The sequence below is a fragment of the Xenopus laevis genome, chromosome 4L, assembly GCF_017654675.1.
Source record: "Xenopus laevis strain J_2021 chromosome 4L, Xenopus_laevis_v10.1, whole genome shotgun sequence".
NCBI classification, from domain to species: domain Eukaryota; kingdom Metazoa; phylum Chordata; class Amphibia; order Anura; family Pipidae; genus Xenopus; species Xenopus laevis.
This window is the reverse complement of record NC_054377.1, coordinates 52,615,114-52,759,292: the sequence shown is the minus strand read 5'-3', so window position 1 is coordinate 52,759,292 and position 144,179 is coordinate 52,615,114. Positions and strand designations below refer to the sequence as shown.

Sequence of the window (144,179 nt, the reverse complement as noted above, 5' to 3'; positions counted from 1 at the left end):
ACAGTGTTTCGCTCTTAATCCACTAGAGGTACATACATTATCAGCTATAGATTAGAGGTTTCTCAAATTTGCAGTATTAGATGGCTAAAAAGCAGAGTATAAATTTGAGTAACCATCACCCTCTAGATGCCTCTTGCTTCACATGTAGAACTGCCTTAAAACCAAAGATGAAAGTTTATAATCTTCTCATAAAAATGTCCTCCCCCCTAAAACCCATGCTTTACATAATGAAAGAAAATATGATTCTAAACAACTTTCCATTATACATTAACTTGATGAAATGGTTTTAATGTTATTTGTCAATGTGACTGCAAATTCGGGAAGTATGCTTTTATCCCTTTTTGTTATCTGGGTCTGACTCAAATCAGTGTTGCAGGAGCCAGTTTTTCTTCAGGTTTGCTAATCAGCTGGCTAGCAACATTGTGTCAGGAGTCAGAACAAGGGGGCAAATTCACTAACCTGCGGAGTTGCACTCGCGCAGCCTTCGGCGCACTTCGCCTGGCGAATTTTCGCTAGGCCGCCGCTAATTCACTAAAATCTGAAGTTGAGCTCAGGAGGTAAAAGTTAACGAAGCTGCACTAGCGTTAATTCGTCAGGCTAAGATAAATTGCGCTAGCAAAGGCTAATTTGTATACGGCGCCAAATTTAAATTTGAATGGATGTGTATGCTGCAGCGCATACAGAACACTACACAAGCCCAGGGAAACTTATTAGAAGTTTAAATAGGTGTTCTAATGCCCTACACATGTGCCCACAGTATATGTAAGGTGCCATAGCTTAACAAATTTTGGGGGGAAGGTGGGCACCCAGTGTTTTTTTGGGACTTGAAAATTTTTCAACTTTTTTTTTTACAAACTCCTATCTACTCTATTGAACGTCGCCTGCTCTGACCTGGCAAAGTAAACTCTGGCGAAGGAGGTAAAAAAAAAAAATCTTAGTAAATTTGCATAGTTTTGCCCCCTTCGAGTGCAACTTTGCCAGCGTTAGGGTGCGCAGTTGCGCTAGGCTATGCACTTCACTGGCGAATTTTCGCCAGGGTCACTGGTAGTAAATTTGCGAAGTGGCAAAATGACATCACACTGACGAATTTTCGCTAGCGTTAGCCACTTCGCATTTTAGTAAATTTGCCCCCAGGAGTGCACAGAATGTAAAAAGTCAGTCAGGCACTGCTTTCTATAACAATTAAATGTAAAACAAATAAATGCAACCAAATTGATTAATTAGTGTAAACTTTAAAGCTGCTCAAAATTATATTTTACTCCTTAATGTCCTTGTGTCCAACTATGAATCCAGAACTGCTGATTTAATAGCAGAAATACAAGCTAATGAATCAAAGCCATAGTTTTAGGTCTCATCAGTATTCAATAAATTGGAAATTAATGCCTTTTATTACATAACCCCATAAGATCCCTCCTAGACTATGATGTTTACTCTGCTTTGCTGCTCTTAGGCCTAAACCTGAAGAAGTTATGTTCCAATTTATTAAATACTCTCCAGGAGCTGTAACTCATGGCAACCAATCAGCAGGTAGCATTTACTGGTCACAAAAGCAAGCATCTTTTCGGTTGTTATGGGTTACTGCTTCTGGGCAAAAAGTGCGATTTTTTACATATGGGGGTTCATTTTTTTATGGATTTACAAACGCAGGCTGAACACATAAAAATTTATATATTGTATTATATGTGTTTTTTAAATGCACCTAAGTCCATTCTTGTGTGTTCCAAACGCAACCTTCTATTCTACTTTATTTGAACGAATGTCAAGCACAAAACAATAGAAACACAAATGCAATAGAACGCAACTCTGAACACTCATAAGTACAAAAATGCAGAAAATAATGGAATCAATGTGTTGAGGTTTGCTCAAATGCATTAAAAACACCTACGTGTAAGAGTCCTAAGGATGAGAATGGCTAAGAGAGTAAATTGGTGATCCATCCGGTACCTACAATTGGACTATTTTTGTTTGTGATGCTGGAGTGAAATCTTGTCCCCACAGACTTTCAGAAAAAAACTAACACATGGGGGCCCATTCACTAAGTTCGAGTGAAGGAGTAGAAGAAAAAATACTTTGACTATTCGACCATTTGATAGTCGAAGTACTGTCTCTTTAAGAAAAAAATTAGACCCCCTAGTTCGCCACCTAAAAGCTACCAAAGTCAATTTTAGCTGATGGGGAAGGTCCCCATAGGCTTGGTTATCTTATATTTGGTCGAAGGATAATCCTTCGATCGTTGGATTAAAATACTTTGAATCGTCGATTCAAATGATTTAATCGTTCGATCGAACGATTATTCCTTTGCTCTAACTATTTGCGCAAAATCCTTCGACTTCAATGTCGAAGGATTTTAATTCCCCAGTCGAATATCGAGGGTTAATTAACCCTCGATATTCGACCCTTGATACATTTGCCCCATTGTGTCTCCACAGGTATGAAGTATGTGGCTTCCAGTGCAGGCAGAGAGCATCGCTAAAGAACCACATGACCAAGTACAAAGCTGAGGCAGATTTGAAGTTTGCATGTGACCAATGTGTGAAAAGCTTTGAGAAGGCCCATAATCTCAATGTACACATGTCTATTGTCCATCCACTCACACAGAGCCCAGCCAAGCAGCCAGACACCCCATCTGGGACAACAGAAGAAGAAGTATTGAAACCAGACCTGACACAGCAAGCCCCCACCCTAAAAAAATATAAACACAAAATCTTATAATAAAAAATAATAATAATTTTTGTAAAGTTTTATTGTTTGTAAAACAAGGCATTGTTCTCTGTCAGACATCTCGTTTTAATAGTGATCTAAGGGTCTGACCACACGGGCAGATTCGGGGAGATTAATCGTCAGGCGACAAATCTCCTCTTTTTCATGACGACTAATCTCCCCGATCTGCCTTCCGCCGGCTAAAATGAAAATCGCCTGGGAGCAGGCACTTGGAGCACTTCATTTTACAAAGTCGCCCGTAATTGCCTCAAGAGGAAACTTCGGGTGACTTCGGAAAACTAAGCGCTCCGAGTGCCTGCCCTCAGGCGATTTTCATTTTAGCCGGCGGAAGGCAGATCGGGGAGATTAGTCGCCGTGGAGAAGAGGAGATTTGTCGCCTGGCGACTGGCGTGGTCAGACCCTTAAGGATAAAACAGACTCGATTCAATGGCAAAGAGACTCCTGAGGTTTTATTTTTATGCTTAATCCGAACTACTTTCAAGACTGTATAATGCACATTAGAGTCGATAGCCATCCTAGATATTATTAGCCATCTATAACATACACCCGATGGGTTTTCTTAGAGATAAAGTTCTGTTTTTTTTTTTTTGTTTTTACAAATTTAAATACTACATTTTCATTCGACCGTTAGGAAAATAAATTATGTTCCTCCTGCCTGATCAGGAAGCAAATGATCCGTTAAAAGACAGGCTCAAAGAACAGATCATCATAGTCATCTGGGGCCTTGAAAGAACGTGTCAAAACTGCAGCCAGCTCAGGGTCATGCTCCTCCCATGATTCTAACATCTGACACAGAAAACAAGCAAAGGTTATGTTCAGGTGATGTTATAGGAATGGTTTATTAAATTAAAAAAATTACTCTTCTATCTCCTATATCTAAGACACACTACAGATTAGCTAAACCAAAGCTTTCTCAATAAGCCAATTACCAACAAGGCTGGATGGACAGCTTCTCTAGCAGTTTAAAGGAACAGTAACACCAAACGTTTTAAAGTAATGGAAATATCACATACTTTTGTCCTGCACTGGTAAAACTTGTTTGCTTCAGAAAAACTACAATAGTTCATATAAACAAGCTGCTGTGTAGCAATGGAAGAAATTGAAAAAAGGCTATATGGCACAGGTTAAATAGTGGATAACAGATAATACCATTATGTTCTACAGAGCTTATCTGTTATCTGCTGTGTAACCGGAGCCTTTTCTTCTTTGAATGGCTGCCCCCATTGTTCCACAGCAGCTTATTTATATAAACAATAGCAGTGTTTCTGAAGCAAACACAGCAGTTTTACTAGTGCAGAGCAACACTGCATTATATGTTCAAAACACTAATTTTGCGATGTTACTGTTCCTTGAACACTGTGTCAAACCACAAGACTTATGTGTGGAAAGGTTCTAATTCATCCAGGGCATGGTATATCTATAGTAATAAGTAAAATCAACTAGACTTGCTATATTTTTTTTTTTCCTTGAAGACGTTTCGCTAGTCATCCGACTGGCTTTCTCAATTCAGAATCTGAATTGAGAAAGCCAATTGGATGACTTGCAAAATGTCTTCAAGGAAAAAGAAAATACAGCAAGTCCAGTTGATATGAATTATTACTATAGATACACAAGTCTCTCAGACTTTGCCCCAGCAATCCCAACCTGCTGAGTTTCCATTTGTGTGCGGAGGACACATCACTGTTGATCTGTAATTGGCTTATGATCTGCCAGTACTCAAAACTGAAAATATGGCAAATCAAAATGGTAAAGAAAATCAAGTAGCTGATACACTAGACATATAAGTGACAATCACAAATGTTTGGAGTGGTGGATTGGCACACAAGGTTTGGAAGCTAATTAGCAGATAATCTACAAAGACAGCAGTATGGTATAAAGAAATAATTAAATGATAAACCTTCTTCAGGATGGCAGAGTTGGGCTTTTGGCACTTAGGAACACAGCACAGTAAGAACTGGCGGCCACAGGTAAAGACATCATGAGAATCAAGCTACAGAGGAAATTAAAAAAAAAAATCATGATCTTTAGGTCTAACTTACTCCAAGATGCAGATATAACATAAAACAAATTAATTATATTTACATTCCTTATATTACAACAGTTATAGTAGAATCACGTTATATAATGACACTTCTTTGCACCTTCAAAATCAAAGTGGATTATGATTGTTTTTAGTCTATCGGCAGTTGCCATATTCTGTATAATTAGTCCAACTCGTAAAAAAATCTCATCCTGAACATACCCCTCTTCTTCTCTGAAGTGTTATGGAAACTGACTTTGTGTGATGTAACTGATTTTACATGCAATAATTGCAAGAGAAGGTTTTTTCACCTTCCAACACCTTCCTTTTTTCAGCTCAGTTGCTTTCAGATAGTTCACTAAAAATAAAGACTTTTTCCAACTACTTTCTATTTGTGAACATTTTTTTTCAAATATTTAAGTGTAAAGTTTAAATTTTTCATCTTACGTCTTTCTAAAGCAGCTCTAGGAGGGGGGGTTGCCAACTTTTTTTTATTTCTTGTCTTTGGCTCTGAGGAGCTGAATCCCTTTCATTAAAAGCAGCTGATAAATAGTTACTAATGTTCCACAGATGCTGCTGAGAAATATATCAACTAATGTAGCAAAAACAGTTCAGCATCTGCACCTGATATATCAACTAATGTAGCAAAAACAGTTCAGCATCTGCACCTGAATTACTGAGCTGCCAGACAAACACCAGAGACAGGAACTTTAAATGGAAAAACAGGAAAAAAAATGGAAAGGAATTGAAAAATGTTTATATTTCTGGTGAACAATCCGTAAACAACTGAACTGAAAAACATGTTTAGAAGATGAACAAACCCTTTAAACCTTGCCTGTTTAGGATGCTATTCTCCAGGTCTCAATGACCCTAATATAGCACACTTCCCAGAAAAAGAATCAGTAAGTCTTACATGGTGGGATTTCGCTGACAAGCTGGAGAGAGGACTTCCATCAACAAAGAGCTGAAGAAACTTGTGGTACATGTCCAGTGCAATAACGAGGAAATCTTGCTGCTGGACTACCTGTTCCAGTTGAAGTGAAGGGACAAGCCTGAAACAAAGAATTTGTAATAAAACTAAAAACCCAAGCAGAAGTGTTCATGGTCAATAAGAATCTATAATTACACCATTTAGCCTTTGTTTATGAGCTGGTTAATTGATAAACACAACATGCACTAAAGAAAAGCAGTCACATGAATATTTTTCACACTCAAAAACCTTTAAAGGCTTCAACTCACCAGAAGAAAGCAAATGGCATAAGATTAAGAAATACATCTGATGCTGCTCTGTGAAGATGGAGACCTAGTTCAGGCTCTGCAGTGAGACAAAATTATTGTCAGTAACATCTGCCATTTTGGTCTGAAGATTTAGGTTTAAAGGAGATGGGTATTCATTGGGGAGATTGCCAATTGCCCCAGCACATCCTTGGAGTGATTTGGGGTAATTTACTTTTTACTTTTTTTTTCTTTCATGTCCCAGGCATCCCTTGCACTACCCTGGGTGATCAGGGGTGGGCCAAAGTTGGTTGTTCTATTTTTCTGTTTTGGGTTCTACTAAAAAGCCAACCCCAGAGTTTGAGAACCATTACTACGATTGAATCCTACTCCAAGTCCCTGACATTCCTACATACTCCTTTCATCTGTCATCTGGAACAGCCACACCCAGGTTTCTCCTTTCTGCTCTAAACAGTGAATAATGTGCACACAGTTTTCCAGCAAATCCTTGTGTTTCCTTCCATCCTGTAAATAAGAAAAAAGAGCACAACATATGAAATATTTTCATGAGATGCTTTGAATTATGATTAGTATATTGAAACTGAATCTTGAAAAAATAACAGCATATTCACCTTAAGAAACATGTAAATTATATCCATTACTGAAAAGAAAAGGAGGGATATAAGTACCTGTAAAATACAAAAACGAAAAAAAAAAAAAAATATTTTAGTGCCTCATTTAATACAAGATACAATACACATGGATATTACCTCCTATCAAGATTAACTACTAATTCAGTATATTTGTATGACTGAGAATTACTCACTTGTTGCAATATAGTGATACATAAGAAAATGCATGTTGCTGCCAGGGCAACTGGAAACTCTTTGCAACAATGAGGGAAGGAAACCCCACATAGAAAAATAATGTAAATGTTCTTAGAGCACCTCTATACTACTTACACGCTTTGTAAATAGGGCTCTTGATATGCGGTTGTTCATTACAAATTTTTCCTGTAAATCCCTCATTTAGCCAAGCAGCCCCTGTCTGTGAACATATGTGACTTTAGTGACATCCCATTCTCGTATCTATTAGGAGGATTTGAGCACTTTTCTAATGTACATATTTTTTATTTTTAGTAGTTTCTGAGAAAGCAGCAGTTTTAGACAACAAGTAGCAAGCTTTTTAGATCACCAGCATTCAGAGGGTCCGCAACTCTAGGGTTTACAGTCTAAAACTGATAATATCTTGGAGACCACTAAAATAATAAATGAATGTAAATCACAAAAGTGCTCAGATCAGAAGCAAATCAAACAATGGGATATCCATTCTCTTGTAGAGAATCACTAAAGTCACATGTTCACAGAAAGGAACAGCTTTGCTAAATGAGGGAAATATAGGAAGAATTTGTAATGAAAATATATTAAGTAGAGAGGATGAAGAGCTACACTATTGGTGAAAATTGTAGAAGAACCCATCAGTATTTTACTACCAGAGGTTAATTGTTTTGAAGTCACTGAAATAAAATTCATTAAAACAATAAATTAATTAAGCTCACCATACTGAAGTTTGAGCTCAAACCATCAAGAATTTCAAGCATTCGACTGCATGGAAGTTTTTTCCTCTGGACTGTAGAATAAAGAAATGCAGCAGATAGCCAGGGGGTACAAGAGAGGGACAGTTTTTCTCCCTGAGAAAGGCAGCTGTGGATACAAAGTGTAGTTTTGTCTCTAAATAAATCATGGTATGTGAAATAATCAGATGACAATTTAGCAAAACATTTTCTAAGAGTAATTCAGTCAGTCAGTTATACAAAATGTATCACTGGGCCCAATGATGAATACTGCGGTTCAGTAAGAAAGTACATTTGGCCAGAAGGATATACTTTTGCTCTACTATCAGCACACATAGGTTTAGTCCCCAAAAGTTGGCTAATCAGCTGTACAGATTGTAAAGATATGTTCCATATATGTTATTATGGATAGTGCTACATTTTATTCTTAATTAGCAAATTGATCAAGCACAAAAAAATCATTCAGACCCATCTATGTGACCTTATACAGCCAATTCTTTGGTAAATGGCATTAATTGTGTCCAAATGAAGCAAATTAGCTACTATTTACTGGTCAGTTTCGAACATAATTAACACAATGCCTTTACCCTACTTTTTTTTAGTAGGCTGTCAGGATCTGCTTTAGCTATTTAAAAGCTGGACACGTGGGTCAGGACACAAATGCTCCTTATGTGCAGCAAATGAGAACCGTTTATTTTACATTCTCTGTAAACACTTGTGACACCAATGTGAAAATGCATACACATGGAAGTACAGTATTACAGTTAAAGTCCTACAGATTTGGTTGTGGGCATGATCTCTTTTACCAAAACTGCAGCAGACTAGATTACCGTATATACTCGAGTATAAGCCGACCCAAGTATAAGCCGAGGTACCTAATTTTACCTACAACAACTTGTAAAGCGTATTGACTCGAGTATAAGTCGAGGGGTGAGAAATGCATTTTAGGACATCTTCAGAAGGCACTGGTCCGAAGAGGCTGCAGTCACAGCTCTGTGCTGCCCGCACTTGTTGTTGTAAGGGTATACATACATTACATACATATATACATAAAAACATTACATTTACATACACATACATACATTACATACACATACATACATTACATACACATACATACATTACATACACACATTACATACACATACATACAAACATACAGCAAGGGTCGGGCAAGTGCTGCACCATACACAGCCAGATAAGGCAATGAGACATTCACAAGCTCGCTCGCTCACAGGCTCAGCCCACTCCACATGCGAGCGGAGGGATAAACCTGCCTCTGCGTTGGAGCATCTGGATCTCCAGAAGCCTGCCCCCTATCCCTATCCCTGGCCCAGAACACCAGCCACTTACTTGGCCACAGCTCGCCAATAGCATGAGTCCCCGCAGGACTGCAGAGGTACCGGGGAGATGCGGGTCGGGTAGGAAGTGACTCGAGTATAAGCCGAGGTTAACTTTTTCAGCACATTTTGGGTGCTGAAAAACTCAGCTTCTACTCGAGTATATACGGTACTAGAAAGTCCTGAAAAGGCTCTTCAAAAAGGTCTTTCTTTTGCAAAGTCATAAATGTACATGGGACGGGGGGGCATGGCTTGGTGCTGTATGTGAGCAGACGTGTGAGAGCTATAGCCTCCTTGCTTAAATGGGTAAAAAAGAAAATTTGAGGCCTGGAGTAACCTCCCAGTGGGACCAGCTGGTCGGATACACCTCATAAAAATGTTTGTGCAACCTAAAGTTTTATATATGCTGTGGCTCTCCCCTACAATGCCCCCAAAAGCTTTCTTTAAAAAGCTGGAAACCCAAATATGGGAGTTCATATGGGGCAAAGGAAGGCATAGAATTGGGATGTCACTTCTGATATGTCCAAGTCAGAAAGGTGGAGTAGCACTCCCGGACTTTCATATGTTATACTTAGCAGCATAGCTATCCCACATCTGCTCACTGACCCCAAATGGACCATGTGTCCCACTATTTAACCTATGGAGACTGCAACATCCACCTTACCTAACGGCCTGGCAGACTTTGCTTCTAGCACCAAAATAGACAGGGCAAAACCCTATAGGTAAATCAACAAAAGCAATTCATCGATCTGCAGTCTTACATGCAAAGGGTAAAGACGTTACTTCGACTTTGGCAGTAGATTTAACGGACATTTTGCAAAGTGCAACATATAAATGTGCTCACATCCAATTATGCTACCACACAGCTACTCTACACCTTAAAACAACCTAATAGGATACCTACATAAACAATTCATTCTGATAACACTGATTTTGTAATAGGGAACACAATGTATCTAGTAAAATTCACTTTTGAGAAAAAAAAATATATATATATATTTATTTTTTTTTGTGCAACAGTTCACGCAATATCTTTTTTTTATTGGTGCTGACTTTCATATATTTTGTTGAAATCAATTGTCACTAATGGATTGTATCACTGGACTTTATCAATACTATCACAGCACCTGGGCACATACTTTATATTTTGAGTACACCAATTTTGGCATTGCTATTACTATATCTGTAACTTTGAAAGTTCCATGGCAATTTACAAGAGATTAGGTTTGTGCTTTTATAATAAACCCTTGTATTAAGCAGTCATTAAATATCTTACCTATCTACAGATGCTTGCTGTTCCCTCAGTGTTCTAAGCTCCTTAGGTAAATCTACCCCAAAAAGAGAGCACCACTGGCTTCTCAAAACTGGATCCAGCTGAGGCCACCCAACCTACATGGAAGGAAATAAACATTGAATGATATTGGCTTGTATAAAACAAATGACCTATTTTATCTTTGTACAGGTTAACATACTGCAGCTGAGATTAGGAGGGCTGGACATGTGGAATAGGTTGCAGAAAGAATGGAATTCACTGCTTCAGAAGAATCTTTACACTGTACGCTGGCACTGATAACACCCTATATAAGTGAGAAAATACTGTTAAAATTAAAAGTCTTTCCTCTGTGGCTATAATGGATAACAATTAAGATTAGTCCATGTTTGAGAAATACAAGGTTAATTAAACCAAATGAGCTTTTTAATTCCAATTGCAGGAAAAATACTCAAATAATATCTCGAGTAAATTTCTGCTGATAACGGACGGTAAATTTGCAGATTCATAGTAAATTCCACTTGACCTCCAGTCTTAATTCTCTTCTAGAAGTTAAAAGCCTCTCAGTACTCATTTGCTCTGAGGTGAGAAAGTTAAAAATACAACCAAAACGAAATGGTAGAGAAACAGACATTCCTCAGATACTTCAAAATACTAACGTGATTCTGTTAAATTAGTATGGTGTTTCATTGTATGACTACTAGATATTTGTACAATACCTACATTTACAAGAGATTGTTGCTATAAATGCATTTAAATGTATTGCTAAAGTAGGCTTGCACAAAAACCTTACCCTAAAAAAGTGGGCTGTGATGTTGTATGGTAAGGCATAACCTCGAGGCCCAAGGTTTTTCTGAAACAGAAATAAAAACTTCCTATAAGATCATAAATAATCATATTTAGTTACAAAAATATTTACTAAGTACAATACAGTCAGTGTAGAGTATACTCAGCAGGTAGCTGCACAACTACAGATGGTGGCTTTGAGTTGTACTTTGAGTTGTGATGATATAAACCGCACATTATTATCAGTTGTGAACAATCACAACTTGAAGTTTCTCCTTACTTACCAATTCCTTATTTACAAATTGCCAGAAATCCTCTGAGCCAAGGGTACGAATGCCTTTTTCAGATGGAGTGTTAATCAGAAAGAGAGGGGGAAGTCCAAGAAGAATCCTGTAAAAGTGACCCAAAGCCATTATGTCAGGGACCAGGAAAAGGAATCATTAAAATGCATCTACTATTAATTTTGCTTTAAACAGGAATTGAAGACAGTATAAATTAATATGTGAACCAACAATTCCCCATTATAGGACAGAAAGAATAGATTAAAAGGAAGAAAACAGAAAAGTTTCCTTTTTGTGCAGATATATACAATGTGAAGTAAAGCCATTAAAGCATCTCCCCTTCTGCCATTTTCTGGATCTGCTTTTTAAGAACATTCAGGTGCTCAGCAGGATGGTAACCCATGGCCATAGTGCACCTTAAATTGCTATATGCTAGGTGGATCCAAGCTTATGATTCAAAGGGCACTCATGTTATCTATACCTTCATCGAGTTTCAGGTTTTTCTGTAAGCCTCGTGAGGAAAACACAATATGTGATCTCTCCCTAAACACCCTGAATGTATGTCTTTAAATCCAGTGAAATATGCTTACCAAAACATTAAAAACATAAGATATATGAGAATAAGTGATTTCAGTATGTCATTGAATGCAAAATTATGGTTTTAAAGGAATTGTTCCATATAAAAAATAAAAACTTGGTAAATAGGCTGTAAAAATACATCTTTTAAATATAGTTAGTTAGCCAAAAAGGCTGGAGTGACTGGATGTTTAACATAATAGCCAGAACACTACTTCCTGCTTTACAGCTCACTTGGTTTCCTCTGATTGGTTACCAGGCAGTAACCAATCAGTGACTTGGGGGGGGGGCAAATGGGTCATAACTGCTTTCTTTCGAATCTGAGCTGCATGCTAAGGATCAATTGCAAACTGAACAGTTATGTCCCGGGTGGCCCTCTTAAAGTCCCTGACTAACTCAGAGTTAAAGAGCTGCAGGAAGTAGTGTTCTGGCTATTATTTTAGACATCCAGTCACTCCAGCCTTCATACATTACATTTTTATTTTGCACAGCCTATTCACACAGTTGTTTTTACGCTGAACTATTCCTTTATAAGCAACAGCAGTAAATCCAGAGTCTGCAAATTCTGATAATGCCCCTAACATTAAACAACAAAAATATATACCGTTTCCTAATTATTGTTTGCAGTTTTGGTTTTGTTTATGCCACTAATGTCTCCACCTGGCAGGTTACAGCATTCCTTTATACCTCCACAACCCTGCTATAATACTCTTTAGCAGCCAGGGCACATGGTGTGACATCACTGGGGAGCATGGCTATTCTGAGTCTGCCTAAATAAGATTTAAAGAGCATTTTCACCTGTACTAACAGAATTCAAAAACTTTGCTCCATTTGCAAAGACCACCTGCCAGGATCAAACTGATCTCTTCATCATAAGGAGAAAGTTACAACACCCCTCATTTCTATACAAAGATCATGTGGGAATCTAAGTACCTTCCTGTTTACTGCATTCTCTCAGAATGCCAGATTAAACTTTCACAGAGGACATTAGTAAAGAATAGGAACATATAACTAAATACAGTTCAACATCTTTCATGCCTACTACTGAACCTTGCCCTCCAAATGAAACAGGCTCAGTGTCATCAAGTGTTACAGTGGGATAATTAAAATCATCACCCTTCTCAAAATAAGGTACTGGATTGACTACTGCCATTGACTAGCTTTTGGCACCTGTAAGAAAGTTATTTTGACTGGAAACTTGTTCTATTAGAGTCAATATCCACACTGCTCAAAATGTTCTTTGGCATCCACTATAGTATGAGCATTCCAAAACAAAAAACATTTTGCTTAAAATGTTCACCTTTAAATTAACTGTTAGTATGATGTAGAGAATGATATTCTGAGACAATTTGCACCACCCCTTTAAGTTTGCCCCCAAACAGAGACAGACCTAACTTTTAGGTTTTCAGTTTAGTGAAGTAATAACTTGACACCAACAAAAAAACAAAAAAAGTTAGGAAAAAATCTTAGGGAGAAGAGTTTTCTTACTTCTATTGCCTGTGGGGATGAAAAATCAACCTTAAATTGCATATCAAGAAGGGAGAGTCACTAATGTATATATGTAAACACTGATACTTACAGGTATATTAAAAACATAAGGATACACAAGCAAGCAAATAATAATAATAATAATAATGCAAAAAGTTGATGTAATTAACAACACAGGTCTCATAATATGGCTAATGTCACATTCTCAGTTATACATTAAAGATGTCCTTCAGTAATATCAATTAAATGGTTTCATTGTAATTGCTACACAAAAATCATGGCATCAAACCATACCTGCAGCACATCTCCAATACTCCTTGTTTTGATAGATGGTTGCTTAATTCCTTTTTGCCCTTGTGTAATTCCAGCCGCTGATAAAATATGGCAAAAAAGAAATGTCTGCGTCCTTTCTGGTGATGTGACGTCACTATATCACAAATCAGTTCCTAGGCAAAAGTTATCCATCAGAAAGAAATATAAAATAAAATCACATCTGCAATGCTCTTTTAAAAACTAAAAATAAATACATTACTCCTTCTACCTTCATGTCCTAGAATGCAGTCCTACTCCAAAAAAGTTAGAATACTTTTGAGTTTTTTTTCTAATACTTGTGTCTGAACCCTGGTCTTGTGCTGTTATTGTGCTCGCCCACCCACTACAAACTGCAAATTTTGCCTTGCTAGTCTGGCAAGTATTCTCTTTGCAAAACATATACACCCATAGCCATGTACTCTAGACTTGCTGATAAAAAAAATTAAAAACAAAGATGAATTAAAATGTATTTGACATGTCTATGGGTTTTGTTTTGAGACAATTTTTCCTAAGCATCTCTCCACAACTACAGGGTTTTGGACATTGTATAAATACATAGGTATGTAGCACTATAAAGTCTATAAACTTAATACAAAAAACACTTCTCTCTTGTTTAAGTGCCTGTATATTTATTAGTGATAGCATGCAGGAGAAACCAAGGCAGATCTGTGTCAACCACCTCCCCTTTGCCTCCTCAGTCAGACCAGACAAATTGTGATCATCGCTGAGCATAAAATTTGAGCTGATTTGTTGTACTTAAAGTGATACCGACACAAAAAAATGATTCTTCATTAATGTGCATCAAAAGTTACCTATAGGTCACGTTGATGATTTTTAACTTATAGGGCTGCTTTTATAAGTAATTGTTACTTGAAATTCCTGTTTTGCCAAACTACTGAAGCTCAAATATGGCAGAACTCTCATAATGGAACATGGGGGATCAGACAGGTAATGTAAAAGCATAGGGCAAATACTTTTATGACAAAATTATAAACAGCATGCAAAGACAAAGTTATGATAGATGTAAAAAAGGTTTAATTTCTGGTTTCAGTATCTCTTTAAGTATTTCAGAAAAGACTGGATAGTCTTTTGAGGCCAAATGTATTTTCAGAACATTAGCCAACAAATATTTATACCATGTATTTTCTGAAATGGTCTTTACATTTATGTGAGTGTGTAATTATTTTGCACAGTAAGATGTCTAATGAAATAACTATTAGCCCACGGCTTATAAGGTCACATATGAATAAAGATCATGGAGAAAGAAATAAATAAAAAAAAAAAAAAAAATACATTTGCTTTTAGGCTTAATACAATTATGTCAAACGTAATTGTGTCTGATAAATTGGAAATCTTTTGGCTTGATGAGATTCACCTGTAATCTGCACAAGATGTCACCCAGGCCTGTGTGACTCTTTAACATGGAAATATTCCTCGATTCCCATTCTGAATGCTGTATGTGCCTGCAAGAGAACTGAATACAGTCAACATAATACATGACTTCTTAAGCCTTCCATTAGTTCAGCTGCACAATATTATAATTATAATACACAACAGCAGTTTAGATTTATTTTCCACTGTCAGTTCTACTGCTGCTCTGCTGTGAAAGAATGTCTCACAGAGAATATATAGTTTGTAGCCTTTCTGAACAAGCCCATGACAAAAGACTAAAGTAACAGCAGAGCACTTTGTGCAATATCATTGTATTATCAATAACCATGTTCCTACTGCCTTTTCTGCATTTAAATATGTGAGGATTTGTTTAAATCACCAATATGATTAGGTTTGACAACTACGAAGTACTACATTTTAAAGGGTTGGTTAGGCGTTAACTTTTAGTATGCTATAGAATGGCCAGTTCTAGGGAACTTTTCATTTGGTGTTTAGTATTTTTTTTTTTATAGTTTTTTAATTATTTGCCTTCTTCTTCTGACTTTTTTCAAATGAGGGTCACTGACCCCATCTAAAAAAAATGGTCTGTAAGGCAACAAATGTTATTTGTTATTTGTAATTGTTATTTCTACTTTTTATTATTCATCTCTCTATTCAGGCCTCTCCAATTCATATTACAGTCTCTTACTCAAATCAGTGCATAGTTACTAGGGTAATTTGGACCCTAGCAACCAATTTTTAAAATGGCAAACTAGAGATCTGCTGAATAAAAAACTATATAACTCAAATAATAAAAAATTAAAACCAATTGCAAATTGTCTACCTCATACTAAAAGCTAATTGAAAGGTGAAGAACCCCTTTAAGCAAGGCAGGGCACAAGAGTGCAGATTTATGATCGCTTTGTAGAGCTGAATCCCGGGTCCTGTAGTTTCTGTGGCTCAGTATGTTCAGCGTGTGAAGGCTACTGCTCCTTCTTTACAGGGAGGGGGTTGTCTGCCTCGTGGAGTTTCTTTCCCCCGCACTTTCAGTCTCTGATTATTTCAATTCCATACGCTGCAGTTTGAACTTTGCGGAAACCTGGATTCAGCTGTACAAAGCGATCATAAATCTGCACACCCAAGATTTATCTGTATAGAGCGATCATAAAGCTGCATATCCTGTAAGTACAAGCCCAGTGCAGGCTGGCTGATGACTAGGGTTGCCACCTTTATGTCTGGCTGAGACCGGGCGGGGGGGTCCGTGACGTCAGTGGGCGTGTCTGTGACGTCAGTGGACGGACCCGTGACGTCAGTGGGCAGGGCTACTACGTCAGTGGACGGGGCCATGACGCGGCGATCAGCGTTTGGCCGATCGCCGTGTCAATCAAGGGAATCCCGCCCGGTTTTCCCTATTTGGAAAACCGGGCAGGAAGTATAGACCCGGGCAGCACCTCAAAATACCGGGCTGTCCGGGTCAAAACCGGACAGGTGGCAACCCTACTGATGACCTTGTCTGTACTTCACTATGAACAGTTGTTTCCATTAGGAACAACCACGGAGGAGATCCCCAGTAGCCTCCACACGCTAAATGCACAGAAACTTCAGGACCCGATAGTTGCACAGAGCGATCGTACAGCTGCATACTCTGCATAACTACGGAGGAGATCCCCAGTATACTTACATATACGAACGCTACCTTTCTAATTGACTGTGAGTAGATCCAATTGTATCAACCATCCGACTGATACCAACGGTATTACATGATAGCACATTTTTTTCTTTTTGCAGATATAAAGAAGCGCAAGAGCGCACCGCCACTCTATATCCTATATTTATCCACAGGAACTAGTGGGTCCTGCCATACCGATTCCAACTACACAATGCAAGGAGTCTATCTATACACCAATACTTGAAGAAAGCATTTTAGGTCTTCAGCAGAACACACGCTCCTGCAAAAAAATGAACCACCCTTTAACCTATCCCTCTAACCCAGCTAAACAGACCGTGGAGGTGAGTGTGTGCAGAATGAACTTGCTGTAACTTTCTCACCCTAGGCTTATACTCGAGTCAATACGTTTTCCCAGTTTTTGTAGGTAAAATTAGGTACCTCGGCTTATACTCGGATCGGCTTATACTCGAGTATATACTGTAAGTTTTTCTTATTGAAACACTTGGCTCTATGGGAACACCTGTTATTGAATCAGGAGATAAGATTTCATCATCAAACTGTGTCTGGTCCTAGATCTTAATATTGTGAATGAATACTTTTTTTTAGTAAATGCTATATTCAAGCAGAGAGCAAAACAGTGTATGTTAGTGGTGAATATCTTCTGGCTCAAAAAGTTAAAATCTAAATATAAACAATACTGGCTAATTTTATTTTGTTCCACACCTGTTGCTGAATTGCAGCACTGCTTCAGCTATTGTTATGCAGCCTCTCTCCAAATCTCCATTACAGCCACCAACAACAGAGGATTCAGATAAGTAGTGATTTACAGCCCAGCGCTGGTACTCTTGCCTAGGAAATAAACACACAAGCTACAGAAAAACTATCCAGTAGTGAGAGCAAAAAGATACGTGTGTGTGTACGTGTGTGTGTGTGTACGTGTACGTGTGCGTGCGTGTCAGATCACTGGTCACAATGCAGGAGGGAGGCTGGGGGCCTAAGGCCCATGGCACGCCTGACCCTAAATAAGATGTTACAAAACATCTGTAATCACTTGTCACTGCTTAACTTATAATCACATCCATCAGTATCTACTTATGGCAGACATGGTGAAACCAGGGCAATGCAACAAAACATGTAAGCGATTGATTGTATTTTCACCAACACAGTTTTTCCTGAAAACACTACTGAAGCAAAGCACTTAAAAAAGATTCACTTACCTATCTGTGTCACACAATACATCATTATTGGATTTAAGTGTCATTTCCCAAAGAAGCCAGTCCATGAATGTTACCTGTGTAACAGTAGAGTGATCTTTAAATTTAATAAAATCTGGATTCAGCAACCCATAAAGCATCATACTACCATCTTCTTATTATCGCCCGTTATTTATAAATCAATATGACTTTTATTTATACATGTTTTCATTAAGTCACTTTTTTTCCAGTTACATTATGGGATTATATTTCATATTTTATATATTGCAGGCGTTTGTTAGTTCTGCTTCTGTTAAAGGAAACTAAACCCCAAACACTGTAGGTCTCTATAAAAAGATATTGCATAAAACAGCTCACATGTAAAACCCTGCTTCATGTAAATAAACCATTTTAATAATAATATACTTTTCTAGTAGTATGTGCCATTGGCTTATCATAAATCAAAAATTGCCATTTTAAAAAATAAGGACTGCCTCCTGGGATTGTATGATTCTTGGTGCACACAAACATACCAAACAAACTCTACTTCTTAGGTCACATGAGCCAATTAACAGACAGAGTTCTGTCTTTTGCTTTAACACTTCTTCCTGTTGCAGTAAGAGCTGTAGTATTTCTGGTCAGGTGATCTCTGAGGCAGCACACAGACCATCACAAAATGGTTGCTCAAGGCAAGAGATGTAAAAGGGCAATATTTACTTACATATATATATATATATACCAGTTTGGTAAGATTCTTTAATATGTGCCTTATATGATATAAACTATCTGTTGCTTAAGTATTCATTTTGGGGGTATAGCTTTCCTTTAAACTTTCCTCTTATAGATAAAGGGAGACATTAAGCCAAAAAAATTGTAATGTGCTCTTGTGAGTGTTTTTGCAATTTACTTTAAAAGGGTGGTATTAAACAATGAATTTGTAGCACAGATGTTTCTTCCTAAGTTTATTCACTGTAGTAAACTCAGCAGGCATGTTCTCAAACTCACTATTCAAGATCTGAACCCTCAACATCACTATGTCACTCCTTCAGTATTTTGCCCTTAATCCTCTACTACTGGTTGCGCTCTGTCACTGCCTCGCCAGTTGCAATTGGTTTAACTCACTGGAGCACAATAGCTCTTGAAGCAGCTGGTGCCTACAATGTAAGTGACTATGGAAACTCTGTGCAGCCGGTGGGGGGGGGGACTCACACAAGGGGTTAGTGATCCCCATCATCTGAAGGATCTTGAATAGAACTTAATGTGGCTCAGTCAGATTTATCATGTTGATAGATGCCTCTAGATAATGTGTATGTATTACAAAAGTGCTTCATATGGATCCACCAATTATTGTACACTCTTGTGAATGAAGGCAAACCACTCCTTTAATTTTCTACATTTATCAATTGAAAAGCTATTAAAAGTACTGTGCCCCAGGCTGAGTGAAGGTTTATTTATAAACAAATATGAAAATTGTATTAAACAGTTTTTGGTATGTTTATACCGCAAGACAGATTCTTATTAAAGAAAATATTGGAAACGAATACAATGTGATTGCTGCAAAACAGGGCTTTGGGTACAGTAGCATTCTTTGGAGGCCTGCAGACTAAACTGCTGAGGGGGGAGGGAAGATGCATTGCATAGTACTTTTTGCCTCCCATAGATCCTAAAGCTGTACTGGTGAGTGGGGGGAAGGAACTGCTTTATCATGTCCCTCAAATTGTGGGATGTTAGTAATATGGCATGGACACAATATTCTCACTTACTAAAAAAACAGATTCTATTTGTACATTTGCACATACAGAAGAAATAAACACGGCATACTCCATTATTCTTAACGCTCATGTTCAGCTTACAATCAGATGAACCAGAATAACAGTCTGCATCAATATCATGAAGGCAACAAGTTAAGAGTTTGTAGGACATGCAGTTTATCTCTGCCGTCATATTTAGGCCAGTTCAGAATAACCAGAAAGCACAGCTGCCATGACCCAGTGAACTGGTGCTTTCCATCCTGAAAATGCTCATTAGCAGAAAAGTGGTGAGCAGATTAATGTTGTACACATATAAACAAAATGTAGGAAATATTTAATAGAGCTGCAAGGGGAGTTAAAAAGAAACAAAATTGGAAACTCAGCAACTATACACAACAAAAATTTGACGGCAGAACAAAAAAATGAGAACATTGAGATGTGAAAGCACAATAATCAGGAAAGAGGATAGATTAAGAAAACAGAAAGTTAGAAAAATGAAAGAAACATAAAATGAGCAGAAAAAAAAGTTGCTTAATAACCATGTCTAGTCATCATTTAACCCTCATATCAATTTCAGTGACTAAATAATTAGTCAGTGAATAATGAGCTAGTCTGTGTTAAATATCTTTCTTCAATTACTTTCAAGGTCCTTATTGCAAATAAATACTACAAAACTGAATCCATGATCATAGAAAAACTTCACAGAAACACAGGTCAATTAAACAGAAATCCCTCACCCTTTCTCAAGACTGGGTGTAAAATACCATAAGGTAGCTTCAGGTACACAATCTCAAATAAGCTGCTTCCCTAAAAACCCAAATAACTTCTGCTTAAGTGCTTGTTGACTCTGTATGTCATTGCAGGCCTGACCTGGAAGGACTTCTCCCTTAGCAGACCTTGCAGGCGATTCTGGTTCCATAGTGAAAGAGCTGCTTCTTTCCATCCAGCAAGGGCATATAAATTCCAATTAAGAGGTGAATCTGCCTCCTCATCATCTCTAATCACCTCTCCACGCGTTTCCCAGATCAACCTGGGGACCAGGTACTGAAGCTGCAAACAATAAAATGCACATACAGTTGAGAGGAATTTTTACCCAATAGCTTTCTAAACATGTCTCATGCACAGTTTACAGCTTTTTTATTGGACTTTCTCAAGTCGGCTAACCGATTACACAAATAAATATCAAACCAAACTTCAGACAAATACGAAGAAAATAACAAAAAAAAAAGTCTGTCTGTTTTCGATTTCCAGTAAGCATTTCTTTATAGCATAAAATAGCAAAAAAGAAAAAAAAGCCCACAGGTATCCTAAAGCAGAAACTAAAAATAGCCTATCAGTGATACATTTATATATTGTGCTAACCAGAGCATTAATAATTTAGAGCATGGAACATGCTTTGAGCCAGAAGTACATTTTGCTTGAGCCAGCTCGGTAAAAAGCCAAGGAAAAGCTCTTGAATATATAGTGGTTACCTTGCGCAGAAATAATGGAGGAACGCAGCCAGAAAAAATATCTTGATGAAGCTCAGAAAACCTGCAGAATGCATAGGAAATGGCTGCAGTGCATAACCTTGAGTAAAAAGAGGAAATGTCATTTGGTAACAAGGTGTAAGGATACAAGCTGCTACCTGACATTAAAAGAGCAGCATACCCCCTTTATCAATATTAGTTCAACCATTGGGGCTTGTGCTGAACATCTTTTTAGCGTATTGTTTTAATTGGGAAATATGTATGTTTTTTATTTTTTGCATTTCTGCAACAGGGCAGAATCTGAAATTGAAAGTAAAGCCAAATTTCTACTTAAGGTTCTTAAGAGTACAATCTAAACAAATGAGCAGTCCAATGAGAACCCTCTGTATTAAAGGGGGTATTTGACTTAACTTTTAGTATTATGAAGAGTGATATTCTGAGATAATTTGCAATTGGTTTTAATTTTGTAGCAGAGGCCTGAATAGAAAGATGAGTAATAAAATGCAGCAATAACAATACATTTGTAGCCTTACAGAGTATTTGGTTGTTTTTTTTAGATGGGGTCAGTGATCCCCCATTTGAAAGCTGAAAATAGAAGAAAAAGGCAAATTGTTCAAAAAAAAGAAAAAAAAAAGACCAATTGAAAAGTTGCTTAGAATAGGCCATTCTACAGGATATGGTTTACCTAACAGGGATACAAATGATATGTAATTGGGATTGCTCATCTTGCTCTTCTCTTTCTATTATGTCTTGCTCTTAACTCTTGTTAATGGAAAACTCAATAAAGAAAACCTGTTAAAAAAAAGAATTGCCCATTCTATAACTAAAAGTTAACTTGAAGGTGAACCCACCCCTTTAATGAACCCCTCCCTTCCCCATAGCTGCAGTCTGTTAGGCTTTCAAATAAAGAGCAGCTCATTGTTTCGATTGGGCTCACAAGAACCTGAAGTAGAGCGTGAGTTTACTTTCAATTTCACATTTTGTGAGATTTAGTGCAAGAGATGACAAAAACAAATCACATTTCCTAATTAAAACATATTAGTCCTATTTATTAAACTAAGGTGGAAAGGGGTATACTGCCCTGTCACATTAAAAAAGGAAGGTAGACTTACTTCAGGCACACTCCAACAGAGTCTGAGCATAGGAGATTAAGCAGATTTTCCCAGTAATGTTCCAGATTTTGAACACCAGTTATAAGGAACTGGAGCGAAGGCTGGCACTCATGTAAATGGATGGAGAAAGCTGCAAGACCAACAATGTGCGAGTCTTTCAAGAAAGGAGCCTAGTAAGCACAGGGTATAAGAAAAAAGGGATAAAACAAGATTTTATATCTGTGTCATTTTAACTGTTCAAAGTTTAAAGATGTATTGTGATAATGAAAATAATCAGAATGATCCAAACTGGAGATCTGGAGTTTTGCCATAAGCAACTCTTAAAACAAAAAAAACTACCATGTCAAGCACTTTGCGACGTTGTAAGAGTGCTATTTTCTGAAATAACCACTAAATATTTGAATCGGATTCATCCATATTGCCATGGTGCCATATACAATAATCTGCATTTATGAAATCTTTATTGAATGAGGATTGCAAACAGTTTTTTTATGGCAGATCCCTGGCAAAAATGATAATCAGACAGACTCTAATTATATTGAACTGATGACTAAAGGGCCCGTTTACTATTTTGGAGGAGGCATGGTGCACAGTACACTATAAATCACAGAATGGAGTAAATACGGCCATGTCTCTATATGCAGTTCTGCTTCCACCCACCCTGGAAGTAAGAAGAGAAATAGTCACTGCAATAGACAGTATTAAAGGGATTGTTTTCCTTTACATTAAAGATTAGTATATTGCAGAGAATTATATTCCTAGACAATTTGCAATTGGTTTGAATTTTTTATTATTTGTGGTGTTTGAGTTATTTAGCTTTTAATTCAGCAGCTCTCCAGTTTGCCATTTCAGCAGTCTGGTTGCTAGGGCCCAAATTACCCTAGCAACCATGAGTTGACAAATAAATAATGGACTACAAGTAGGGGAGGGCCTGAGTAAAAAGTAGCAATAATAATACATTTACAGCCTTACAGAGCATTTGTTTTTAGATGGGGTCAGTGACCCCCTTTTGAAAGCTGGAAAGAGTCAGAAGAAGAAGAAGGCAAATAATTAAAAAAACTATAAAAAAAAAAAGGAACCATGAGCAGCTATTGAAAAGTTGCTTAGAATTAGCTATTCAATAACATACTAAAAGTTAACTTAAATGTGAACCAACCCTTTAATGAAGTTTGTCAAAAAGCCCTTGGTGGAACAACATTTGTTCAGGGCACCCTTTAGATTATAACAAGGTTCTAAATATAGAACACATTAAAAAACATTATTATTGATCTTCAAACTGAGCTTTCAAGTGCATCTGGCAGTAACGGAACTTGGTGGGGGCGGCCCCGGTGCGGTCCGTGCAGCCGGGCCAGCCCCCACCCTCCTCCGTGTGATTTTTCTCTGTGGCTGCAGCCGACTCCAGCCGGCTGCAGCGCGCACGATCTACCGGGGGGGGCCCTGCGGGGTAACATAGTAACATAGTAAGTAAGGTTGAAAAAAGACACATGTCCATCGAGTTCAACCTTTTTTTTTTTTTTTATTAACTACCTATCTGCCAGTTGATCCAGAGGAAGGCAAAAAACCCATCTGAAGCCTCTCCAATTTGCCTTAGAGGGGGACAAATTCCTTCCTGACTCCAAAATGGCAATCGGACTAGTCCCTGGATCAACTTGGACTATGAGCTATTTCCCATAACCCTGTATTCCCTTACTTGCTAAAAAGCCATCCAACCCCTTCTTAAAGCTATCTAATGTATCAGCCTGTACAACTGATTCAGGGAGAGAATTCCACATCTTCACAGCTCTCACTGTAAAAAACCCCTTCCGAATATTTAGGAGGAACCTCTTTTCTTCTAATCGGAATGGGTGACCTCGTGTCAGCTGGAAAGACCTACTGGTAAATAAAGCAGGCCCAGTTGCACCCCCTGCTCCCCCGGTAGTTACGCCCCTGGCATCTGGGATAACAAAATAGGCATTTGCCCCAAATCTTTCCCTAAATGGCAGTCAGGCTGAGCTTCCCTGCCACTGTCCCAACCCCCACCACCAGGGTGATTGCCCCATATTTTGGGATCCACTGGTCTTTTGGACAGATCTTTAGCTTCCAGCAGCCAAAAGTAAGATACCAATGCTCAAGGCAATTGGTACGAGCAAAATACCAATTTCACTAATCGATCTGATCTGTTAATTTTGTAAATATACAACCTAAATTATGTGATTGATTTGTGTACTGTAATAGCTAATTGATGTTTCCATTGCACAGAACTAACACACTTATCAATGATACAGACAGAAATTAAATGTTATTATAGATAAGCCTGACTTCCTTCTATTACTTTCTTTAATCTCCCAATGTCTTTTAGGACTCACACAACATTTTATCTTCTATGTGGAATCGAGTGCAGGTGAACATGAAAATATCTTTGCATTGTATAGCATTATATTTTGTACAGGTATAGGGTCCGTTATCCGGAATCCTGTTATCCAGAGAGCTCCAAATTACCGAAAGGCTGTTTTTCATATACTCAATTTTATCTAAATAATCAAAATTCTTAAAAATGATTTCCTTTTTTTCTGTAATAATAAAACAGCACCTTGTACTTGTATATGTCATTCTTATTGGAAACAAAACCAGCCTTTCAGGATTATTTATGTTTTTATTATTATTTTCTAGTATACTTGAAAATAAAGGTATGAAGATCCAAATTACGGAAAGATCTGTTATTTGGGAAACCCCAGGTACCAAGGATTCTGGATAACAGGTCTCATATTCTCTGCTACTCATTTGGCTTTATCTGCTAGTCAATAACGTTATCTGCATTCTGTATTCTATAGCACTGTGGAATATGTTGCCACTTTATATTTACTATAAATTATTATAAACAATAGTAAAGCTCTGAGTGAGATTTTTGCCATTTCTAGATAAAAATTCATAAACAAATTATAGAAGCTTAGATAATTAAAACAATGCATAAAATACAGGAAAGCATTTACAAATTGTAATTTAAAATTAACCTGCTAAGTAAGTGAAAGCCACATCCTGTTTAGTAAAATTAAATAAGCATTATTTGCTTCTGATTTATACTGATTTTTCAACAGAAAAGCAATTCAACTATGCTACACAAAAGTTAAGTAAAAATCATTTTCTGTATAAGCCACCTTGAAGCAATTTACCTGGAAACGCAAAAGTTGTAACATTCTCCTTAATACTGCAGCAAAAGCCCACTGATGTCCACACAGCATCTTCACATATAAGGTTGGCCATTGTCCCTGTCTATGGGAGAGTAACAGCTGAAATGCACTGCACAAATACAAAGTGACCAGCACTTTCTCTGTCTGATTAATACAATACCTGTCTGGTGGATTGGTACCGGAGGCAGCGATAAGACACTGGCAGAAGCAGGTTAAGAGTAGATCAGCAACCTGCCAAAATAGATAAAAATACAGCAACTAATAAAAAAGCTAATAAGATTTATTTTTACTAAACAAGCATGTTTTTTAAATTTATAACACACAGGGGGTTATTTATGAAAGGTCGAGTTTTAGAGGTTTGTAAAGGTTTTTTTTTTTTTCATTTTTTTTTTTAAACATGAGATTTTTATTGGTTTTTCAGATTACATTCATTTGTAATTACATACATTCATTACATTTGCTGGAGTTTCTGGTTAGAGGAAGAAAGTAGAAGACAGAAATTAACTGCCTAGAAGGGAAGGTAAGAAACTCACAATTCAAATGTTTTCTAATTTATGAAAAACGTTGACTAGGAAAAACTCAAATTGGTGAATTCTGAGTGAAAAACTCGAATACGTAAATTGATCAAGTTTTCGGTGAAAAAACTGGAATCACTCTTCTACATGACTTTGACAGGTTTTAGCTGGAGTATTTTTGGATTTCAGCAATTTCCAGCTTCGGGGTATAATAAATCCAGAAAAATTCAAGTTTTTTTTTTTACTCGAAAATTTTAGTTTTGACTGTAAAATATCCTTGAAAACTAGAATTTTTAGGGTAAAAATCAACTCGACGCTAAATAAATAACCCCCACAGTGTACTCTCCAAGGTGTTTTAGGCAATCCGCTGCCATCCACACCCCTTATTTGTGTTCACTGACAAACATACCAGCGTAGAAACGCTAAAGTATGCATATGCAGACTGCACCGATATCTGCTCTGTTTGCTTGCATTTCCATACCTCTCGCTGAACACACGTAGAAGGCGCAGTAGGCAACGGATCAGCTTTCCAACGCTTAATGTAAATAACACCAGGGGACAAAGAACCCATCTGTCAAAGGCCTAGGAGAATAGTGCTTACAGAAGCTAGAATGATTGTGCTCTGAATTTGCAGAAGTACACAGTCCTAAAAACTTCTGTAAAACTGTTATATCACGGTACATGATGTAGGGGCAGTACATATTCAAATATTTTCTTCAGTATAAAGTGCTATTCTAGAACGCAGGGATCCCCAACCTTTTGAACCCGGGAACAACATTCAGAAGTAAAAGGTGTTGAGGAGCAACACAAGCATGAAAAATGTTCTTGGGGTGCCATATAATTGCTGTGATTGGTCATTTGGTAGCCCGTATTTGGATTATCAACCTACATTGAGGCTCTGTTTGGTAGTGCACTTGATTTTTATACAACCAAAACTTGTCTCCAACCCTGGAATTGAAAAATAAGCACTTGCTTTGAGGCCACTGGGAGCAACATATAAGGGGTTGAAGAGACACATGTTGCTCATAAGCTACTGGTTGGGGATCACTGCTATAACGTATTCCATAACGTTGAACATAAACTCACAGTTTGTTCCTGGATATCTAGCTGTGCTCCATCTTCAAGTTTGAGGAACTTCGCAGCCACCTGATCATCATCCACCTTCTGCTCTCCCATGACTGCAATGAGTTTTTCTGAAATTACAGCCACCTGTGCGGACACATCTAATGAGAGTAGAAGGAGCTTGAAAAGTTTCCACAAGACACTGTGAAAAATATTACCACTACAGAGCAATATTTATACATATGTATTTGGAAAGCACTAAAAGAAATCAAGGAACACCATATCCCTCTATTCTCAGGGCAACAGAAAAACAGGACAGCAGGCAGGTTTCATTTTAACTACCTTCGTATTTGTTTGCATCTGTGACAAGAGGCCGAAGATCAGAAAGAGCTGACTGCAGAATTCCTAGGGGCTCATCAGGAAGAGACTGGTCCATTTGTTGCCTCCCTTATAAAGTTATAATAACCAGATTAGTACGGTAATAACAAACACATCACATTAAGTACTTAATATGGTTACAATCTATCTTATAAAACGGTCTTACACTGCTCTACCAATCAAATATTACTTTTGGGCTTTCTACATTACAGTACAATATCCTTCTGCAAGGTTCCACAAAGGTCCTTTATAAGTCACATACTGTATATTAAATGGATACTATCACCACATAATGTCACCTTTTTGAACGTATAATGACATATTTGTCAGCTATTTGCACCGAATTCAGTAAATATTCTAAAATACAGGCTGTTCATATATACAGGTATAGGATCCTTTATCTAGAAACACGTTATCCAGAAAGCTCCGAATTACAGAAAGAACATCACCGATAGGGGCAAATTTACTAAAGGGCAAAGTTTAGGAACGGTCGCTGGCGTAATTTAGCTAGCAAAGGAGATAGACTCTGGCGCAACTTTGCACTCTAACACCAGGCGAATTTTCGCTCTGTCGAAAGAGCGTTACAACACAAATTCACTACGTTTTTGATTTTACTAAACGTTACCTCTTGCGCCAGAGTTTACTCCGCCAGCTCAGACCAGGCGAAGTGCAATAGAGTAGATAGGAGTTGAAAAATATCGAAAAAAAAATTTGGGGTACCCTCCTTCCCCCCTACATTTGATAACATATGGCACCTAAACTATACTGTGGGCACATGTGTAGGGCATTATAACCACTCTATATAATTTTATTAAGGTTCCCTAGCCTTGTGTAGTGTAATATATTTGCTGCAGCATATATACAGGCATTGTACTTTAACTGCACGCCATATGCAAATTAGCCAACGCTAGTGTAACTTCGAACCGCTGATCATATTTTCGCTAGCGCAACTTCAGTGTTCGGTACCCATCTTCGCATCTTCGTGAATTAGCGTTGTCTAGGTGAATTTACGCCTGGCAAAGTGTTGCGATGTGCGCAAAGCCAGCGATGGCAGATTTTCGCATGTAAGTAAATTTCCCCCCATAGACTGCATTTTATCCAAATAATACAAATTTTTAAGAATGTATTTCCTTTTCCTCTGTAATAATAAAACAGTGCCTTGTACTTGATCCCAACTAAGATACGAGTAATCCTTATTGGAAGCAAAACCAGCCTATTGGGTTTATTTAATGTTTACAAGATTTTCGAAGTTATGTATAAGTTATAAAGATTTTTTTTACTGTAAAACAACACCTTGAACCAAGCTAACAACACTGGGAATCACCATACACACAGTCATACATAACAGCTCAATATCAGTGCCAGAGAACAGTATCCAAAATACAAGCCCATGCTTAAAGTTGTGGAAGGGAAATAAAACTTTCTATTCTACTGCAGTCAGATGGATGTGTGGTAATTGATCTCAAGGAAGGGAGTGGGGTCAGCTTTTTGCTCATCCAACCCCAAATCAGACAACTGCCCTCTAGCAGTTTCTTCCATACCAAAACTAACCTAATCAAGTAGTGCCTCACTTTCCACTAGTCTATAAAAACAGAAACTATCCAAGTTATATAACATGACATGGCTAACAAAAATTATTTTTCAAAATAAAAAAAACTTAACATTGCTCTGTTTTACTCATCATGACACATTCAGGTTCAAGTAATGATTTTTGTGTTTGGTTTTTAACTTTAGCTTGCAGTAGACAAACCTTACCTTTTTGCTTCCTTAGCTTTTCTTGCTCACAAGCTTCAATATATGCGTTAAACATGTTTGTAGGGATCTTATCTGCTCTGCAGGATATACCGGTCAGAAGAAAAATATCACAATAAGCAGAACTGAGAGAACAGTGAGATGTGACAATCTTTATTCATACATAATAGAACATGCCGGGGGGGAAGTAGTGAAAGAAAAAGGCCTCTGAAGACATGATGCTTAACTCTGTCTCTTGATTTAATGTGATCAGCCATTTAGCCTACTGCTTGTGTGTAGCCACAGACAAGCAAGAGATGACCTTGCATTTCCATCAGCAACAAAAATTTCACTTGCTAACCCAGTTTCCTCACCTTTTCATTGAATCAATAAGCAGCATGAGTGCATCTGGAGCAGCAGGAAGCTGAAACAGAAATGTGGATTATATTTTAGCAAAGTATATGGCTTTTCCACATTCAAGACAATTTCTAGAAATGCTATAATGTTGCTTGTTACAGCATGCAAAGTGGTGCTAGATATTCAGCTCCCTTGTCACTCTGCATATATTATGTATGGATATAACCTAAATATAAAATGCAGAGATTCTTAAAAGGTATAGGCTTTTTTTTTTTTTAACAAAAAACTTGTCTAATGTCTGCACATTCCGTATTTTTTCCCTTCAGTAATTCAGATTAGAGAAAAAGTAAAAGAAAATATTGCTTCTCCCAGTCAACCCAAATTTGACAGTATTTAAAAGTAAAATGTATCTTTTTATGAATATACAGTAAAAAAAAAAAATTTTATCCGAACTTAAACCAAATCTGAATCCTAATTTGCATATGTAAATTAGGGGTGGGAAGGGGAAACCATTTTTTACTTCCTCGTTTTGTGACAAAAAGTCACGTGATTTCCCTACCGGCCCCTAATTTACATATGCAAATTAGGATTCGGATTCGGTTCGACCAGGCACAAAGATTCGGCCAAATCCTGCTGAAAAAGGCCAAATTTACTGTGCTTCTGTACCAGCCCAAGGCAACCACAACACTAGCAATAAAGATCTGTGTCTCCAAAGATGTCCCAGTAGCTCCCCCATCTTCTTTTTTGCTGATTCACTGCAATTGCTCTGTGCTGCTGTCATTTACTGAGCTTAGGGACCCATTCACAATATACAGTACACATAGAATATAAATGTATATAAGGCTGATTAGTAATTAATACAGATAGTTACAACACGGCAGCACAGCACGACAGAAAACCAGTGCAACTAGCATCATAATGTAATAATCAGCACTCTAGCATCAGCTTATATTACAGACAAAACTCATTTTCTGCTTGATAATTTGAGACGACCCCTAAGCTTAGCTTCTCAACAGCTGCTCAGAGCCCACTGAGCATGTGAGTGTCACAGACACTTTCCAAGATGGTGACCCCCTGTGACAAGTTTGAAGTCCTGGATCATTGCTGCTATTGAGAAGCTGAAACTTTAGGCTGGTGGAATAGGTTCAGTATATAAAATATGTAATTTTTAGCCATATTTATTTATAAGGGGTTATTTCTCCTTTAAGCAAACATTTAACCACTAAACTACATGATACTCCTGTCCCACACCCACATTTACACAAATGAACAGCAGTTAAACATGTTAACTGCTTATTAAGGCCTGATTACATAGACAACAGGTAGGTCATGACTACAGAAACGTATAATTACATAGTATTCTGCAATGCTTAACCAATGCAAACTTAAATATTCTAATAAAGCAATTATAGTTAAAAAATAAAGCATACTAACCACACGAGGGGTGAGGAGGGCAGGTAGGAAGCGAGATGTAAAATATGGTCTGCGAAATATGCTGCAAATAGAATTAAACTGAATCAAACACAGTACAGTAAACTATACCACAGTAACAGTGTTCCATTCTCTAAATCGTACAAAATGTAAACAACCTACATGGATAATTTGGATGTGTCAAAATCTGCTGTGCAGCACTGTTGAACACATTGTTAACCCCAAGGCTCCCTTCAATGTTATTTAAGAACTTTAATCACAATAGACAGATGGTGCACATGATGTGTTTCAGCCAGTGGAAAATCTTGTTGTCTTGAAATATCATTTCCTATTCCTCTTCAAATCAAAGGAAACCACAAGAGGAATTATGGGAACCTCATGTGCCTTTGGTCTTAGCACTACTTAAGCCATCAGTACTGGTGCTTACAGGCATTTTCTTTTAAAATCAAAAGGAACAACACAATGTGTTTTTATGTCTCACATGAACCATCAGCCTTAAATGAGACATATTATATAAAAAACAAATATGAACCAGTGCATTAAACTATTTTAGATATAGAAGGAATGTTTTTAAAAGTTGTTTCTGCCCTCTGGATTGTCTGGTTCTGCAGAGGAGTCAGCAAACTGCACTGTAGGATAGGAACCAGTCAACAGTTAGTCTGACTGGATAGGGAACTGAAGCCTGTCTTTGCTTCTGTGACTACAAGGCAGTAAATGGCTGTTCCCCTCATACTGTTCTTTTAGCAGGGACAGTTAGAAAGCACCCACTCCTATTCTGAAGCAGTGAACATCTATGGGGAGCTCCAATATTAATTTGCACCCAAAAGTAAAATCAGCACCATATAGTATACATTATTGCCTACAAAATGATGGGGGTTTTATTTATCATATAGATCTCCTTTAATGCTTGGGAATGCACACAGACGAGATCCGTACATGGGGCTGGGTGAGCGCTCTATCCAAAATCCCAAACGTTCCACTCTGGTCACGTGGATAAGGCAAACGTAGTGCTGAAAAGAGACTTGTATAAAATCTTATCCTTTATTGATCAAACTTGGTTAAAATCACAAAGTCCAAATGTACAGGGCAGGGGAGTGCATGGCTCAAGCCAAGGAAGAATCCAAGGAAGAATCCCACGTATGCGCCTTTTCAGCACTACATCTCCTTTAATGCTACCTGAAACCATCAGTACTGGTGCTTTGAGGAATTCCCTATTTATGTCAAAGGGAAACACAAAAGGAGATTATTGATGCCACTTATGCCTTCGCCTTATTATTTCAACACTGCATTAACTTGCATGCCCAGATTAGCAGTAAAGCAGCATGGCTGCTTTGAAAAGAAACACGATTATAAATGAACAAACTAAAGGGGGCAAATGTTACCAAAGGCACTATACACCAAGAAGGCTCTAAATATGTGAATGAGGTGCACACAGACTGCAGATAAGAGTTTCCACGACGTATATTATGGTGAGGTCACCACTAGGATACATGGGAAAGTCCAGGACAGAGCTTATTTATGCCCCAGGTTCCTAACAGAGTGGTTCCGGGACTGCCCGGGTGTTTTGTGTTGTCCTGAGCCATCTCAGGTGGATAATTAAAAAGGCAGCTCAAGCCAGAGCGTGGAGCTCCAGTCTGGGAAAAGACAAAGAAAAGCTGTGTGAGCTCATTGAGAGACTTGAAATCACCACAAGGTTGGGAATTTGTTTGTGTTTGATTATTATCTGTTTTGGGGAGACAGGCAGTAGGCCTACTCCTGGTTAGTTAGGAAAACTTACCTGTGTCAGCCCATTAAGTGGCAAGGATTTTATTTTGAACTGTTTATTTGGTTCATTTTCCTGCAAGTGAAAATAAACTGCCAAAAGAGACTACACTCTCTTAAGTTATGATTGTGCCGTAGGCTGTTTAAACCTTAAAAACTGAGTCCAGTTAACTAAACCCTTACAATATATATTACCTGGCTTCCATTACACTAGCTGGAATCTTGCCTGTGTTCTCAAATATATTCAATGCTTTTTCGACATCCTGGTGTGCTTGAGACTCTGGCTGTAGAAAAGCAAAAAAAAAAAACAAAAAACACAAATACTCCTTCCCATCTTCTAACTAGAAAACTGAAAAATGTGCAGGCGGCCAGTCTCCCATCTCACAGAAGTTATTATTGTGGTTTACAAATAGAAGTACAGATAGATTTAAAACACTAAGTTGACCAACATATGACTAATAAACATGGCAACAAATAGCTGGAAAGCATTTAAGGCTAAATGACACAGAAAAGAAAATACCTGAACTTTATTTGATCTTGCAGACAAGTCCTCATACAAACCCATATCCTCAATAGAAACCTGAAGAGGGAAACACTTTGTTAGAAAATAAAATTAGTCAAGAGACTAGAAGCTATCACCAGCATCTAGGAAGTTCTCTCTCTGTACTGTAATGTAGACTCACTTTCATATCCGTTAGGCGGGTTTTAGCCAAGGAAATATATTCCATCAAGAGAGGCCGATACTTAGTGGGCACAAATGGTGGATGCAGAACATGTACCTAGAAAGGATTTCAAAAATATGATGCTGAGATGAAAAAAATAACTAGTGAAGATCAAGAAAAACAAATTCACAAACAGATTTTAATTAACTAGAATAGCATAAAATTATACTAGGATGGGCCATTATACTTTGTTTTTTTTTCCCACTAGATGAAAACAAATTGTTTGTGCCAATAACTCTGAATTCTCACCTTTAAGTACTGAGGAGCTTCAAAGGGAACAATATCAGAGAGAAACTTCAACAAGAACACCAGAGACTTCTTGCTGTTGCCATGATAAGAATTAGCAGCTCCAAAGGTGCACTTAGAAAATAAAAAGCAAGATTGAACAGCATCACTTTTTTGTAAACTCTAATACAGAATTTAAATCCAAAATGTTTCTTTCTGTGGAATGACTTCTCATGTAATTTACAATTAAGGGCATGTTTACCTTGAACCACTCTGTATAGGACACAAAGGCAGCAGGACCTTCCAAGGCAGCCTGTCTTACAATCAAGAACGCAGTGATCATACCTTCCAACTCATAACTTTCAAAAGCATGTGTTAAAAGTCTACAAAGGAGATCTAAATGGGAGGAGATGACGTGAAATGAAAAAAGTGCTGTACACATAGACAAAGGTTCCTATACTGAGGTAGCGTCAACTTAACGCTCTTTTCACCACAAACAAAGCTTTCTTTAAAGGGGTGCTTCACCTTTAAGTTAACTTTTAGTATGTTATAGAATGACATTCTATAGCAACTAAGCAACTTTATCATTGGTCTTCTTTATTTATTGTTATAATTTTTTTTGTATTTTATTGATTTTTACAAGTGATTTTATTTTTTTTATTGATTTTTACAATAGAAGTGTCTTTGCTTTGTTCCTACAGTATTTTCATTTATGTTCAATAAGCAGGAATAAATTGTACAACGTTATAATTTTTGAATAATTTTCCGCCTTCTTCTGATTCTTTCCAGCTAAAAAAACAAATGCTATATAAGGCTACAAATGTATTGTTTTTGCTGCTTTTTATTACTCATCTTCTATTTAGGTCCTCTTACAAATATTCCTGTCTCTTATTTAGATCAATGTATTCAGCAGCTCTCCAGATTTCAATTTTAGTAATATGACCCTAGCAACCACTACTGAATCTAAATTTGGAGAGCTGCTGAATAAAATGCTAAATAACTCAAAAACCACAAATAATAAAAGAATGAAAACCAATTGCAAATTGTCTCAAAATGTCACTCTCTACATCATCCTATGTTCCAAGACATTTTTCTAATGTACTTTTGCGGAATTAGAGAAGAGGAAATATCTTGACAATAAGGTTTGCAACTAGATTGTGTTACAGCACAGCTGCATTGTTCCTTTCAGTAAATTCACAAGAGAACATCACCATCTCACCTTTAATAAGTTGCTGAGCTTCAGGTAGGCATATAACCAAGCAGGAAACACAAGTCAAGACGTGATGCCAATTTACCTCCTGGGTGTCCAAGACCAGCTGTATGTGAGCAATCAGTTTCTCTGCGCTGAGTGCAACGAATAGCTGCATGCCAAGTAATATCAGATGATGTTAAAGTGAAAAATTGCATGGAGAATCCATGCATATACTACAAAACAATAGAGAAGTTCAAACTAACTATTTTTTTTGGGGGGGCGGGTATTAAACAGCTTTTCCAGTCACCATTTCCATTGCAACATTCAGCCAGAAAGTACTGGTAAATATTAGAAATAGTTATATTTATTTTAAACAAATAGCTGATTTCACCTTACGATACAAATCCGTCAGCAATGTGCTAGTTTTCACAAAACTCCAGTTTGCCTGGCACTGGATGGCATCCGACACTGGGGGGAAAAAACATCACCACAAAAAAAAGTTTAAACAAATTAGTCCCTGGAAATAATTTATACAGTGGTTTCCCATGTTGGAAGCTTTATGCTTTCATTTGCTTATGTAGACACAAAGGGGATAATCAATTGTATTATTGAATGCAAGTGGGAATGCATGTGGGATTTGCAAGTGGCTTCAAAATTTTTCACCCAGATGTTACTACTTCAATAATTGCTTTTATACTGCAAAAAAGGGGGTAGCTTGCCCATTTATTTTAACTACATATGCATTGTCAAATTTTTTAGGGGAAAACACACCATGCCATAGTCCTGGCATAGTTGGAAAATGAATACCCAAGTATTTATGCATCAGTGTAGAATTTGGCTACATACACATACTGCCAAACCACACAGTTATGACCAAATGGACATGAGCTAATTGATTCAACCTGTTCAATGCATGTGCTGAAATGGGTTATAATCCAATTAAGCTTCCAGTTTTGGCTCATCAATTGTGAAATAAATTACACCAAAGTTTAAACCAACCAAATACTTCTTAGGGGATCACACATTTACTGAAATTTGGCTGAAAATGCCCAAATTGTATGAAATACTCACCTCCATGTTTTTCTAGCTTTTGTTTATAATTCATTCCGTCACATTACATAGGTCCTACTACATACATATAAATATCATTCATAGTGCAAAAAGAAGTGCCTCCCATGTACCATACCTTTCAGCTTTGGCTTGAATGTGAGAACCTGAGTCAGTGTATGGATAAAAAATTGTTCAATGGATTCTGGCACCACACGTGCTCTATATCTGTGAACCTCAAAGGCACTTAACCTGCAGATGGTAAGGTTCATAAATGTCAAAATAGTGCTCCCACCCTGTATTAACTTGCTACACAATACTTTAAATCCATAATTGCTTATGGTTTCTGTGTATTTTCCCTCTACATTCTGTTTTGCCTCACAAGGCCCACACCAATATCCATACACAAGGGGCAGATTTATTACTTTTCCAATGGTCAATTAAGTTTTCAAATGTTTTTGTGTCAAAACTGACAAATTCGAATTTAAAAGTACCAACCTAAATATAAATTCTAATGTGAGATTAATCACACCTCGACCATAGGAACAGTTCTAATTCAAATATTCCCCACCTAAAACCTAAATAAAAAGTCAATGGCAGAGGTCCTTTGACTCATTTGAAGATGTTAAAAGCCTTCCTGATATTTCAGTTTTTACGCAGAGGAAAATTTGATTTGAGTTTCGTTCGCATTTAATTTGAATATGAATCGAATTTTCGGGTCTTTCCTATTTGATCGTATTTTAGACCTTCAAATTTTTTCATAAATAACTTCCCATTCAGATGTGAGTACATTCGGATTTGTTAGAGTAAAAAAAAATTCACATCAATTCAAAATTTGACCTCTGATTATTAACCCCCTAAGTCAACCTACATACTCTACATGCATAGTGGTAAAATATTCTGCAGAAGAATACTTTTTGGAAAGGATAGCCTATGCAATCTAAAATATTAACAGTGGGGAGGGGGGTGCACAATAAACAAAAAGGCCAATATAAAATTTACAACAAATAAACACATTGCAGTTTACGGTTTCTACTTATGATTATAGCTCAGATTTGTAACTCATGTTTGTACTTTTCCACCTAGTCATAGTTAAAGGACATGTTAAGTTTGGTATGTTTGTGAAACTCTTTCCACTATCCTACTGGAAAACCTATTTCCTAATGCATTTCCATTTATCTATCTGTTGTCATTACATATTACAGTCAGCTCTTGCCCACTAATTCCTAAAGGTCCACCCAGTGGAATTTTTAGCATTTTCCTGGTGCAGTGTTTCCTACAAGCAAATATTATCAACCTATTTTATATGAATTTGTTATTTTTAAAAAATATATATATATTTTTTATAGAATTGTAAACATAATGTAAATTATGTATTAAAGGGATCCTGTCATCGGAAAACATGTTTTTTTCAAAATGCACCAGTTAATAGTGCTACTCCAGCAGACTTCTGCACTGAAATCCATTTCTCAAAAGAGCAAACAGATTTTTTTATATTATATTTTTATATTCTATATTGGGCTAGACATTTTGCCAATTTCCCAGCTGCCCCTGGTCATGTGACTTGTGCCTGCACTTTAGGAGAGAAATGCTTTCTGGCAGGCTGCTGTTTTTCCTTCTCAATTTAACTGAATGTGTCTCAGTGAGAAATGGGTTTTTATTATTGAGTGTTGTTCTTAGATCCACCAGACAGCTGTTATCTTGTGTTAGGGAGCTGCTATCTGGTTACCTTCCCATTGTTCTTTTGTTTGACTGCTGGGGGGGGGAGGGGGAAGGGAGGGGGTGATATCACTCCAACTTGCAGTACAGCAGTAAAGAGTGCTCTAAGGCACAATTTCTCAAACTGTGAGCTTGTGCATGCAGCTAGCATATGCAGCTAATTAGGAGTATGACCTCAAGGGCAAAAAAAAATATTCTTTAAGTATATAAGCAATTTATTAAATATATATAACACATATATATATATATATATATATATATATATATATATATATATATATATATATATATATATATATATATATATATATATATATATATATGTGTGTGTGTATGAAGGACATGAAGACCAAAGAAATCTTGAACCCAAGAAGCCTAAAAAATCTCTCATCTAAAGAATCAGACTCAAGAGTAGTTTTAGGTGCATTTGCCATGCATTTTATCTTAGCATAAAATAAATACATGTAAATCAGGTATATTAAAAATGTCAGCTGGAATTAATCACAAGCAGGTAGAGCATCAAAGCAGTACCAGTTTGTTCACCTTCAAATTAAGTTTTATTATAATGTGATTTAGTAGAAATTGATATTCTGAGACAATTTGTTCTTTTTTTGTGCTTTTTGACATATTTTAAGAAACTCTCCAAGTTTGCAATTTCAGCAACCTGGTTGCTCAGGTCCAAGCTACCCTATCAACCATGCATTAATAAGAGCCTGTACTGTATATGAATAGGAGAGGGCCTGAATAGAATGTATCCTTACAGAGCATTTGTTTTTTAGATGGGATCAGTGACCCCAAATTTGAAAACTGGAAAGAGTCAGAAGAAGAAATAGTAAAATAATTCAAAAACTATTAAAAAAATATGAAGGCCCATTGAAAAGTTGCTTAAAATTAGCCATATTAAAAGTTAATTTAAAGGTGAACAACCCCTTTACATTTCTATTGCTAAATTCAATACTGATACCTGTCTAAAGCTGGAAGTATATCCACTAAACCTGAGGCACATCTTACATTTAAAAAAAACAGGTGTAAACACAATGCACCCAGAAATATACTGCACTTTATATCGCTGAAAGGTTCAAGAAATACATTAAAAAAAACAGTAACACCAAAAAATTAAAATGTTTTAAAGAAATGAAAATATCATGTAATTTTGTCCTGCACTGGTAAAACTGGTCTGTTTGCTTCAGAAACTCTACTATAGTTCATATAAACAAGCTGCTGTGTAGCAATGGCGGAAATTTAAAAAAGGCTATATGGCACAGGTTAAATAGTGGATAACAGATAACAACATTATGTTCTACTATCTGCTGTGTGTGGCTGCCCCCATTGCTACACAGCAGTTTATTTATATAAACAATAGTAGTGTTTCTGACGCAAACACAGCAGTTTTACCACTGCAGGGCAACATTGCGTTATATTTTTATTACTTTAAAACACTTATTTTTCGAAGTTACTGTTCCTTTAACTAGAAGAATGGCAAGTTGAAAATTTAAGAACATATTTAAACATGTTTAAACAGTCGTCGTTTCATTCTTACCAGTGTTGTTCTGCACTTGATTTGTCAGATTTTTCGACACTAACAGCATCAAGTAACCCTGCATCAGGAAAAAAGTATTTATTGTGATTAGCACCAAAAAAAAGGTTAATATAATTAAATTCAGTGTTTATGTACAAAAATAAACCATCTTATTTTTTAACACAATTATTATATCTTAGTGCATGAATGAGGTAGAAAATAGGCAACATTCAAAAAGGTCATGACCACACAGTGGCATTAACTGGTATGAAGGCCTCAGTTATAATCATAATTGTGTTTATACAACACCTTTGTCAGGTGAGATATGGAATAGAAAGGAAAAACAAACGAAAAACATAATAATATAAGAAGGTCTGAACAGAACTAGAGGAAAAAAAAAGGAAGTTAAACACAAAGAAAAATAATAACAGTACGGGCAGAGTTCACATACTATATATGTCATACTATATATGTCAAGCAATCTATTGGCTCTCTACCTCAAGAATCATGAACTTAAGAGTAGATTTGCCAGGGACACCATATTTAAGGAACTGTTTATATTTCAACAAAATGTTAGTTTTTCATATAAGTACACCTTAGCCAACCACTCAACTTTATTAATTGTAGAAGGTGGATCTTCCAAGCTGCCGTGTAAATCAGATTTAATAATTTCCTCAAATGGTTTATTAAGTAGAGCTTCCCATGGATTTTTAGTTTAAGTTTAGGAGTGACACCAAGAATACTATCTATCATGGCATATACTCTGCACCAGAGGCGCCTGACGTTAGGGCAGCTCTGGCAGATGTGGGACCTAGTACTCAGCTCCGGGCAATCTCTAAAGTAGTTCGCATCATAAGATGGGACCCATTTTGAAATATGTGCTGGCACTTAGTATCACCGTGTAAGTATCTTGTATGTTTCCTCTATGCTTGAGCTAAGAGCAATAAGCAATGTTTTAAATTTTGGGTCTACACCCCCTTTCACTGCAGTGAAAGCTCAAAACCACTTTCAGAAAGATCACAGAAAAGACAAATTGGTGTTACTACAAGGTGCTTTATATTGTTTTTGTTCTGAATTGCTTTCAAAGTTTACTTTCTTATGTCTTTCTCTAGGAGGGGGGAGGTATATACTGTTCTAAATTGATACATTTCTTATCTTTGGTCCTGCTGAGCAGAATCCCAGAGTTACAGCTGTTAAAATTGATACAATAGTTGCTAATATTCCACAGATGCTGCTGAGAAATATATTGATTACTGAGCTGCCAGACAGAAACACCAGAGACAGGAACATTAAACTTTAAACTTTAGTTTTGTAAAAACTGTAAAAAATAAAAAATGCAAAACAACTTTAAAAAGTAGTTATTCTGGTGAACAATCTGAAAACAACTAAACTTTAAAAAAAAAAAAAAAAGTTTTTGTAAAGTAAATAACCCCTTTAAGCCACATTTGTCACACCTTCAATGCCTTTGATAGACTTAGAAACACAAAAAAAGTCCTCTGGTCCCCAAGGCAATACAAAGTCCCACTTTATTTGTCAAAGCAACACAACCAGCAGCTGTAAGAAATGTATAAATAGAATCACTCGATTCAAGCCAGCACAGCACACTTACATGAAAGTAATTTATCCAAAATTGAAAGGCAGATCTGAAACAAAAGTAAGAAACATGGTTAAACACATCACATCACCTCTGATAAAAGAAAAATACAGTTAGGAGACACTGATACCTCTTCAGTTTTATGCTGTTCCAAAATTCTCTCAGTTGCTGAAGAACGACGAAAACTGTTTTCAACTAACAAAGCCTGGAAGTCTGTGGTAACAAGTTAGGTGCTTGTTATTTATCTACTGAAATTGTTACACCTATGCTAAAATTGCAGTTTATTTGCTATCATGCTTTTAACATTGATTTTTTTTATTTAACTACTGGTCATAAGATATAACAAGTGAATACAGTGAATTACCATTACATTCTCTCACTGTATAGTTTGTAGATTGGATCCTTGCAACCTACCAGATATCATCTTTTCAGCAAGATCACCAGCCAAGGATGAATTGTCTATGTACAGACACAGTGAGCACATCTCACTAAACAACCAATCAACAGCAGATATGGTGTCCTTACAGCTGGCAAAATAAACATATATTTAGATATTAGATATCCAGTTTCACTGATTCCATTCGACATATAGGTCAGTGAAATGTTTACCTTTCCAGAATTTCATCCAGACACACAATGCCTTCATTGTGTAAGTGCCACACAGCTTCAAACACTAAGGGGGGCTGCAGAGATAATATAAAATAGTTATATTCTAGAGCAGACTAAGGGTAGGGACACACTGGGCGATTTGGGGAGTTTTAGTCGCCTGGCGACTAATCGCCGCGACTTTTCTCCCCGAATGCCTCCCCTCGCTCTGCGCCTGGCTAAAATGAAAAATCGCCTGCGCTAATCACACGCGGCGATTCGTTTTCCGAAGTCGCCCGAAGTTTCCTCGTGAGGCAACTTCGGGCGATTTCGGAAAACGAATCGCCGCGTGTGATTAGCGCAGGCGATTTTTCATTTTAGCCAGGCGCAGAGCGAGGGGAGGCATTCGGGGAGAAAAGTCGCGGCGATTAGTCGCCAGGCGACTAAAACTCCCCAAATCGCCCAGTGTGTCCCTACCCTAAGGACACACCTTGTAATTCCTTATTTCTCACCCTGTGAATCCAGATTTCCTTGCAAAAAAGTGAACGACAGAAGCAATTTTCTGCCAATAAGATCTTCAAGGTCTTCAGCAAACTGCACAATTTCTCCTACAAACATAGAACAAAATGAGTGAAACAAGGCAAAAAATCAACCAGTGCAACAACTTGTAAACTTTTGATTATGCCATTAATACAGAAATAGAACAAAGGAAAAGTGTTTTGGATTCCGTCACATACAGAACTAGACCCAGAAGCTGTATTTTTATATTCACATTTCAGCTCAAAGAACAAAACTGCTTATCTTTGAAAGCAAATCTGTCATCTTCATTGCTGAAGTGCTTTCAAGTCACATGACACAGTTTGTATTCGGTTCAGCTAAATAATAATAAGGAATCAAATCTTAAATTTGCATATGGAGTGCATGGGATTTGTCTGAATTTTGGATTTGATGCATGCCTATATATTTATTCTCAGTGTATACGCACTCTCTGTTCCGGATTTAACACAGCACTACTATCTCCGCATGCCTGACAGATCTGCTGGATGTTAGCAACTGCAGCTTTAGCAGTCAGGATACCAGGTGATATTTTCAAACATGATGCCTGATCTTTTAATGTAGACCCTGTAGAAAAAATTATAGAAAATGAAAAAACTATATGCAACTCAAATGAAAACCATATCATGGTGCAAAATGATTTCTATAGAGATAGTGATGCATGGGTAGGACTACCTTTTCTGGGAAAAAATACTGGCCTTCCTGTAGAAAAAATTATAGAAAATGAAAAAACTATATGCAACTCAAATGAAAACCATATCATGGTGCAAAATGATTTCTATAGAGATAGTGATGCATGGGTAGGACTACCTTTTCTGGGAAAAAATACTGGCCTTTCTGTATATTAATGTGTTTTTCCTATTAATAACATCATCATGGGATCAACCATAATTTTTACCGGCCAGGCCGGTAAAATACCAGCCAGGTGGCAACCCTAGTAGGACCAAAACCGAAGGGTCTTACAGACCAATTGCCTCACCGGCGGTGGGGCGGCACATGAGTCCGCTTGCTGAACCCCAGAGATGTGTCGGGGTACAAGTATAAAAATAATGTGGTGGTCGAGGTCAGGCTGGGTTAGGGAGGGGAAGGGTAAAGCAGGTCAAATTATTTTCAACCCAGGAACTCTTAATATAAATATGTTTTGAAAGTGCTTACAAATTAAATCAACTTACCAACAAAGGCTGCAGATGGCATTCGAGACTTGATGGAAACAGGGTTTTCTGGGTTACATGTCTTCTTATATGGAGGTGCTTCTACCTATAAATTAGAGATCAAAAGCTACTGTGAAAACAGGATAAAACTCAAGCCAGGAAGAAGATGGACTACAATTCTTGCTTTTTAATTTGAAAGTGTGACTGAAAGGTGTATGTTAGCAGTGTCCTGGGACTAACAAGTAACAACCCATGCAAATCATTCCTTAGTACAGCAAGAATTCCTACAGTTTAACACGGAAAAATGTATCACTACTATTTTCATGAAAGTCATTAATCAGTTGCTTTTTATTTCACCAACTGTCTCCAATTTCCAAAGCAATTAGGAGACAGCTCTGGTTACACACCCATTTCCTCAAAGCTAGAATTGGTGTAAGAGGTTTTTAGCAATGTGTAGTGATTTATATTGAAAACTAAGCTCAAACTGTGCATCTTCTTACCTCTGAGAGGAACTGACTGACATCTTGATTGCAACTTAGCAAATACAAAGCAGCCTCCTGGAGAACGGAATTGTTGCTTTTTCTGTCCAGTCTTTTCACTCTTCCATCTGTAAAATAAACAAAAAAGCTTGTATGTTCCAGGGAACAATATTTTTAACACTCTCAAAACAAAATAAGTAGCAAAGTTACTTAAGTAGTTAAGCACAAATGACAGGAAATATGTATTGTATTTTGCAATATTACTTCTGACCTACTCTATTTAATATTAGTTCCCACCAGGGAATTTAAAATTTTGGTCTAAGAGCAGCGGTGATAAACTTTCCAAAATTTCAATGCTTAGACGATGAAGTAAAACAAGCTAAATGGCCCTGCACCTGATATCTCTGAACTACAGAATTATAACTTTGTTCTCTACCCTCTGATTAAATGCAATATTGTACCTAATCCGTAACATTTGTATTCTAACAAACCTCCACAAGATATTAAAACAAATTTCAAACCAAATCCAAACCCTAACTGGCATATACTAAAAAAACATCTGTGAAGAAAATATCAAGTTCCATTGTTCAGAACTTTATGTGCCATGACTTTAAGGATTTAGATTCAGTTTGGCAAATGCAAATCCTGCATACATGGTAAGGATTCTGTCAAATTCCAAACTGAATTTAGGATTGATGGATCCTTTGTAACATAGAAAAGTCTCCGTTACTAGGAATGGATAGTATAATGGCATTATAATACACAAAAGCCATGAATATCTGATGTAATTTCTGTCAAACGACAAGAGGGGATACTTTATTCACTATATATTAGGACAGATGCTTCTTACTAGTATAGGCACGGGAAAGTTGCATAATCAAAACAAAAAAAAAAGTCCATGAACTGCAAACATATGAGGGCAATGTCTGCATCCCAACTATGCACTGTATTAGTGAAAATGTGTATTGTTGTATTCTGGCCATATCATCCTTAAGCATTAGGAAAGTCTCTTGGGCTGGTCAAATGCAAAACAAGAGATCTGTGCTGCACATGTACAATGTTGCACTGATTAAAGGGGTTGTTCACCTTTAAATTAACTTTTAGTATGATTGTAGAGAGAGATATTCTGAGACAATTTGCAATATTTCTTTATTTTTTATTATCTGTGGGGTTTTTTTTAAATTTCAGCAGCTACCTGGTTGCTAGGGTTCAAATTACCCTAGAAACAAGGCAGTGGTTTGTATGCAAATCAGAAATATGAATAGGATAGGACCTAAATAGAAAGGTAAGTACCAAAAAATAATATAAGCTATGAAATTGTAGCCTCACAATGCAACGGTTTATGGGCTACCATAGTCAGTTACCACAATTTGAAAGCTGGAAAGAGTCAGAAGACAAAGGCAAATAATTCAATAACTATAAGAAATGAAGATCAACTGAAAAGTTGCAAAGAATCAGCCCTTTACACCCACCCCTTTTAAAGTGAATTTTTAAGACAAGAGGTGTATGTGTGTCTCCCTGCAGTATTGCATTTAAAAAAACTAAGTTAAACTAAGCAAGATTTATGCCATTTTTATGCAATTTGGTCTGCTGCATCCAAGGTGTATCTGGAGTGGTTAACTTTGCTGTGTTGGGTCCTTAGTTTGAGTCTAGCTGGGGCTTCTGCATTCTGAATTCTGCATTCAATCCTGGTTCTGACTCTTGAAACAACGCAGAAGTCAGCTCCCTTCCAGGTCCTTGAAAGGTTGAACACTGTTATATTTATTGTTACTATGACATTCTGTAACAATTTGAAATAGTTTTTTTTTAGTTATTTAGCTTTTTGTCCAGCAGCTCTCCAGTTTGGAATTTCAGCAGCTATCTGTTGCTATGATCTTGTTTACATTAGCAACCATGCAGTGGTTTGAATGAGAGACTGAAATTTGAAGAGAAGAGGAACTAAATAGAAATATAAGGAATCAAATGGCACAATAACCATACAATTGTAGCCTCACAGAGCAATTGTTTTTAGGCTGCTGGGGTCAGTGACCCCTTAATAAAAGCTGGAAAATGTAGAAGGAATGAATGCAAATTAAAAAAAACTAGAAAAAAAGAAGACCAATTACAAAATTGTTAGTAAAAGGACATTCTATAAAATACTAAAAGTTAACTTAAAGGTGAACCACCCATTTTAAATGGGGGGGGGGGGCACTGACCCCATTTAAACAACAAAGGCTACAAATTGAATATTATTGCTACTTGTTTTAATACTCATTTCTATTCAGGTCTCTCCTATTCCTATTCCAGTTTCTAATTCAAATCGATGCATGGTTGCTATGGCAATTTGTACCCTAACAACCAGATTGCTAAAATAGCAAACTGGAGAGCTGCTCAATAAAAAAAAAACAATTGCACACTGTCTTAGACTATCACTCTTTACATTATTTCTTTGCACAACCCCTTTAAGCTAATATATCAGTATAACTGATGCACAATGGTAAGTAGATAACTCATTACACAGGGACGTATTTATTTGCATATTATAACCAGGTTTTCCCTTTAGGGATCATTATTCTGGGGTTTGGTGGAGGGGGGCAGACTGTCTTTGAACATTCGTCCATTACAAAACGTAAAGCCTGCTTACGTCCTTACTGCCAATACTGACTCACACGAAAGGGACCGAACCCAACGTGTACATGTGTTTAAGCTAAGAAACAATACCCAGTAGTTCTGCCAAGCTCCTCTTCTGCCCGCTAGGAGTAAAACCTGGCACAGCGGACATCATGCCCACCAGACGCCCAAGGTACCAACACACAACATGCACATTTCCTTGCACTTCCGCCACACACAGCTACAGCAACCCGCGCTCTGTGATCATTGGCTGATTACTTCCTATACTATTTTCATTGGTCTAAAAAATTGAAGCGCGTGTTATACGAAGAAAGACCATGTTGGTGGAGGCAACTTGAACTGTTCAAGTAAATTATCTGTTCGCTTGAGTTTAAGAGAAAAATAAAGTCTGATTTATACATTTTTTTGGGGGGTGGTTGTCTGCTCTGGAACTCGGGTGTCTGGCGAGGGCTTACACGATATGGGAGTTTTACACGATATGACCCACGAGCTGCAACTCTGCTTTCTGGTGGCAAGTGGTAAGGTGAGCATTTTTGTAAGTATGACCAATGGAGGCAGCATAGATCCATGATGGGTTATTTATTCAAGTAACTCCTTATTTATTCATCTGCACAAGTATAAAATTCCCACTGAACTGTTTGTGTATGTATAGAGGTAAGGCATCACTTTCCTAAACTGTCGCAAAAAAAATCTGTGCCAAAATGATCAGCAATAACGTCCCTGGATTGTTCAGCAGCTCTTCCGTTTGCAGTTTCAGCAGTCTGGTTGCTAGGGTTTAGCTTAACCTAGCAACCATGCACTGAGTTGAATATGAATAGGAGAGGCCTGAAAAAGGTGAGTAATAAAAAGTAGCAATGAAAACATGAAGGCCAATTGAAACGTTGCTTAGAATTAGCCGTTATTTAGCATGCTGAATTTACATATGAGAAGCGCAGGACAGCCATCAGGGGGGGACAGGGGGGATAGTTGTAGGGGGCCCCAAGGGTAAGGGGGGCACCGGCCACGCCACACTTACTTGATTATCCGGGCCCCCATCTTTCTGAGAGCTGCTGACTTCGGGAAGTCATGGACGATTAAGGGGCCCTGGCCACCAATTTTCTTATAATTTTGGCCTTGGCCACCAATTTTTTTTTCTCATGTGGGGTCCTAGCCACCAATATTTTTAATGGGGGGCCCTGGCCACAAATGTTTTTTTATGGGGGGCCGTGGCCACAAATGTTTTTTTATGGGGGGCCCTGACCACCAATATCTTTTTATTTTTTATTAACATGTGGGAACCCTAGCCACCAATATTTTTTTTGTTTTTTTACTGTGTGGTGGGGAGGGCGGACCTGTAGGTGGGGCTTGCGGTGGGCGCAGCCCAGGGGGCCCAAGAAATGTTGTCATATGGGGCCCTGCGATTTCTGATGGCGGTCCTGTGAGAAGGTCACCAATGTCGGTCAGGATGTTTTATTAATTACTAAAGTTAAATAAATGAGTCAGGATGTAAAGTGTAGTGATAAATAAACAATTTATCTGTCCACAGAATATAGCAGAGTGAGCGTCATTGTATATGAATGGAATCACTTTTATAGTGATTCCAAACTAAAGAGGATTTTGGTGAAAACAGATATTCACGAAAGGCCCCTACTTTAGCAGATATATACCCAAGTTTTTCGTGTCACAGATAAGTGTCAGAGTAGACAGGCTGTACATTTAGATGTGGAAGTAGAAGGTGTATGCTGTAAGGTAATTGACAGTAGTAGTTACTTTTCATTGTATTCTACATCCAACATTAAGGGCCACCTCATTTGCAATACCAGATTGGTCATTTATCTACTACTGTACAGTCTATGGAATGCCAGATTTAATATATGGGAAGTGATCCAAAATGCGGAGCCTTTCAGTGTAAAGATCTTTATTATAGCTTGGTCATGAAAGGTGAAATAGACCCATCATTTGGTTTGTGCCTAGCATGCCTTAAATAATTCTTTACAATGTCATGAGCAAATGAGTGATCTGTGATTTTACAAATCTAGGTTTCAGATCTAAGTAGGTCTGTGGGCACATTCCATCTTAATAAAGCACTTTGTATCTGTTTTCCTTGAGAGCCATAATGCAAATGAAATTAAAAAGTTAATCTGCCTCATGAACCCAGGGATCCATATTATTCAAATTATGTTATTTGTCAGTGTACATTCAGTATCAACCATTGCCTCTGAGTCTTCAATTCTATTCTCTAGGACACTTGTTCTGCTCAGTGCTGCATCTGTGCAATGCTATGTTTGCAGTACCATAAAGTAACTACTTGTTATGTCTGTCTCTCACCCAGCATCATGAGCACTGTCTGCCCTGCATTTTTTGGTGACTTGTTCTCTGACTGCCTCAACATCAGCTTATTTATGATCACTCATGACCTTTTATTACATTTTATTGCAATTTAACTTCATTGTAAACCTCTTAATATATTACTTATCCACCCCAGCACTCCTACAGTATTAACAGCCATTGGAACTTGCAAATCTCATGAACGCCAGTCCTAAAGCAACCTAAACATATTTAGGCTCAATCCAAAGGGAAAGTTTATGATGACAAGGACAAGGATTGGAGAAGAAGGGTAACAATCTGCCTAGGACATACATGATAATTGGATTCCATGCATTAAGTTACCCAGTTACATATAAAAGCTGGCAAAACATATGCAAAAATACAGGAAGATGCAATGGATTTTCCATGTATATGAGCTCCATAATGGGTAAATTTTGACCTGCTACTGTAGCTGAAAGTCAGTCAACTGATATAAGGCAGATATGTCTTGTAAAGCAAAAGCCTAAAGATTTGAATTTTCTTAAGAATTTAAAAGTCTTTTTGGTGAGAGTCGTGTCAACATTATCAAAGCCAATTTGCTGGCATAAAAGTCCAATATTTTAAATGAAGAGGCAACCAAGTTTGCTGCTACAGGCAAATACATATGTACATAAACTAGTCTCCCATCAACCTGTCTTGGTGATAAATTATTAACTTTTCTGCCAAGATCTACCAATGTTGCCTGGACCCCCACATTGGCAAGAATATTTGAATTGATCCTTAGGTGAAAAAAGTCCACCTCCACTGGGTTTCCAGGATAAGAATCACTGGGAATAGAGAGTCAAGATAGGAAGTGTTCCACTGTCTCTCTGATATGTCTTGATACAGAGGACCTTAATTTTCATAAGTGAAAATGATGAGCATATTTAGTTTGTATATCCTAGACATTGTTAAACAAGCAGTTACAACACTTACTGCTGCAACTGCTCAAAGGGATTCTGTATGATTTACATGGTGCAGTTTTTATTTCTAAATTACACTGTTTACACTGCTGATAATTTACTCTACAATATAAAATTTCATTCCTGAACCAGCAAGTGTATTTTTTTTAGTTGTAATATTGGTGTGTAGGCCATCTCAGGTAATTTTGCCTGGTCATGTCCTTTCAGAAAGAGCCAGCACTTTAGGATGGAACTGCTTTCTGACAGGCTGTTGTTTCTCCTACTCAATGTAACTGAATGTGTCGAAGTGGGACCTGGATTTTACTATTGAGTGCTGTTCTTAGATCTACCAGGCAGCTGTTATCTTGTGTTAGGGAGCTGCTATCTGGTTACCTTCCCATTGTTCTGTTGTTAGGCTGCTGGGATGAAAGGGAGGGGGTGATATCACTCCAACTTACAGTACAGCAGTAAAGAGTGGCTGAAGTTTATGAGAGAAAAGGTCACATGACTGAGGGCAGCTGGGAAACTGACATGTCTAGCCCCATGTCAGAATTCAAAATTAAATTACAGTATCCCTTTAAGTAGAGAGCTCAATACTCTTCATATGAACATACTTTCTTCATATGTCACAGATGAAGGACTTCAATATCAGAGTGCATCATTATGACTTATGTGATGGCAACAATTAAATCTTACGCTAAGTTCTACCTACTCTTACTGTCGTGTTTAAATGAAGCCTTCCAAAAGTATTACGGAACATTCTGAGCATTCAGTGGTAGTAGCTCTTGGTTAGAAACACTAGCAGGTTTTATATTAGAATTTAAGCAGAGACCTTGGACTTCTGTGGATTCAGATTGCAGCCAATTTTTGGAAATTTGACCTTAAAATGCTGAAATGACTTCTGAAATGCGTATACATTTAAATAGGGGGTCACATTATCTACTATATTTATTTGTGGATTGTATGAATTCTTGAATGTTTCCTCACTCTTTACCTGAGGTGTGTTTTCAAAACAGTCATCACAAATGACAGACTAAATGGAATAAAATGTGTTATAGATACATCTTTGAGGTGTGTTCCTCAAACAAAAACTAAAGATATACAGAATCTAGTAAGTATTTTATCCCTAAGAAAGGGAGAGGCAGATAATACTTTCAATTTTAAAGGAATTTGCAAATAACTTTAAAACCAGTGACAATTTTTAATTAGTATTTATTGGACAATTGTTTAAAATTAAATTTTCTTTCATTATGCAAAAAGGGGGAGGCAAAGTTCATTTTTAGCACAAAAAAAACGGTTTATTGTACTTGCAGTGTTCTTCACAATTTTCTTCACAATGTTCTTCACAAGTCTCGTTTCCACTTTAAAAATAAATTGCAATTTTGTTTATGCATCCCACTTCTTACAAGGTGGAGACCAATAATAGATGCAGAAGATATTAAGTTTGTCTACACTGTCCAGCTTTAAAGCTTGGCAGAGATAAAAAAAAATATGCCCTTACGGATTGAAAAGGAAAATTAGGTGTCTTAATATGGGGTGGAAAGTGGAGGAGCAATTCAATATTGTTGAAGGTAGTGATCAAAGATATAAGCACTAGTCACAATAGCATTAGCTTGGGATTCCCACAAAGTTTAGAGCCAACAGCAGGAGCAGAGAAGTAGTTGAGAGAGATTGAAAAGAGTTTGTCTGGTGGTAAAAACCCTCCCCATTGTGCAGATATCCCCATGTACAAACCCATGTATTAAAGGGGGTTGTTCACCTTTGAGTTCATGTTTATTATGATGTAGAGTGTGATATTCTGAGACAATTTGCAATTTGCTTTAATTTTTTATTATTTATGGGTTTTGAGTTATTTAGCTTTGTATTCAACAGCTCTCTGGTTTGAAATTTCAGCAATCTGATTTATAGGGTCCAAAGTTCCCTAGCAACCATGCATTGATATGAGTAAGAGACTGGAAAATGAATAGGAGAGGACTGAATAGAAACATGAGTAATAAAAAGTAGCAATTACTATACATTTGTAGCTTTACAGAGCATTTGTTTTTAGATGGGGCCAGTGACCCCCATTTGAAAGTTGGAAAGAGTCAGAAGAAGGCAAATAATTCAAAAACTATTAAAAAGTAAAAATGAAGGGCAATTGAAAGGTTGCTTAGAATAAGGCATTCAATAACATACTAAAAGTTAACTTAAAGGTGAAACACCTCTTTAAAGGAAATCCACACTTGCAGGACTTTTGGGAATTTTCTTCAATACATGGGCAGCTGTAACCATGTGGACTGCACCCAGGCGCAGTGCTTTTGATGTACGTGAGTGCTGGCATTCTTTTGCAATTATTTTATCGTTATTAAACAACAGACACAAAACTTTCTTGTGCAAAAGCAGAGCTACAACGATGAAGTCATTGTTGCAGATCATTTTGTGACAACTCTAAAGAAAACAGCAGACAGTTGCAAGAACGTGTTTCACAGTTGTACAGATGTAGTGAAAAGCAATGTGTATGAAAAGATGAGACAAGGAACAGGTGGACTCCCTTTGTAATCAGCTGTAAGATATGAACTGCTGAGCACACATAATGAGCTGCACCTTACAGTAACAAATGCTATTTTACTTCTCTATAATTTGTACAGTAATGTAGCATAGTCACATTAACAGATTCTCTGAAAGCTATCTTTACTTTGACATAGTCACCTTATGACATTGTTTAACTATACTTGCCTACAAAAGTAACACTACCCATACAGTAACTCCCAGAAGAACTAATATGGCAGAATGTCATTGTAGAATACAACACTTGTATTGTGCGAATGCCAAGAAAAATGTTTTTAAATGCTTTTCAGTAATGAAGTTTTGCCCTGTTGTGATTTGATTATTGCATGTGTGCTTGCTTGCACTTTGTTTTGTTGAATGATTTAATGGACAGCAAAAACTCACAAATTTCATGTACATTTTCTGAACTGGCTGCTCGACCTCTTTAATTGTTTCTCTATGTTGCTCTTCAAAGCAGCACTTGGTGATAAATGTTTATTACGTAATTATTAAGTAATGTGCTTGCTGTTATGCTGTTATGATTTTATATTAGCTCCTCTCTAACCAAGTAGTATGGCCATCAAACCACAATAGCCTGTTTAACTGGTTTACCTAAAAAACTATTTGTGCATCTTTTTGTACAGTATATAACCACCTTCATTGCAATAAATGAAGAGTTTTCTGAATTATATATATATATACATTTTTGCCAAATCCTTGAATCAAAAAAGTGTGGGGCACAGGAAACCATTATATAATACACTCATCACATAGAAAGGGTGGTCCAGGTGCACAAGCTCCAGACCCTCCGCTCAGGCAAGCAAATAACCAACATTAAGAAACCAGGGGGCATACAGGCACTCAAGGATTTCACAAAGGCCACAAGTGTCATTGGGGCACAAACATATGGGGCCACTGGAGATATGGAACTTTGGAATATAATTTTCAAAAACACTTTTTTTATTTTCATTTTTGAGGCTCTTGTGGAATCCTGGAGTACCTTGGTGACTTGCTGTTGGTTAAATCTTCCATAAAAGTTTGAGACAAAAACAGAACTTAATGTTGAAACCCTTATCTCAATAATCAACTTTGAGCTACATTTTAATTTTCAAAAATGTTTTCTGAATAAATTTTTTTCACTTTCAGTTGTTACTATACCGACAGTACTTTGCTAAACCACAAGTAAGACACAGCATGTTTTGTCTCTTCTGTGTTTGGTGGTGCAGGGAGGTGCTTCAGATACAGACCAAACAGAAAATAGAGTTATGTAAACTCATGTGTTCCCATGCTGTGCAAGACACGAAAATTCCACTGCATATAAAAGAGTAAACACCTGTATATAAGAGCCATCATTTACACAAGTAGAGCATGGCACAGAGTGTAAATATGGTCACAAACAGTCCTGTAAATTACCCTTTCACAATAGGCATCTTCAGGAAGGGCAAGGATCTAGGGAGCCCCTTATTTATTGACTGCTTATGGAAGACCTCAAAAGGACAGGGCCTTTTAAAACCATGCATAGCAGCAAAGTGCAGAGCACAGCTTGGCCTTCCAGTGGTACAGGTTGAAGTGCTCCTTGTAAGGGCTGCACCTTTATACCCATTATTACATCAACATATGCACTCTACCATTTGTAGGTGAGCTTTAGAGGATTTAGGTTTGATGTATCTGCACCTTAAGAATTCAGGCAAATTCTAATCTTGCAAGCAGTGCTAGGATTTGACGAATTTCACACCAAAGCCTGAAATGGGTACGTTTCCAGTTCATTTTTATTTAATGCAGAAACATGGTGCTTCAAACGAATGCACAAATATAATTTTAATGCTTTCATCCCTGGCAAACTAGATTACTCTGGGTGATAAATAGCTTATTATTCAAATATAATCAGTCCTGCTAGTATTATTGGTTCCTTGGAAGGCAGCTACAAAAAAAAATTCATCCATTTATAGGTATGACTGTCACATCTGCGTTATTTATGTTATTTTTACGGAGGTGACAGGTGTTCAATAGTTTGGATTATTCTTAGAGGAATCTAGCCACAGCCCATTGAGATACCTGTTATGGGTGTGTCAAACAGCAGCACATGTTTCTCCTTCATAGTTAAAGCTGACAATATAGTACAGGGGTCTACAAACTTATTTAAGCTTGTAAAAAAAATGTAAATGTAGGAAGGGTGAAAACACAAGCTTGAAAATACTGGCCTTCCTTTATTTTTATCTTATTATCCTATCCTGTTAAAAACATTGCCACGATGCATAATATTTACCTGCCAGGTTGATATAAAACCAGTCATGTTGCAACTCTACTGGCAAATAATGGTGGAATAATTGGTAGCTTGTTGATTAAAACCTCCAGGAGACTCTATTCTAGCGTTAGGCTTGTGTCTTTATGTCTTCAAAGTTCCTCCAAAATGTTGCTTGTGAGCCCCTGGTTGGGGATCTTTAGAAAAATATAGTTTATATACAGGTATCTAAAACTTCAAAGGCATGATTGTACCACCAAGAGAGTCAAAATGCATACAACTGTATATTTATTTTAAGTCCTTAGAAAGGTTGTTCACCTCTGAACTAATTTTAGTATAATGTAGGGAGTGATATTTTGCAATTGGTTTTCATTTTTTATTTGTTGTTTCTGAGTTATTTAGCTATTTATTCAGCAGCTCTCCAGTTTGCAATTTTCGCAAACATTACCCTAGCAACCATGCATTGATTTTATAAGAGCCTGTAATATGAATAGGAGAGGCCTGAATAGAAAGATGAGTAATAAAAAAGTAGCAATAATAATACATTTGTAGCCTTACTGAGCAAATGTTGTTTAAATGGGGTCAGTGACCCCCCATTTAAGCTAGAGAGTGTCAGAAGAAGAAGGCAATTTTTAGGCCCCTATTTCAAAGAAGATGAAAGAAAATAATTCAAAAACTAAAAAAAGAAGAAATTAAGACCAATTGAAAAGTTACTTAGAATAACTTAAGTTAGAAATAGAAGTTAGAAATAACTTAAAAGTGATCCACCCCTTTAACTATTGTATAAGGTTCAGTTGTAGTGATGGGTGAATCTGACCAGTTTTGCTTCATCTAAAATTTGCGAAACAACTAAAATTTGGAAATATGCATTTAAGTTTATGGGCGACATTTTTTTTTTTGACGCGCAACAATTGACATATGGGAATCATTTTTGCTGCAAAACTTGGCGAATAATTTCGCTCATCACTAGTCAGTTGTAGAGGGGCCCAGGAAGGCAGCTAAAATTTAGTGAACAGAAAAGCCCTGGTTTTCACCAATGTCCTTTTGGAAATTTCTGTGATGGAAATCAGCAGGGAACCTGAGCACTTCAGAGAAAAACTAACAATACAAGGTAGAAGCAAGCAGTGCCAGGCCACATCTTAGGGTGCTCAAGGCAAGCCCTTGCCCTCTATCACACACACCCAAGGTGGGGAGCATAGGGATAGTGGGCTGAAGAGAGTGGGGTGGTGTGGTGGGATTGATGAGCAGGCATGCGATCCACAATGGTGAAGCGTATCACAATTTCCCAGGTGCAGACTGCAGTCAACAGACTTGTGTTGCCATGTGCGTGAACACATGAGAATGTGTTCTGGCATCCGGCTGCTCAGGTGAGATAAAGGTGCATTGTATTGAGGGTTTTGTCTTACTGCATGAATAATGTTTATTGAACAGTTCTTTTGCAGAATCCTTGATCCATGACAGAAGAACAGTGCTAAGAGGTTGCAAGGCTGCTAAATTAATGGAGAACGTGATTTTGCAGGCAGTGCTGGGCCCCACACTGTCATCCTGTGTACTTTTTTTTCAGGCTGAGAGACACGGATCGCTCTGTGCCCCATCAAATAAGATCTGCTGCTAAACAAAGGTTGGCCTTTACGCAGGTATAGATTATAAATTGCAGAGGGCAGAGAGAAGTAGATGTACCCCTGTCCCACCTGATTTATCATTGTGGCCTAGGGGGTAGGGCTAAAATGTTAACACTGTTCTAAACCATTCTTACCAGGCAGATGATGCCTGCATAAATGTATCAAGTTATTGTAAGCAGTTGATAAATCTTTGGCAACTACAACACATTGTTGATTGTGGATCTCTCTATGCTATGCTAGATCATCTGCCTGCTAAGTCTTCTGCTAAGAATGATACTTCATAGTTCACTCTTATGACTCTTTATAACGGGGAAAACTCTTTTTTGGGTGGGGGGGGGGAATAAAAGAGAAGATGTGGAATTCTCTCCCTGAATCAGATGTATAGGCTGATACATTAGATAGCTTTAAGAAGGGGTTGGATAGCTTTTTAGCAAGTAAGGGAATACAGGGTTATGGGAAATATCTCATAGTCCAAGTTGATCCAGGGACTAGTCCGATTGCCATTTTGGAGTCAGGAAGGAATTTTTCCCCCTCTGAGGCAAATTGGAGAGGCTTCAGATTGGTTTTTTTTTGCCTTCCTCTGGATCAACTGCCAGATAGGTAGTTAATAAAAAAAAAAAACAAGGTTGAACTCGATGGACATGTGTCTTTATTCAACCTTACTTACTATGTTACTTACTAAGTTACTATGTTGCCATAATAGGTTGCTTTAGCACAGAAGATGTACAAAATATTTTGCACTGAGAAATACTTATTTTTATACTTAATCCCCGACATTTGGTTAAAACACACTAAAACTCATAGGGGCAAGTTCACTAAGCGCGGAAGCGCCTAACGCTAGCATCAATTCGCTAGCGTTGGGCATTTTCGTTACTTCGCAAATTCACTAACGAACGCTGGCGTAAATTCGCTAGTGTTACTTCGCACCTTTACGCCTGGCCAATTTTCGCTACGGACGTAACTACGCAAATTCACTAACGCACGCAGTGTACTGAACGCTACCTTTTACGCTAGACTTCCTTCGCCACCTCAGACCAGGCGAAGCGCAATAGAGTAGATAGGGATTGCTTCAAAAAAAGTTCAAATTTTTTCTAAGTCCCAAAAAACACTGGCGTTTTTTCTATATTATGGGTGATAGTCTGAAAAAGATCGAAAAAATTTTTGGGGCTCCCCTCCTTCCCCCCTACATTTCCTAACTCATGGCAACTTAACTATACAGTGGGCACATGTGTAGGGCAAAAAAAAATTTTATTTGATGTTTTGAAGGTTTCCCAGGCATTTGTAGTGATTCTACTTATTCCTCCATTGAAATTTGAATTTGGCGCCATATGCAAATTAACCATCGCTAGCGTAACTTCGCTTCGCTTAGCGAATCAACGCTAGCGCAACTTCGCAACCTTACGCTACCCCTGTGCGCAACTTCGGATTTTAGTGAATTTGCGGAGCGCTGGCGAAACTACGCCTGGCGAAGTGTGGCGAAGTTGCGCCTGGCGCAACTACGAATCTTAGTGAATTTGCCCCATAGGATGTCGCATGTAATATAGTAGGAATGTATGGTGTTGCATAACGTATTGTACATATGGTCCCCTCCAGTGGCTTCTCCTGTGAGGACCAATGGAGATATCGCATTTCTTTGGCTCAATTTTAATTTTGAACCGAGTTTGTGTTGGTTGTATAAATCCCCCTCCCCCTTTCCCTGCAAAATAAAATAAAGACTTAAAAAAAAAAAACAACACGCTAAAACTGACTGAAGTAAAAACTGACCAAGAAACAAACTCAAAACTAATGGGAAACAAACTTCTAACCAATGGGCCAATACCAAGAGAACCAAGGAGAGAATGCATTTTGTATTTTACTATTTTTCAAAGAGAAATATTGTCAAGACATAATATACAAAAGTATAAAAATATGTTCTTCTCCCACTGGTGAATCTGTGAAAATTGAAATTTCATTCAGTCACACCTTCATATCAGCTAGGGAAATAAGATTATTATACATTACAAACATCTCAAATTAATTGGTAATTTGCATCTAATTATAGGAAATGGGACTTATGGGAAAACATTGACATGCACAGTTATACTCTCATACTAGTGGGGAAAACGAAACACATCTGCAATTTTTATGACAAGAATGACAGGTATACCTATCAGCTTTTCTCGAATATTGTCACCATGTATGCAGGTGGACTCCTGCCCTCAAAACGTGGTAGTTTTTGAGTACAAATTTGTACAGGCAGTTGCCATGTAAGTGGGAACCCAAACTTTGGGGTCTGCTTCCTCTATTGTTGCAAATATCTCTCCAGCCGCTCTCCTACCTATGGGAGGGGAGCAAAAGACACTGGTGGGTAGGTCGAAGTCCTTTTGTGCCAAACCCCTCAGAAGATTTTTTGCCGGCGAGGGGGCCTGACCAGACTAGTTGTGCCACTGCTTATTGTCAAGAACAAACTTCAACTAATTTGTATCAGAGTATGCACAAAGTCCAGGATGGCAGCAGGAGATTTTTAATTGTCTTGCTTGCTGTTCTAAATAACAATAATTTGATTCCTGGTATGGCTGTTTTCTGCTTGCTTGTTATGCTGTTAATTTTTTTAAGGGGACTTGTCATCCTAACAAATAATTCCAAATTCTATTTTATCATGTTATTTGAGTAAAAATAAACTTTATTTATTCTTTTGGAACCCACAATTAGGCCAAGGGCATTCTCTCTGCCAGCGAATTTATGAGGTGGAAAGAAGCTGATCAGCTGAAATCAGCACTTAAAAGTATAGCTTCTGCCTGCTGACAGCTACGTACATGGAGCGGAGCTGGGATCAGCCTGAAAAACACAAAAGCAGGCATTTTCAGGCTGATCCCCACTCTGCTCTATGTAGCCGCAACAGAGAAGGAAGCAATACTTTTAAGGGCAGATAGAGGAAGCTGCTGATTTGAGCTGATCCACAAGTAGAGTACATTCCTATGTTTTGTGTGCCCCTGCCCTTTTGTGGAAGCTGTTTTCAAGGCAAGCTCTGCATCATCCTAAAATCACATACATATATATATATATATATATATATATATATATATATATATATATATATATATATATATATATATATGTGCCAGAAAGGAGGACATGCACATGCTACACAGTTAAGGCCCGTGAGGTATGTGAGAAAGGCAGTGACGTCAAGGAAGTGCAGAAGTAAAAATGATTGCTGTGCTTCAATTTTATAAGGTATAGATGATTAAAGAATTTGGGTTTCACGTTTAATTTGAAAATGTAAACAAAAAATTAAACATAATTTTATACTTATGTATGATATGTAAAGGTCTGGAAGAGAAAGGCACCTCCTATGAAAATACAATTCTTTTCTGTTTACTTCATCTTATGTTATGTCCTTGATTTTTAAGGAGAGGAGACCAAATTTTGCTTTGTTGCCTGCCACTGATGGGATTGCTTTATACCTTGTTGTTCAAAGTAAATGAGGAAAAAAACAAGATGGCAGATAAATGCACTCTGGATTATTATTGGAGGATCTCTCATGCATGCCAAACTGAGTTGTTACTGGGATCACTGGCATGCTAAAAGATTAACTTACTTTTTTCACATATTCATTTTTTGCTTTAGCAAACTGAAACAAGTTCTCTGTATTTTTGTAAGAAACTTACCCTGGTGGTCTAGTGGGCAGCGGGGTCCATGCCGCGTCCTTGGCGTGGACGCCCGCTGCGCCGCTCCTATCCTGCCCTTGCCGGCGCCATGTTTGATTACTAGGGCGCGCGCGGCGCGCCTGCGCAATCACTCCAGCGCGAAATTTCGCACGTTTTGGCGCCAATTGGATCCCTATTTAAGGCCCATTCAGACCTGTAGCCAGTGCCCGTTATAGGATCATATCCTGAGGTTTCCTGAGCTTTTTTGCTACCTGTTCCTGAATTTGCTATCCTGACTGATTATCCGTGTTTGACCCTGCCTGTTCCTGACTACTCTGCATTCTGTATCCTGACCCTTGCCTGCCTACGACAACTCTTCCTGCTTAACCCCTTGCTTGATCACCCGGTTTGACCCTTTGCCTGTTTGACGATTCTGATATCCTCCTGCCTCAACCCAGCCTGTCTGACCATCCTTCTGCCTTATCCAGTCTGTCTGATTATCTGGTTTTGACCCCTTGTCTGCCTGACGATTCTGTTATCTGCCTGTCCTGATCCGGTCTGTTCCATTTCCACCAGACGCCTTGTCCTTGACCTTCTGCCCAAAGACTCTTGCTATCCGGTCGTACCCCTTTGCCAGCCAGAACTCCTCGCCTTGTACCCCTCGTTAAGTCCAGGTGGCACCCAATTAAGCTGAGGGCTCCTCCCGAAGCCCAAAGGTGGTCACACTACTGGTGAAGCTGAGCCGAGACCAGGGTCCTTGGCATTTGTTCTGGTATTGGGTGCCGGCCGTGACAATTTTGCACCATTTATTCCTGTTTAAGGAAAACAACCCTACAGTATAATGCTACTATTTCACTATATAGGTGTGGTGGTTTTGAGGAGTAGGCACCACACATAATGCTTTAAACAGAGCCCAAAATGCTTTGGTCTAAAAATGTGTTGGCATTGATTAATTATGCAAACTGCATATTATTCAAAGCATATTTAAATTTTTTATTTAAATCATTTGGGGTGCCAGTTTGTTAGATACCAACGAGGCGCCCCCCCCACCACACGTGTACATCTACTTTAAAAACAAACCAACCAGGATACTTTTATGAACAACGTGGTTGGGTTGTGCCATTTTCCTGTGAGCCTAGGTGTCCTAGGCTTGGCCAGTATTTGTATAAGGACTCACCCTGGTGGTCTAGTGGTCCACTCTCTGGCATGAGGGGGGCACAGCATCCCTTTGGCGGGGACGCCCGCCGCATGCATCCTTTCTCCTTAAGTGGCGGTTTCTCTATGGTGCACGCGGCCGCGCGCTTCCGGGTTTATGCGCCAGTGTGATGACGCTCGTTGTTAGGTTCTATTAGTTGGTTCCTGGGTGTGTTATTCTTAATGAATCCTGCCTGTTATTACTATATTGACCCTTGCCTGCCTGTGACTACTCTGATCTCTCCTATCCTGACCCTTGCTTGCCTGTGACTATTCTGATCTCTCCAATCCTGACCATTTGCCTGTCCGCTGACTATTCTACGCTCTCCAATCCTGATTCAGGCCTGTCTGACTAGTCTCTGCTTGTGCTGGCCCGGCCTGCCTGTTCCAAGTGACGTTCCTCCATTCAGTATCCTGGTGAGACATTCGTGCCCATTTGCTTGTCCAGAACCTTTAGCTTTGCACCTCTCTCAAATAAGACCTGGCGGCATCCGATTAGCCGAGTTCTCCTCCCGAGGTGAAAGGCAGTGGTTATAGGCAGAAGTGAGAGACGAAACCAGGGTTCTTAGCTTGGGTTCTGGATTTAGGGTGCCGTTCGTGACAATTTGTTAGATAGAAAACAATATGAGCAAAGCAAACGGGGTTATCCGGCACTCAAAGGAATCCACCAGGGCCAATGCAAATAAAGTAAAAATAATATATATTTGTAGAATCTCCATGGGCCCCTAGAAAACAATTCCAAATTTAAAAAAGTGAAATTTGAGTGTCAGTTGTTTCAGGGCATTAAACTAATATCATAGAGACCAACTCCATGTAGGATGTATTATTTAGTAAAAATAGGCTCTAAAATAGTAAAAAAAAAAATGTGTAGAGTATATAAATATATAAACAAATGTTTAATACCTGTAGTATCCATGCTAATAAAGTAGGAGTAGTTGAGATATCTTTCATTTAGATTTTGCCGAGTTGTGTAATAAAGGGAAGAGCCCAGCTCTCTGCCATGTTAGTTGTTCTTGATGACATGGCATTTGTGGAATCCAGCTTTGGTGTGCGTTCTAACAGTAATCCAGGCTGTTTCTGACCATCACACATCTTAACGCTGTTCTTTTCTATAGGATTTCTGGTGCTTTGTTACTCGCTTTTTTCAGCAGAAAGAAGAGCTCTTCTATTGTCGGCTTAGGCCTCTCAGTATACAATAACTGGAGCACCGGGAAAACGCGTTTGCTCAGTTTTCTTCTCCTTTAGGGAATGTAATGAATGTAATGACTGTGAACTCTTCTTTCCCAGATTCCCACAGCTGGCTGCACAGAGTGCCATTGTGTCAGGGGAGTGACAACATGAACATTTCATCAGTACATCATGGGAAAATGCTCACTAACTTACATTGACTGAACGCAAACAAAAAATCTCTCATATATCCAAGGAATTATTAAACTAGTTACTCTCATTTGTAGGCCAGCTTTGTCTCTGGATCTGTTGAAAACATCAGCTCCCTAATCTTACAACACCTTGTTGATCTACAGATTTGGTTAGATGATGTTCTGGCATACCAATCTAATTTCTTCAGTTCAGTGTACAATTAACAACTGGGTAAATGGATTGTATGTGCAAAATAAAAAAAATCTAATATAGTTAGTTAGCCAGAAATGTAATGTGTAAAGGCTTATGTGACCGGGTGTCTAAAACACAACTTTCTGCTTTTCAGCTCTCTACCTCTGAGTTAGTCAGCGACTTGAAGGGGGGGCCACATGGGAGGTAACTGTTCAGTGAGTTTGCAATTGATCCTTAGCATTCAAAAGCAACAGTTATGACCCATGTGCCCCCCCCTCAAGTCACTGATTGTTTATTGCCTGGTAACCAATCAGTGGAAACCAAGAGAGCTGCAAAGCAGGAAGTAGTGTTCTGTTCTGTTAGACATCACCTCACTCCTCACTCACATTTTTGGCTCAATAATTATATTAGAAACATTTTTTATTTTGCACATCGATCTATTTACCCAGTTTTTATTTTTACACTGAACAATTCCTTTAAACAGATTTAAAAACGTATTCATAAAACTGAAAGCAATATTTGTTTGTTCCTTTCTGAGCTGCTGGTTCTTGTTCCTAAAACATTGTAACAGAAGTCATCCAGCCAATATTCTGGTTCCCACAATGCCTTCATGCTTCTTTACAGACTTGTTTAAACTAGCTTCTGCTATATTGGCTCAACAGTTCTTTGCAGCAGTGCTCAGAACAGTAAATAACAATAGCAACAACCTTTACAATTCTAAAACCACTACATCTTTAATACAGAATATAGGAAAAATGCATAACGGAGTAAAATGTAATTTTAAGCAAAATAATAGGGTGGTGTTCCAGTTTAAATTATGGTGCAAGCCTTTTCCAGGTAAAAATGTAGATAACTGTACAATGCATGCCTCAGGGCTATGGGAACAATAAAAGCATCTATGGCTGGAAAATGAATTAATTTTGGGTTCTTGAATTAAGACCCATATAAATGGTGAAGTAAATCTCTTCTCTTGTGTCCTTGTGGAATGAGCTAATGCTGCACAAGATGGGGGCCTAACAATAAAGTCTCCAAAGATATCCATTATGTGACCTTGAATAAAAATATCACTAACCTCTTGTAGGCATCCAGTAACCACAGTGTTGGGAAACATAATATTGTCTCAGACAGAAAGATCAGCATTTCTTGGACAGCAAGGAAAGAAGTGCGGCAACATCTGCTTAATATATTGAAGGGAAACTTAAAGGCCTGAAACACCTACTCAATGCCCACCCATGTCCATCTCGTCCCTTTAACACTTACAAAAGTCACAAGCTGCAGCACTGTTTAGTTCCAAAGCAAAATGTTTTTAGAAAATTAGCCTTATTTTAATATAGCTTATTCATTTAGGTCTGTTTCACTAGGAACCAATTAACCCACATCCTGCATTAAATTATTAAATTATTTCGCTGAATTCTTTAAATCGCACCTCTGCTGTAGACTTATAATTTAATTGCTATTTCACATTTGCATTTCATGTGTGTCTAGGCTTAATGAAGTGCCAACTATATTGGTAAGACCAAAGGAGGATTCACAAAAGTGTGGTTATCCTGAAACTGGAGTATACTTATTTATGCTATCATTCTTCTAAGGGCTCATACGTTTCGCTACCTACGTTCGGCACTTGGATACGCCTCCAACGTAATTTACCATTTCCTTGTCCTTAAAGGAGAATTCAACCCTTTAGCAAAATAAAAACCCTACCCCCCACCCCATGTAGACACCCCTCCCTCTTACCCCTAGCCTAACTGCTCCCCCGGGGAAATGCCCCTAACTTTTTACTTACCCCTCGGCACAGATTCAGGCATCGGAGTTCCACGCAGGCATCTTCCGTGTCTTCTTCCGGGGCTTCGGCAATTTCCGTCCATTTCGGCGCATGGGCTGTTGTCGCAAACCGGTAAATTGCTCCAACTGCACATTTGCAGGTCTCTGTCTAAGCTTACCGAAGACCCAAAAGATGGCTGCGTGAAGGGCAGTTAGGCTGGGTGGGGAGGGGGGTCTACGTGGGTAGGGGGTAGGGTTTTTTTTTTGCTAAAGAGTTGAATTCTCCTTTAAGGACAAGGAAATGGTAAATCACGTTGGAGGGGGTGCCAATTTCATAGGTTCATCCAGTGATATGAGGTTAGGAATTATAATTGCTGGGGGTGCCTAACAGATTAATATAGGTATGGGACTTGTTATACAAGTACAAGGTGCAATTTTATTATAACAGGGCAAAGGGAAATAGTTTTTAAAAACTTGGAATATTTGGATAAAATGGAGTCTATGGGAGATGGCCTTTCCATAATTCTGTGTTTTCTGGATAACGGGTTTCCGGATAATGGATCCCATAACTGTACTCTCAGTGACTAGTCCATTTATTGTCTTTTACTTGTCATTACTCCAAGTCTTTATGTACTATATTGGGACTGGTGCACAGGTGAGAGAGATTTCTTAATCATTTATTTGGCTAAATCAGACAAGTCTAAACTGTATTTAGAGGATGTATTTTTGAAAAGCATATTGCTATTATCTGGCATTACCCTTTTCACTTCAGGTATGGCCAAAGTCCACCATAGGCATGTGTATCAGCTGTTTTTTTCTGGTTTACTGAAAAGAATAAAGGGGTAGTTCACCTTTAACTTAACTTTAAAGGAACAGTTTAGTGTAAAAATAAAAACTGGGTAAGCAGGCTGTGCAAAAAAAAAAAACATGTTTCTAGCAAAAACGCAATGTATAAAGGCTGGAGTGACTGGATATCTAATAGAACACAACTTCCTGCTTTTCAGCTCTCTAACTCTGAGTTAGTCAGCGACTTGAAGGAGGGTCACATGGGTCAAAACTGTTCAGTGAGTTTGCATTCAGGTCCGATTCAAAAGCAAACAGTTATGACCCATGTGGCCCCCCTCAAGTCACTGATTGGTTACTGCCTGGTAACCAATCAGTGGAAACCAAGCAAAGCAGGAAGCAGTGCTCTGTTCTGTAATGTTAGACATCAGCCTTTATAGGTTACATTATTTTTCACATACTATCTATTTACCCAGTCAGTTTTTATTTTTATACTGAACAATTCCTTTAACTATGATATAGACATTGATTTTCTTTTTTTCATGTTTTTCTCAGTTGTTTAGCTTTCTGTTTAGTATTTCAGCAGCTATATTGTTGCTGGGATCTTATTTACCCTAGCAGTTGTTTGAATGAGAGACTGGTATATGAATAGAGGAAGAACTTAATAGGAAATTAAGTAATAAAAAGTAACAATAGAATTGTAGCTTTACACAGCAATTATTTTTGACTGCAGAAGAAGACAATAAATATTTCAAAAACTATAACAGAAAATAAATAATGAAGACCCGTTGCAATGTTGCTAGGAATAGGACATTCAACTAAAGGTTAACTTAAACGTGAACAAACCCTTTAAAATAGTTCTGACCTGGTCATTGCAATTCTGTTTATTATGGTACTGAGCAGTTGTAGCAAGTTTTTCCAGTCTGGATTTAGGCAACTTGAGTATATGTAAACAAAGAATGAAGACAGCATGCCCAGATTTTATTTTAATTTAGTCAATAATGACTACATAAAAAGCTCATTTTGTAATCATAACGCCTAGAAAAATAAAAGGAATGCTCATGCTCATAAGTGGCTGGTATAACACAGAGAAGGAAGATTCTATCTGCCCAATATAGGTAAAACAAATAATTAAGTTAATGGTAGTACTAGCACCTCCCACAGTGTAAAGTATGTGTAAGAGATATAAATAGAAGCTTACTAAACTGCGGTAGCTAGTGTTATCTCACAGGGTGCTGGACTGTAGATATTGAACTGGTTAAATTTAAAATCACTTTGATCTTAAAGCTGGCCAAACACAGAAAGATCTCTTCATTTGGAAATCATTGCCCAATGTGGCCATTCAAGTGGTGGGCCATATTGATCTGATCCTATTTTTGGAATTAAACAATCAGCTATTGATCAGGGAGGCCATCATAATTGTCACATCTTCTTTGTCTTTTAACACCCAAAAAAGGGAAGTGGTTTGAAGTAATCCAAATACAATGTACTGTTGTGCTGCACTGGTAAAACTAGTGTATTTGCTTCAGAAACTCTACAATACTTTAGATAAGTAAGTATATAAGTATGTTGGATAAAAACTGGGTCATAATTTGCCAGACATCGCCGTGTAAAAATTGAGTCATTTTTTTTACATTACACACTTTTCTACTAGAATTTATATAAGTCTGAAGCAGTATAAAATAATGGCGGAAAATCTGGTGTTCACATGGGGTAAAATAACACATAGCTTGATAAATTTTGCATTTATTTTACATAGCTTTTTACACAGTTTATTCTGTGAATATAATTTTACAAAGCATAATTTTCCCACTTAGCGTGATTTAGACCCTGTGCATTGGATCAGCAGCTGCAGCAAGATTTAAGGAGGTGCCAAGGTGGACTAGGTAGGAGGGCCAAGTTGCAGAGCATAGGGGGGCAGGTTGCTAGAGAGTTGAAAGTAGTTTCCAGATGGGGGTGGGCGGAGCTGCCCTAATATGTCACTTGGAGGTCCACAGGCCTGGATTTGTGGAAAGGCCACCTTGGCCCGGGCCTAGGGTGGCAGGATTTTAGGGGGGGCGGCATGCTGCCCAACCACACTCACATTGGTTCAAAAACACTGGGGATGCACTGGAGATAAAATCATTTTTTAAATTTCCCCATTGATGATGAAAATTTGCACGAATAAAGGGGAGGGGACAGGGGTGAGGAACAGCAGTGGGCCTACGGGCGCCCTCTATGTAAATCCATACCTCCCAACTGTCCCTTTTTCGGAGGGACAGTCCCTCTTTTGACAGCTCAACCCGCAGTCCCTCATTTGTACTGGAAAGTCCCTATTTTCTCTGCACTGAACAGCCAGAAAAAGAAACAAAGTTTCTCACTTAATTGGCTTTTAGCAGAGAGCCCAGAACAGCCGCAGGTGCAAATAAGATACTTTGTAACAATTTTGAGACAAAAACACAGTTTAGATAAGGAGAAATATTTTCAAACTTTCATAACCTGCCAAATTTTGTAAAACAAACATGGTAATTAGGGGGTGTGGCCACAGAAAGGGATGTGGTAAATCCAGCCCTGGAGGTCCAGACTGACAATCTGTGGGTTCTGGCTAATGCTAGAGGGCTGCTCTAAGATGCCATAGTGGGCTGTTTGGGCCTCTGTGTACCTAGACCTGCGTAATCGTTCTGGGGGTCAAGAAAGTATAGTGAGCCCAATAGTGCACTAAATAATAAGGTGTTTCAATAAACGTTTGCAAATATTTGGTGGTGGCTGGCATTTACACCAAGTATTTGTAGCAGCAGCTATAGAGTATCAGGCTGGACTACCAATCGGTTCAATGGAGGAATGAAGCGGTTCCCTATTTCTCTATTGCGCCGCAGAGCGTCCACCCGCCCAACTAGCGCTCAGTTTGCGCAATAAGACCCGGATGACAGGTGAGAGTGCGTGAGTAGCGTGTGTGTGTTGAAGGTGAGGTCAGGGCACCGATCCATATCATTGGCACTTATCTGATAGGGGCTGAGCTTTGCACTGGGTTGGGCTGCACATTTACCTCACGTTACTCAATATCTTTCTCTTCACACCTTGGCGGCGTGTTAGCGTCACTCCCACTTATCTCACGGCTCCTGAGCCAAATCGCCTCGCATCACTTTGGGGGGAAGCCGTCTTCCCTCCTGTCATTGCGTCACTCCCTTGTGTGGCTTTTTCTGCCTCCCGCCAGTCCTCAGTCTCACGATAAAGACCCCACGTCTCCTGGTTTTTAAACTTCCCTCTCCTCCCCAAACAATGATGACACGCTCCCGGTAGGAGGGTTAGAGGGAGGCGGTGGCCCAGCCCCTGCACCGGACTGTGTGATGGAGAGCAGCCCGCGGTGCCGAGTCGTCCGGTGATGGAGCCGCTGTCGGTATGGCCCAGGCCAGCAGTAGTAGTAGTGCCGGGGGCTTTCCAGGGGGCAGCGGGGAGCTGTCCTTGGAGGAAGTGCTGAAATCCTACGAACAGCCGATCAATGAGGAGCAGGCGTGGGCCGTGTGTTACCAGTGCTCCCGGGGGCTGCTGGAGGAACATTGGCCACCGAGGGGCAGAATTCGGGATCCATCGTCTCTTCTACTCCACAGGGATGGGGCCATCACCGTTCTACCGGAGACCCAGGGCACGGCGGGTGAGTGCATTCCATTTTGACTTCCTGGGGCAAAGAGCTTGCAATTGAGTAGGGAAAAATGGGGAACTATTACATTGTTTGATTAATGCGCAGTAACGAGCGTGGGGCTGGCACATACATGGGGGGGGGGGGACTGACCAGTATAAATAAACATTAGAGACAGGCATTATAAAGTACAGCCATGAGTAAGTTGTGCGCAGTGTGTGACACTGTGTCATAAGCGCATCCTTAATGCCAGAGTCAGTGTTGAACTGCCCCATAGACACGCCATTCACCCTGACAATAACCTTGCAAAGCATTCCTCTGAGTGTGTGGCACGCCTTGGGCTCTCCTGGCATGGGAAAGGAATGAATTAGTTATGGGAAAGAACCAGGGTCAGTACAGAATGCGAACTGGGAAGATATTTCTCAATTTAGCACTGGATCCTTCTTATAGTAACATGGTCTGCTCTGGCACCATCAGGCCAGTCCTTGATACAGGCAACCACCTAAACCCAACATGTTGGGTGCTCCCTGGGTTAAGAGCCAGCACTTGCCTTTGGGAGAGGGCTGGACAAGCCACACACAGGTGGAATGTGTATGTAATGCTGTGAGGATACATCTCTGCCCATGAAGCATATTGGCACTAATTTAAAAATATGTTTGGGAGCTAATTAACATAGGGAAGACCTTGTGCATTTGCCAATTGTTTATATTATGTAGTACAGACCAGTCAGCAACATCATGGCAGAGGTAGCCCCCCCCCTAATAGCACTGCAGATTGCACAGTGGTCTCCGTGTATGTCAAAGTATTTTGATAGCATAGGAAGCCTGTATCCCGTGTAGCTTGTCAATTATCGTATATCACACCCAAGAACATAATAAAGCAATAAACCCTGCAGTGGCATAACTAGATTTTTTTGGGCCCCAGAGCAAAAACATTTCAGGACACCTTAAATATGATATTTTTCTTAGACATATATTGAACTGCTTATTGTTTACTGCCCGTTACCCCACTATACCTCTTGGACACCTCAGCATTTGCAAAGACCTGTTCCTCTATATATCCCCTGATACCCTGACCCTTTAAGGGTTTCTGGGATTTGTTATTTATGATCAGCTGCAGTTTAGATGTCTATGACATCAGCACATTAACATTTACATTATGAACTAAATATGATCCTGCATGGATTAAAAGGATTCCATTCTGTTTTTTACTCCCCTGAGCTATTGTATAGTGCAGCCAGTTCTGTTCTTAGCACTGCCTTTCAAAAGCATACCGAGAAAACCTATACATGTAAGTTATAAGGCCATATGAACTGCATGGGGCAGAAAAAGCATTACGTATTGTAAGTTAGAATATTGTATGGTTAACTTCAACAACACACATGATCTCAGCTGGGCAGTTTGAAACCAACCAGAAAAGGGATTAGGGCTTTCACAGGCTATAAAGTTGTTTTTTTTTTGACACTGTCATAACCAGACATAGCAGTAACGGCACAGACTCTGATCACCAGACCTGCTTTGTTAATGCAAGCCGGAATAATTGGCCCATTAGCTTAAAATAATGTTTTCAAAATAGAAACTCTTTTGCTGACTTGGTAATAGTGTGGAATATTTTTATAGGAAGAGAAAATTTTGATTCTGATAATAGCATTACTAATACTATACATATAAAGAACAGTGTGACATTTTCACCATATTTCAACAAAAACGCAAATACTGGTGTTGCGTGGCAGATGTTGGCTCGCAAGTGCCCCCATGGGAATTGCTATAGTGCGTATTTCATCATTTTCAATATGGGTTCCTTTTGTGCGTATTTACACTCGCCTGCACGTTTTTAATAATGCAGCGTAAAAACTCCCCGTGTGACCTCAACCTAAGGCTATGGGCTCACAGGCTGTTGTTAGCGGCTGTTATCAGACTGCGTATTTTTGCAGGCTGAGAAAAGCCTGAAGGCTTCATCTCCACTGTGTGTAAGCACACACAGGCTTATCGAATTCAAATCAATGGAGCAGGGGCACTGAGCAGATCTGCTTCTCTCAGCCTCCAAAAATATGCAGGCTGACAACAGCCTGTGTGCCCACAGCAAAAATGCAACCAGCAGCTTTATGTCCAATGTATTATGTATCACAAAGGCAGAATAAGTGACATCTAAAATCCTTATAAATTAGTTATTTATGACCACACAAATCCCAAAAGGACCGTCACAAATAACTGATAACCATATTTTAGCATAGCACAGTTTGTCATTTATGAATGACTAAGTGGTTGACTTTGTATATGCATTGTATATGTTTAAGCTGTATATCTCTTTGGCCTTCACTACAAATAATTTTGGAAATTGCTTGTTATTTACAAAGGAACAATGCTTTTATTTTTGTACTTTGTGGTCAAGAATTTAAGTGCCAGCAGTCTGGCATTTTTCAGTGCAGGACTGAAGGTGAAAATCTTTACCACCAGAAATGTAGCACTATGCCATATAATGATTTTTTTTTTTTTTTTATACTTAAACTGTGAGTGTGAGCTTGCCTAGAAAAGGCATGCAACCTTAGAGTTCTTCGATAGTCAGAGCATTGTATCAGTTCAACCTTTCATGAATAATGCATAAATGTGTGTATTTATGTTCATTATTCTGCCAGTCTGTGAAACTAAAACTTTCCAAGCCCTAAGGCAAACCTTGCCATTGTGAAGGACAAAGTAGGCATGGTAAAAAAAAAAAAAAAAAAAATAGTACGCAGTTTAAACTTTCAGGTAAAGCATGAGGTAATTGAAAGAATAGATAGGCATTCTGACAGTATTTCAATAAAATCATCCCCATGTAATGCTCAGCACCCAATATCCAGGCAAAAGCACTCTTATCCAAAACCATGAATTGCTTCAAAACCTGTGTGGCGTGTTTACTAAGTTACGTTTTTAAATCAGAATTTCAGCTTTCCTAGTGCAGCAGCCCCCCCCCACACCTGCTCTGCCACGAAAAAGCCTAAGTGCGGGAAGCAATGGGGGGACGGCATCAACTTGGCTGCCTCGGAGCAGCACTAAGCCCTGAAAAGCCCATGACTGTGTACAATAATATTCTTGACCTTTCCATGCTTTCCACTTTGTGACAACATATTTAAACTACTCATATCTATTACTTTATAGCTTTTTTTCCTGTTACTTTATAGCTTTTATAGTTACCTGTCCTCATTCCTTCCCCACTCTTGCTTTAATGTGCACTAGACCCTCTCTCAGAAGAGAGCTCTTAACTCCCTATTACAAAGCCACTCTCTTTTTCAGGGCTCTCTGTCTTGCTGGTTTAGCATGACATCACCCAGGAACACGTGTACATGAACTATGCTAATGGAGATTTATTACATACTTCTGATTAATTGATGTCTTCAGACACATATCTTTACAGGGCAATTAGTGCATTGTGAGCTATGATTTAATTCCATTTAATAAGATATACCTGCCCGCATCTTCATGCTAATGAATGATAGGTATGACACATTTCCCAATTGGATGAATGGCTTTTGCCTCTAGTTGCAAGAGCAAAACAATGCTATGCCCTTCTGCCTGTATTGTCAGTCATTGGGAGATGCTACAAGGAGGTAGGCGTGAGAGACAAGTCGCATGAAAAGGATATTATAATCATTGGATAGATGACTGACTCCTTACAGCTCATAATAAAGATATTACAGGTTATTGATCTGGGTATGTGTAGGCCTGAGACTGCAAGATGAGATTTTCTACAATTGCTCTTGCAGCATATTCTCTGGCAGGCCCAGTCTCTCCAGTTCCTATAAATTCTGAGCGGCTAGAATTTCATGCTGAGGAAGCTTTTCTTGTTTAGCACTAAGGTTTCACAGAATAATGAAGGAAAGAGGGTTTCATTCTATAGGAGATGGACACCTCTGCAACAGCTAAGTACAGTACCTAAATCTCACATGTTTGTATATATATACACGTGCAGTGTGTGTGTATAGGTGTACTGAAAGTATTTACACTGGCTCTCATGGTGATTTGTGTTTTTGATATGAAAGTCAGTTTATGATTCTTATATGTGGTATCAAAAGGTGATTTTATTCACCAGTAATTGACTTTAAAGCATAGATTTAGTATGAAACTGGTCAAGGCGATATCAAAAGTTTCATATAAAACAACTGCTATACATAGAGAAAAATAAGCAAATACTAGAAAAAATACAGAGAATGAACACAAAATGAAATGTTCCTTGCCTGGATTGCTTCTGCATGCAATATTAAAGTAATTAAAGGTGACTTTCTCCCATGTAAAGATACTACAGGGGATCTATTATCTGGAAAATGTTGAAATATTACCCATCATCATCATCATCATTTATTTATATAGCGCTGTCAAGATACGCAGTGCTTTAACCTATAAATTCCTATTTGAACAAACATTTAGGGGCTGATTCACTATGGGTCGAATATCGAGGGTTAATTAACCCTCGATATTCGACTAGGAATTGAAATCCTTCGACTTCGAATATCGAAGTCGAAGGATTTAGCGCAAATTCTGCGATCGTACGATCGAAGGATTATTCCTTCGATCGAACGATTAAATCCTTCGAATCGAACGATTCGAAGGATTTAAATCCAACGATCGAAGGAATATCCTTCGATCAAAAAAAATTAGGCAAGCCTATGGGGACCTTCCCCATAGGCTAACATTGACTTCGGTAGCTTTTATCTGCCGAACTAGGGGGTCAAAGTTTTTTTAAAGAGACAGTACTTCGACTATCGAATGGTCGAATAGTCGAACGATTTTTACTTCGAATCCTTCGATTTGAAGTCGAAGGTCGAAGTAGCCCATTCGATGGTCGAAGTAGCCCAAAAAATACTTTGAAATTCGAAGTTTTTTTTACTTCGAATCCTTCACTCGAATTTAGTGAATCGGCCCCCTAGTTTTGACTGTAACCATGACTACTGTTCATATGATTAAACACCAATAGATAAATAATGCTACCTATGTAGAATTCACTGGTGATTGCCTAATATATTGCCCCCCTCCGGTGAATAAGGCTATAAAGTGAAATAAAAATAATAATTCCAGTCAAACCCTGATTTTAAGTTTTCCAGCGGACAGGAAAAGTAAAAGTCACATTCACAGGAGAAATCAGGGGAGAAACTATGACATAACATGCAGGAAAACATATTTAAAATCTACCAAATTCTCCCATTGAAATGCATTAGAACATAAAGGGAATGTAAAAAACAAAAATTCAGCAATCTGATTGCTAGGGTCCAGATTATCCTAGAAACTATGCACTGATTTGAATAAGAGACAGTAATATGAATAGTAGAGGCCTGAATAGAAAGCTGAGTAATAAAAAGTAGCTATCAAAATACATGTGTAGCCTTAAAGAGCATTTGTTTTTAGATGGGGTCAGTGACCCTCATTTGAAAGCTGGAAAGAGTCAGAACAGGCAAATAACTAAAAACCTTTAAAAAATAAATAATAAAGTTAACTTAAAGGTGAACTACCCCTTAAAGTGATGTAAACATTACGTTTAGTTTAAACATTTAGTATTTACTAAAACTTGAATTTCCCCCATTTTTTTATTAAAACAAAGTTGACCTAATTCCCATCCATGAAATTTAACTCATTTATCAAAAAATCAGGTAAAAAAAAGTTGGTGTGGGAAAAGTCTCAAAATCATGTGACAATTTCCAAATTTGATGCTCGAATTGTATGTTTTGTCACCCGAAAACCTCGACTTTTCGGATTATTTTACGATTGTATAAGGGGTATCTGCCATTGACTTCTACATGACTTTGACAGGTTTTAGCTGGAGTATTTTCGTTTTTTTAGCAGCTTTGAGGTATATTAAATCTCTATAAATGCAAGTTTTTTTTTTCTCTAAAAATTGTTTTCCCCCTAAAAAACTCAACCAGGACAAAATCAAGGCTTCATAAATAGGCCCCTAAATAAACCCAAAAGGCTGGGTTCACGCCCAGTAAGGATTAATTATATCTTAGTTTGGATCAAGTACAAGGGTACTGCTTTATTATTACAGAGAAAAAGGAAATCATTAAAAAAATTGGATAAAAAGGAGTCTATGGGAGACGGACTTTCCATAATTTTGAGCTTTCTGGATAATGTGTTTCTGGATTGCTCGCTCTATATGTAAACGTTTTTTTTTTTTTTTAATAAGTTCATGTATCTTTGATCTGGACATACTCTGTTTTTATAGTCATGTTGTACTTAAATAGGTCATATTACACTTAGTAGTTCATATTACATATGACACTTCCTATCTAGTCCAGTGTTGTTTAGGAAAGAGTCACCAAACTTGTTTAATTAATTTAGAATTCTATGTGTTACAGAATTCTGACAATCATGAGTACGATTAAATGGCAGGGTGGGAGAGAGAAATGCTAAAATGAAGCCAGCGGGCTGCATGTCTGAATAAGCCTGCACTGGACTCATTGGTTGAGCAACGAAATACTGAAGAGAATTGTGAAAAGACTTCAGGGCACCTATTACCTGTGTTTTTGCACAGCTAGTATTTCTTATAAGTAATCTGTGCAAAAATGTAAACTCTGCATATACAGGAAAAATTATGTTTCGCAACTTTTTTTTTCCAATGTACATACTATAAGATTGTTGTATTGTTATATATGCCATTACTATTAGTTACAGCAATAAATATCACTTCAGCCAGGAAGCTACTGAAAACTTTGGTTAGTCCTTCTCCCCTAGAAATAATGCGATGATAGGAAAGGAGAGTTGGCAATGGCTTGGGAGTTTTTAAAACTATAAGCATAGGCATAATATTTATATGAAAGTGATACAAAAAATAAATGAGCATGCTAAAAATAAGTCACTGAAACTGTCTAGACAACTATAATATATCTAGGAGTCATCATTACAATAAAATGGTTTCAGTTCAACAGAAAAAGGGATTTGATATCTTTAAGATGAACTTTCTATAGATTTTGTTATTATTTGTTATTGAGCATGCATAGAGTCTAGATTTAGAAGACTGAATACCGGCCTAACTCCAGTTCCAGCTCTGACTTGCTGTCTTCTCCTGGCTTTTTAACATGTTGATCAAAAACCAGGGTCCTTTTTCAACTTTCCTAACCTAGTTTTCTCACCTGAGAAAATGGGGATTTTCCATACAGTTTAGCCAGTGCACCTATTGAGTAAAACTTAGGGGCAGATTCATCAAAATGTGAGTTTAGAGCTTAATAATAACAACTCCCCCACGTTCTATTCATTCCTATGGGGTTTTTAGAATTGTATTTGTCAATGGGTGAAAGTTAGAACTCACCATTTGATAAATACAGTTCTAAAAATCCCATAGGAATGAATATAACATGAGGGAGTTTTTACTCATTAAGATCGAAACACGTATTTTGATAAATTTGCCCCATAGTCTATATCCATGTAAAAAGTAATTTAGATAGTTGCAGCCCTGCTCTTATGATTAGTTATGCCTGTATATATTTACTTAACAAGGGCTGGTAACTGGCTCAAGAGGGCACCTAGAAAGAACAAGCGATTTACATTTAGACAGATCAATAAAAGGACAATAAAATGACATATTTTGTAAAGCTAGAAAATGAGATTGAATGAAATAATTTGCCACATATGTTAGCAAATGCATCCCTATGTCCCCACTCCCATGCTGATAACAGCTTCAGCTGAGGATTTGTTCAGACTGTGAATCAGTTCAGTTAGCTGTGAGTCCAGTTCAGTTTTGCCTGTTTTGGCTGGGGTTCTGACATATCGTATTCCTTTTGTGTGCAAGTTCCCTTGTTGTAGTAATCACTACAGCACTGTCTCCATGGCTGGCAAACTCTGTGGATTAGTTTCCCTGTCTACTGCAAACAGTGTGTTGATTGCTTAATAGTATAAAGCTTTGTAAGTTGATGTATTGATTGTGCTGTAGCTTGGTTTCAGTATAAATTCCTAGATGTTTATTTAAAAAAAAGCTTGTATACAAACTGTGTAGCATTTTATGCTGTAACTGAAGAATGGGAATTAAGGAAGTTAATATTTTATTTAATAGTAAGCTCTTTAGGCAAGGAACAAATTCTGCCTATGTATTAGATATATCATATTTTGTATGAGCAGCTTAGTATTTAACCTGTCTGCAAGCTAATGTATGTAAGAAACATACAGTGCTGCATATACAGGATAAGGAATAAGGTTCAATAACACAGTAGAACCCCATTATGCATTTCCATGGAGACCGCATCAAAACAGTGTAAAGTCCAGAAAACATTAAATCTGGAAAGAAAAAAAAATGCTGCATGCCTTTATGGGATTGCAACAAAACCACCTCAATTCCGACACACTATAAAGCCCAGGGACGTAAAATCGAGTTATACTGTAGGTGTAGGATATATAAACATTTTAGAAGTCACTGAAGGGGCTCCATGACCATGTAAAGGCACAAGGCCATAAGGACAATCCTTTTATACAGGTCATAGAACTCTGAGGTGACTTCGGATATTCTCATACGTTAGAACGAAGGGTTCGTTATTTTCTCAAGTTTCAAGGAGTCATGTGACAGTTTATGTTACATTATACGTTATAACTGATAACATCCCTAAACATTGTTTATAAGGATATCATTTGTAGGAAACTAATGGCTCTTGTGTAAATAAGAGCCAATAAATACTTAGAAATAAGTACTTATTTATAGGCAACATTGGTATTTTGTATGGGTGTTTGTGTCACATTATTCATTACAGTAGTACTGCATTTTTTTTTATTTTTTAGTATATATGAGGATATAAGAACTTGCTTCAGAGACAGTGAAATAGCATTTGGCCTTTGGCCTCATAGCTTTAGATAATCCACACACTTCCTTCTCACCAAGGAGTTCAGTGAACAACTAATGTCATATTTGAACTCTAACAGAGATTCACTAGGGGAGTACTCAATAGGCTGGACCGAATTTACAGAAGGCACCAGCTGTGTCCGCAAGCCAAGGACTAAGGTCAATAAAATAAGTGCATCTGACGTTTGTCTTAGCCAACATTTCTGTATACGGGATAAAGCAACGTGCTACTTACATTTGTGAGGAATGCCCTACCGGACCCTCTGATTAAGGACACATGTAACTCCTGCTGTTGCTTTCGGTCTAGGCATTCCTCACCAATGTAAGTAGCACGTTGCTTTATCCCGTATACAGATATGTGGGCTAAGACAAACTGCAAATGCACTTATTTTATTGACCTTAGTCCTTGGCTTGCGCACACAGCTGGTGCCGTCTGTAAATTCAGTCCAGCCTATTGAGTACTCCCCTAGTGAATCAACACTAGGACAGGCAGCCAGTCTAATTGGACATAGCATCTATTGGTCTATTATCTCTCCGCTCAATGCTGGGAGCACCCTATTGCATATTGCCAGAGTCGGAAGTGTGCTTTATGGTAACTTGCCCACCTCTACTGTAGTGCATCCAATACACAGGGACATGGCTAAGTGACCCACTAGCTACCCCTTGATCCCACGGCGAAGGTGGGCAGGCGCAGAGTAGTTGGCCTATTTGAATGGTACAACATGCAGGAGCCCATTGTTATAACCAGTGGATCTTTTTATTTTCACAGGTGTGTCTTCCACTACTATGATGTCATCAAGCCTCTCTTTGGCTATATATTTTTTTGGCTAATATATATTGTTTCCTTCATAAAGGTCCCTGTGCGGGACCGAAAAGTTGGATGAATAAACCTCTACTTTTTTGACAACTTATAGCCTTTATTGTTCAAATCATGTGAGTGCCATCACTCTATACATTGTTTATATACAGTACATATATATATATATATATATATATATATATATATATATATATATATATATATATATATATATATATATATAGAGTTGCTTTGGGTGTCCGCACTCGATCTCCAATAGAGTAGAGGTGCACGATCAATGTTCATAATATGCAGTAGTAATGGATCAGCACACTCATTTTAGAAGTGATTAAAGTGTCTTTATTGGTAACAGGTGGGACCGAAACGTCGGATAACAATGCTGTGTTACCAATAAAGACACTTTAATCACTTCTAAAATGAGTGTGCTGATCCATTACTACTGTATATATATATATATATATATATATATATATATATATATATATATTTATATATATATATATATATATATATATATATATATATATATATATATATTTATATATATATAGTTGGTTAAATAAATGACCACTTTTTTCATCTTGCAAATACCTGTGAGCTCAGTTTCATATGGTGCGCCGTGTAGAAATGCACAGCATCAGCTGTAAGTTTTAGGTGCTTAAAGGAAAACTATACCCCCAAAATGAATAGTTAAGCAACAGATAGTTTATATCAAATTGAATGACATATTAAAGAATCTTACCAAACTGGAATATATATTTACATAAATATTGCCCTTTTACATCTCTTGCCTTGAACCACCATTTCGTGACTCTATCTGTGCTGCCTCAGAGATCACCTGACCAGAAATACTACAACACTAACTGTAACAGGAAGAAGTGAGGAAGCAAAAGGCAGAACTCTGTCTGTTAATTGGCTCATGTGACCTTACATGTGGTTTGTATGTGTGCACAGTGAATCTTACGATCTCAGGGGGCGGCCCTTATTTTTTAAAATGGCAATTTTCTATTTATGATTACCCAATGGCACATACTACTAAAAAAGTATATTATTATGATAATGGTTCATTTACATGAAGCAGGGTTTTACACATGAGCTGTTTTACTCAGTATCTTTTAATAGAGACCTACATTGTTTGGGGGGTACAGTTTTCCTTTAAGTGTAGTCAGAATAACTGAAAGAAATTTCTAATTGGTTGCTGTTGTTTACTGCAGTAGCGCAGGGGCTTCAGGCAAAGCATGCTTTAGGCTAGGGTCACACAAGACTCAGCCTTGGCTTCTCTCTGTCTGTAGTTACTCAGGCGGAGAAACATCCTTGTGTGCCATTAACCTTAGAGGAAAACTCTGCCAGTAGCTTTCAATGGATTGAAGTGCTAATCTTTGGGTACTGAATGTCTGTCTTTACTCTTGTACTTTATCCCTTATGGAATGTTTTCCTAAGAGAGCAATAATCTCACAAGGTTAATGGCAAGATCTTTGACCCATTTCATAGGAACGATTCTGTGTTTTCACCTGTCGCCTAGACATAAAAAGCTGTGTAGTAAAAGTATTTTTCAAATTAAATATGAATTTTTTTAAAACACCCATAACTGTTATAAACTCTTTTAAAATTCTCAGCTGTCAATCACCTATTGTTTGGCCCTCAGGCAGGCAATTACTTTCACTTTCCATTCTGTAAATCCTAGATGTCACTGCCCTTCCCCCATTTCCTCCCCCTGTCTAATTGTGTAGCCAGTGCATGGGCATCAGGTCCCCATTCTGGCACATAAACAAGATTTTGGCATGATGCAAAGTTTGTCTTAATAACCGTGTCCATAAAATGGCACCTGCCTACTCAATTTAATTGATGAATCCAATTCTAAAAAAAAAAAAAAAAAGATAATCATTTATATAATGCAAATTAAGTTTATTTTGCTAGACTAACAACATAAAGTAAGATTTGGAATTACTTATTAGGGTGACAGATCCCCTTTAAATGGGTGGTTTACCTTTAAGTTAACTTTTAGTATGTTATATGATGGCCAATTCTAAGCAACTTTTCAATTGTCATTATTTATTTTTTATAGTTTTCTAATTATTTTCCACCTGGCTCTTTCCAGCTTTCAAATCAGGGTCACTGACCCCCATCTAAAAACAAAGGCTCTGTAAAGAATACAAATAAATTCTTATTCTGACTTTTTATCACTCATATTACTATCCAGACCCTCCCCTAATTATATTCCAGTGTCTTATTAAAATCAAGGCATGGTTGCTAGTGTAATTTGGACCCTAGCAACAAGATTGCTGAAATCACAAACTGGAGAGCTGTTAAAATAACTCAAAAACCACAAATAATAATACATTAAAACCAATTGTAAATTATCTCAGAATATCACTCTCAACATCATACTGAAGGTTCATTCAAAGCTGAACAGTCTCACAGACAGTAGGTATTATATTTAAGTTCAATTTTAAGATTTACTATGGCACTTGTTATGTTTTCCTCCTGTGGCCACTAGATGTAGCTAGAGGTGCTATTATGGGTATAAGATTTGCAGTAGAAATTGATCTGACTATATCTATTACTTATGCTTTATTGTTAGTAGAACAGTTCATTCTGGGAAAATAGAATGGTTTGGTCCCATACAATGGCCGAGAGGCTGCTGATTTGGTTAAGGAGGCCTAGTATTGGCAGTCATTGTCCAATATACTGGTCAGTTACACAGACGTTACAGTAGATTTCTGGAAGACTTTCGAGTTCTATCAATCTGTTTATGCATTCTGGCACTAGTGGGAGTTCATTATGCTGTGGTTGCTTCAGGGTACAATGTAGAGTAATTAACTGTATCTTTATAATGCATCTTATGTGTGTTTGAGCACAACCAAGGGCTCATCCTCATGGTGCCTGCATGGTTTTTTTTCTGGGGACTCTGGTTTCCTCCCACACGCCAAAAACATACAATCGGGTTAATTGGCTCCTAATAAAATTGACCACAGTGTGTGTAATCTTAAAGGAACCTAAGATTGTAAGCTCACTGGGGCAGAGTCTGTTGAATCATGTATGTAGGGCTGAAGAAAATGTTGACCCCATTTTACACAGAGAATTATAACAAATAATATTTTAAGAAAAATCAAAATAAATGTTTTTTTTTTTTTTTACGCTTGCAACTTTTTGTCCAAATCCGAGTCAATGGGCATTTTTTCTTGTGCCAACTTTTTTGCCTCGGTGACCTTTTGTCCAAAAAAGTCAATGGCCATTTTTTCTTTAGGTGACTTTTTCACAACAAATTGGAATTACGCAGTGAGTCCATGCCTGCTGAAAGTTTTTTGTCATCACTAAAGATGAGTTGTTTAAAGGATAAGTAAAATTTAATAAGCACTTTGCGATCTACATTACAGATGAATTTGTGTTGAGAGCTATTAAAATTTGTATCTACTGCCAATATCATGAATTTTGTAATAACAGCGCCACCTGCTGGCCACTTTAAAGTCTACATGATAAGAGAGCGATATGGGAAAATTTATGTTTTTCTACCCAGGAAAAAGATAGGAAGCTTCAGAAGTCCTTTCCCATCTCTTTCCTGAGCAATGCAAAATTAGAACAAATCTTTTCTTTTTCTTCTAAACATCTCTTATCTCTCCTATCAATCTGATATTCCACTTACAGGAACTAGGGATGCACCGAATCCAGGATTCGGTTTGGGATTCGGCCAGGATTCGGCCTTTTTCAGCAGGATTCGGATTCGGCTGAATCCTTCTCCCCAGCCGAACCGAATCTGAATCCTAATTTGCATATGCAAATTCGGGGCGGGGAGGGAAATTGCGTGACTTTTTGTCAGAAAACAAGGAAGTAAAAAATGTTTTCCCCTTCCCACCCCTAATTTGCATATGCAAATTAGGGTTCGGATTCGGTTCGGTATTCAGGCCAAATCTTTCGTGAAGGATTCGGGGGTTCGGCCGAATCCAAAATAGTGGATTCAGTGCATCCCTAACAGGAACTGACCAGCGGTGGTACTGATTTTACAAAAGTTATTATATTGGCAGGTATAAACACAAATTGCTCCTAAAACCAAAAAAATATAAGTAACGTAAATTGCAAAAGTGCTTAGAAAATCACCCTGAACAATTTGATATTTCTTTTGGTTTACTTCTCTTTTAATAGAGTAGTTGCTATTTAAAAAGGCACCCTAAAAAGTTCAACAGATTTAATAGGGCTCCAATCAATGTCAAGACTGACCTCTGAAAGACAAGTAGTGTGCTACACACGGTTTTTGTAGCACTTATAGGTGTCATTTACTGATATTTAATTTAAAGCATTATTAGAGTCGTAATGTTTGCCAAAACCTTGAATGATATTGCACTATTCTAGTACTCTAACATGTCTCGTCCTCTTTATACTATATGAACCATACTGCAGACATCCACCAAAGTACTTTACTCTGTCTTTTCTGCAAAATATTTGTCTGTTTCCCCAGTGTTTTATTTTGTATTGAAATTGCAGAACAATAATGAGCTTTTTGTGTTTCAGAAACTGGTCCAACATCCCCGCTGTCAGGAATCACAGAGACACAGGTAAAACTCATGGTTTGATATGTATTTCTCATATTTGCTGACCATACAAAGAGAGGATTAATCAATGCACATTCCCTGGCTCTGTGCTTTATTAGCAATTTATTCTGTGCATACATTTTAAAATACAGATGTTTTTAGTTACAAGTTTATGATCCTAAGATTATCAAGATTCTAAATGTTTTAATATTTAGCAGTGAGAGAAAACAATGGAATTGTAATTCTCTGAAAAGTACTTCTAATATGTATTTCTTGTGAAGTGCTTTGCTAGAACTGTATACTGTGTAATGCATCACAATTCTTATACACACATATTCATAAATGTCTTTTATTTGACATCAATTTCTGTGAATCTAAAGTGATTATTACTGAGCAGTTGTGTTATATTAATGGAAACACCTTGTGACAAATGCATTAAAACCCTTTAGCCACTTTGAGAAATTCTCGCACTTGCTTATTTACGTCTCACCTCATTGTAGATGGTACAGTACCTGGGTTTTGCCATTTACCGCGCTCTGGACTGGGGCCTTGATGAATGTGAGGAGAGGGAGCTCAGTCCCCAACTGGAAAAGCTCATCGATCTTATGGCCGACGGTGATGCAGAAGGTATCACAGATGAAGGCTACGATGGACCAGAGGATGAGGATGAGGAGGGCCAACCTCGACTTGTACGCAGTTTCTCTGCTGTGTTGCGAGTTTGTGCATCACGCCTAGCAGAACCCCATGAAGCTCAGACGCATTACCAAGCAGTCTGTAGAGCACTCTTTGCTGAGACAGTGGAACTCCGAGCATTTCTGAGTGAGATCAGAGAGACCAAAGAGGTTAGTAATGATTAGAACCTTGAACAAGGGGATGAGGACTCCCTATTTTGAATCTGCTGCTAGGTAACATTAAAATTCTTCCTTCGCAGACACTGATGAAGTTACGTGCAGAAGAGACAGAGCCAGATGGACTTGTAAATTTGCAGAACACGGATTGGGTGAGTAGAAATGTGTTTTGAATATAAGCTTCTACTATAAACTCCATTTGGGATGAGCACAGAACATGGCACCGTAGCAGTTTTGTATTATGTACTGTATGTCCAATTCTATATTATTTCTGTTATACATACACGTGATATTTTATTTTTTTCATGGATCGTCGCACCTTTCTTTTTTCTTTATTGCATGTTCTTTGTTCCCTTGTATCGCTATTACCATTATATGCCGTATAATATGTATTGAGAATTTGCTGTAGTTTATGGCTCCTTTTGTGTTTGTGAACATGTGTCAGTTACTGAGCTGTATGATATACAGGCACGCCTGTGGGTGCAGCTTATGAGGGACCTACGTCATGGAGTTCAGTTGAAAAAAGTCAGAGAGAAGACCTTTAACTCTTTACCCACTGAGTACCAGCTGACCCCCTTTGAAATGCTCATGCAGGACATCAGGGCACGGAAATACAAGCTGCGCAAAGTCATGGTGAGTGTAGTGCCATGGATGTAAGCATCTTTGCAGGGATAACATTGCTGTCTCCAATGCTGCTTTTCCTGTTCTAATTACCCTAAACCTTCTAGTTATTGGTTCTAACACAGTCTTGCCAAGAAATACTTGGCAATACTTGAAATAGTTTTCCACAGCTTCATTAGTATAAATAAAGCACACATAAAGAGCATTTATATTGCAGCATATGCTCTCAACAATAAGTGACCCAGTTACTCTCTGATTTGCAGGTAGGAGGAGACATTCCTCCAAAAGTAAAGAAAGATGCCCATGAAGTTATCTTGGATTTTATAAGGTCGAGACCACCTCTGAAACCGGTAACTATATGCTGCCCATTATACTTAACCCATGGGCAAGGAGGGTGCGAAGGTGAATTATCCAATAAAAATCTTACACTTTTTTTTCATAGGTTTCCAGTAGGAACCTGTCCCCAATGCCTCATAGACAGAGGAGTCTTCATGAGAAGATGCTTGAAGAAATAAAAAAAGAACCAAAACTTCGACCTGTGGATGCAAATAGAAGGGGTCAAAAAGGTACATGTTGAGCTATTAACAGAGCACAATGTTCTTATTCTAATTACTGGTATTCTACAGTTTTGTATGAACTAAGAGAAGTGACGGCAGCATGTGGACTGCAGGAAATCCATAAAATAAAAACATAGGTCAAAACAGAATGTAATGGTTTTGATATAAAGTGTTTCTTGGAAGTCAACATTTCCATATAGGTTTGTAAGTCATGGTTTATTAAACTGAAATCTAGTGAATGTATGTTGTGGACTCATGTAGCTGTATTTAGCCAGGCTACATGTTTGAGGTTGGGTATGTGCTATGGTATTTCTGTTGATGGATCACATCAAGTGCAGTTAAGATGTATATGGTAATTGTGCATTGTTTGTGATGAAATTCAAGATGAAGGCAAATTGTGATGAGCAGAGGGAAGACCTAGTAGAAGCTTCTAAAACTTGTCTTGTATCCCATAGGTTTTGGTTCCCTGCCTTGCATTGTGGAAGCATGTTCCAAGGACATTAAGTCTACATCTTGCATAAACCTCTCTGTTCCAGAACCTGCAGCCCCTCGACCACGGCCTCGAAAATTGCTAAAAGCTCCCACACTGGAAGAGATGGAGGAGATGATTCTCTCTGAGGTAAATAAGCAGTGTATGATCTGTGCATCTCACAGGAGGGTGCAGTCATCTTGTCTGTACTCCTGTGGTTACTTGTTCTTTAAACCCATCACTGTTCTTGAGATTTTATGGATAAAAAGAAGTGATCAGGTTTTAAACTGTTTACTCTCCACAACTTGGCATGATTAGGCTATTAAACTGCACCTTAAAAGTTTAAAAAAAAACAATGTTTCAGTCACTGTGTTAGCACACTTTTAGTTATGTTATGGATATCTATGTTTATAGGAGGATGACTCTCCAAATGCAGAGGCCCGAAGAGTGATTAGTGCTCCATTGCCACTTAAACGTGACCGCTCATTCTCAGAGCAGGATTTGTTACAACTGCAGACTGAAATGGGACACATTCCACAGCGAGTAAGTGCTCTGGGACACCACAGGATAGAAACAAGAGAGCGTTCAGGCAGCATGACTACCACTCATAGACCTCTGGGCAGGAGTTTAGGTAAGTTATTAATGTACCTTGTGACCTAATAGCTCATAGTCCGTACTCTTGCTATAAAAATGGGCAGAATGCACCTGTGTAAGCAGAGGCTGTTCAGGTAAAACTGATGCACAGTATGAACCTTGGTACAGATGATCCCGACCTGACCACAGCTCCAGATGCTAACTAATGTTTTAGGGCACACGTGATGATTTCTCCATAAAATCACTATGGCATTCTCCTCCTTCTCCATATTTTTCTGTCTGTCCCCCATCCTAACCTTTCTTTTTCACTCTGGCTTCTTTGTTGTAAGGTATTGAGATTTGCAGTATTCAAACACAGTGCAAAGATTGCTTCAAAGGCCATAATATAGAAAGAGAAAGAGCAATAACAAATTTTAGTGTCTCCTGTATTTTTAAGGGTAGGGGGAACTGGGGAAGGGGGAGATAGGATGGGGGTTGTTGTCATAATTTAAGGGTAACCACATATTGTCACTTACGTCAGCATTTGTGCAATGGTTTCCCCTTACCTTGTTAATAAAAATTGACTAATAAAGGACTATAATAGCTGGGCAGCATCCGCGCCCTAATCTATTTATTGAATAATGAAATCATAGATGCCTTAATCAGTATTACTTTTAAAAAGATGTATAAGCTTAAGGGTTTTATGTTCATCCTTTCTCTATCCTATTGCAAACTGATTCAATAAATATGATCAGTTCTGCACGATAAGCCCACTCCTGTCCCCTCCATGCTGCTGTGTTTTAGGATTATAGATCAGGAGGCATGCATTTTCTGTGATTTTACTGGTTTTAAATAATAGTTAAAACACATTTGGCACTCAAGCCACATTAATTTGGTGTATATGCTTTTATAATCTGTTGCAATGTATTTTATGTATAGATCTGCGTAACACTGATATTTCTGTATAAGATTAATGCCTCATAATAAAATGGTGTCCTTATCATAGCATCCCACATCACTCCTGGACTCAGTGGCATTTCCCCCTCTTCACATGGCTCACTCAGTTCTGTGCAGGAGCGGACAGAGACAGACGCTGCATCAGAGAACTCCAGGCACAGGTGGTTGGTGAGTGATAAAATGTTCAATAAATACATTTAGTCATCAGGAAAAGAATGAATGGTTTGAAGTTGGGAATACTAGAAAAAAAACTGGAGAGACCCTTGATGGTGTACCAGAAGACAAGCTAGATAGTGTTTCTGACTGTGAAAACCTGCCTGGTCCCTTGGGCCTCCAATTTGGACATCCCTATTGTAGAGGAAACGTATATTCATTAATAGTGTATGCCAAGATGGTTTGTTATAATTGTCTGGATTTTTTCCCCTTTGGATAATAAAACTTTGATAGTAGGAACATCATGGTTGTATGGAAATCTTAACTGAAGTGATGTGGAGATATAATCTAAAAATGGTAAAAAAAACTTAAGCCTGTTAGGAATAAAACTATAGAGGGCAGCACTGAAAGTAATGGCACCTTTTTTGACTGGATGGTGTTTTCATGATGGAGGCACATCTGCAATATAACATTAATACATTAATGGCTTGAATTTTACAGGAATTCAGTCACCCGGTGGACACACTGGCCCTGACGGTGGAGGAGGTAATCAATGTACGCAGGGTCCTTGTGAAGGCTGAGATGGAAAAATTCCTACAGACTAAAGAACTGTACAGCAATTTGAAGAAAGGAAAGGTATGGAAGTCAGCACATGTAAACCTATACAATCATACAATGAAATGTTGGCCACAAGTGAGTGTGCTAAAGGTGGCGATACATGGGCCGTTAAAAGCTGCCGTCAGACCGAGTCGGCAGCTTATTGGCGGGAATGGGGCCCTCTGACGGGCTTCTCCGATCAATATCTGGCCGAAAGTCGGACATATGTCGATCGGACGGGACTAAAAATCCCGTCGGATCGCGGCCGCATCTGTTCGTTGATGCGGTCCGGCAATCCGATCGCCCGTTAGCCATCGTTAGGAGGGCCCAACGATTGGATCAGCCCGATATTGCCCACCTCAAGGTGGGCATATGGGGGAGTGATCCGCTCGTTTGGCGACATTGCCAAATGAGCGGATCTCTCCGTGTATGGCTACCTTTACAAAATATTTGTTTTTTTTATCTTGGGATCATTACCAAGCTATGCCATCACAACAGACTTTTAAAGAAATGTTATCTAAAACTTTTCTTGCATTTTAGATAAAAATATTGCCATAGACAATGAAGAGGTCATAACTTGAACTTTCAGTCTTTGTTAAGACGAGTTTTTCAGATATTGTCGATATTCATCTTTTTTTTTTTTAATCTCTAATAGCATTCCAGTAGTGTTATAATCCTGTTACAGGAACACTACATGGGGCATGACCTATGGGTCAAGTTGATGTGATGTTACTGGGAAATTAGTGAAAAAAAGTTGGAAATGAATTCTGTGCTGTAGAGTGTTTCTCTCTATTTGCTCCAATATGCCCTTTTTACAATTCTACAAAAACCCTGTGATCTCTTTGTTTGGGGTTCTGGGGAGAGACTGTTAATATAATTGATAAAGATATAAGATATTTGGTATTTCTTCTTGGCAGTTTAAGGGTTCCTCTTATCATCATTTCCACTCTCTTTTTCTCCTGTTCTTTTTACCAGTTTGTTTTTTTACTGTTCTGTTATAGATTTAAACCTGGGTTGATCAGCTTGGTTGACCAAGTAGTTCTAAAAAATGTGTTGTACATGATTTCTTAACTCTGTAGAAATTAAAAATCTCCTTTGGCCTCTAGATTTGTTGCTGTTGCCAAGTGAAGTTCCCTCTCCTCCCCCTGTTCTCCCGACCATCTAGTTGCCTCTTCTGTAAAAGGTGAGAATGGCTTGTCAGATGGGACTGTGAAGAAAATCATTTATGGGTAACATATAAGGTTTCATTTAGGATGACTATTCTGCCATTATATAGTAAGTAAGGCTATGCCAGACCAGTAATATTGATCTACATTATCCCAATGCAGTTAGATGAACTTCATAAACCCAAGACTTGAACTTGATTACAATGCCTGGTGGCAGATCATGGTTCCAAAATGTAATATTCACCAACACTAGGGATTCATTAACACTAGGAATGGTACGAAGAAACAACAAAGAATATGCTATGCTATAAATTTATTTTTTAGAGAAGATAAACTGTGCTATCCGTACTCCATTTATTTGACACATTTTAAGGCAATCCACATTAGAAAATCTGAGAAATTGCTCTGTGTAGGGTAATGTATACAACTCTGTCCCAGCTGAGACATAGTCTGTATCTTTATGTAACTCTCCACCAGGAAGCTCCATTTGTACAGTGAGCTGGATCTGTCCTACAAGGGTCTATTAGTTTGCCCAGGTGCTTTTTCTTGGTTATGGGTTACTGCACCTGGGCAAACACATTGCCTTTTATTACATATGGGGATAGTCACGCAAGAAACCAACTGGTAATCACTGCATAGGGATTTGCTGTGAGACAGAATGGACATTAAGGGGCAGATTTATCAAGTGTCGAATTTCGAGGTGATGGGAGTTTTTTTAAACTCCCATCAACTCAAAATTTGAATAAAAAAAGACCAACCAACATTTATTTAAAAAAGAAAAAGGGCTTGTACCCGCAGTGAAATTCTTCCTACTTATGAGATTTGAGGTTGCCGAGGCCTCCCTCACCGAGCACCAGGTATTCGTTTTCTGGAGAGCCAGAGTGTGCAAGCATGGTAACCTTCTATCACCCCCCATAGGATAAAACAAGCAATTTGGCAGGTTTTAGATGGTGAGTAGTCGGTCGAATTTTTAAAGAGACAGTACATGATAAATTTCGATATTTAAATTTTTTCAGATTCAAATCGAATTTTGACTATTCCCTAGTCGAAGTACACTAAAATTAGCTTGAAATTCGAATTTAAAATTTTGATTTTTCAATTTGACCCTTGATAAATCTGTCCCTAAGGGTATATATAATATAGCTTTGTATATCCGGACTTGTGAATATGTTTGCCTTTTCCACAATGTTGCCTAAGTGGGGCCTCCTACAGGTACAAGCCATGCTCTCCACAGGCACTGGATGTTCAAAGTGGATAACACAGCACAGTAGTGCATATTAGCAGAGTTAATATCCAATCTGGAAACTTCATAACAAAAACCAGGCCCTTTGTGACTTAGTTTTGGAGCTGTTTTGGGGCAATAATCCACATCTTCCCCAGAGTGGATCAGCTAATTATCTTCTTATTGTCCTTATAGGTCTGTCTGTGCTGCTTGCAATGTAAAGGTGAGAGTTTTTCTTTTCTTTGTTTTCTTCCAACCGTTAAAAAAAGAAGTGCCTAAATGATAACATATTAATGACAACAAAAAAACTACATTAAACAAATATGACCCAACAAGAAAACAATGATCCTCTAGTCTATACAGTGTGCAAGATGCATAAACCAATGCCCTGATCTGAAAGTAAAATGCTGTTGAACCTTTTACATTTCTAGAGTCACTGATCAATAAAGAAAAACCTTTTTTATATTTTTGTTTGCAGAATTGAAGTACTACCATTCTTTAGACTGGCTCTTTTATCCCTGCTTAAAATGTACTAAATCTGCTTGTAGACTATATGAGATTGAATATGAATTAAGACAGATTGAGAGAAGATGCCTATACATAAACATCCCTGTCAACAGATTTTGGGATAAAAGCTGTTTTAGTAATACCTACATGTATCTGAGATGCATTACTTAATTTCTTATACCTTTAAGTCAGGGACTCAATAATACTTTATTAAATGGGTTGTTCACCTTCCAACTTCCACTTTTGTTCACCAGAAATAAAGAAATGGTTCAATTGCTTTCTGTTTTCCAAAATTGAAGTTTAAAGGGGTGCTTCACCTTCTTTGAGTTAACTTTTAGTATGTTATACTTCAGTTGGTCTTTGTTTTTTGTTTTATAGTTTCATTATTTGCCTTCTTCTGCCCCTTTCCAGCTTTCAAAGGGGGTCACTGACCCATCTAAAAAACAAATGCTTTGCAAGGCTACAAATTTATTCTTATTGCTACTTTTTATTACTCGTCTTTCTGTTCAGGTCCTCTCCTGTTCATATTTCAGTCTCTTTTTCAAATCAATGCACGGTTGCTAGGGTGATTTGGACCCTAGCAACCAGATTGCTGAATAAAAAGCTAAATACCCGCAAATATTAAAAAATGAACACCAACTGCAAATTGACTCACAATATCACTCTTCTACATCATACTAAAAGTAACTCAAAGGTGAACAACCCCTTTAAAGTTCATTATTCTTGTCTCTGGTGTTTCAGTCTGGTCACTCAGTGATCCAGATTCTGAACTGTTACAGTTGGCTACATTACTTGATACATTTCTCAGCAGCCTCTGAGCATACAGTAAGTTTAATTGTGGGTAATTTGATGAACGAGGCTTTATCATATAGAATATAATATAACTAGAAATTAATGGGCCACACAGCAAATTATTTTTCAGGCCCCAAAAATGTCTAGATGTTGACTTTTTTACCAATATTGATTGAAATTGTATATGAATTAGGGCTTCCTGGGGCCCCTATACCTCCTGGGCCCCCTGCAGCCGCAGGGTCTGCTTCCTCTGTAGTTACGCCCCTGCCTGCAATGCTACTCCCTAGCATCGCTAGTGCAGGGAGTGCAATAGTGCGTTTAACTGGAAATTCGGTTCTTAAAGTTACAAAAAGCAACTTTTTGCCCCTGGCACTTGTTCATTGCAGCTGCCTGAGGTCCGTTGCTCTACTTGCTTCATGGCATTAGTGCTCCTTTTGCCATGTGTACAATCACATTCTGTAATCACTATTAATGTATTTCACTATCCATTATTTAGCTAAGAACTGAATTGTAAAGCGAACTGAAATGTAACCTCATGTAAAGTGGGACCTGTACCTTGTCTTGTTTGTCACAGTTTTCCTTGCACTCCCCGTCAGTATGCTTTCGTATTCGAATATAATAGATGAAAAACTGCTAACAATGCACAGTAATCAACCTGCAAAACACCTTTATTGTGTGGATCACACAATAAAGGTGTTCTGCAGGGTAATTACCGCATATTGTCGCAGTTTTTCATCTATTATACTCAGATGTAACTGATGTAAATGTTGTAAAATAAGCATAATTCCATGTAGTGGTCCATCTTTGTGCTTCTCTCTCATTATTTAATTTCTGTTCATATTAATCAGATGAAGCTTCCTGCCAAGAAATTGGACCATATTCCAGTATACACCGTAGGGTTTGATATTCCTACCAGATCAACCAGCTCAAGTGCGCATACCTCCCGATGGACTGACATTTCCCAGTAAGCTTTAAAATGCATTATAACCGTACTGGTATATACAAGCAACAGATAAAGCCAAGAATGATACTCAGGGCAGAGACACACGGTCGGATTCAGGGAGATTAGTGGCCCGGCGACAAATCTCCTCTTCTTCGGGGACGATTAATCTCCCCAAACTGCCTTCCCACTGGCTAGACTGTAAATCTCTGGTGGAACGGCACTCTGAGCGCTTTGTGTTCCAAAGTAGTCCGAAATTGCCTCACAAGGAAACTTCAGGCGACTTTGGAAAACAAAGCGCTCCGAGTGCCATCCCGCTGGCGATATAGATTCTAGCCAGCGGGAGGCAGTTCGGGGAGATTAGTCACCCAAAAGAAGAGGCGATTTATCGCCAGGCTACTAAATCTCCCCAAATCAGAGTGTGTCTCTGGCCTCACAAAGAAAGTATGGGTGACTTTGGAAAACAAAGCGCTCCAAGTGCCATCCCGCTAGCGATTTAGATCCTAGCCGGCGGGAGGCAGTTCGGGAAATTAAGTCGCTCTTTAGAAGAGTCGATTTATCGCTGGGTGACTAAATCTCATTGAATCGGAGTGTGTGTCTCTGCCCTCACAAAGAAACTTTTGGCGACTTCGGAAAACGAAGCGATCTGAGTGCCATCCCGTCAGCGATTTACATTCTAGCTGGCGGGAAGGCAGTTCGGGGAGATTAGTTGCCCCAAAGAAGAGGAGATTTGTTGTCGGGCGACTAATCTCCCCGAATCTGACAGTGTGTCTCTGCCCTCAGGATAATAAATCCTCACAAACCTAATTGGATAACATAACCTCTAAAGCCCGTTTAGTTCAGTATTATGACAAATAATTTACAGATATGGGTTACAAGTGTACTAAAAAGGTGAGATCAGGCAAAAAATGTACAGATAGGTTTGGGGGTAGAGGAGGCCACAAATGTAATTGCCCAACTGCCCATTTAGAAAGAGTTGCCTAATTTTCCGCAGTCAGGCTGTACAATGTAACTGCTAGAGGTCAGTTGATGGTGCCTTGGGATTCAGCACCCCACCAAATGTTTGTTTTTAAGCAGTAAAAGCATTTACTATTGATCTCTATCAATGATTGTGCTCAGGTTGGGTCATGGCCTCCAGTTTAATTCATTGGTAATATCATTCATATTGTACAAAGAATCTTGCAAAAATGGTAGGTCCCTCTTTTTGATTGATGTAATGAATGAGGGACCTGCTATTTTTGAAACATTCTCTGTACAAAAATGTATGATATTACCACAATTAGAGAAGCAGGATTGTTATGTGCTGGGAATCCTTCTGTATCAGTACTACAGTGAGCTTACCTATTAACATCGAGCCACATTTAGGTAAGCCATAGCCCAGTTAAGGAAGGTATAACAGGTATTTGAGACAGTCTTTGCTATTTTTCATACCTCTATATATTATTTTTCATTGGTATGCCTGTATCTTTTACATAGAACTAAGGAAATCTTTAAAGATAATGTAATGTAAAGGTAATCTGTTTCCATAGTGTAAATTCTAAACTGCATTTTCCTATTCTTGATCCTACAGTGGTCCTTCTTGGAGAAATGTAGAGAGTCAGTTTCCACATATCTATGCCCAGGGCTCTGTTCTGAAGGATGTGTGCTCTGACTGTGGTGCTTTCATTAGAGATGTGGTGTCCTCCAGCAGAAAAAGTATGGACATTTTAAACCTTGGTGCCAGATCAACACGAGCGCAAGCACACAACTGGACTGCCAAGAGAATGTGACACCACTGTTGCACCTGATTCCATCACTACTGTCACAAGGGAAAATAAATTCTACTGTCAGTGGCTTGCAACATCTATATCTTTATGTATGAATTCTAGGCTGCTGAATGGAATTTCTGCATATTTGTAATGAAGGATGCATGCTGCAAGCACTGGTGGCTGAAAGCTGTCAATTGATCTACCTAAACATCCACAGAAAGAAATCAATTGAAACCTATCTGGACCTTTATTATGTTACTATTTTGGAGGCAGCTAATGCTGGTTAAGTAATGCGCCAAAGGATTTACAGAATAACCAGATCTGGTGAAAGGCTGTTAAAATATGGTATTTATTGTGTTTAATGTATTTTTCAATCCATTATTGAATCAACGGGGATCTTGGCTGGATTACTGGATACCCCTTTCCTTGTTTTCAAGTTTAACTTATCAATTGCCTAAAATCTCAGAGCCGGCTCAGTGGATTTACTGCACATAAGTTGATCCCAGGTTGGTCTCTCAATAGAACACTGGTGTAGTGCTGCAGTATAGTATAGTTATTATTGCACACAATGTCAAGGTTCTGAAATGTGTTTGATCACAGCTGCTACTTCCTTAATTTGTCCTTTAGGCTAATGTCTCCGTGCCATCTTTTTTTTTTTTCCCTTCTTCTTCTTCTTTTAGAGCAACAATTTGGCCACAAAGCATATTGCTTGTGATTGTGGTACTTGGTGAGAATTGCTACCTATAATGAGAAGCACTTACCTACAAAACAAGAAACAGAAAGGAAATGCCACATGGTCTTTTAAAAATAGAATTCAGTAGACTCTGGTGGTAACAGAATATATGGTGGATCATTTGCCTCAGAAATGTGTAAAACTTCATTCTTTGCAAACACTGTATTACTCTACATATTTATATCTAGGACTTTTGGAAAGGCTGGGTTATGTACTGTGGCTAACCAAACCAAAAGGCTCTCATAGCATGGCACGACCAATACCCTATTAGAGCTTGGTCCCAGTATGGGCACACCCATTTAGCCTTAAGCGCTGCATGTGGGAATACACTTCTATGCTTAGCGCAACTTTTCTCCCACCTTGCTTTCTCTCTTGTCATTTTTGTAAGTCATACCCTGTACTACTTACTCGGATAACCACCAAGTCAGATTTCCCTCTCTATCTCTCTGGGGCTGGGGGTGCCACAAAGAATCTCTTGCAGTGCAAAATCTCACAGGCCTCTCCAGCCCTACAATGGTACAAATCATATTTTTGTAACAAAATTGTACAAAAAGTTTTTAAAAAATGTGAACCTTATGCTGTAAATATAAACTGCATCACTACCTGAATTATCACACTACTGTACTTCTTTCATATATATATATATATATATATATATATATATATATATATATATATATATATATATATATATATATATATATATATATATATTATGCAGCATTTAGAAAAGCAACCCTCTTGATGTAACAATAGAGCAAGCTTTGTACTGACCTCAAATGGCACAATGATTCAGTAGAAAGAGGTAAAATAGCAATATATTCACATGGAGTGATATGATGTGAAGTCTGGTCAATATATATCGAACCCCCAGTACTTGCAGTCAAATTTTATTTAATCAGAGAAGGAAGTATATTTTTATAACAAGCGCAGAATACCGAAGCATTTGGCATCTGAGAGAGATCTCTCTAGTTGATCGTTACATGAGTATTTATACAATATATGAAACATTATCATATAGCAGTGCTGTCCAACTGCTGTGGTACCAGCCTACATGTTGGAGGGCCGATAATGGAAGCCAGTGCTGACCACTCCCTGTTTTTAAACTACACCCATGTTACCACAAGACCATGTCCACATAAATTGTGGTAGCAAACCAAAAAAAACAAGTGGTCGGTGCCCACTGCAGGGATATCACTTATCACTCATATGTGAAAAGTTAATAGCACCTCCCCAGCACATGATTACATAGGGGCTCCTAACAACAATTTTCAAATGCTAACAAACCCCCTACCAGGCTTAGTTCAACAGGCAGAGCAGGACACACCCAGGGAGCATAGGGAAGGCAGAGTATAACACACACAGGGAACATAGGGCAGGCAGAGTATGGAACACATAGGGAGCATATGGCAGGCAGAGTATGGCACACACAGGGAGCATAGGGCAGTCAGAGTATGGCACAAACAGGGGCCATAGGGAGGCAGAGTATGGTGCGCAGAAGTCAGGGAACCACTCTAAGATGTACTACATACAGCATTTTGTATGATATGAACTATGTGGGCACTTTTGGTCTGTTGTGTGAACAATAGAGGTGTTTCAGGCGTGAACAGTGCAGGAACTTACTGTCTGAATTTGAGGTGTAAACAATGCCAGTTAATCTCAGTACTGATACCTTTTAAAGAAGGAAAACCTGTAGAAAAAAAACCCATACCCCCCTCCCTCCAGGCTGACTCCCCCCCCGGGGAAATGCCCCATACTTTATACTCACCCCTTGACGCAGATTCTGGAAGCAGACTTCACAGCATCCATCTTCCGGGTCCTCGGTAAGCTGACTGGGAGAACGGTATGTCAGCGCATGCGCAGTTGGGGCAACTTGCCGGTTTTCAACAACTGTGCATGCGCCGAAATTGACGGAGATTGCCAATCTCCCGGTCGGCTTACAGAGGAGCCAGAAGATGGATGCTGCGAAGTCCGCTGCCAGAATCTGTGACGAGGGGTATGTATAAAGTTTGGGGCATTTCCCTGAAGGGCAGTTAGCCTGGGGGAAGGAGGGACGGGAGGCTACATGGGGTGGGGGGTACGGGTTTTTTTTTTCTATCGGGTTTCTTTTAAGTTTACACAAGGAAAGCAGTCACGGCAGGCAGACTTTCATGTGGGGGGCACACAAGGGGAAATCGCGGGCCGCTAGTTGGATGTAGCATAATCAAAATGTATTGGTCTTTGATTTATTTGTCGCTATTTCTTCTAATATCAAAAAATATTAATTTACGTATGTAAAGGTTTTTAATAATGAATTAGTTGATTCCACCTACAGCTGTCGGGGCCCCCTTGAGGAACGGCCTTATGACCTAGTAGAATGGAGCCCCGTGCTTACAGATGGCATCCCTGAATATATATATATATATATTATTTCTAAATTCCCTCCTCCTCAAAATGGCACCTGACAGAAACAGTACACTCACATATATAAAAAAAATACATATATGTATGTACTTATACTAAATTAACTGTAGATCTCACTGAAGCCTTGGATATTATGCTTGCCCAAGAAATCATCTAAGCCATGAAGTCATCCATTTCCTAACCTCACTGCTCTCACCATGAAGAACCAGTGGAAAAAAAAAACATGAAGCTCTGTTCCTGAAGTCTATAGGGGAAGGGGGATTGGCTCTCGCTCTTTTCTATGTGGAAAAAGATCACCAACAACTTTCTACATCCTCTAATCTAACTATAAAGAGTAATCGTGTCCCCTCATAAGCTCCTGGTTGTTTTATGAGCCTTAACCATAAAAAATAGAGGTAGGTTAATTGAATCCTGATAAAACTGACATAGTGTGTGAATGTGATAGGGAGATTAGACTGTAAGTTTCATTGGGGCAGAGAAATAATGAACAATCAGTCAGAGCTATATACAGTCATATAAAAATGTTTGGGAACCCCTCTTCACCTGCATAATAATTTACTCCACTTTCAACAAAAAAGACAACTGTGGTATGTCTTACATTTCCCAGGAACATCTGAGTACTGGGGTGTTTTCTGAACAAAGATTTTTAGTAAAGCAGTATTCAGCTGTATGGAATTAAAATGTGAAAAACTGGCTGTGCAAAATGTTATGTACCCTTATAATTTTGCTAATTTGAATGCATGTAACTGCTCAATACTGATTACTGGCAACACCAAATTGGTTGGATTAACTTGTTAACTGGTTACAGACAATCCAAAGATCACCTCCAAAGACCTGCAAGAACACCCTGCTGCAGATACTGTATCTGTACATAGTTCTACAATTCAGTGCAATTTGCACAAAGAACATCATTTAGACAAGCCACAGTCATTTTGGAATAAAGTGCTTTGAAATGATGAGACAAAAATAATTTGGACAAAAAGCGCTTTGCATGGCATTAGAACACCTGCTACCTACTGTCAAATTTGGTGGAGGTTCCATCATGCTGTTGGGCTGTTTGGATTGTTCAGGGACTGGGGCCCTTTTTAAAGTCGAGGGTCGGATGAATTCAATCCAATATCAAAAAATTCTTAAGGATAATGTTTAAGCATCAGTCACAAAGTTGAAGTTCACAGGGGTTGGATATTCCAACAAGACAATGACCCTAAACACACTTGGAAATCTACAAAGGCGTTTATGCAGAGGGAGAAGTACAATATTCTGGAATGGCCGTCACAGTCCCCTGACTTGAATATCATGGAAAATCAATGGGATGATATGAAGCAGACTGTCCATGCTCTGCAGCCATCAAATTTAACTGAACTGGAGAGATTTTGTATGGAAGAATGGTCAAAAATACCACCATCCACTCATCAAAGGGTATAGGAGGCGTCTAGTAGGCTGTTACATTTGCAAAAGGAGGCTCAACTAAGTATTGATGTAATATCTCTATTGGGGTGCCTAATTTTATGCACATGTCTAATTTTGTTATGATGCATAGTTTCTGTTAATCCAATAAAGTTGGTCACTGCTGAAATACTATTGTATTAGAGAGGGTCCAGAGATGGGCAAATAAGCTGGTAAAAGGTATGGAAAATCTTAGCTATGAGGAAAGACTGGCCAAATTGGGGATGTTCATGGAGAAGAGGTGTTTAAGGGGAGATATGATAACTATGTATAAATATATAAGGGGATCATATAAATCTCTCTAATGCTTTATTTACCAGTAGGTCTTTCCAGCTGACACGAGGTCACCCATTCCGATTAGAAGAAAAGAGGTTCCGCCTAAATATTCGGAGGGTTTTTTTTACAGTGAGAGATGTGAAGATGTGGAATTCTCTCCCTGAATCAGTGGTACAGGCTGATACATTAGATAGCTTTAAGAAGGGGTTGGATAGCTTTTTAGCAAGTAAGGGAATACAGGGTTATGGGAAATAGCTCCTAGTACAAGTTGATCCAGGGACTAGTCCAATTGCGATTTTGGAGTCAGGAAGGAATTTTTCCCCCTCTGAGGCAAATTGGAGAGGCTTCAGATGGTTTTTTTTTTTGTCTTCCTCTGGATTAACTGGCAATTAGGCAGGTTAGAAAAAGTTAAAAGGTTTAACTTGATGGACGTGTGTCTTTTTTCAACCTAACTTAATATGTTTCTACTGTTTCCATAAGGTTATATGTTAAGGAAGTTGCTACTTTGAAAGCTCCGCCAATGATAAACATAACTCCAAAGAATTAAGAGGGGTTCCCAAACTTCAAATGACTGTAAATACGGGAAATACATTTGTTTCCATAGCTTTATAGAGCATCCATAGAAAAAGAAAATGCAGTGCATGTATGGTTGCTTTTCAATGCCAAAAATATGACAAGTAGTAAAAAACTTTATTGCAAAGTCTGCCGAAAACAATTACAGACAGTGAGACATTATATATACATATATAAAACAGTTCCAGTCTTGCTCTGAAGCTAAAACTCAACTTATCAGTCATGGGAAAAATACATGCAACCAAACAAATGCAGTGAAGGGTACATAGTCTAGGTAGATATTTCCACCTTTTTACTGAAGTATATACTTGCCAGTGTAAATAGAAAAAAAACAAGGAGGTATCCTGTGTTTATATGACTAAATGATCCAGCCACGTAAAAATAGAACTATAATAAAGAAGTGGGTGTTGTGTTTTTATGTAGATAAAAGCATGTAATAAAATCTTTATAAAATATTTGTTTTTTTCTAGATAAATACAGAACCTGGGCCAAAGTTAGAACTTCAACAACACTATCAAACAGAAATAATGCTCAACAATTGTCCCAGATCAATCATTACAGTCCAGAACTCTTGTACATATGTTGTATGTTCTCCTTGAAAAATTGGGATTTTATCAAACTCAATTCAGAGTTGCACAAAGCAACAATATTTAACCTTATATAAAAAATTTCAAATTCTATTATATAGTTACTGTATATGGTTTTTGAGTTCTATCTAGCTGTAGCCTTCCTGATTGTAAAATTACATTGAACACCATAAACACTTAAATTGGGTTCTCCACCCAAAAAGCAGATTTCCATAAAGAAAAAAATAATTCTAAGCAACATTCCAATACATATTCATTAAACATTTTCAATGGTTTTAAAGTTATTTTTTTTTGCAATTGAATGCAGTATTTGTATTTGTGGAGAACTAACCCCCCCCCATGGCGATAAGTCCCCACTGGCCCCCTTCCCTGCCTCCCCCTGCACAGTCTTACCCCTGAATTCTGTCCCCTCTAGAAATAGTGACCGCCCATGCAGAGTGAGTGCAGAGGAGCTCCCGGACGCCTTCTTCTTATCTTCAGTAATTTTCATGTCTTCTTCCTCCCCTTTGGCAACTTCCGTCTCTTTTGGCACATGCACAGTTGTCGCCAACCGGATGATTGCTCCAACTGTGCATGCGCCATTAGGCCGCTCACTTCACGAAGATTACCGAAGGGGAGAAGATGGCGCCCGTGAGCTCCGTTGCACTCACTCTGCATGTGCGGTTGCTATTTCTAGAGGGGACAGAATTCAGGGGTAAGACTGTGCAGGGGGAGGCAGTGAGGACTTATCACCATGGGGGATTTAGTTCTCCTTAACCGCTGAAAACAATGAAACAGAAGTCAGTCTTCTTCTCCAGGTCTGTTACCTAGATGGCTTGCAACATTGTTTCAGGAGTCAGAGCCAAAAGTGTAGTCTCTGCCCTCTGCTCCAGACTCTACTGATCTACATTTAAAAACAACTTTAAACCACGCAATATGTGTAAAACATGTTTTATGGAAATGCTTAGAATTACATTCTCTTTTACAATGCAAAAAAATGTTTTTGGATGAGGACCCCTTTATGCAAATATAAATAAGTTATTCTCATAAAAACATCATATGTAAGTTTTTAGTACTGGCAATAATCAATACTGAAGCAGCCTGGAACCACGTGCAATATGGCTATCTCAACTGCAGTTTTATTTTTTACGGTCCTGGCAGCTCCATGGTATCCAAACAACCAACAGCTGGAACCACTACAGTGAATTTGGTACAGGCATAGTGCTCTAAACTCAGTTTATACTTCAGAATTCTAGTTCCTTTTGTGTCATGCCACTTTCTGTTCTTCAGTTTCACAAAAGTGTTTTGGCATTCTACGCAAACTGTGCTCCTCGCGGTTAGTCCTTGGTACATCCATTCCAAGCAGTGGCCCCTGCGTACCTGTTTCATTTTGCCGACTTACTGACGATGGAAGGCTAAAATACGTTCCATTTTATGATTTTTTTCCCAACAATGTTTCCATCTCCTGAGACTGAAAAGGATTTGGAGGAGAAAGGTTTCCATAACTATCTACCTCCAAAGTGCAATCCAGTCCAAAAATATCAAAAACAGATGTCTTACAACGTGGTCTCTTTAGACTGGCCATCGATATGGTTCCAGCGTCATGATGCCCAACATCAGTGACAAGGTTGCCATTATGTAAAGCTTCATTTCCAGAAGACTCAGAATCAGCAATATGTGGCATGGAGGCCTTGGAATCCATCAAGGTTTGTTTTGGCTGAGTAGAATTTTGTTCAGTCTCACATTGCAGTGGAAAAAGATCTTGTTCCTCTTCATCACCCACAGTGCAAGACTTGTTCATATGGTTTTTCCTCATTTTCAGTTCTTCCGTAGTAAACGTAGCAGGAGGCTTTGAAAAATCTAAACAAAAACAAAATATTCACTCAAACTAAAGACCAATTTAGGAGCCTTGGTATTGTTGCTTTCACCTTGAATCGTATTGCACTACAAAATCTGATGCCAAAACAGGTTCATGCAAAATATCAATTTAGGAGATATATCTGTGGGATAAAAATACATCTTTGAAAAGTTCCTGAGAGAATATTTTGAAAAGTACTGGCAATGTGGATAACATACAGATTGTTCCAATACACTGTAGGCACAAACACTCAACATCTTGATGCTCCACAAACTGTCAGCATTAATCTACAGATTGCTGGGATATCACAAGTTGGAAACTCTTAGTTATGGTAATGTAAAGTTCCATAAAATCAAGTTGTAATGTACTGTAAACAACAGGAATCTTACTCTGTATCAAGTTGTTTCCTATTTTTAATTATGGCATTGGAAGGCATTCATTATATTATGTGTACTGGAGAAGAAGGCCACAATGGTTTTGTCTCAACTCAATTGGGCACAAGAACTGCAAGTGACATCTTTTCTTACTGTAGGGAGATAAAAGTCGAGCATGCAGGAAGCAACTGGCATTCAGTGGTGCATATTACATCAACTGCTTTGCTGCCATTTCTTCTAGGTGGCAACAATGTACCCTGTGCCCGCCCTGCAGACAGTTTTTACTCTTGCTTTACATTTTTAAAAGGGTTCAATAGCTTTTTCTAGCTTTTTCCAGAGGTGCTGTGTAGTATTTTCCCATATACTGGAAATCCATTTATACAATCAATCTGTTCATGCTAGCATAAAACTTAACATAAGTTAACATTCTATGCTGACTAATTCTGCTGGAGGTAAAAGTTAGGCTAACATGCCAACGCATCAGTTCAATATTACATTTTGTAGGAATAGGGTTATGGTATATGTGGAAGGACTGGAAACAAGCTGTTTCTAGTGACCTTTTCAAATATGAATCTTGGCTTGTTCAAAGCACAATATAATACAACTTAGATGAATCTAAAGTGTGAATTAGTGCATATTAGAATGTAGTGATAGAAATAACAATGTTGTTTTATAGAAATGTTAAAGGAATCTTGTGGCCAGTTTCAAGTATGACAGACTCATTTTACAGACACAGCAAAATGCTATCGGAGAGAGGGATGGCTTTAGAACCTCAGAATAACATGAATACAAGCCAATGGACTCTAATAATATATAAGGAGACCATCAGAGCCTGTACTTTAGGTCTCTCCTCAGCCAAGCCTGAAGAACTCTGGAAGACCTTCTATGCTTTAACCAAGATCAGGTCCATGTTTGTTTCTCTCTTTTGCAAATTAAAATAAATACTCTTCTTCCTTCAAGAAACCTGTGAGCTACAATGCTAGCAGACAAAGAATTACTTACATTCTGCTTTTATAAGCTAGACAGAAACCTTCAGTATTCACCATTCTATCTATAAAATATTAAAGGATAAGTAAGCCTTTGTATTTCAGATCCCTAAAATGATATTAAACCACTTCCAAAATGACATACCTCTCTCCCTACGTGGAGTCTAAGATAGAAGTTGAAACATGCTGCAGAAACCAATCATTTCCTTATCTAGTATAAAGCCCCACCTTCCTTTGGTATAGCCTTCCCTGTCCTTTGAATAGGAAGTTGGTCAAAGGGCTGTCTACTGTGCATGCCTGATTGCATTGGAGCAGGACAAGAGGTAGGCCAGCTCTTTCACCAACTTCCTATTCGAAGAACAAGGTTCGCTAAGTAAACCAAAGGAGTGCGGGTCTTCACACTATATAAGAAAGTTACTGGTTTCTACAGCAGATTTTAGCTTCTATCTTAGAAAGAATATCAAACTAAATGTAGGGAGAGAGGTATGTCATTTTGCAGTCTTTATAGGGATTTAATATAAAAGGTTTACTTATTCTCCTTGAAATGTATGTTTAATGTGTTTAATCTGAGGTAGATAGCATTCTAAGACATTTTGCGGTATTTATTTTTGTTCTAGGTAGTTAAATTTTTGCTCTGCAGATCTCCAGTTTGGAATTTATCTGGTTGCTTTGATCCAATTTAACCTAGCAACAAGTTAGTTGTTTGAACAGCAGATAAATAGCAGGGGGGTTTAAATCTAAAGGTTTATGGAAAACATTTTAAAAGCAAACTTAGCGACCACTCCAACAATTAGATAACATTTTAAATGTATAATGTACACCAGCTGCAAAATACCCTGCCTCTTTTAATTATGTACATATATGCAGCGAGTAGTCCCCTTGCACCTCATAGGAATTGTAAACAAGGTCCACAAGCAGGGCTGGGCTCTCAGCTGAAGAACAATGATTTATACCAAACCTTATGTTGTACTTAGTTCTATTTACTTAGATGTGGATCATTCTGCAGAAGAGAGCAGCTGGGTGAAGTATGGTCATCCACTGGAAAGAGGCAGTTCTTTGACATATCTTGTTTCTGGGATCCAGGCAGCTGTGTCGGTGTAAGTTGACTTTCCTCTGGGCTCTCGAAAGGCTAAAAAACGTGACCATAAGTCTTATAAGTTGGCTAAATTCATTTAATAAACGGTAATGATTATACAAATCTTACTCTTAAACAAACGTTGAGATTTGTAGAGAAATAAAATATCAAAATAAACAGACAGGAAACAAGATTTCTGCAGTTTTGATATTTTAAGGTACTTTTTAATTAGTCTCTTTTTTGCGGTTGAATTATATACATTTTTTTTCCTGTGCAACTGCCAGGCTTGGAACTGTAGCTGATATTGTTTGCTAGGACCTATTTACCCAAGCAGCAATTTGAAAGTCGAAATGGTAGATGAATTGTACTGGAAAATAAAAATTAACAAGAAAATTGAAGCCTCAGTCTGTATTTTTTGTTGCCAGGGGCAGCAACCCCAAAAAAACAGACAGCATTTTCTTTCAGCTGTAGACTTCAAAGAATAAGATAGCTAATAATTTTCAAAACCTTAAAAAAATAAGGTCAAAAACTTGCCCTTTTAAATTCTATGGCACAAGGGGTAGGTATTTGGCCCCTGAATATCTCACTCAGTGCTCTATTCAGAATCCATTACTCTACATGAGAAAAAGAGTGAGGGTGAAATTCTGAATCTGAAATTCCAGTTTAATGGTGTTTAAATATAAACGTTAATGGGACATAATCAAACCTAACTTAAAACAAAGGAGGGATACAACTTTGTTTCCAAGAAATGTACCTGGTGAATTAAAACAGTCTGCAGCCGGTAAAGAAATTCCCACAGAAGTTTCTCCAAACTGGCCATGAAGGTTTCCCCATATTCACTTTGTAGCTTTGTCTGCAACAACACACTCATATCATCAGGTATTCCTGATTACTCCAAAGAGTTAAGTTTAGAAAGTGCACAATATTCCAGTGAGTATTTATAAAGCGCCAGCATTTTCCGCAGCGTTATACAATAAATGGGTTTACATGCAAAGCAACCAATAACCAATACAATAGGTGAAGCGGGTCCGTGTCACAATTTCACAAGAAGGTGCAGTGGTACTACTGTATATAAAGGGCGCTACTTTCTCCTGTATAACAGAAAGTATATGAACGGTTTACCCAATTAGAAAAAGGAATGATTACTTAAAGGAAATCTTTACTCACAAAACGAATGCTTAAGCAACATCATATTAAGAGGCCTATTAAAGAATCTTACCAAACTGGAACATATATATATCAGTAAGTATTGCCCTTTTACATCTTTTACCTTGAGCCCCCCCCATTTTGCGATGGTCTATGTGCTGCCTCAGAGATCACCTGACCAGAAATACTGCAGCTCTAACTGTAACAGGAAGAGCTAAGACAAGGGACTTTATTTTAAAATGGAAATTTAAATCCTTTAATTGAAGCAACAATCCTTTAATTGAAGCACACTGTTGAGGTACAATAGATAAATACACTGTATAATTCTGATTAAAAACATTTCTTCACAAGCATCACATGCATTATATCCTTGATATATTATTTAATTTTCTAAAAACACACATATGGCTGTATATGTTAAAAAGCAACAAATGCCTTACCTTGTACCTGATGCCTGAGGATTGGTGGCCCTAAGCTATTAACAGCAGAATATCTCGTAACTCACCTCTATGTAATTACTACGAAATTTATCATCCCGTATCAATCGAAGAACCAGTTTGCGAAAATGTGAATGGCACCGTTGGAGTCTGGAGTGGTCCCGCAACACCTGAATGAACAGTAACAGTTTTACTACTTGAAATATAACAAAGTAACCACTAACATGTCGATAGGTCACCAGATCATCTGGGTTGCCGTTGCATTCACCTTTCAATCGCTGGTTGCTGTGGGTAACACCACAGTTTAGTACTTGACTGTATGTCAAAAATTCAGTTTTTGTAGCAAGCGTTAATTTAGAATAATGGGTATTACCAGAGTGCTGGATCTCTCTACATCAACTTTTTCTGAGCAGTAGTATATTAAAAACTTACTGTATTTGGCTCATCGGGTAGTGATGGGGGAAAATGGAGATTTAGCGCTGTCAGAATTGACATTAATGAGCAGCTTTTCTCAACCATGTCAAGCACCATCTGTGGAAAGCAGAAAATATTAAGCAACTAGGCATTGTTCTATCTATATACATATAATGGTTGCATGACATCTTACCTTTCCTCTTAGGCCTACACTAAGTTTTGCATGGTGTCTGTAACAAAGCAGATCTGGCACTTGTGCATGGACTAATTCCAAGAACTCCAGTACTCTCCCAAAGTGCTGTGTCTCTCTTCTCTGCATCACCTGCCAAATAGCACTGGTCACTGCAGGAAGGTCTGGTGTCATATTCACACTTGATTCAGCTGAACCTATTCAAAGCAAAATGGCAATATTTTCATGCACAGAAGGGCAGAAACATTTTTTTTTTATATTTTTTAACAGTTTTTATATATTTCAAATATGTAACAGGCAGAAACATTTTAATCCTAAATAAGGCCCTTCTATATGAAAGCCTGACGTTGCAGCTGAAGCAAAAGTAAATCTATAAATAACATTCAGCATCAAGAGAAATCAGTGCACAGAATGTCCACATTCACATGTAGTCTGATGAGTAGGTAATAATATAATGTTGTTGTTGTTGTACAAATGAAGTTATCAATAGAGCCCATTCAGCAAGTAGTTAGCTGAAAGCAAAGATGCACTAGGTGGCTGTGGGTGACTACACTGGTCACATTTTTACCCCTTTGTATTGGAACATATCAAATGTATTTATATCATGGGGAATTGCTGCAAATGCAACAATTATATTTTTTATGGAATTAGGATCTCAGCTTTATTTAAACATTATACAGGTATGGGACCTGTTATCTAGAATGGCTGGGGTCTAGTGTTTTTGTATCTCAGTATCTCAAAGGGTCAGGAACACTAAAAAATGAATGTGTTTTACAGTAATGAGAATATAATGCACTGTTGCTCTGCACTTGGACAACTGGTGTATTTGCTTTAGAAACACAACTATAATTTATATCAATAAGCTGCTATGTAGGCATGGGGGCAGCCATTCAAAGCTGAAAAAGGAGAAAATGCACAGGATACACAGCAGATAACAGATAAGATCTGCAGTATACAATGGGATGCTTCAGAACTTATCTGTCATCTACTGTGTATCCTGTGTTTGAATGGCTACCCCCATGGCTACACAGCAGCTTGTTTATATAAACTATAGTAGAATTTCTGAAGCAAACACACCAGATTTACCAGTGCAGGACAACAGTACATGATATTGTTGATCCTTTTAAACACTGTTTAAAAAAGGATGGATTATATCTTAGTTAGGATCGAGTACGAGGTTTTATTATTACAGAGAAAAATGAAGTCATTTTTAAAGATTTGAATTATTTGATTAAAGCGGAGTCTACGGCCTTGACGTCGTTTTCGGAGTAACAGGTTTCCGGATAATAGTTACTATATCTATAATTCACTGTGAATGAGGCAAAACAACCAATAACACTGTATGTATCACTATATACAAGAAGATCTCTGGTGTGACAGAAAATGAAGCAGCTCTGGGTATGTGCTGACTGTATCCCAGGTCTGGTTAAAGAAACTCAACTAGACAATTTCATAACACATAACCATATCTGCTACGAGAATGCTGCTCAGTGTAAAGTCTTTAAATATATAATAAAAGGTTTGAAACGATCAAGTTCGGCTTCTGCCATTATTTGTTTAAGAAACTGCCATGTTTTCGTATATATTTAGCGGATATTAGCTAAGGAATATAAATACGGATCAAACTTCGCATACTGGATCACTTTATACGAACCCAATAAGTAGGCTACTTTACCAATCATCAACGCAGCATTGCTAGACCCCTAAGAAGGCATGATCTACAATAGATGCCAACTCCAAGCTCCGTTAATTATTCCCTGAAAGCATTAAAATCCAGTTCTCAATCACCTTCTTCCCGATCACCCTGCACTCCCATGTTAGCAGCCAGCTTCGCAGACAAGACCAGGCATAGCGCCCAACATTCAACCAATCAGTATACGGAAGCGACTGTGTGTAGCCAGTCAGTTTACCGCCGTATTACCAGTCCAGCAGTCAACCAATCATAACAGAGGAAGCCTCTGTCTAGCTCTCCAATCAGCTAGCCGCCATATTATCAGCGCGTCGACTTTTCCAAGTCGTAAAAGCGTTCTCGTATGCGTGCCACGGTGCGTTCCAACCACTAATGGCGCGTTCACTGAGTTTCCGTACGTCGGCGGCGCGTATTCAGGTGTGTTTATGGAATCGAGCGCGCGCGTTCAGGTGTGTTTTAGTTGCGCAGGGAACAAAAGGAAGATTTGGGTGAGTTGTAATATCGTTTGCACTTATGAGGGATATACGTTTGTTTAAGGCGAGATATTCCTTATTATCGGGCATACCTCAACTTTTTAACTTTGTGGATTCGAGTTGTATTACATTGACGAAGGTTTAACAGGTTTTTAACTTCAAATGACTTCTTTCTGGTTGTCTCGCTAGTTTTGTGTCTAGATGATTTATAATTAACGCCTATTCCAGATTTTCAACTATTAGTGGCCGGAATGTGTTTGTAACCGGAATAAAATGTCTGTAAATAGTTCACATTCATTTACTTGTCTGACAAATGATGGTTGCCTGTCCTTTCTCATTCAGTTTATGCCTGGGACTACTTTCTTCTTGCTGTCACCTGTGTTTACAAAGAGACATTTTTTAAAAATACCAGATTTAAAACATTTTATGAAAATTAATATCTAAAAGAAAAACTAAGGGGTAGCCAAATCCAAGGACCGTTTAGTTGAATATTTAATATTCAGTGAAACCAAAGGACCAGTAACTAATAAATATTTATCTTATTCAACCATCTTTATCTGTGGTCTAAACAATGTGTTCAGTGGAGCTTTAAAGTGATACACTGACACTAAAAAAGTATGTGAATGTACATCAAAAGTTACCTATAGCGCATGTTGATTTTTCACTGATAGTTCTGCTTTTGTAAGTAATTGTTACTTGAAGTTCCTACACCTGACTGTCCCTTCTCAAGAGTTTCTAATGCTAACTGACTGCTGAAGCTCAAATGTGGCAGCCCCCTCATAGAGGAACATGGGGGATCAGATGGGTAATGTAAAAGCATCTGTAAAGACTTTTATGGCAAAATTATGAATAGCATGTGCGAAGACAATATTATGATAGATGTAAAAAAAAAGGTTCAATTCCTGATGTCAGTATCTCTTTAACAAGTATTTATCACCTGCCACCCCCCATCAGAAATATCATGCTTTCTTGAAGTGGACAACATTTCTGGTAATAGTGTCAGATTGGTATACCTGGCGCCCAATACTCCTGCCACCGCCCCAAAACACTGGCGGCTACCAACCCCCTCTGCTGACAAGCCCAGGGTGGCAATCCATTAAAGGAGAAGAAAAGGCATCTTGCACTTGGGGGTGCCAAATGTTAGGCACCCACAAGGGATTGTATTTACTTACCTGAAACCCTGGGCCGGTGCTCCTATCAGCAGAAAACTTCACCAGCCCTGGGTTATACCATTGAGCACCACAGAGTGCTTCTCTTCCGTCTTCTGATTTCTTCGTGCGGCTGCGCATGTGCAGTAGAAAAGCTGAACTTTAACTAAAAAGTCGCCTATTTTGTTCAACTGCACATGCGTTTGGCCCGGGAAATTTGAAGCAATAAGAAGCCGGAAGAGGATCACTCAGTGGTGCTCCTTGTACAACCCGGGGTTTCAGGTAAGTCAATACAATCACTTGGGGGTGCCTAACATTTGGCACCTTCAAGTGCAGGATGCCTTTCCTTCTTCTTTAAGCAGTCATGTGAGCTAGAATGCATGACTTCTTGATGCTCAATCAAAAAGTGAGTCCCATTATCTCCCAAAGTTGAGTTGCTTATCCCACTCTAACAGGGCAGGCTTGGAGCATTGTTTTTTTTGATTCACTGCTACTTTTTTAATTTGTGTAGGTCTCACAATGAGAGATTCTGTTACAGACGGGGAGAATCGGGCACCTAGAAAACATAGAGATCACTTGGAAAATGATACTCACAAACCCCATAATAGAAATTTGCCAGAGAGTGATCAGTATTCAAAGCAATATCACGATGAAAGTACTCAGTCTAGAACCAAACAGGAGAAAAATAGAAACCATTATACTGAGAGAGACCAAACCCATGAAGAAAGGACTTCGAGTAGGAACCAAGGAGAAAAGAATAAAAACTGGTCTGAGCAGAGAGAAAAATACTACAGAGAAAGGGAGACCAGCAGAAACCAACAAGAAAGAAGCCAGGGACGGTATGATGACAAGGATGGGTATTACAAAGAGAGAGTACAAGACAGGAACAAAAAACAATATTTGGAAAAAGAGAATTACCAAAAAGAACCAGAAAAAGTTAGGAAGAATACAGAAAGAAGTCGAAATGAGTTTATGGAAAGAGATGAATACCGTGAAAATGCTTCATACAGCAAAGATCGTCACCAGTATCCAATGGAAAACAAAGAACAGGAACGATATTATGCAGATCAAAGGTCAGAGAAATATTTATTTGTAGAATTGTTAGTGCATTAACACTACCTGAATCCACCATTCACTGGGCACACAGAGCGAACCTGAAAATGCGCAACGGGCCAAAATCTGCCCTGTGTGTATGGCCGGTGGATTCCTGTCAATACCCTCAAGTACGGGGCAGAGGAGAATCAAACTGGCATTGTCTTCTTAGGTCGTGGCAACCTTGGGATGCCATATATGTTACAGTGCCTATTCTAAGAAACAGTTTGGTTTTTGAGCTGTCTGGTTACTTGAGTTCCAATGGAAAAGTATTTTTCTCTTATAGTTTTGAGATAACTGACATATTATTAGTAAGCTGATTCAACATATTTTTCCAGCTGCAAACTATTCCCTCATTCTATTTAGACCAATACCAGGTGCTAATTATTAGGTTCAAGGAACCTGTGTGAGTTTCTCTGGTTGAACACTAGTAGTTTGGAATGCCCACCTATCAAGCACCATGACTGAGCTGTTTGCAGCAGTAATGACTAACTTAAACTAATATTTTTGATTAAGATTTGCACTTAGTGTAAGTTCAGGGCAACTATAATTGTTCCTATTTAAATGATAGCAGCCCTCTTAAGTAATGAAAATCTTTGCTTATTATCATTGTGGAAAATAGCTACTCTTATAACAATGGCACATGGTTTGATTCTGAGCATGTGATGCCTGGGGAATTAATAGAGAACAAAATTCTCATGGTAGCCCCCATTTACTTATGATAAATGCCTGCAAGCAGAAGTGTATTCACTCATGCGCCTACTTTAGGTGATTATTATAAGTGAATGTGGAGGTTAAAGCTAAATGAATGTTATGTAGTTGCTAAGGGAGGACATACCTTTGGCAAAAGGCTGTACTTTATACTAGGCCAACAAAGACCGATTTATCTGCTAAATTATGTAGTCCTTGTAACCTGTAATTTGTCTCATGCAGATCCTTCTCTGTGCATGGCTCGAATATGGAATATGTTGAAGACCATGAGACAGATGGTGGAATCTTGGAATGCCATAAATGCAGATACCTTTGCACTGGTCGTGGTAAGTACACTGTGGATTTGATCATTCTGGAAAAAAATTTGTTTAAAAAAAGCTATTGCTAGAATAAATGGTCTATGTACAGTTAACATAAAGATAATCTTATACTGTGGTAAAATATAACAATAGGTTCAGGTTGCCCAGTCGGGTGTAGTGTACATGCTAAGATAATAGTTTTCTACAGCATGCAAAAGAGCACAAACAAAAAAGAAACTAATAAATACAGATGACAAGTTGAGAAGGTGAATCTAATTGGTAGTCATTATACTGAATTATTTATGTACAATAAGTGCCATAATTATAGTATTGGAAACTTAGCAAAGTAGCAGTCACAAAGAACATTGAGGTAGTTTTGGATCATTAAATTCAAAGTGAAAATAAAATTGCTGCTACCCCAGACAAAACATCCACCGGACGGAAGTACTTTCTTCTGAGCACTGCACCGTCATCCTCTGCTCTTTTAAGCATTCCTTGCATCATTCTGCATGGTTCTGGATGCAGTACAGAAATCAGTGAAGACTGGTTTCTGTACTGCAGATGTGCCCAAGTTAAATAGGTACAGGGAATACCTGCAAAGAGCATGGTGGTGTGGTGTTTAGAAGAATGTACCCCAGGCTGATGCATCTATGAAGTGGAGGTTATCAATTAGAATAACTGAGGGATGCAATTGCTATCCACTATTGATAATCTTTTAATTACTCCTAAATTTTTACTTGTAGTTTGTTTGGATTACAAATTAATCTGAAAAAAAATCTAGGAATCAAAAACCCATTATAAATTACATTTTTAACAGGTTCACACGTATCTAAGAATAATATACCAGCTTGAGTTTTTACATATTGGCTATGTAAGATGATCCATTTTGGCATTTTATATAGGTATTGGTGTCCAAGCAAAATAGCTTACTGCGTAGCTGAAAAGCCTGAAACTCTGTAACTCGATTTTCTGGTTTTTCTAGCTGGATTGCAAAACCTTAGTTTCATGCTTCATGTATTTGTCTAAATGCCAATTGCTCAGTCTTGTATACAGGCATTCTTGCCTTCTTCGAAGCACAGTGTGAACTGGTATTGTTTTAGTTACCTTGTGTTGTGAAATTGTTTTATTGATCACAGTGCTCTTTAATCTGCCCCACCCGCACTAGTTCACTTGTACATCCTGGTCCAAAGTGGCCAAACACTAGTGAACTTGCCAGTTATCTGACCAATTCACTCTGTGGGCAAAACTGAGAGTCATTGCGTGATTTGGCTATCCACAGCTAAAAGTGATCCAGGTAAAAGTCCAGTGATCTGACAGGAAGTGAGTAGCAGTTCAAGTTCTTTTTACTTCCTTGTCTGCTGATGGCTTCTGTACCTTCAGAGAATGTGCGGAGGCTACCGTTTGAATAGACTCATTGCAATTTGATCGGATCAAAGGGTGAATATACAAACTGCCCTCCTTGAGGTGGCTTGCATGTAACCCAGCTCAACATTTTTTTTTTGTAAAGCCAACTTGCTCTTTGTATTACACAGGCAGTAATTGCAGGAGCACTGTGCTACTATTTCAATTTTAGGAAATATTTTGCTGCATACCAGTGAACTATGGTGAGGAAGTCAAGTGAGCAGATATGGAGACTACTCTGCCATTTATCACTAGGACCGGGGCTCTGCTTTCTATGAGTGCTGCAGTTTTGAAGGTTGGACCGAAACATTATAAAAACCTTACAGCAGAAGCTCCTTTTTAAGTTTTTCTTAAAATCCGGGAAAATTTAAAATGCATTATATATTAATGGGGCAATAAAAACAATGTACAATGAGGGGAATCCATATCCAAAATCAGGGTGTGTTAAATTGAGGTTTCATTTTATTTTCTGGGAGTGAAAAAAAAGCCAGCATGTAGACAGAAAACCCCATACAAAACATCCAAACTCCTTCCAGTTACTGGCCTGAACGGCACTGAATTTAGTACCTAGCGCTGCAAGGCAGCCCACCGATCCAGAATTGGATCATATCCCAAAACTTCTGGCCAAATTTCATAATACAACTTTATGTAGAGCTTAAAAAATCCAGTCCTTCCAAATACTTCAAATATGAAATATGACAATTATTGTCCCATCCATGGCCAGTCTGTTGGTAAATGTTCCTCTGGCACATTTGGAGTCGTCTCCTCAGGCTTATTCTGTTTGAACAGTACATGAAAAATTACCAGAATGTATAAACTTCCTCATTCTTAGTATTTTCCTGCACTGTTCAATAATGTTTTATTGTCATTCATCTGACTTTGGTACTTTGTCCCCTTCACAATTAAATAAAACATATTGCGTGAGGTATTTTTATATGCTTGTAATGTTCATTTCCTGCCATAACAGACACTTTTAGCATATTTCTGTTTCTAGACTATGGATTCAAAGGTAATTAAGAAACAAAGCTGTGCATATTATTTTTGTTTTATTTATGTTGGTGGTTACACAGGATACAATTAATTGCAATCTGGACACATGTAGATAGGCTTCCAGTTGCCATTGCAGATTCTTGAATATTGCTTGCTTTAATGATTTTGATCCCTGCAGGGAAGGTATTTACTGTAATTGTAGAAAGTAGTGGAGAAGACTAATGGCACTACAGTGTGGAAATTAAAATACATGAGGCATCAGCGTCATATCAATAGTGACTACTCTTTTTAAATATGTAATATTATTTGTGGGCTGGCTTGCTGCCTATAGCCAGGGTCGTTCATAAAAAAAAGAACTTTCATATGGCTTCGGAATAGCTGAGGATTCTAAGTGTCTGATATTCCCCTATTCCATTTTTTAAAAAAAATTCTATACACCACTTCTAGTCAGCCTGGGACCATTTTATTTCTAACATATTGGGGCTGCTTCTTTAGGACAAGATAACATTTGTCAAGATATTGTCTTTTTGTGGTATTATTTTTTGTTCATCTGTGGTTACTAAGCTTTGTATTTGTGCCTGCAGTTTATAAGTATTGTTTCTATTGGAATTCAGTAACTTGATTCCTGTCAGTGCTTGAAAAGGCAAATCAAATAGCTGATGTCATGGATCCTATAAGAAACATCACTGTAATTCGGTCATTTTCACCTAAAATGGCGCAGCATTAGTTCACATGTGAACCCAAAACAATGTTATTTACTTTTTATTAGCCTCTTCAGCATTGTTTGGGCTTTGATCATGTATGTTGAAAAATCTTTCGCGATAACGATTGTATCAGATCCTGGGCATGACCAGATCCAACCATGTCTGGCCACACTACTCTTTTAGTAGTGCATTAACTACTTGCTTAGATGTACTTATTGTGACAACATAGAAGGGACATGCAGAACAGGCTAAAATGCTCAGGTCATGTATAAAATTTGTAGGCCTTAAAGGAGAAACAGACCCTTAATAAAAAATCCCCTATCCTACATACACTCCCCTCCCTCCTCCTCCCCCCAGGGCAATTGGCCCTAACTCTTTACTCGTCCCTCCGTGCAGATTCTGTGCAGCGGAGTTCACGGGCGCCATCTTTAGCCGCTTTGGTGATCTTCAGGAAATTATCGGTTCTGTCTCATTCCGAAGATTGCCGAAGAGAAGAAGATGGCTGCCGTGAACTCTGCTGGACAGAATCTGCACGGAGGGGTAAATAAAGAGTTAGGGGCATTTGCTCGTGGGGGCAGCTAGGCTGGGGGGGGTCTATGTAGGGTAGGGTTTTTTTTTTTGTTTCTCCTTTAAGCCTATATAGACCTAAATCTACAAAACATCACAGAAGATAAAGGTTAGAGCTAGACATATATATAAATATTAAATGCACCATACACCTAACACTGCTCCATCCAATTTCCATCTTTGCAGCCTTATGCCAGCTAGTAGAAGTTCTGCTCAACATGCTGATCCTGATCTGCTGCTCCGTGTCCTACAACTCCACAGGTGGATTCACCGGGATTACTAATCTGGGAGGAATTTACTACTATCAGTTTGGTGGGGCTTATAGTGGATTTAGTGGTGCAGATGGAGAAAAAGCCCAGAAACTGGATGTCCAGTTCTACCAGTTAAAGCTCCCAACAGTTACAGCATCCATGGCTTTTGGTGGGGCTTTGATGGCTTTCTGTTGCCTTTTAGTTCTTCTTGGAGTACTTCGCATTCCGTGGCGCTTTCCAATCTGGCTGCTGGTTGAATGTGTGCTAGATATTCTGATTGCTGTGGGTTACATTCCAGCCTTGTATTTCTACTTCCGACGTCTTCAAGATGCATATGACTCCCAGGTGTGCAAAGACAGGGAAAGCTTGTACAGCAGCAAGGGTTACAAAGGCTTCAGCTGTGCTCTGCATGGTGCAGACATTGCAGCTGCACTCTTTGCTTGCATGGCAGTTATAGCTTTCTTTCTCAGTGCTGTTTTGGCCATCAAAGGCTACAAGAGAGTCCGCCAGTTAAAAAAGAAACCCAACAACTATGTTTGACTTTATGAGTATATAAAATTTATTGGGGGACTGTTACTAAATGAAGGAAAATGTTCCTATAGTGGATAAGCACAAATGGAAGAGCAGTTGTTTTGCATAGCTACTGTGAACTAACATGAAATTGCTTGGAGCTGCCTAGTTCCTAATAACAGGTGAAGAATTCTGGCAAAAGTACTAATCTATATTAACCATATATTCTTTTATAACCACATGTTTGTAGCCAATTCAGCTATTAAGGACTTGTATAAAAATGTTTTTATGTAGATATCTGTAACATGCAAATGTTTTTATTTCGTTTACCGTTTTTGTGAAACCGATAAATAAAATATAGATCTGATCATCTGTTGTCAATTTGTCTTGTTGGAAAAGCACAAAGAGTAGTGAGAGCATGAGTGTTTTTACAGTTCTCTCTTACTCCCCAGTACTAAAAAGAGGCAAATAAAACCACTGCAATGACAGGCACTTCTAAATATGTAATTATCCTTGCCAGTAATTTAGTGATTAGCATTACTTTCTCTTTTTTTTCTTGTCCCAGGTATACTGCACATCTTGGAGGTGATCCTGAACGTTCTGGTTCTCATATGTGTAGTATCCTCCTATTTCGTTCTTTCAGGATTCAGTGCTGGAATGTCAAGTGGTGGTTTTGGAGGGGGATATTACCCTTTTGAGGGGCAGGAGCTGCAGGAGGTGCGTCAACTAGACCAGCAGTTTACAGTGATGCGGGCCCCCCTGCTTTATGGGGGTTTGACTGTTTGCGTGCTGGTGGGGGCCCTGACCATGGGTGTTTTGGCTGCTGGATCCAAACACCTGCTGAGCTTGTCTGGATTATATTTGTTGATGGAAGCATTGTTTTGCACTTTAGCCTCCTTGGGCTATGGAACTGCAGTAGGGGTGTTTTTGCACTTTGCCCTGCAAATAAACTCCACTGATGTCTGTAAAAGACGGGAAAGGTTATATGGCAGGAATGGCCTCACCTGGATGAACTGTGACCTATCAGGAACAGACGGAGGAGCTGCTGCATTTGCTATTATGCTGGTCATATTATATGCAGTAAGTGTAGTACTAACTGGCCGTGCTTACAAGCAGAGGAAATATCTGCAGAGACAACTTCCATTTGTACCAGCAGCTGCAGAGATTACATTTTAACTTCACTTTAGGAGTAAGTGTCAAATATAAATATATATATATATATATATATATATATATATATATATATATATATATATATATATATATATATATATATATATATAATGAATTTATTCAATCTTTATGAATGGTATATAATCTCTGAAAAGCCCGGTACAATATATGGCACTATATCATAATATCCAAATATTCCAATAAGAAAGCTAATAATCTTGCATCTCCATTGAAGGACCAAATCTACTGGGACAGCTTAAACTGCAGCCAATATATATGAAGATTACATTTCACATTACCCTAGAAGTAAATATATTGTACCATCTCAAAATTCCATATAAATGTGAAGAAATGTGAAGAAAATTGGAACTGCTGAAGACTTGCTGGGCTTCCTTATGTTAATTGCCCGCTTCAAGTCCTTACACAACATTTCAGTAGGAGTAAGGTCAGTACTTTGGCTTCCAAAACATTCATTTTCTTCTGCTCGAACCATTTTTTTGGTAGCTTAACTTGTGTTAGGGTGGTTGGCTTGTTGCATAACTTTCTCTTGAGCTTCAGTTCAGAGACTCTGTTAGTACAATTCACTAAATGGCAGAATTTGCTGGTATAATTAGAATTAATAGTTACATCAATGATGGAAAACTGTCTTGTGCCACAGGCAGCAAAGCAGGCCAAAACCATGATATTGTCACCACCATGATTTACAGATGGGATAAGGTTCTTATGCGGCAATGCAGTGTTGCCTTTCACCAAACCTTATGCTTTTCATCTAAGCCAAAAGTAATATTTGCGTCTCATCTGTCCACAGAACTTTCTTCTAATAGCTCCTAGCTTATCCATGTGGTCTTACCAAACCGTAGATGGGTAGCAATGTAGTAGTTTGGATACAAGTATCTTTCTCATTGCAGCCTCTTCCATAGAGTTCTGATGACCCATAAACACTGATATTTGCCACTGCAATAGAAGCCTTTAGTTTCTTAAACATTAGCTTGGGGTTCTTTAAGATCTCCCAAAGTTTCCTACCTTGCCTTTAGTGTAATATTTGTGGGACAGCCACAACTGGGGAGGGTAACAATGGTGTTCAATTTGCATCAATTTGTACACAATCTGCCGGACAGTGGAGTGGTGGGGTCCAAAAGCTTCAGAAATAGTTTTGTAACCTTGGAGAGCATCAATAGCGGTTTATCAAACACATAGTACTTTATTCCTTTAAATAAAGCATTTTCATAGAAATATACTTTTCTAATAGTACGTGCACTGGATAATCCCAAATTGACTGTTTTCATAATTCCTAAAATCAACCCTTTGGCTACTGTGAGTCACTGTGCTCACACACAAACAAATTATTGTAAAGAAAAATAATTTTCCTTTAAGATCAGACTTGGATAGGGAAGAGCCTCCAACACTGCTGAACCCCAATTAGAAACGTGTTCGTAAATAAAATTTAGCAATAGGCTTAAACTAACAGAAAACATGTTTTGAACTTAATTTGATCGGTCAGCATAATTTAAGTTAATGCTGCTTCCACCCAGCCTTATGTTTTGTTTGGGTTTTTTTTTGCTCCTTTTAACTGTACTGATTGGTTGATCAGTCAGGTAGGTACAAAGCAGCTTATCAGAAGATCCATGTATAAAGTTAGTAGGTACATTCTGATTACTACCTGCTTCAATATACATCCTTTACTTTCTGGACTCAAAGGCTAGCAGTGCAACATGTAGTACGTTATTCCTGTGCCTTACGGAAATACTTTGTGTGTGAATTGTTTTTTTGATCACTTGTCATTTCACTGCAGTTTTCTTCATCGTAGAGATAAAAAACGAGAAAACGTATCGATAGAGAAGCACTTGTTTTTACATTCTTGGACAAACAATATGTGGGTGTTTTGTGACTGATGTCCTAAGGATTTCAAATTCCCCACGTCTGTCAATCATTTCAATAAAGTCTGCTCCCATTTTTTTGTATCTGTGTGTAACAGGCATCAATAAATGAGGGTAGTCAAAGGTTTAAAGCAGTGTTTAACCTTTCTTTGAATGGGACTCAAAGAGGTGTGTGATACAAATTGTGGTTAGAATTGTGTATTATGAACTTTTGAGTACTGTTTTTTGTTTTTGGACATATCGCTGTGTAAAATGTTGGTTAAAATAAGAGCTTTTCTAAACCATGCCACATCTTAAAGGTGGCCATACACGCACATAACTTATCGAAAAATCACAATTAAAGCATTTCTCTGTTATTGAAATAAAAATGTAAAAAAATACAGAAGTGTGAAGGTTTTAATTAAGATTTGATCTGCTTTATTGTAGCAGCAACATTGATCGCGATTGGCTCAGTTCTCTTAGAGAAAGAAAAAAACACACAACAAACATGACTGGAATTGTCACATTCACCATCAAACTCAAAGAATTGTGTTGAAAGATTCATACACATACTCCCATACAAAGCAGCCTGTAAGATACCTGGATATACTAATGTTAGCAACAATCCTGCGACAAAGGGCGTAAAGAAGCATTCTTTTATAATAAATACAATTATTATTGTCTTCTAAAAGAGAAATACTTATCTTTAAGATGCGTTTCATTTTTTTAGATTAGAGCGTCATTTATTGATCAGATACATCTCCAGCAACAGACAGTATGTTGGCAGCTTCTACAAGCCAAAAGATTTTCTAGAGTAACTGAACCTGCAGTACTACAGTCAGTGACCATCACCATAAGGGAGCAAAAGAAATGTGCCTCTTCCTCTGCGTGAGTGCAAGACAACCATTGTGACGGAATCTTTTAAAAGCATCTTAAAGATAATTTTTTTTTTTTTTTATAAATAAAAATATTTCTTTTAAATATAACTAGTCATTCTCATAGCAATGTAGGGGTTGTAAACTTTATACAAAAAAATTAAAGGTGCATATATCTATAGTAAAGTGACACTAGCTGCTCATCGGGTATTTAAAGGGCAAAGACACATTATTTAGAAGAATGTCCTCCGTATATTTTACAGAGAAGATACTATAAAGCGTGGGAACACCGCTTATCCTTCAGCTGCTGCCATATTCAAGTTCTGAAGAACTAGGAGAGCTCCTGCTTACATGTAAAAATGCAGATATGTAGAAGAAAGAATGTTTTGTTCACATATATAGAAATGGCTCGAATAGCGTATAGTTAATGGAACTATATTAAATATATATACATATATGAAGTGCTTTTACCGCCAATGTTCCACAGCATGTGGAAATCCTGGTGTATATCATAATAAAAGATTTGAGAACATGGAGACATACCTGCTGGAATGGAATGCGTATGCTCTTTGGCAAGCCAGGAAAGGAGCGTCATCATAGAGCATGCATGAGTTAGGCAGGCCATACTTACAATTTGATCTTGGACAATATACTTATGGCAGAATGACTTGGAGTCAGACCTATATATCCATATACCTTATTGGATATCTCATTGTTTCTAAAGTTCCCAAACAAGTGGCCATGCTCACTTTCCTATGCTAAACATTTAAGGATAAGGATTTAAAATATAAGTAAACCTTAAAAATAAGTTAATGTAAAATTTATGAGGGTGCTTTTCTAAGCACTTTTGTCATGTACATTCATTATTTTTATTAATGCCAGACCACCAAGTAGTCAAAGAGAAAGAAAGAGGCTGCTCCGATGTTCTGGTTATGGAAAAAATTAGAAACGTTTCTCAAATCTTTCTTAACCATAAGAACATCAGAGCAGCCACTTTCTTTCTCCTTGACTTCTTGGTGGTCAGACTGGTCTGAAAATGACCAGCAGGTGGCGCTGTTGTAACAAAATTCATTAATGTTAATAGTACATGTATTCTTTAATATCTTGGCATTAAAAAAAAATGAATGTACATCACAAGTGCTTAGAATAGCGCTCTCATCATTGTTACATACGCTTATTTATCCTTTAAGGGGAAATAGAACGGATTATAACAAACAAACATAAATCAAATATAAAATGGCTTGAAATATCAGAACACAAAGAGGTATTACAGTGATTGGCTGAATTTGTCATTCATTACAGGTAAAGGGGAGAAAATGGGTCTTAAATCAACAGTTCACAAAACAATTTCTTCAATGAAAAAACCACATGAGCTCCAGCTCAAAAGTTCTGCTACAAAAATGTGCAATGCTGAACAAAGGAGACTGTAGCTCAAGATCCCTGGGATCCCTCAGCTTCAATCTCAACATATTTCACAAAGCTGTATCAAACTCTTCCTGTGAGTTGGCTTTATTATCTACAGCACTTTCTGCATCACCCAACTGCACCCTCACTTCATTCTCCATATGAGAAGGAAGCACAAACTTATCCTCGGGCTCTATTTGAGATGGAGCCGAAAAGTAGCCAGTTTTTCTTTTAGGAGCCTCAGAGGCAACTTCAATCAAGTCCAGAATCTCTTCTAGTGGCACCACAGAGCCATTTGAATGCTTCTTCATGAACATGCATGATCTAGAAGTCGGAGGCATGTCGTCTCTATCTTGGCTTGAACCTGCTATGTTCTGCTGGTTTAAACTGTTCTGTCTAAGTATTTGCACAGATATCCCACAACACTCTTCCTCTACTTCCCAAGATGAGCCAAAGGACAGAGCTTCAGAATGGTGCTGCTTGTTACAATGAATATCTACTTCTACCTCTACTTTGCTACTGTTGCAGTTCATTGTTTCTGCTTGCAGCTCATCATCACTGTCCAAGCCATTATCTGACTGATTGCTTGAAAATGTGGCACAAGATGGCTGTCGCTGGAAAGTGCTGTTCAATGGAACAGGATGGAGACTGCATCTTCGTTCGGGCCTTGTGATGAGTCCACTATCCAGACTTGCTACTGTGTGCTCATCAGATGCCGTGGAGCCCACGTCACTGCTTACCTCTGAGACGGATATCTCGCTGCTGAATTCAGATGCAATGCCACTGCTGGAAGATGGTGTCACTGAGTCAGGAGATTCTTTTGTTGTATTTGAGGAAGTTAAAGCAGATGGGCTAGGCAAAGCCAGACCATGCATGTCACAAGTGCAAGAATCCTCTCCAATATTAAGATAAATCACCAAGGCAGCAACATTATCCTGACAGCCATAGCTTAGTGCTAAAGTGCAGAGCTTCTTTGCAGCTGCTCTTGGATTAGGCAAGTGTCTTATGGTTTCTACAGCTTCCTTCGGAGGAACATGCTCCCACAAAGCTCTATTCCCCAGAATTAAAAATTCATCCTGTACACTGAGAGCTACTGTTGCTATATGTGGATCAGGAATCACCCACGGATATAGATATGTGCAGCCTAGCAAACGCGTGCAGCAGGTTACTCCATTTACCTTGTTATCCTAAAGAAAAATCAGAAATCTTCGGGTTATTGCTGCACAGAATTCAACAAAGATAACTCAAGTTTATACACTAGCTGTGGGATTGGCAAAATAAAACATATATACTCATGACAAACATGATAAGTGTGACAAAACCATACTAATAATGCGCACAGTGTTAACCTCAGGAAAACAATTTTTTTGGGTGGCAGAATTCTTGGTCACCCAGCTCAGAGAAGTCATGTGTCCCTGCACTAGTGAAACTTATCGTCTAAATTCCCTATCACAGTCTAACACAATTTTCAGAAGCCAATAACCTTCTGGAGTTTGGGAGGGAAATTACCCAGAGGAAACCAATGCAGAGAACAGGGAGAAAAAAACTTCATGCAGGAAGTTCTCAAATCAGAACATACAGTTTATAAACACCAGGTGAAGAACAATTTAACATAATGTGCCGAATACATTTAGCTGGCAATACCCATTATCATTAAGGGATTATATATATATGTCTGTAATATATGTCTTTATATAATAGAGATGTGATAAACATATTAATTTGGGGTATGGCCAAAACAAGAATCCTGCCACAACAATTTATAACAAAGCAAATTGACTGATGTCTGGGATACTACTGGCCATGTGATATTTACCTCTGTAATAATTGCTTTTTGCGCTTTGATCCTTAGCAGTTCCTCAGGGCAATGTTCTAAACTGAAGACTCTGGATAGGGATATTGTTTGCCCATTCCGACACAAGACAGCCTGGCATGTCCCCACATTGGCTACAGTAAGAGTGTAGCTACTGATACCATCTGACACCCCATGCCCGATGTAACACAAGAGTGCTGAAGAGCCTAGTTTCTGACCGGCCATTCCCAGCTTCCTGTTGTAATAAGAAAAATCCAACAGTAACTATAAACATAACCATAACGTTTGCTAGCTTTAAATGGTGAATGTTCTATCCTTGAAATGAACCCATGTGACTATAATCAATGTTGACATAAAGCCTTGATGGACAATTTTCCTACCATTTATCATTTGTATTTTTCTCAATCAAGAGCCCAGGTAATTTGTCCAGATACTTTATTGACTTGGAGGCCCATAGAATTTTAGTGGTATTATTAGCTTTCTAAATTCTCCCTAAAATCACAAATGCGAATTAAGTTATTAAGAGATTTGAATATAAAATGTACGTATGGAAAAAATGCTTAATGGTCCCAAAAAATAAATGTTTCTAAAACAATTTTTTCCCCCCGGAAAATTACAAGGAAAAAGACCCCTAAAACCTCTAAGTCTGAATGGGAACAGTCCAATAGGAACAGTGCAGCTCCCATTGATTTCTATAGGCCCTCCACTGCTTTTACTTGGAGAAGTTTTGTGTTACAGTTTTTTTTTTTTGGTTTTTACACTTACTGAATTTTAGAGAAATTTAAAAAAAACTAATTGTTAGAGAAAAAATATGATTTGTGAAAAAAAAGGAAATCCAAATGTTAGTAAATGTTGGCATTTTACAGAACAATTTAGGCATGAAAGAGAGAAAACATGAAAACTCAGCTGAGATTCAAATAAAGTGGATATACCAAGTTAATGCATTGTAATTTTTTCTTATAGATGTTTAACGGAAAACTAAGGTTAAAATCACTGGGCGTGGGGGGGTGTGCCAGATAAAAATTAGGGATGCACCTAATCCACTATTTTGGTTCCGGCTGAACCCCCAAATCCGAAAGGGGAAACATTTTTTACTTCCTTGTTTTGTGACAAAAAGTCACCCGATTTCCCTCCCTGCCCCTAATTTGCATATGCAAATTAGGATTTGGCCGGGCATAAGGATTTGGCCGAATCAGAATTCTGCTGAAAAGGCAGAATCCTAAATTTGGTGCATCCCTAATAAAAATCACTTACCTGATACCCTGGGCCAGTGCTCCTGTTTTGGGCTTATAAGAGCACAGGCCTGGGGTATCAGGTAGACTATTAGAATCACTGGGGGTGCCTAACATTTGGCACCCCTCCGTGCTTTAGTTCTCCTAATAATTAATAGTATGGTGTTATATCTCAACTGTACAGGCTTAAAGCTGTAAATGCATAAAACCAAACTGTGGTTTGACTTATTGTATAAACACTATGGCTATACAGTATCAGCCTGGAAAAGCTGTTTAAAGTTGTGGAATGAAGTATCTCTCAACTGATGATAGCTACACTGCAATTGTAAAGAAGCAAAAAGCAGCTCAATAGCACTAAACAGAGGAAGGCACAGTGCTGGGCACGTATAAGCTAAACTGAGCAGCGCTGCAATAACTACATTAGAGTTTTATTTTCAGGTCTAGTTTGAGATTTCTGTGACTACTGTAATTCGATAAATATTCGATTTTGTAGTGCCATGAAGTCATTTGGTGCTTGGCAGGTTTAAATACAACTTCAGCTTTCTCTCTTGCTCTAAAGTTCGATGGTAACAATTTTAATAAAGCAAAGAACTAACCCGTGTGACACTAGGAATGTGAGCCCCATAAAAGCTTTGTCACAGCTTGACCTTTGGATCTCCTCAAGGAGAACATCACCCACAGTGCACTGCAGTAAACGTGGCACCTCTTCGTTTTTGTCTCCATCAAACATGCCATACAATGCTTCAACCTCTTCTGCAAAGTCAGCTACGGCCAGGGAAGACACACACAGCCTGTGGGGTGTGACACATACACAGTTGGACGTGTAATTAAGCAATTTTTTTTCTACTTATAGTACAGGTAGTGGTGATACTTACTTGTTCTTCTGTCCAGACATCTCTGCCAAACCATGAGTCCAGGGTACAGACGGCACACTCAGGTCTGACTTTGGCACAGGCTTGTTGTCAATTTTGAACGTGGGGATATGGCTGTAGAAAAAAAAATATATATATATATATTGGTAAAGCAGCTGACAGAGAGAGGTTAGATTTTATTGTATTCAAGTACCAATGAAGGCCACTAGTGCCTGGCATTCCTAGTGGCCTTGCATCACTGTAAACTGGTTAAAGTTGTCTTGATTACATTTATGGCTGCAAAGCTTCAAGGTTTAAGGAAAATTTTAGGGCATATTAATAAGGGCTTAAAAGGTATAACAATTGGACTTCCTTGTGACCCAGATTTACTTGGAATGTCAACCATGTATGGAATTCCTGAACGCTATTGTAAAGATTCCGATGGTGAGACAATGGTCTTTATGCAGACTATGTGATACCCTTTTTCTCAAGGGCTGTGGCTGGTGCTGATAAAAAATCAACCCAAACCAAGAAGTTAATCACGTACCAATAAAAGACATACATTTGCCCATTATGGATTTTGTAGACATAACTTGGTTGCATGGGGCTTTCCAAAAGTCTTCTTGATGAAAACATGTTTTTTGCCATAACCTTTTTTTTTTTTTTTTTTTTATGTAAGAGATGGTGGAGGGTAGATTTCACAGCTACCTACCATTTGAAGCATCTCTTAACTGATCTCATTTAAATCCCTTATTCATAGTTTTTTCACACAGCTTAAATTGTAATAAGTGCATTAGCAGAAAACATAGCATACAGACATAAGTATGCAGAATAGGTTGCTGTTGCCTATGGTGATCACACATGTACCCTTCTTTCTACCACATGTAAGGATGGCCTTAGATATCAAACTGCTTTTAGATTAGTATGAACGACAAGCATTATTTCTGGAATCAACCCAATACTGAATTCTCTATGAAAGCCTGGCTAAATACTAAACTGAATCTACTGAAAGTCTACTTCATTAGTCCATGCGGAAATTATGGGTTCAGAGACTCCGTTCAGCTGAACATTACGGTTGATGGAACACTGGCATATTCTGTGCTGAGAGAGATCCTGAATTTGGTGGATTCCTAATTAAGGACGCCATTTTCCCTCAGCTTAACTAACAAACCAGTGCAACAGGGTTGTTACAGGTAAAGTAATGTACTGTAACTGTTACTGTTTGAACCTGGAAGGGGTGGAGAAAAAGCCATAAGGACCACCAAATAATCAAAGCAACTATACAATAGCACATAACTTTTATATGCTGAGGAGGGACAAAGGCACTACAGGAAATTTGGAAAATCCATGATATAGTATATGGGGGGTAGGAAGAAGTGAAGCCCTAATCCCTGTATTTAGTTTTCAGCAGAATGAAAAAAGGTACCATACTAATGATTCAGAAAGCAAAAATATACTTGGGAACATGGAAGAAAGTATGTTGCTTAGAGTGAACTAAAGAAAGCAAATTATAAGTTCCAAGAGATATGAGTATTACAAGAGGGGCACTTGTAGGTAAGAAAGTGCATCAGTTAAAAGTTATTCAGTGTAGTGGCAGATGTAGGCTCTTAGTAAGATTTTGAGATGACTTTATTACAATGGAATGCTTTGTATTCTGCAACCCCAATTGTACCCTTTTCATTGGGATGGAGCAAGGTGGAAAAATAGGGGTAATTTGCAGTATTAAGATGATTAGTATGAAGGGAATATGAGGGGAAAAAAGTGATACCAATGAAAGCTATGCAGTACTTTCACGTTATTAAAAGAAGGGGTATGAATGATAAAAGAACAGAAGAAACTTAGGGAGAAGGATCAACTGCAGAAGATGCAGATGGAGATAATACACATACATTGCACAAATTCTTACATACAGTCCAAAAACATACAGTAGGTAAAAGGCAAGCGTACAGTGATGTGGGGCAAGATTTGTTTTTTTTTTTTTTGCATTTTAGGTTTGTTACCTGAGGAAGTCAAGGAGCTGATGACTCAAGACCAAGTCGCCGTTCCCTTGCAGGTCTAACTCACGCAGGACAGGTGGGAGATTTTCGGGAACCAGGATTTCCGTCAGGCTGTTACAGCTCAAGTCAACCAACTGCAGGAACAAAGAGCAGCAACATCTCATGCCAGAGGTCGATTGAGTGACAATGAGATGACACCATGTACACAACTTTACAGCTTTAGCACAGCCTGCAAGGGTAAGAGAGGGAGGGAAAGCAGAAATATTTGGGGATCAGAGTAAGAAATGGAGTTTTAGGAGAGCCTAGATTGTGTAGGTTCAGATGGGGTGAGACCTGGATATGTGGAAGATTAAAGATTTCAGGAAATACGCTGATGCAGTTGGAGTGAGCGATCAAAGTGTGGAGACGCTTGCAGTTGGACACAGTGCTTGGGAGTGACTTGAGACGATTTCCACTGAGATCCAGTTCTTCCAAGTTCTCCAGTTTATTGAGTTTGCTAAATAGAAAATACACAGGATATATTACATAGAAGCTTGAACTAGCACAACCATAAAAAATACTTAGCAGTGTTAGAAGCATGTGCCTTCCCCATTCTATCCCTAATTGTTCCCCTTTCCACTTTTACCTGGCTGGGAAGGTATCCAGCTGATTGTAGGCCATATGCAGGACCCTGAGGTTCATGTGCATAGTTAATGCAGGAACACACTGGTCTGTAAGACGATTGTTGGTTATGTAGAGAACTTGAAGTTGGCTCACAATGTCCATCTCAACGCACGCTGATGGTAAGAACTCCAGTGAATTTGCTGATGCATTGAGAAACCTGAGACTGAATTATATAGATATTATTTGAAACAAATAGCTATGATCTTTTAAAATGGCATAGCCCTTGCCCTAAGAACATGAGTAAAAATGCTAAGGTTTGTCTTAGCAATCTCCCCCCCTGGATTGGGCAGGTTTAAAAATTCCGTCAGATCGAGAACTGCATTGGTTCATTGATGAGATCCTTGCTCTCACTGCCTGCATTCTTGGCCTTGTGATCTGATTGTTGGGCCCTAAGGCACACGATGGGATCAGCCTGATATCACCCATTCAAGGTGGGCTAGTTTGCACCTTTTATTGCTTTACATCATGTAGTAAGTATCAGCTAGGTTAGTAGCATACTGGAAAACTGAAATATTGCCCCAAAGCCGTAAAATGCAGTTGGGTTTTTGCCTAAATTTGGGAGTTCTTCCTGGAAGGAGGAAGCATAGATTGAAGGCGTTTTCAACTTCCTGCTAGACTGGCAGATTAAGACAGATTTTAGTGTATCACACCTTGAGTTCTGGAGAAGGTGTCCAATCAAAAATTGGTTCTTAGAGGCAATGCTAATCTTTTTGCAAAGTCCCATCAAATGTGTTAGACCATTTGATGTCCTGGTAGCTCTGTGGGGGCCAGGAGCAGGTGTAGTTGAAACTGATCTGCTACCGACAACTGCTCATGCTCCTGGATGTTGATCATAGCCCAAGGGAGCTAGAGAAAGGACACAAAGCAAAGCCAACAACCCCACTGTGTGTCCATGGAGTCCTGCAGTAATTGTTTACAGGATATTCACCTAAAAAATTTAATATGTAATTTGGCCAGGGGGTGTCTGAACTTTTGTATTCAACTGTAGTCAAGGGAAGCCTTAGTCATTTCTTATATCCTTATACGTCATAATATGGTTACATTATGCTCAATACACATACATGTTTATTATCATTATATTTCATTGTGAATTATCTAATATGTAAGGGACCATTAACGAAAATCAGCTTTGGTTTTAATAGGAAATTGAATAATTTATTTAAAAAGACAAAACGAAAATATTTAAATTGAATAAATAATACACATTTTTCCTTACTTTATAGCCATTGCGAAGAGTGAACCAGGAAGCTGTTTCAGTAAATTATGCTGCACGTCTAAAGTGTCCATTGGGATAATCTCCACAGGACTTGGTAAGCATTGTAGATAGTTATGCCCAATAAGTAATTTCCGCAGACTCAAACTGCTCATTAATCTGAGGGGAGGGAAAATAGAGAAACATAGGATCAGAACCTTAGAAACTACAAATCAATATCTGTAATGGCTTCCCTCTAAGGATCTGAACTTTACCGTAATGGTAGCTCAGTCAGTAGGTTCCAGCTTAGATCCAAAACTTCCAACTTTCTAGCCTCACACACCCACTCAGGAACAGAAGCCAAGCAATTCCTATGATAAACACATGTAATAAATGTCTCCTCTAAAGCAAATATCAAACACAGCACAAAAATGAACAGAGCAGTTTATTCACCTGGCTATTTCCAAACAAGTAAGCTGCAGAGGGGCTGGGTACACACTCACAGATGTTAAACCTGCAACGTAACAATATGTTATTGACAACCACCTGCTTGGCTAAAGTAAGGAGTAGAAGTGAGATATGGAAGACTTACTATTGAAGCTGGCAAGAACTGATTTCAGGGAGAAGCCACAGAGTGAAAGCTCCTTCAGCTGATTTCGCTCACAGTGCAATTGCTCCAGATTACCCAAGCAGCTGAGATCCAATTCTGTTAGACGATTATCACGTACATCAAGCTGAGTGATGTGGTTTATTCCTTCCAGACTACCACTTGCAATTTGTGTAATAAGATTCATTCTGTAAAGCAACAAATATATATTTCAGCCTGGGACATGGCAAAAGGTCAAATACTGTTCAACTTTACCAGTCATATGCACGGCCAATTAGAGTGATTCATTCAATTAGCTGATGGCCCAAAAATGCAGCTCTAAATGGAAGTGAGAACCTTACATTAGTACTTCTGCATCTCCATTTCACTGGTAATTACCTCAGGTCAATGTGCTTCAAGTGAGGCATATTATTTAGGATCTGAAGGCTTAAGGCTTCTAGCCGGTTCCCTGCCATACACAACTTTTCCAGAGCAATCAGTTTCTCATAGACCTTTGGAATACTGCTCAAGTCATTGAATGCCAATCCAAAAGTTGTCAGTTGCTCCAGAGATCCAAGCTCCTCGGGTAATGAAGTTAACAAATTCCCATCCAAGTTCAGAGTCTGTAGACTGCAAGAAGGCGAAATGATGAGTATGAACTACAGCTTCACAAAATGAACTCTGCCTATATGAATAATATGCAGCAGCATGTTTTTTCTGGCTATTTGCTTACTGTAACAATGATGACATGCTATATAAAAATCCTGTCCATTTATCACAGGTTACCCAGACATTACTTATATACGCTACATGAACAAAAGTATCCAGACACCTACATGTCTAAAATTCTAAAACCCAGGGTTTTTTGATATGAAGTTGGTCAGCCCTTATCTTTGAATCTGATCTGCATTTTAAAAATTAAAAGAAAACTAACAGTTGTGCCATATGCCCCCCCTCCTTTATGTCACTGACTAACTAAGATGTTAGAGAGCTGCAAGCAGGAAGTAGTATTCTGGCTATTATGTTAGATATCTAGTCACTCCAGCCTTTATACTTTACATTTTTGGCTAACTATATTAGAAACATTTTTTATTTTGTACAGATCTATTTACCCACTTTTATTTTTACACTGAACTATTCCTTTAAGGTTTGCTTTCACTGGAACCAAGGAGCCTACACAAAAACATGAAAGCTATCCACAGACCGCTATTTCTCCTCCACCAAACTTCCCAGACGGCTTTAAGCATTTAGGAATGTAGCATTTCTCCTGGCATCCAAACCAAGCCTCATGGCACTACAAATGATGTTGATTTGTGTACATGCTTCCCATAATAGTTATTGTGCTAACCTTGCTTCCAGAGTTTTAAAAATGAGTAGGAGATATTTTGGAAGGGATGTTCGGGTAATTTTGTCCACATAAAGTCCAAATTTGAGTAGCATGTTTATTCTATAGACGCGCATTTAGTACAGAAATGAGTCTGAAAAGTTTAGCTCAAATGGTATGGTTGGAAAATAGACTGTTGCAATCTTTGTGTCTTACTCTGTGGAGTAAGTTTCCCTTTCTTTTCTACTTCTAAAGGCAGCCAGGAAGTTTGCTTCCTCAGAGAGAGCCGTATACTGACCTTTGCAGGTGACTAAGTTCTGCTGGCAGCTGTGTTAGTCTGTTACAGGACATGTTCAACTCTGTCAGGTTTGTGATGTCACAGATTTGAAGGGGGAACTCTCTCAGGTTGTTATGCGATAAATTGAGAACTTTCAGTTGTGAAAACCTTTAGTACAACAGAGACAGATGCGGATTTAGTCTTCCAAGATTAAATCACAAATAGAGGATTACCAATAACTTGATATCCAGCAGTGAATGCAATCCATATCCTCTTGTGCAATGTTATCAAATAAATCAGTACGGCCATGCCAGGGCAACCAACCTGCAGAGGGTGCTTATGCCTCCTGAGCTTTGCGGATTCATGAAGTTATGGCGTAGATTTAAGGCTGTGATGTCTTGGCTGTAGAACAGATGCTCTGGAACCCACTCCAAGCTTTGACATGACAGATCAACAGTGCCGGGCCTCTGTGACACAACCTGAAATAGAATACTGGCATTGACCTTATCCTTTTTTTTTCTTTATAAAATGCTATATCACTAATGCAGCTGGGCTGAATATCTGCACAGATTATTCAGACAAAATACGTGGAAAAATGCTATGATATCACAGTTTGAGAAAATGTATCTCACTGACTATATGAAAACAAAAGCAATAACAATGAAACAATAAAAATAACGGCTTGTCAAAGCATTCACGTATTTAATACTTTTTCATTTTGGCCAGCAATACAAGAGCTCATTTATAAACACTGGACAAATTTGCTCCTGGGCAGAAACCCATAGCAACCAACAGGTCTGGACTGAGAATTAAAATAGGCCCTGGCATTTCAGGTACACAGAGGCCCAATCAGCCCACATAGAGGCCCAAACAGTCCCCACCAGCCCACTAAATACTGACTTTCTATTGCACCTTATAGCAGCCCCTCTGGCATTTGCCAGAACTCACAGATTGCGAGTCCTGGCCTGGCAACCAATCAGATGATTGCTTTCAGTGTTCACCATGCAGCTGACTGAAAAAAGTTTATCACTATGTTATGAAGTTAATGCTATGGGTTACTGCCCAGGAACAAATTTGGCCAGTGTTTATAAATGAACCCCACTATTTCACCAGAGCCTAGTGATAAAATGTAAAGGAGCAGTTTCACCATGAAAATAAAAATATCCCAGGTGCATTTATACCTAATGTACCCTTAGTCATCAGTTGTTCAAAGCATTATATTTTTTTTTTTTGATCAAGGTTTTATTGAGAACAGGAATTAACAAAAATGTACTCATTTTATAGTTCACATTGTCAGTACAGTAACATGTAATCTAAGTGCTTGTTACAGTTCAGTCACAGTGTTTATATTTCAGGGTTTAAAATGGATCGTACTTGAACGTAGTACAGCTGGACATAACATTGTTCTATTTGGGTCTTAGGTTGTGACATAACAAGTCATTCTAACTGAGTGTCTAACCACTATTGCCAGCATAACCAGCATTTTTGAAGGTGTCCCTTTCTTGTCAGAACAATTTTCTCTTTATTACATATAGTGGTGACCATTTGCATTAGTGGGGGGGGGGGGTATTACTTTTCCAGTTCAAAGTTATCAGAGGCTTGAAATAGGGCTTTTGTAACTAAGGGCCTGTAAAGTGCAGGTACCGCTGCTTTAACCCCAATGTTAAACATACACATTGCTGGTGAAGTTGACAGGGTTGTGTCCAATAACCTAGATAGGTGTTGTAGGATTTTAGACCAGTATTGCTGCAAGTTAGGGCAGTGCCACATAGTGGGGAGTAGGGTAGCTGGATGAGCTCCGCATCTGCGACAAGCTGGGGACACATTAGGATCCATCTGATTCAGCTTGGCCCTGGTGTAATATGCTCTGTGCCCTATAACAACTGTAGCAGCCTGTCATAACTAAGGGAGACATAGGCTGGGACTTGCAAGGCCTCTCTCCATTGGTCATCAGTTACATAAAACAGGTCTTCCTCTCAGGCATCCCTGCTTTTTATAGGCTTTTTTTTAACCTGGACTTTATTTAGCCCATTGTAGAGCCCTGAGAGGGCACCTTTCTGTGTCGGTTTTTGGATAGTGTCAATTAAAGGAGAAGGGGCTATCTTTATAGGCTTGCCTAGTTAGTGCTCTGACTTGTGTATTCGGTAGGTTCAAAGCATTATATTTAAATACATTGAACTGGGGCAAGTGCTGTATATGCAGAACAGAGTGCCTGCTCTGGAAAGGAACAGAAAGTTAATTACTACTAATATACTACCTATATAGTGCTAACATGAGTAAAATGTAATGTATAAGGCTTTGTGGGCAATATGGCATACGCCAAACTCTTTACAGAACATTTTCAGAACTTGGGAGACTAGAATTTAAGTGCAGTGCATAATTAAAGACTAAGTATGACAAAATCAATTCAATTATATGGCATTGTCATATAAAAAGACCAGTTCATATTAATATGTCCAGTTTAAATAATGATGCTGTAATGTTAACAAGCATTTGTTCATTTGGACACACAACTATTCTGGGCCAGACTGTCCTACTGTGTAATGAAAAGGCCACACCAAACTGTATTGAGCCCAGCACACTATGGATCTTACAATAGATGCCTGGCGGTACCATCTCTGATAATCTGCAGTGGAATCAAAGCTGATGTGGTACGTGTGAGCCTGGGCTCCTGCTGAATAGAATGCCAGACACTGTGGCCGCCGTTTAATCTCTTCAATCTGCATAAGAAAAAGTATATTCTAGTGAGCAGTTTAGTCTCTAATGAAGAGAATAAAACAGGACACAAAATTTAGACTCTGAAAATTGAAAATATTGATTTACAAGGGTTTAGGTCACCTCACCTTGCCCCCAACAAGGGGCAGAATGTGCATTTTTCCAGCCTGACAGTCCTTCACAGAAGATACAATTAAACTTGTCCCACAAAGTGCAACTTGTCTCTCTGCCCACTTGTGTAGCTGAGTTTTGCCTTTCCGCACCATAAACTCTCCAGATAATAAAATCCGATCCAGCTGTTCCACTGGGATTGGCATCTCTGTGAAAAATACATGTAGCTACTTATACAATTAAAATATAAATAATTACATACACTAACTCAAACATATAACACCATCCATATGTAGCTGTTTGTTTATCTTATATCGGCACAAAAAGACAAAGAAGTGGCAAACATTTTCACAAATTTTTGCATATTGACATTCTTTTTTCTTGACACACTGACACCATTTTTGTCATCCACCCAAACCAAAAGGGAAGGCTGGGTGTAGGCAAAGTTCCAAAATATTTAACCATCCCCTGCTTAATACACTTACCACCAGGGCAAATATAGCCACTTCAGTACAGAACTCAGAACTTGGGCTAGGACAGATTCTGAAGACATTAAATAGGACAAAAAAGCTCTGCTTAAGCCATTGATGCCTTTAACAGAAGATATAAAGGTCACCTACATCCATTAAGACTGATACATTTGACTGGTTTAGTTATGCGCTAACCCAGAACATACACACATAGAGACACGTAGAGACCATTATCTCCCTAAAACTTTTGGGCCAGAATGTTCCATGGTAAGCATGAAATACCATCCTCCCATGCAGAGAAAGAAGTGAAAAATGCTGTCTAGTAGCAGGGGTAGCTTTGTAATATTTGGGTTGGAGAAGTCTTTCTAGCTTGGATGCTGCTATTCCTACATTACTGCTGATACCAGGAAAAAAGTATTATCCTGGTGCAGATTCCAATGAGGACAATATATATATATTTGTGTATACGAGCAAAGACATGGCTGTAAGAGAATGCTGTAAGTCACGTGCATTAATCTGCTTTAACTACCAAGTGGCTGAAGGAAATGTAGAAATGAATGAGCAGTCATTTACAGCTTTGTTTATCATGTGCAACTTTCCACTGGTTCGTTGGATCATATAAAAGAGAACAGCTGAGGGCAGCAGGATATTGCTGGAGATAAGTTCAGTTTATTATCCTTGCTGTTGCATAAAATGTGACAACTCAGAAGAAAAATGGTGGGAACAAGTTTTATTGAGCTAGATGGTTTATATCGCAGGGAGCGTTTATGGGTAGATGACTAAGCTTCTAGTGTTTTGCTACAACTAAAAGCTGGGCAATAAAATCAACCTGCTACTCATATAAAAGGTAATCTGAACTCGACAGACGTAAGGAGTGGTGCCCGCTGGAAGCTGAGAGGTCTGCCTGCTTCCAATATACATTTCATGTGATCATTAACTCTCTGCACCTAGCACACCTACTGTTTGTAAGCTTTTTTGTACACCTGTACACAGCATAGTGTCACCTTCATGAAGCCCAGACAGATTTCTGTATCAGCACCGTGTCACCTATTCTTCATAACATTACGTTGATATATATTACACGTGTGCAGGCCCCATCCTCTCACGTGATATCAGCAATGGTCTGGGCAAGTCAGGGCCAGCATCACTAATGGTGAGCTCTAAGTAAAATCCCCATTTGCTCCTGGAACCTTAGAAAGGTCAAATAGAATGGTATTTGGGGCTGTTCACTTATGTGGTGTTCTATAAATTGTTGGAACTATGGCTTACACAGCAAACTTTTTACATTTCTGCAACCTTGTTACCGCCAAGGAAGGCTTGCACCAAAAGTCCGCCAATCACTCCTTTAAATTGATAATGAAATTAAACAGGTAGTAAATAAGTAGTAAAGAACTGCATGTGACTAAGGCTCTTTTTTGCATTTATTTACCGCTATAAAACCGGATCATGCAGCTGAGGTCTGAGTAAGCCGATTCCTCTTGGATCCGCAGGGCATCCTGAAAGCCCAAAGCAGCTAAGTATTTATATATCATGTGCAGAGGTCGCTCCTGAGGATCCAGTCTCCTGCAGGAAAGCACAAAGACATTTCTCTTACTATTTATAAGATGTGCTTCAGGGGTTACTTGCTGCACAAACAAAGCAACAGTCTCACACATACATGGAACCTCTACACCACCAAATGAAGAAGCTGCGAACAACAAGAGATTGCTTAGTGACACAAGCTGGACTGAAGCTTAAAATCACTAAATGACAGGAAAAAACTCTGAATTTCTTTAATGTAGTTCATCTTGCCCTTTAGTCATTTACTTGAGGCTGTCAATACACTAGACTAGCTGGACCATGCAAATGAAAAAATAATCAGGCAAATGAAAAAATAATCAGGCAACAAAATATTTTTTTTACAGTTTTACAGCCTTCTCTAGCAGCTGGGTTGCCACCTAATTTGATAATTTACCCACCCATAAGGCAAACATGAATAAATAACATTTTGCCAAGTTAATTTTAATTCTAATAAAAAGTTCATTAGAAATGTTTTTATTATTTAAGTGTGCTCACTGCTGCTTCTCAAACAACCAACACTAAAATCCCCACAATATCTTGCTTGCTTCTTCTGCAGGTCTTTTAATTAGCTTGTTCCGGCTAAAATGTTCCAGTAATCAAAACCAATAGTGCAAACTAAGAGACAGTTAGATATGTCTTTCATTAGCAATTTCATTTACAAATTCCCTTAAAACCATTTAACTTTGTAATGAATGTATATAGGAAAATTGCTTAGTCTTACATTTTCTTTCATAAAGCAATAACATCACATGTAGGTTCCAAACCTTTGTCTTTGTCCTTTTTTTTTTTAACCATAGCTATATGTAGGTAAATGAGAGAGAATTAAACTGTCCACTTGATCCAAACGATTGTCATGCTTAGGAACCAGATAAACATGACTGGTATTAGGTCAAAGTGACTCCAAATCTCTCTATGAGCATCATTCCTTCTTTTTCTTCTGGTCTGACTAATGGTGCCATACACAGGCCGGTATTTGCTGCCCACTCTCTCTGGAAGCCTTATCTGTCTGTATTTGGTGCCAGCCAACAGACCTTGCCAATCGATATGTGCTTGTAATTAGGCCAGATATTGGATACGCTTGATTTTACCACTTCTGCTTGTTGAGATGGTCCTCAACCGACTGCCTGTCCAGTGGCAACTTTGATACGATCGTTGGCCCAAGGCTCAGCAATAGCGTTCTACAATGGACCTTTTCCTACACCAGTGATCCTTGCCAATTAGCTTATACACATTTACCTGAACTTGTTCCAGATTAAATCTTGCTGTTCTGCTTTGCATGTAACATAGACAAGTATTACCCTTACCTGACAAGATCTCCGTTGAGCTGAATATAAAGGGCATCTCTCCCCTCACTAGCACAGATCTCTGATGCAGAGGTTTCCACTGTACAGAGGACTACAAGAAGGTCAGGGCTGGAAGCACTAGTGTCTGTTCCATACACATAAACACAACCTCTGTTTGGATCTTCTCTCAGCCATTCCCGCTCACGAGAGCCAAGGCAGCTCTTCTGGTTCAGACAGTTTCTGCTACCACTCCGCTTCATATTTCTCTGTGGGAACAGCAAATTCAAATATCTTGCTACAGTGAACATGAAAGATCTATCACTTTGGCACGAGTTTGTGTGAAGAGATCTTAAAATCGATACTGTACCTATACACTGCCAAGGATAGGAGATTAGGAACATTTTGTTCTAGAGTGATCTCTCACTCAGTGATACAGGATAATGTCCATTAATACTCACTACTAACAACTTTGTTCCTTATCTTACTCCGCTATTATGCTTATCTGTTCCCCTTATCACAAGTCCTCTAGCATATTGTTTCTCATCTCTATTTGTGCCTCATTCTCTCCAGTTCAACAATGACATTGAAAGAAAGCCTGCCATCATTCACTATCACCTGCCGTATTGGTTCCCTGCTTGTTATCCCAGATGCACAATTGATTCCTTCGCTGTTGTGGTAAGTTGTCCTTTTCTGATTGCAAGCACCATTTGTGTGTTTATATAAATAGAAAGTATTGTACTTAGGCATATTGTGGCCAGCGAGCATACTTGTAATAGCTTTTACTCAAAGTCTATCTTAAAGGAGAAGGAAAGGCTAAAATTAAGTAAGATTTATCAGAAAGGGTTATATAAATACAATAGTAAACCCTCAAACAAATGCTGCTCTGAGTCCTCTGTCAAAAGAAACACCACATTTCTTTCCTTCTATTGTGTACTCATGGGCTTCTGTATCAGACTTCCTGTTTTCATCTTAAACCTCCTTGCTCTGGGCGTGAGCATGCTCAGTTTGCTCCTGTCTCCCTCCCTCCTCTCTCCCTGCTGTAATCTGAGCTCAGAGCTATGAGTGAGCAGGGAGAGACTCAGGCAGGAAGTGATGTCACACCAACCTAATATGGCAGCTGCTAGCCAAAACAAACAGAGACAGTGTCTAGAGCTGTTTACTCAGGTATGGTAAAGCATTCTAAAAAATAAAAATGGTGTTCTAGCTTGCACTATTGTGGCTAATTTATTGGCAATAAACTGCCTTGGTAGCTTTCCTTCTCGATTAAGGAATAGTAACATCAAAAAAATAAGTGTTGTAAAGTAATAAAAATATAATGCAGTGTTGTCCTGCACTGGTAAAACTGCTGTGTTTGCTTCAGAAACACTACTATTGTTTATATAAATAAGCTGCTGTGTAGTCATGGGGGCAGCCATTCAAACAAGAAAAGGCTTAGGTTACACAGCAGATAAGCTCTGTAGAACATAATGGTGTTATCGGTTATCCACTATTTAACCTGTGCCATATAGTCTTTTTTTCAATTTCCGCCATTGCTACACAGCAGCTTGTTTATATGAACTATAGTAGTGTTTCTGAAGCAAACAAATCAGTTTTAGGGTAAGGTCACATTGGGCGTTTCGGGGAGATTTAGTCGCCTGTCGACTAATCGCCTCGTCTTTCCGGTGACCAATCTCCCCGAACGCCTTCCCTCACTCTTGCGCTGGCTAAAATGAAAAATCGCCGACTTAAGCACACGCGGCGAATTGTTTTCCGAAGTTCCCCGAAAAGCCAGTGTGATCTTACCCTTACCAGTGCAGGGCAACACTTCATGATATTTGCATTATTTTAAAACGCTTTCATTTTTTGGTGTTACTGTTTCTTTAAAGGAAAACTTTACCCCCAAAATGAATATTTAAGCAACAAATAGTTTATATCATATTAAGTGGCATATTAATGAATCTTACCAAACTGGTAAATATTTAAGTAAATCTCTTGTCTTGAACCACCATTCCGTGATAGTCTATGTGCTGCTAACTGTAACAGGAAGAAGTGTTGAAGCAAAAGACAGAACTCTGTCTGTTAATTGGCTCATGTGACCTAACAAGTATGGTTTGTTTGATATGTTTGTGTGCACAGTGAATCGTACGATCCCAGGGGGCTGCCCCTATTTTTTAAAATAGCAATTTTCAATTTAGGATTACCCAATGGCACATACCACTAAAAAAGTATATTATTATGTAAACGGTTTATTTATATGAAGCAGGGTTTTACACATAAGCTATTTTATGCAATATCTTTTTTATAGAGACCTACATTGTTTGGGGGGGTTTAGTTTTCCTTTAAGTAATCATACTCAAAGCCTATCTTCAGCAATAACAGTACGGTTGGTGCCTGTGTGCTATCTCTGGTTACACCCACCCTTAAAGTCTTGTTTATATGATACTTATGTTGACTAAAAGGGGCCAAAAAGCCGGTAAAAGTTGTATAATAAAAGAAGCAACAGTCTTTAGTAAGCAGATCAAGAACTGGTGAGAACACAGTGGCCACCCATCACGTGTGCTTGCAAGTTTCTTCAGACCAAAGAGGATTAAGGTGGCCATACACAGTCCAACCTGCATGGTATCTGACCAACTGGGCACATGGCTGGATACCATACATACAACATGACATACATGTGCAAACTTTAGGTTGTTTTGTTGCTGGGGCCGACCACCCCAACAATCAAACCAGCAGGAAGTGAACAGAAGCTGCAGAGATGCTGCTGCTATTCACTTCCTTTTGCCTGCCCTACCAGCATCGAATGATTATTGTCATACAGAGCAAGTGACTGGCCAAACATGCTTAGATGGTTTGAAGTATGGTCAAAATCAGACAAAATTGCCCAGCCTAATCTGATCATGTATGGCCACCTTTAGGTTACTGAAATTAAGAATGCAGAATGATTTAAAATGGATGGTTAACTTAAAGTATGTCATAGAATGGCCAATTCAGAGCCACGTTTCCAATTGGTATTATTTATTTTTTTCACTGAACCCATCTAAAAAACAATGCTTTGAAAATCTACAAATCTATTATTACTGCTATTTTGTATTACTTTCAGGCCCTCTCTTTTTCATATCCCAGTCTCTTATTCAAATCAATGCATGGTTGCTAAGGTAATTTGGACCCTAGCAACCAGATGGGTGAATAAAATAAGCTAAATGACTCAAAAGCCACAAATAATTAAAAAATTAAAACCAATTGCCAATTGTCTCAGAATATAACTCTCTACATCACTCCAAAAGTTAATGCAAAGGTGAACAACTCATTTAAGGGTAAATTAAAGTTTGGAATTGACATAAGTGTATATTAATGGCCCCGAATAATGTTAGTAGAGTTGTGAATACCCTTCTATTCAGTTTCCATGGCCATGCACACTTTTCACACAATCTCTTTCCAACCTCTTAAATTACATTGTCTACTCCCACCCTACCCATTCTTCTACTGTGCATGTGCATAGCCCAGCCCTAGCTGCAAAGTATCCCTGGTGCAGACCAAACCTTATAGGAAACAAATAGCATAACTAAATCCCCATCCTAATATTGAATAATATATGGTGCTGATTTAACTTTTGGCTAAATTGTCCCCTTATTGTAGCTCCCTATAGATCTGCAATGGTCCCTGTCAAATGAAGGAGGCTGTGTCCTAGGGTCCCTGCCAGGAATTCTGTGACCAATAAGGGAAGAAAATGTTGTCACTGGAAGAAGATGCAGTCACCTGTGCTCCCCTCCTCCCTTCTGTAGTTGGCAGCTCACTGACAGCAGGTGGGCCACATTAATGAAGTAAGTGTAACATGTCAGGGCCCCCCTAAAGGTAACCCTTTGTGGCCCCTGTTGTGTGGTGGGGCCCTGGGCACCAAATTTTTTTTACATGGAAGTTTAAGGGGGCCCTGGTCACCAATTTTCTTATAACGTGGGGGGGGGGCCTGGCCACCAATTTTTTTCCCCCATGTGGGGTCTTAGCCGCCAATATTTTTTTATTAACATGTGGGAACCATACCCACCAATGTTTTTGTTTTTTTAGTGTGTGGTGGGGGGTGCACCTGTGGGGAGACCTGTAGGTGGGGCTTGTGGTGGGCGCAGCCCAGGGGCCCAGGAAATTTTTTCATACGGGGCCCAGCGATTTCTGATGGCGGCCCTGGTTCCTATCCTACAGTGCAGTGTGCTGAGTGTCACTGGTTCCCCTGTGCAGCCTGGGAAAGGAGGCAGCAGGTAGTGGAACAGTTGGGTGGGACTAGTAGGGTTTTTTCATAAAGTAACCAGAAACACCACTTTAAGCACATTCCTTCTATATTTGGAAAAGTATAGTGCATTGGCACATTCTTGTTTTTTAAAGACTATATCTCCTGTAAGTTTTATTGGACCCCACCACACAAACAAGAAATGGAAGGGGTTTGACTGCCACTTTGCTAACCAAATAGGTCAGTTACCTTACCAACCATGGGATGAATTGATGAAAGCGGTTGTGGGTGCTAACACCCACAACCGCTTTCATCAATTCACACATCTGGGCCCTCGCCTACTTTTAACCCCATCATCCAAATATTGGGCGAGGGTCCAAGGACAAGACTGCTTTAAATAGGGAATATAATGAATTTCCACCAACCACAAAGTGCATGGCAGAATGTATGCGGGATTGATCTTGGTGATGAGCCCCCAGGTGTTGCCATATGCTTGCAAAAGGTCTATAGCAGAGTCTTCTGACTTCTATTGGCTCTAGTGCAATCATCACTATCAAACATGCTGCATTGTTTAATATAAGCTAAGGACTCTCGGTTTGCCCAAAACACACTCAAGTTGCTTTATTAGGCTTGCAAATGAATTCACCTCTCTACTAAAAGGCCACAGGTAACCTGTTGTTCATGAACTGACCACAGAGGTAAAGTGTAAGGCTTTGCTTTTGCATAGCACAGTGGTACTAAGAACTGCTGGGGGTGGAGGAGTCTTGTTGCAGGACACTGAATGACCTGCAGGGGTGCACTTAGATCATGGAAATGCAGCCCAATTATAATCATTACCTGAGCTGCATTTAAACAGGAACAGGTCCAGGTGCATTGCTCTGAGCCTTCAGGTGGGTGCAGATGAAATTACTGCAGAATAGACAGGCACTCAATGGTCCACTCCAAACCCAGGGTTTAAAGTCAGGAAGTCATTTATTTACAGTAATAATACAGAAAAGCCTTATGCATGTCATGCTTTCCTTAGGACTAACACAAGCAATGATTTTTCAATGAATGACTTTCCTACCTTTAAAAGCTAGATGTGGAGTCAGAGAGCCTGTGCTTTCTGCACAGAACAGTTATAGAACAGTCACATACAACCGAGCAGGGATTATTATCCTTATTAAAGGGGTTGTTCGCCTTTAAATTAAATTTTAGTATGATGTCAAGGGTGATATTCTGAGACAATCTGCAATTGGTTTTCATTTTGTATTATTGGTGGCTTTTGAGTTATTAAGCTTTTTATTCAGCAGCTCTCCATGATGCAGTTTCAGCAATTTGGTTGCTAGGGTCCAAATCACCCTAGCAAGCATGCACTGATTTGCATAAGAGACTGGAATATGAATAGGAGAGGGTCTGAATTGAAAGATGAGTAATAAAAAGTAGCAATAACTATAAATGTGTAGCTTTACTGAGCATTTGTTTTTTTTAGATGGGGTCAGTGACCCACATTTGAAAGCTGGAACAAGTTAGAAGAAAAAGACAAATAATAAAACAACTATAAAAAATAAATAATGAAGACCAATTGAAAAAATTCTCAGAATTGGTCATTTGATAACATTCTAAAAGTTAAATAAAAGTTAACTTAAAGGTGAACCAACCCTTTAACAAGTATTTATAAAGCGACCAACATACTCTGCATTGCTGTCCAACAATAGGTGTATACATTGAACATACAGATTACAAACAACCGCAAACAGATAAAAGAGGGCCTTGCCCAACAAAGCTTACAATCGAATCCAGAAATTAACATTTGTAATTGTCCTTTTTTAGTTCCACTATTCCAACCCCCCCCCCAGCTATTCCCATATATGCGTTCAATCCTTCAATGTGTTTATTGTAGCGACTCTGCTGCCATTTTCTCTATACAGTAAGCAATTGCATTCACTCACACATGCCATCCAGGATAAATGCCCATCCTTTAAAGTCATGGGTGCGACAAGGACAAATGCCCTCCCCGGCTGAATTGCGCCAGTCCCGGTGTGTGCGGTACTATACTCAGGTTTAGAGTGTGCCCAGGAATCCTTCCACCCTAAGCCCAACTCTGCCCAATCACCAGCAGCTTGTCTTCATCCGCCACTCGTTCGGCTCTACTGCCCCCTCCATTTTTTCTATCTTTCCAGTTTGTCGCTACACTTATGGGTCTTGCTCCTGCATCACCTATGCCTTCCCTGCCCATTTTCATATTTCAGCCCCCATCTGAGCTCTGTTATGAGTGTTACCTTCAGCACCCGGATGACAGCTCCTTGGCCATTGCCGCTACTGCTGTGCATTTGTTTTGGGCCTCCTATTGCTGCGAATCCCGGGGTCCCCCCCGGTCCGTGCCCGCTCATCTCACAACGATTGCCAGAGCGACTGACAGCTAGAACAGCACAGCCAACCACAGCATTGCCCCGCCCATAGTCAAGTGACTGTAAGTGATTCAACCAATCACATACTGGGTTTTTTTTTCACACTCCGTCAGCCTTGGGTCCAACCCACCTCACCTATGGTAAATTGTGCAAGGGAAAATGACTGAATCGGCCATCTTTAAGTCTGGCATCATTTCATGTGATGACGTACATTCAGGGCGCCGGAACCTTAAAGTGTAAAACAGCAATAGAGCCCTGGCAACCTTGGTACGATTAATAGAATATGATTTCCAGTCAGTTCAAGAGCCTGTTTATTTACTAGAACTGCTTTTTTTTATTATTTCATTGCACATAGCCTATTGACATTTGACCGCATTAACAGGGAAATAAATTACATACCTCCCAACATTTTGGAAGTTAAAAGTGGGGCAAAATTTTTTTTCGAGCGTAGCGCAGACGCTGCGCAGCAAATTTTTGGCCACGCCCCTTTCTGTGGTCACACCCTCTAA

General features: G+C 38.5%; 5 protein-coding genes across 11 annotated transcripts; 2 read left to right on the top strand and 3 right to left on the bottom strand.

Annotated features, from left to right (window-relative positions):
- Positions 1-3,156: 3,156 nt before the first annotated feature.
- fanca.L (FA complementation group A L homeolog) lies at positions 3,157-46,195 on the bottom strand. Of its 3 annotated transcripts, none has more exons than XM_041589403.1 (43): positions 46,038-46,195; positions 43,359-43,465; positions 42,880-42,964; positions 42,138-42,274; positions 41,665-41,760; positions 41,177-41,250; positions 40,982-41,094; positions 40,698-40,780; positions 40,583-40,616; positions 38,995-39,052; positions 35,875-35,987; positions 35,080-35,156; positions 34,716-34,857; positions 33,759-33,892; positions 33,521-33,631; positions 33,233-33,328; positions 33,070-33,129; positions 32,745-32,833; positions 30,792-30,852; positions 29,375-29,424; positions 29,025-29,101; positions 27,234-27,338; positions 26,916-27,052; positions 25,475-25,545; positions 25,297-25,396; positions 22,148-22,317; positions 21,039-21,099; positions 20,437-20,616; positions 17,840-17,913; positions 17,346-17,471; positions 14,958-15,045; positions 13,565-13,716; positions 11,210-11,315; positions 10,933-10,992; positions 10,342-10,446; positions 10,146-10,258; positions 7,515-7,659; positions 6,589-6,645; positions 6,373-6,481; positions 5,981-6,056; positions 5,655-5,793; positions 4,619-4,711; positions 3,157-3,507 (listed from the first exon to the last, which is right to left on the bottom strand). In XM_041589403.1, exons 1-43 carry the CDS (start codon positions 46,099-46,101, stop codon positions 3,400-3,402), a joined length of 4,236 nt encoding a protein of 1,411 aa, XP_041445337.1. In that variant the 5' UTR covers positions 46,102-46,195; the 3' UTR covers positions 3,157-3,399.
- Positions 46,196-67,008: 20,813 nt separating this feature from the next.
- Positions 67,009-94,728, top strand: spire2.L (spire-type actin nucleation factor 2 L homeolog). Its single transcript, XM_018242208.2, has 15 exons — positions 67,009-68,113; positions 82,218-82,261; positions 82,738-83,079; positions 83,169-83,237; positions 83,554-83,718; positions 83,970-84,056; positions 84,149-84,272; positions 84,719-84,882; positions 85,147-85,363; positions 86,312-86,430; positions 86,917-87,051; positions 88,119-88,195; positions 89,596-89,623; positions 91,548-91,663; positions 93,210-94,728. Exons 1-15 carry the CDS (start codon positions 67,861-67,863, stop codon positions 93,406-93,408), a joined length of 2,139 nt encoding a protein of 712 aa, XP_018097697.1. The 5' UTR covers positions 67,009-67,860; the 3' UTR covers positions 93,409-94,728.
- Positions 94,729-100,079: 5,351 nt separating this feature from the next.
- On the bottom strand, positions 100,080-107,766 carry tinf2.L (TERF1 (TRF1)-interacting nuclear factor 2 L homeolog). 2 transcript variants are annotated; one of them, NM_001096977.1, is given in 7 exon segments: positions 100,080-101,244; positions 103,587-103,731; positions 104,432-104,530; positions 105,329-105,430; positions 105,693-105,791; positions 105,868-106,061; positions 107,653-107,766. In NM_001096977.1, coding segments are annotated over 7 exon segments (1,095 nt in total). In that variant the 5' UTR covers positions 107,681-107,766; the 3' UTR covers positions 100,080-100,816.
- Positions 107,767-107,911: 145 nt separating this feature from the next.
- Positions 107,912-119,681, top strand: marveld3.L (MARVEL domain containing 3 L homeolog). 4 transcript variants are annotated; one of them, XM_018242209.2, is made up of 5 exons: positions 107,912-108,042; positions 109,687-110,248; positions 111,201-111,304; positions 116,266-116,889; positions 117,109-119,681. In XM_018242209.2, exons 2-4 carry the CDS (start codon positions 109,695-109,697, stop codon positions 116,874-116,876), a joined length of 1,269 nt encoding a protein of 422 aa, XP_018097698.1. In that variant the 5' UTR covers positions 107,912-108,042; positions 109,687-109,694; the 3' UTR covers positions 116,877-116,889; positions 117,109-119,681. The 4 variants fall into 4 exon arrangements, with proteins under 4 accessions (XP_018097698.1, XP_018097703.1, XP_018097699.1 ...); XM_018242210.2 differs by lacking the exon at positions 107,912-108,042 and adding an exon at positions 108,049-108,175; XM_018242213.2 differs by lacking the exon at positions 107,912-108,042 and adding an exon at positions 108,050-108,166.
- A 965-nt stretch (positions 119,682-120,646) lies between these two features.
- phlpp2.L (PH domain and leucine rich repeat protein phosphatase 2 L homeolog) lies at positions 120,647-143,802 on the bottom strand. The gene is made up of 19 exons (XM_018242215.2): positions 143,542-143,802; positions 137,104-137,348; positions 135,669-135,802; positions 133,787-133,977; positions 133,538-133,663; positions 131,268-131,422; positions 130,965-131,111; positions 129,742-129,972; positions 129,349-129,551; positions 129,210-129,270; positions 129,032-129,127; positions 128,781-128,936; positions 127,527-127,727; positions 127,235-127,397; positions 126,905-127,035; positions 124,929-125,039; positions 124,650-124,844; positions 122,825-123,056; positions 120,647-122,195 (listed from the first exon to the last, which is right to left on the bottom strand). The coding sequence occupies exons 1-19, from the start codon at positions 143,650-143,652 to the stop codon at positions 121,077-121,079; spliced, it is 4,008 nt and encodes a 1,335-aa protein (XP_018097704.1). The 5' UTR covers positions 143,653-143,802; the 3' UTR covers positions 120,647-121,076.
- Positions 143,803-144,179: the final 377 nt, after the last annotated feature.

What these genes read in the sequence shown, in the direction of transcription:
- marveld3.L (XM_018242209.2), top strand. Translation starts at nt 109,695, where the DNA reads ATGAGAGATTCTGTTACAGACGGGGAGAATCGGGCACCTAGAAAACAT. An exon ending in CGATATTATGCAGATCAAAG is followed by an intron (nt 110,249 to 111,200) that starts GTCAGAGAAATA and finishes TGTCTCATGCAG; the next exon opens with ATCCTTCTCTGTGCATGGCT. An exon ending in ATACCTTTGCACTGGTCGTG is followed by an intron (nt 111,305 to 116,265) that starts GTAAGTACACTG and finishes TTCTTGTCCCAG; the next exon opens with GTATACTGCACATCTTGGAG.
- tinf2.L (XM_018242206.2), bottom strand. Translation starts at nt 107,546, where the DNA reads ATGATTGGTAAAGTAGCCTACTTATTGG. An exon ending in TAAAGTAGCCTACTTATTGG is followed by an intron (nt 106,062 to 107,518) that starts GTTCGTATAAAG and finishes TGCTTTGAATAG; the next exon opens with GTTCAGCTGAATCAAGTGTG. An exon ending in TACCCGATGAGCCAAATACA is followed by an intron (nt 105,431 to 105,692) that starts GTAAGTTTTTAA and finishes CTGTTCATTCAG; the next exon opens with GTGTTGCGGGACCACTCCAG.
- phlpp2.L (XM_018242215.2), bottom strand. Translation starts at nt 143,652, where the DNA reads ATGAGCGGGCACGGACCGGGGGGGACCCCGGGATTCGCAGCAATAGGA. An exon ending in CTGTCATCCGGGTGCTGAAG is followed by an intron (nt 137,349 to 143,541) that starts GTAACACTCATA and finishes CTGTTCCCACAG; the next exon opens with AGAAATATGAAGCGGAGTGG. An exon ending in AGTTCTTGCCAGCTTCAATA is followed by an intron (nt 129,271 to 129,348) that starts GTAAGTCTTCCA and finishes GTTACGTTGCAG; the next exon opens with GTTTAACATCTGTGAGTGTG.
- spire2.L (XM_018242208.2), top strand. Translation starts at nt 67,861, where the DNA reads ATGGCCCAGGCCAGCAGTAGTAGTAGTGCCGGGGGCTTTCCAGGGGGC. An exon ending in AGATCAGAGAGACCAAAGAG is followed by an intron (nt 83,080 to 83,168) that starts GTTAGTAATGAT and finishes CTTCCTTCGCAG; the next exon opens with ACACTGATGAAGTTACGTGC. An exon ending in ACAAGCTGCGCAAAGTCATG is followed by an intron (nt 83,719 to 83,969) that starts GTGAGTGTAGTG and finishes TCTGATTTGCAG; the next exon opens with GTAGGAGGAGACATTCCTCC.
- fanca.L (XM_041589403.1), bottom strand. Translation starts at nt 46,101, where the DNA reads ATGATGTCCGCTGTGCCAGGTTTTACTCCTAGCGGGCAGAAGAGGAGC. An exon ending in GGTACCAATCCACCAGACAG is followed by an intron (nt 25,397 to 25,474) that starts GTATTGTATTAA and finishes ACTCTCCCATAG; the next exon opens with ACAGGGACAATGGCCAACCT. An exon ending in ACTCTGCCATCCTGAAGAAG is followed by an intron (nt 3,508 to 4,618) that starts GTTTATCATTTA and finishes TTTCTGTGTCAG; the next exon opens with ATGTTAGAATCATGGGAGGA.